At 47.2% G+C, this 144179-nt stretch overlaps 2 protein-coding genes across 12 annotated transcripts; one reads left to right on the top strand and one right to left on the bottom strand.

Moving 5' to 3' along the window:
* Positions 1 to 29990: 29990 nt before the first annotated feature.
* LOC144152314 (mitogen-activated protein kinase kinase kinase 15-like) lies at positions 29991 to 109900 on the bottom strand. 11 transcript variants are annotated; one of them, XM_077683565.1, is made up of 38 exons: positions 109806 to 109885; positions 106137 to 106199; positions 105423 to 105541; positions 101646 to 101793; positions 97718 to 97909; positions 95203 to 95313; positions 93897 to 94066; positions 89933 to 90008; positions 81277 to 81369; positions 80246 to 80352; positions 79233 to 79403; positions 77888 to 78160; positions 76753 to 76840; positions 75965 to 76036; positions 74924 to 75093; positions 73974 to 74157; positions 72960 to 73221; positions 71175 to 71278; positions 70626 to 70764; positions 70233 to 70294; positions 70038 to 70103; positions 68088 to 68188; positions 66917 to 66985; positions 66279 to 66337; positions 64745 to 64817; positions 62505 to 62636; positions 60528 to 60608; positions 58141 to 58306; positions 56132 to 56194; positions 55497 to 55575; positions 53509 to 53588; positions 51600 to 51705; positions 50248 to 50386; positions 48433 to 48531; positions 46036 to 46118; positions 42479 to 42573; positions 41179 to 41255; positions 29991 to 39734 (listed from the first exon to the last, which is right to left on the bottom strand). In XM_077683565.1, the coding sequence occupies exons 4-38, from the start codon at positions 101736 to 101738 to the stop codon at positions 39674 to 39676; spliced, it is 3996 nt and encodes a 1331-aa protein (XP_077539691.1). In that variant the 5' UTR covers positions 101739 to 101793; positions 105423 to 105541; positions 106137 to 106199; positions 109806 to 109885; the 3' UTR covers positions 29991 to 39673. The 11 variants fall into 11 exon arrangements, with proteins under 11 accessions (XP_077539691.1, XP_077539685.1, XP_077539684.1 ...); XM_077683559.1 differs by lacking the exon at positions 105423 to 105541 and having other exon boundaries at positions 109806 to 109886; XM_077683558.1 differs by lacking the exons at positions 105423 to 105541; positions 106137 to 106199 and having other exon boundaries at positions 109806 to 109900.
* Positions 109901 to 110232: 332 nt separating this feature from the next.
* On the top strand, positions 110233 to 141313 carry LOC144151422 (homogentisate 1,2-dioxygenase-like). Its single transcript, XM_077682464.1, has 15 exons — positions 110233 to 110518; positions 114926 to 114997; positions 117256 to 117344; positions 120916 to 121024; positions 123987 to 124046; positions 125929 to 126020; positions 126704 to 126738; positions 126843 to 126922; positions 127780 to 127879; positions 129612 to 129733; positions 132796 to 132900; positions 134066 to 134192; positions 137621 to 137673; positions 139006 to 139134; positions 140558 to 141313. The coding sequence occupies exons 1-15, from the start codon at positions 110495 to 110497 to the stop codon at positions 140693 to 140695; spliced, it is 1335 nt and encodes a 444-aa protein (XP_077538590.1). The 5' UTR covers positions 110233 to 110494; the 3' UTR covers positions 140696 to 141313.
* The last annotated feature ends 2866 nt before the right edge of the window (positions 141314 to 144179 follow it).

Raw genomic sequence — 144179 nt, 5'->3', positions numbered from 1 at the left:
TATTTTGTGGCCAATGTCAAGCCGGAGTCAGGACGGTATAGAAAGAAATCGGGCATTTTTACCCCTGCAGACCAACTCCTCCAGAGAAAAGGCCGCAGAAGTTAAGAACGAAATGGGAAGACAGAGCCTGGTGGGCCCAATAAGAGGAACAAAACAATTGCAAGAAAATAAAAAAGCAGCCAACAATCGTTCCTCGGTTTATTGTAGTTTAGTGCAAACTTCGGCAGGTGAATAACAACTTTGCAGAGGGAATAAAAAATATTGAAAGATTCATTTCTGGATATCTACAAAAGCATAAGAAACTTGTCTTTCTCTCTCGTGAACTGGAAACGGGACCCGAAGCGCAGGCGTTTTTCCTGCTTCAGAAGTCCGCAACACGGAGTTTCTCTCATGCTCCTCGTACACTATCCAACCGGGCTTAGCGCGCTAACCGTCTCAGTGGTCATGTTTGTTCGCTTGAGCAGCAACATAGGCTGCCTGTCACTCTCTTTTTTTTTCCACCATTATCTGCATTTTAGCGCCGTGATTGGGATACCTTCCTGATCCGGCACGCTGCACTGGCTGCACCCCGCTGGCCTTTCGCTTCTCCCCTCCACTTCCGCTACACCAGAGCTGTTAAAGGAGTACTGACACGAAATTTCTCGCTTTCAGTTTTTATGCTGTAAAGAATACCTATTGGCCTAGTAATTATGAAAATCGAACCGAAAGCCGTCAGCCGCCAACACAGAATTAATTATAGCACGTTTATTGCAACCAATTTCAAATTTGGTCGCCGCGCGGGAAAATGGCCGTTCGAAGGCCAGCCTGCAAGCGGGAAGCCTTACGTCACGGTCTCACCAGTGACGTCAGGGACGTTTTTCTTTCCTCCATGCGTTCGCCGCATCGTCTGCTACGATTGCACATGGTCCGCGACTCGCCCGCGCAGTCGACATGTCTGAATCTTCAGACTCGGATGAGTCACTGCCACCCGACAGACAGAACAACGTTATTTGGCCAGGCGATTAGGCCGGCGATGTCTTTTCCGTCGTCCGTTTTTTAATATCACTGCGGCTCGAACCGGCGCAGACCGTGATAGCAACAGCTTGTCGCCACTCTTCTAATCAATCTGATCACGAAAAAGAAGCTCTACATGCGAGAAACTAGATGTTAGTGTGTTGAAAATTGTGCTAGGAGTTGTTATCAGCGCTGAATTTAAAAGTGGCGTTCAGATATTTGCCGCAATGGTAAGCCTACGCTGACCGGAAGCGGGGGTTCGGCGCTCCGACCCAGCACTGTCGGCACCACGGTGCGGCGAGCGGCCGAAAGATGGCGCCACCTGCGCGCTAGAATCAAAACAGGCCGCGGCAGATGTCTTGGTCACCGATCGCAGAAACGGAAATTATTGCCAAAATAAAGCTTCGTATGCGAAAAAGGGGATGATAGTGTGGTGAAAAGTTGTGTAAGGGATGGTCATTCGCAGTTGTACAGATACCAGCGATCAAACAGTCGCCACGATACTAAGTTCCCAACACCCAAGGTGACCCGTGCAACCCCGAGCCCGCTGGCTTGGGCGACAGTTCTTGCGGCCGCCGGCGTGCACGAACTCCACGAAGTCCACGTTTAGCGCTGCATGTCGTCGCGTGGAAAATAATGCATCTTGGCGTCGTCGTCGATTTGCTCGGGCAGGCTTCCACGAGCAGCACTTCGCATACCGCGAGCTTGCCATAGCACAACTTGGGCGAGCTCGGCGACGCGCACCGCCGCGTCGCCGCGGTGCCCGTCGACATCGCGCACCACGTCGTTTTCGGCACCAGTGCCGAACACCATGCGCCGGCAACGAACTGCAGAAGCGCAAAGACGTCGAACACGCAACGTTTACAAGCATTGCTCACACAGCTACGCCCACGTCTCCTGCCCAAACGAATACCGCCGACAACAGCAGCGCAGGATATCGTTTCCGGTTCTGAAAACGACTATTGGCCGCGAGGCCCACCACTGGAGAGGCTGGCGCTGCGATCGTTTTGACGTCACTTGTAGGATCACCGTTCCTACCTTGCTGCACAGTTGGCTTGCAGCACGTGACACTTAGATTAGGACGCGTGTTCTAAAAGTATTTTCGTGTTAATTTCCGTCGTTTGAAGTTAATTCTCAGTGCGTCAAGCGCAGTTTGACGTCATGGGGATTTTATAACCGTATCAACTGTGGTACATTCTCCGCAAACAACTTGAGCGTGGTGGCGTACGTGTGCGACCGAAGCTATTTTAGGGACCTTAACTGAAGCGTAAGCTGCGGCTCGTTTCCCCGATCAACAACGTAGACTACGATGATTGCCAAGCTAAGTTTCTAGATTTCCCTTCTTTGCAACAAATGTGTAAAGCAAAAAATTCCCCCGCATTTCCCCGAGGGGGAGAATGTGAAAGTGCGAATGCACGGTTGTCGGCCCGCTTGCGGCGCTTGCGCTCGGCCCCCGCAGCCCACCGCCTCGCCGCCTTCTCTTCCATCTCTTCCATCGGGTTTGTAGTATCACGTGTACACCACGCAGTTATCAAGCCGCTATAACGCCGCTGAGTCGCCAACGCACGCCGCCGACGACGTAGTTTGAATGGGTTAAAGATATAAGGCGCGTCACTAACGCTGATATCACGTCGCGTCCGTGGCTTGGTCGGTAGAGCTATAGAGGAGCACTGCGGACGCCGACGCCGCCGCCGCCGGCGGCGTCGGCGTCCGCAGTGCTCCTCTATAAAGAAACAGCATCCGGCGCCAGGTTTCGATCCGCGGACTTTGCGGCCGCAGCGCGACGCTCTACCGACCAAGCCACGGACGCTTTTTTTTTTTTTTTCTTTATTGTGCCAAGCCACGGACGCGACGTGATATCAGCGTTAGTGACGCGCCTTATATCTTTAACGCATTCAAACTACGTCGTCAGCGGCGTGCGTTGGCGACTCAGCGGCGTTATAGCGGCTTGATAACTGCGTGGTGTACACGTGATACTACAAACCCGATGGAAGAGATGGAAGAGAAGGCGGCGAGGCGGTGGGCTGCGGGGGCCGAGCGCAAGCGCCGCAAGCGGGCCGACAACCGTGCATTCGCACTTTCACATTCTCCCCCTCGGGGAAATGCGGGGGAATTTTTTAAATATAGAGGAGCACTGCGGACGCCGCCGCCGCCGCCGGCGGTGGATGGTTTGGGGTCGCTTATAAAGTGCATTCGCACTTAAAAATCATGAAGCGTTTACTGCTCGCAGAAACGCTCCGCGCACACACCGCCGTGCCTGCCCGCACGGCCGACAGAGCAGCTCGAACCGACGCAGGTCGCGGCAGCAACAACTTGTCGCCGCTTTTTAAAATCACGCTAGTTGTGGAAAAGTAATTCGACAGCGGTGAATGTGGATGTTAGAGTGGTGAAAAATTGTGCTAGGTAGTGTCATCAGCTGTGGTTTTCAAAGCGATGCTCAAATATCTGCCGCGATCTACGCCGACCGTCCCCGAAGGTCCAGAAGGTCGGTACCGGCACCGCCGGTCCGTTCACGCGCGGTGCGGCGAGCGGCCGAAGGATATGTGCCTGCGCGCAAGCATCGGCCGAGGCCGTGGCAAGTTCTTGATCATCGATCGCTTAAACGGACATGGATACAAAGTTACACATACAAGAAAGAGGGTGACAGTGAAGTGAAAAGTTGTATTAGGGACTCTCATTCGCAACTGTAACGATAGCGGCGAAGAAATATCTGCCGCGACGTTAAGCCTAAAGTTCCCAACATTCGATTACGTGCATCCGAAGCCGGCGGCGAGCGGTTCGAGAAGACCCTTTCGTAGCGCGCGCGCGTGTTGCGTTTGGGTTCCCCCATCACTTTGGGGGGCCCCCAACGCTCGGTTCTCCTATTTTAAAACTGCCAATTGCCCTAATTCATTAACGACGTGTTTCGCCTCGTACACAGCCTCGCCTTCTGTGAGCAATCGTTAGTTTCATTGATGCTAGAGGAAGGCAGGCTCACTGTAAACATAAAAGAGCCCACGTCACAATTATACATTCCCACACCGAAGTCCTGATGAAAACTAAATATAGCCATGTCCAAACCCGCTCTCAGGCGTTGAAAACTCGCGTTCGTATACCATTTATACATTGCGCACAAGTTGTCGCGAAAAGTAAACATATCAGCCGTGCAGAGTACAGGCTACGGCAGTGATCGTTAATCAAATCCGGGAATAACTATGAAAAACATTGTAGGGGTAATAGGCACTGCTTAAGCCAAACTGCGCATCATAGCAGTACTTTTAAGCATGCGCGGCGAAGCAATCCGATCACCGTTCTCACGTAGTCATTCATTTACCAGGCAAGGCGAGCAGTAGGCGCGGTGAGATCACAAGTGAGCGACGCGCTTCCGTCGCTTTTACAAGGTGTTTCCTTGTACACACAGTTTCGTACATGTCACGTCGCAAGTATTTCATAATGAATTTACAGTGTACTTTTCTCGGCATCAGTTGCATCGTCTTTGGCGTATACAAGCTGTGGGGCGCGGCGGTGTCGCCGGGAAAAAGCGAGTCGCTGATTGCTCGCCCGGATTATTCAGACAACTTTTTTGGGTAATTTGCATCAAATCCACAAGGGGCGAGGGGGGGGGGGTACGGTGGCCACAGACACACACACACACACAAAAACACGCGGCCGCATACGCAAAGGAAATGGGTGGTAGCAGACGACAACCCGACCCGGCGTCCAACAAGTGACGTCATTCGTAGGTGGCGCCACGGTATGTCCTCGGGGCCAATATGACGTCAACCTGAACCGGCCAGACACGTAGGCCAATGTTTCGTCACGCCGAAAGCGATTGCGCTAGTGCTGCCGATTTGTGGAAGCTCGCGGCCTGGACAATCAAAATCGATTTTAGATCTGATTCCGGCCTCGGATCGCTGCAAAAATTTCTGTGAGGCATCTGTACAAACTACTGAAGCCAATTATATCATTTTTTAGGTATCAAAATTTGGTGTCAGTACTCCTTTAAGGCTTGAGCTTGGTCCGTCGGCGTTGGCTAAAAATACAAAGAAAAAACACCCTCGGCGCGAGGCCACGGCACGACCTTCTCGCAGTATCTTTAGCAGCGCCTGTGAGCGTTCGCATAGTGAGCCGCGCCCGGCGTCGTCCAGGCTTATGGCGGGAGGGCTTGCGCCACGTGGCGGGCTCCCGCCTTCGTTGTCGTCGTCGTCATGTACAGTCCTCCTAGCCACGGGTCCGCCACGACGAAGGCGACGACGACGAATCTGCCGAGCCATCCATTCAATATTCACACATGGAGACGGCCACCGGACCAGCTGACGAGGAACTGGAAGCCTACCGAAGCGAGGACGCGCTACAAAATGATTTTTCCTACGCAGCTGTGCCGTCGGACGACGACGATGAAAGGGATGCTACTGAATACAACACTATACATACTTTAGTGGTCTTTGCTTTACACAAGAAGGCCGCATCAAAACTTGGCTTTACACTGCCGTCCAAAACGACTTTGCGCTGCTGGGGTCCCGCTCCTCTCCCTCTCTTGTGGGATCCGCTGTCTGTGTGGGGAAGAGCTAGGCCAACCCCCCCCCCCCCCCCCCCCTCTGCTGTTTCTTAAGCCTTGCGCCACTAGTGCAAGCTGCCCCATTTTTCTCCCTCCCTTATATATACCTCCTCTACGCCACTCTCTCACCCCCCATTCCAACTTCCGCTACTCTTCTTCCTTTCCCTCTCATTCCCCTCATCGTAGCCAATTCGCCTTTCCCCCCTCACATTTTGTTTGTTTTAATTCCCCATCACTTTCCAATTTCGGTTCGACTCCACCCCAGATCCATCCCCTCCCCGATTCTTTCAACACTATTCTACCTTCTCTTCCTCTCTATTTCGCTCCCTCTCTATTCAACTTTTCCTCCCTGCTTTCTCCAGCTACACTTCCCCCCGCTCAACAGTTTTTTAGAATAGAATCGTTTATTTTGCATCACAGGGGTCGTGATACTGGAGGCCCGCGGAAAAAGCTGAGGGGAAAAAATGGCTGTGGCTTAGCTCCGCTAACCTGGAATATGCAAAGCAAAAGCTTGGCTTAGTCTGTTTGAGTTTTGGTTTCACTTGGTTAACCTTTGATTTAGCTGTATTGCCGACCACGTCTGAGAGCCGTTCGGTGCCGTGCAACGCTCACAAAAGGAGGCTGGGCGAACGCGCCCTTCATTCATGGCGAACGCACCGTTCCTCTTTGCCGGGCGCGAGACGAGACTCGTTGCCCAAAACGACCCAGCGCCGCATGCATGGGAGGCAGCGGGGGTGGTTGGCTGCCTCGGCCGCAGCGGCGGTGGCGACCACTGTCGGCGCCCGCGGGCGCCAGTAGCGGGCCTGGCGTGTCTCCGGTAAAAGGTCATTTGCGCATGCTCCACGACATCGCTGGACGAAAGTAGTCAAACTTTGCTTTAAAAAGAACTTTACGGAGCAGCAGGCCCCACGTTCGCAGGTGTACAGTGCATTGGAGACATGTGCGAGCAGCTCTTACTATACCATACACTCACAGCTTGATGGAGCCGCCGGCCCCCATGTTAGCCAGTGTACAGCGCATCGAAAACATGCGCAAGCAACTCTTATGCGAAGACATAGACTCATCTGCACTACAGTTAAACAGGCTATATAGCAATGGCATGCAAAAAACAGCGCCAGCAAGATCTTCAAAACATTCACTTATGCACCAGTTCCTCGTGGTTAAGTAGCTCACTGGTGAGCAGGCTCACCAATAACATTCATCGCTAATTCAAGTGACAGACAGACAGACAGACAGACCCAGCAAAATACTGTCTGGGTAGCCCAAGAAAGACTATGTAGGTTTAGCCTACAATCAGCACAGGTTACGATCAAAAGCTAGCTAAGTTCTAGCTGTATAGGCGTAATTAGGCCTCTAAACACACGACTGAATAATATTTAAAGGTTATATTCTTGCTTAACTGCGCAAGGGCTACTAAACAAAAGAGCGTCAAAGACGTGTGTTGCGTCTTAGGCGACTGTCTGCGCCCAATTTTGTTCAAAGGGTAGCTATCCGAAATTGGTGCTTACGGCAAATGATTGGTGACTAAGATTGAATATGAAAGTTTGAAGCTCATAAAAAGATTTGGGCATCACATCAGGGTGCCTCAGAGAGAGAGCTTTGATGATACACAAGCCTCAGTGGTGGGGTAGGACCATTAACATTAATTTCAAAGTGCATCGTCTAGCATACTCACACAGAAATTCGGTGAACTTCTTAGGAGCGACGAGGAAAGCCACATTTATGGCTAACACAGCGGCCAGGACGACCAGGATCATCAAGTAACAGCACATTCGGTCGCAGCAGGGCACGGTAACACGATACGTGTCTTCCTGGTGACTCCATCTGTACAAACAAAGCCAAAAAATAAACCCTCTTTCACCTAAAGTCCCTAGTTTCACCCAGTGTGAAAACTGCCGGAACAGCGGAGCTTCGGTTCTTTTACGTCGGCTATAACGTCAAGGGGCGCTCCCCCGAGAACGGCAATGCCATCGCCGCGCAAATTATATGTTTCATGCAGAGATCGGAAGCTAAACGTCAAGGACGGGAGGCTGAATCGATGATGATGATGAAGATTATGATGTTGATGGGGATGATTGCCACTGCTTTCCCCTTTGTAGCGGGGGGATGACAAACGAAAGCGATCTTCCATTGTTCATGTATAACCCCATTTGAGGTCATAACAGCCATGTCGGCCTACAGATAGGATGTACCAAGGTGGGGGGGGGGGGGGAAGAAGGGGGGTTGTGACGTGCAGGGGGCCGCGTAATACTTCCCCGCGGGCCACAGGCTGCCGACCCCTGGTATAAGCGATTAGAAAAATAATATGCTTAAGAATACATGGGTTATGGAACTACTTAAACTAAAATTTGCTAAGCGGTGCGAAAGCAGAATGGCGTCATTCTAAAATGAAAAAAAAAATGACATCACTGGAATTCGCAGTCCACTTACTGCAACTTCAAGATTACCTAATTTGAAACAAATTCAAAGTGCGAGACAGTAACGCCGAGCCGGCAAATTAAATTGGAGAGGAATAAAATAACTGAAAAGGAACAATAAGAAAGTAGGGGCTATTTACTTGGAGGCAAACGAGTTGCATTTTGCGCCAAAGTATTTGTCATAATCAATCTAGTGGCTTTGTCGAGTCTGTTGGTTTTATGCCCGAATCATGCATTACAAGACCATGTTCTACTACGCCAGCGAGTATTAATTTTCCCCATCTGTACATTAATGTCAATTCTCGCCGTACCCCCCTCCCCTCCCCCGCCCCCCCCCCTATTGGCCGTCCTGCCACCGCCGTGTCGGCTTCATGCAACTCGGCCCTCCTCCTCAAACGGCTGTCGACGCCCCGCCTATACCAACGGATGATCCGATTACATTATTAAAGCTTGTTCCGAAATACCAAGAATAGTTCAATGCGGTAGGCCTAACACAAGTCTTTGATGATTTGATTGATTGTAGGGTTTAACGCGCCGACGCAACGCAGGCGATGAGGCGCGCCGTACTGGAGGGCTCCGGATTAATTTTGACCACCTGGGGATCTTTATCGTGCGCCGAAATCTCGTACACACGGGCGTTTTTGCTTTTCGCCTCCATCAGAAAAGCGGCCGCCGCGGCCGGGAATCGAACCCGCGACCTACACAAGTCTTGATGAAGTAGCCGTGAGTTCAGCATGGTTGCGCCAAAAATACTTCGGTGTTAAGGCAAAAATACGCGCCACATGTCACTCGAGAAAATTCTTCTTTACAGCGACTACCGCTGTAGTCATTCCCAGCCTGGGAGAACTACCGCCGTAGTCTTTCCCCGGAATATCTCAGGCAAAGTTACAAAACATGAGCCGTAGCATCTAAGTGGTCTCGAACTCCGGCAACAGTAGTTTGTGAGGGGAAAAAAACGTTATCGGTATTGCAGAGTCAATAATTTAGACGCAGGCTACACCTTAACGTCCAGTTTTTCTCGACTAGATTCACTTATACCCTTGTCACACGGCAAATCTAATGCCACTCAAAGTGAACGACTTTAGCTGTTAATGACATTAGGTTTGAGCGTGCGGGACTGCACGGAGAAACTAACGCCATTGGATAGTGATAGCCGTGGCCATTTAGCAAGCTCGCAAAAAGGCAAAATTACAGTTCAAGTGCCTCCAAAATATTTTCATACATAACAGCTTTTTGCTAAAACAGAACAAATACTTCCTTTTTCAAATTCAAAAGAAGAAAATCACCGTTTAAGGTGACGTAAGTAGACCTCACGAGCAGAGACAACTCCGCAAGCAGTCCGTATTAAGATGGGGGTTCGGGACGAGATTTTTGTTTTGCAAGTACTTGTCTTTCTTTATTTAAAGAACAATATGAAGGGGGAAAATATAAGTTTGACAGTTTTTAGAAACGGTATTGTTTGGTTTGTTACTGAAATTTCTTGTCTACTCACTCGCAAATGCTGCCGAGGGTATACTTTGGCCCCTGAGTGACCCCTCCAACCACATTTACCGGCTAAATGGCATTCGCCTCGAATGTCATTCGATGTTCTCGTGTAGCACCAATCTAATGACATTTTGAGGATGTGGCATTTGCTCTAAATGTTATCATATTTTCCTCGTGATAGGGGTATTCATCCTTTAGACGCTCTGATATTGCCGGTAGGTGGGACCTACCCATTCTCATCCGAAGGGCTTTCGCTGCGCGCAGCCCTGCGGTCTTCTGGAGATGGAGAGTCTGTTTCCTCAAGCGGTTTAATTCGGAGAATGGTTGTGGGCATGCCCTGGCTTGGTTCCTGGTCGGGGAACGGCAACACCAGTGGCGGATACACCGTGGCATGAAGCCCTGCAAATAGATCCAAGGCTCGCTCGAGGCACCGCTTAATTAAGTACCGGCTTGCAATTAGCGATGTCGCAGAATGCAGCGCGGATGTCAACATGAAAATAACGGTGATTTGAAGTCCTGGGGAAGCTTTTGCGTGAATAGTCAAAGATAATTCTTGCGGATGTCAACATGAAAATAACGGTGATTTAAAGCCCTGGGAAAGATTTTGCGTGAATTGTCAAAGATAATTCTTATTGTGGACTGGAGCAAAATTTACGTCACAGTTATACGCCCGCGGAATCTGACTTTGAGGAAACTAGCAGAGGGCGAATCGTTCAGTCATAATATTCCTGCATCCACTAACATGCCCAAGTTTCTCTCGAACCAACTCCGAGCGTGACATCGCCACAAGCTTGTAAAACGTGCAACCGCAGCCATGAGGAGACAAAGCACGCGTTTTCACTGAAACGCGTGAAACTTGCCTCGTAGGAAACCCTGCCACTATACTTTCGAAGGCCACTGCGCACTTATTAAGGTGGTTCAAATGACCAAGTTCCTGAACGCAATATTGAGCGAAAGGGGAACCGCATTTGATTGGGAGGCGGTTTGTGTAGCGACGCATTTATAAAAGTGCACAGTAGGGTACAGCCAAATGTGTGATCACATGTAGCGTTACCATTAAGTCGCTTTGTTGTCAACAAGAACTCCGCCACCTTCGCCATGGAGATAAAAAACTGAGGAAACGGCGAATCTGGTGGTCTTCACTACATTTACCGTGGCGTTTCTTAGGTCTGCCCCTTTTAGATGCGACGCTGAGAGCATCTCTTGTCGGCGGCCCTGTCCTTCCTGCGTGCGTCCGTTGTTGTTGTCCGCAGCCACTCTACTCGCCCCCTCTCCTCTCCGATAGCGAACACTCTCTCGCGAGGGGCATTGGATTCGATTGGCTTGGCTTGGCTTGGCTTCGATTGGATTGGATTGGATTGGAGTGGATTGTGTTGGATTGTGTTGCGTCATAGCCGCGGCACTCTCTCTCTCTCCGCGGTCTCCTCTCCTTCGGGCGCGCTGCGCATATAACCGGTGTGCCGCTCTCCGGCGGTCTTTCGGACGACGGTTGCTCTCCGCTTGCGCTTGAACCCCCCTCAGCGTCGCATCACACCAGGGTTCCCGCGAGGGGAGGTGGGCGTAATTTTTTAAAAAGAAATATGGTTAAAAACGAAGTCTTTGCCAAGGAAACTCAGTTACAACTATGTCCACAATGCACCCTCCTAATGTCCAGAATCCAAACTGCCAAAGTGCGAAGCCAAACTTAGCCAAAGCCTAAAGCCAACGCCGGCGCTACAAACCCAAATGAAATGCTGTGCGCCCCGAATACGATAATATTTTTCGGCCAGTCAAAAAGGGAGGACTTGGTCTTTGTCGTTTATTTTTACGACAAGTTATCGCAAGGTTTTGTTTTGTGCGGGATCAAAAAGACGCATTCTTGCGCACTGTAATTCAAGTGCGATTGAAAAATGTGCTACCTGACTTTGTTATGTCCTCAGTTGATATTGTTTGCAGGGGGGTTAAAGGATATTTGCGAGAAGTGGCTCTGTCTGTTGAATTCTTTAAGGTACGGTTTTCTTTCGACTATCTGTGTAGTGTTTCCAGGAAGCGCCTGTACAAATATTTAGTGGATGTTTGTTTACCCGTGCCACTGTATAAGTCATTATACGGTACAGGCACTGGGCTTGATGTTTTAAGGAGGGTGAAAAGTATGCCGGTGAAACCTGCAATTAAGTCCTTTTTTTCTAAACTACACAGTGAAACCCTTCCCGTAAACACTTGGTTAGCAGAAAAAGGCATTTTTGTGCCGTGGACAACAGACTGCAGTTTGTGCAAAAAGCCGGAAAATATTAATCACGTCTTCATCGACTGTTCGGACACAGTGTTTTACTGGGACGCCCTCGAACGTACGTTAAAGAAAGACTTACCCATAACACCGCACGGAATTCGGTTCCTACCAGTGAAAAACGAGGGCGGTGTGCCGTGCGATTTGATCATGCTCCTCAGCCTTCATAGTATATGGAGGACGAGAATGGCGGTGAGAAATGCGTGTATAAATGCCCGTCCTGTCAGGGAAAATTTCATCGAAAGCGTACAGTATATACGGGCAGTGTTTCGTGCAGAGGATGATCCCCCTGAGTGGTTGCCTGTGCTTGACGATTTAGTGTGTCTTAGAAAGTTTTAAAGCCACTGAGTTGGCCAAGTAGGGTTGACGGATCATTACAATATGACATGACGTGTGATGTACTGTAGAAATGTCGAAGCAGGCAATAAATTAAAAGTAAACTATGATAGCGCAATGGCGTAGGTTCGATTCCGAGACTCAGGTTCGATTCCGACCACGGAAAGCTCCTTGGAGGTGCCATGAAAACAAAATACAAGTTGGGTTTCTTAGAAAGACTGCTTAGTCCCGATAACAATGATACCAATATCATCGCAATCTTCGCAGAAATAACGGAGATATCAAAGAAAACGTGTGAAGCAGTCGCGACCCTCAAGTCGATTTCCCGAAACTTTTCTATGACGTCACGGAACCTTGTTTGTGCGATTGGCGGCCGCCTAACTGACCTGTCGCGACGACACATGACTGGACGTCTGTAATGGGGCCTCTGGTTCCATTTGACCGCACCACTTGAATGCTAACGTGCAGTTAACGCACTGAAAATTATGTTTTATTGTTGGCCTGTGTGACGTCATTCTTGCTCATAACACGTCACTGTGGCGCAAAATTTGAAAGTTTTTAAATACTTCCTGCTTTTTTTGGTAAAAAAACATCTTTTGTGGCTGTAATGGAGCTGAGTGAGATACTGAATCCTAGTTCTTTCAAGTTAAACGAAGTTGTATTTTCTCTTCATGGCTCCTTTAAGTGCAGGCTGAGAGAGGAGCGGGTGCCACCTTAGTCGACGTCTCGTGCAGCCTTTTTGTCGCCGCCACATCACTGTGCGAATAATTTTGTTTGCAAAGTTTTTCATGCCTTCTGTTCCTTTCTATCCTTCTTTCTTCACGATTATGTTCCACCTCGGTGTCTAATTTCCCGCATTTTTGTCAATAATGCTAAGTTGGAAGTTAGCGCTTGTGCCCGTCGCCTCCCTGTGTCCTTGTCCGTTTTGTTTTTTCCCTGCACGAAGCCATGGCTCAAAGGAACCCTGCAACACTTATTTCGAATCTTGAATGCTTGCAGAGCGTAGTCAATTAACAAACCCAGTGGGGGGTCGCAAAGTACCTCCGCGAGAAATTACTGCTCTATGCTCATCAGATAACTTGCAAACTCGCTCAAAATATTTTTTTCTCTTTCCCGGTCTTGACGTTCTTCCACCGCTCGAATTACGTAATTGAGGCCATGTAGGGGGTGTTGGCCGGTTTTCCTTCAGTTGCAGCAAAGAACACTTTTCGATAGCAGCTTTAAAATAAAACCACAAAAACAAATCCGAAACGGAAGGCGCATCTGGTGCGACGAGCAAATCACGCAGTCCCACTCTGTGCTGGCGATAACTATAACTTTCAGTGCTTCCAGACGCGAAGGAAAGACTGAAAGTGTTGCAGGGTCCCTTTGACGGCTGCTTCGCCAGCGCTTTGTTCCTCACTCTCGCCATCGAGGTCACGCCAGCAGGGCTGTCTATGCATGCCCTTCAGATCAAGCGAAATGATGAAATCAATGATTCAGTACATATAGCTAGACGGCAAGATGCCAAATCTCACGCAAAGACAAACTTTCACGAAACTCTTTTGTTCCTCATAACTAGGTTTACAAGTGTTAAACCGAAGACATTTTTTTTAACGGCCCCCCTTTGGTTTTGTATTTTAACCTAGGGTTTTTAGTGTGAGCTACACTGGCCGAGGTGAGGTTGAGCAGTTTTGCGTGGATCCTGGAGAGCCGTGCTGCGCATGCGCAAAGAGCAAGGACGTCTCACGGCACACAGCTGGCGCGCCGGAGCCGCCGCCGCCGCGGCTGGATAGGATTGGATTGGATTGAATTGGATCGGAATAAATTGGATTGGATTGGACTGGATTGTAAATCGTTTTAGCAGCAGTAAGCATGATAATAAGCTAATCCTAGACAACCAGGAAGCCTAAGAATAACCCGCTGTACCTTGGCTCACGCTATGTATATCCTGGCATAGCCGAGCTAAGCCACTGCTAATTTTTTTCATTTTCGTTAAGTTTGATTTGGTGTGCATTTTTAATTCCAGGAATGGTGTAATTTCTCTAGGTACTTCTTTTACCACAATGACCAGTCATTTTGTGATGCCCCAAAGAAGAAAAAAAAAGAAAAACAATCCCTTGGTCACGTAGACTACGCCCACGGAATTCGGAGCATTCCTCTTAATTTACTTATTTTGAAACGATTTTCGTTAGGGCTTTTTGTTGTTCCCGCCTTGTTTCATGCCTTTTTTTATTGGTATCCACCCTCCAACTTCAACCCAAAGTGAAACTTTCTTACTCCACTGGGTATGAACCGTGACCACTATTTCAGTAGTTTGGGAAGTTTGCATACCCTTGCGTGTAAATAAATAAACAAACAAATCCTTCGTTTCCATGCTTCTAGCATCCAAGGAACACAGCTGGCCTTAGATGTACTTCGCAATGGGTAAAAACACTGCAGCATGAAAAGCGCAGGCCAAAAAAATATTACGCAATAAAACAGGCCAGCACCTTCGGGTTGTTGTTGCTGCTGCTGTTGGCGTAGTAGTTCCTTATCCCTCGCCTTCTTTTTCTTCGCCATTTTGGCTCGCCTCAGTGCTGCCGGAACCATGTCCAGGACGGCCGATATAGGTACCATGGGCTCATCCTTCGCCTTGGCAGCCTCCCGTTGCTTCATCTCCTCCATGTCCTCCATGCCCTCCATGCGCTCGCGCACGTGGTTCATCACGAGCAACATGAGCATCGAGGCCATGTCCTACAATGACATGTGGTTCATCAGAAGCATCATGAGCATCGACATCATGTCCTACAGTGATTCGCGGTTTATCACAACCATCATGAGCATCGAGGTCATGTCCTACAATGACATGTGGTTCATCAGAAGCATCATGAGCATCGACGTCATATCCTACAGTGATTCGCTGTTTATCACAACCATCATGAGCATCGAGGCCATGTCCTACAATGACATGTGGTTCATCAGAAGCATCATGAGCATCGACGTCATGTCCTACAGTGATTCGCTGTTTATCACAACCATCATGAGCATCGAGGCCATGTCCTACAATGACATGTGGTTCATCAGAAGCATCATGAGCATCAACGTCATGTCCTACAGTGATTCGCGGTTTATCACAACCATCATGAGCATCGAGGCCATGTCCTACAATGACATGTGGTTCATCAGAAGCATCATGAGCATCAACGTCATGTCCTACAGTGATTCGCGATTTATCACAACCATCATGAGCATCGAGGTCATGTCCTACAATATAACATATGTGGTTCATCGCAAGCACCACGAGCATTATGCCATATTGTACAATTATATATGATTCATCACGAGTATCATGAGCATCGAGGTCATGTCCTGCGATGTCATGTACGTGGTTTATCACAAGCATCACGAGAATTGATGCTACATTCTGCAATGACACGTGATTTATCACAAGCGTCGTGAGCATTTATGTCATATCCTACAATAAGATGTGGTTTATATCCCACGCCTCATGATCATCGAGGGCACAAACACCATTTCGCCCGCCGTGTCTGTGCCTCGATGATCGGGATGCTAGTGATGCTAGTGATAAACCACGTGTCATGCGCAATATGGCCTTGAGCACTGGGAGAGAGCACTGTCCGGCTCGGAACCTACCGACCAATTTTGGCTGCTGTCTTAGCCCAAGACGCCGAACGGTCTCAAGGGGCCCCGGAATATAGACTCACCCCCAGGGTTGACTGCTCTACGACGTTTATTCCTCCTCCATTGAGGCCATTTCCTACGATGACACTTGGGTTTTCACGAGCACCGTGCGTTTCGGGGCCATGAGCTACAATGGTACGTGGTTTATCACAAGCTTGATGAGTGTCGATGCCATATCCTACGATGATACGTGGTACACCACAAGTATTATGAGCATCGTAACCATTTTCTACAATGACACGTTTCACCCCAAGCATCATAAGCTCGAGGTCATATCCTACGATGACACGTATATCATCCCAAACATCATGAGCATCAAGTCATGTCCTACGAGGAATGCTGGCACAAAGTGGTGATTTTTTTTATTCCCTCGACTTGGAAAGCGTACAAAAAACCTTGAATAGAAATGAATGAGAGGAAACGCTTGCAGCAAGTCATAAAGATAGTGTGCTTGCCTTTTGTGGGGCGGCTTAAATAGCAATATCGAAGGCATGTTGTTTTCCTTCCGGGACCTCTACGTATCTTTGCAAATATCGTTTTTCCAAGTGTACGGGTGTTTCCTGTTTACGCCACTTGCATGTACGGAATAGAGGTAAACAGCTCTCTTGAAAAATAATATCGGCGCACTTCCACATACCTGGGAGACTCCGGGCTGGGGCGTTGGTGGCGGAGGTGGTGGGGGTGAGGGATTGGGCGGTGCTGGGGAGGTGATGATGATGGGCCCGCTTTGACCTCCCCCTCCCGACTGGCCGAGGGGAAGTGGAACGGAAATGGGTATAGGGATGGAGACGAGAGTGTTGCCGCCTCTTCCATCGGGAGCCTGGAACGGATGCGACAGCACGCAGCGAATAAAATTGCACCTGTTTTCACTGGTGCCCGTATACTGTTTCCGGTCACGTTGTGAAACGCTTGCGATTCTTTACTGTATATAAAGCATTTGTGAAAAATTTCGGAGCCATGCCAAGGGTTTCTGTTCCACAAGAAATCCAAAGCAAAAGCTTAACGTTTAACTGTTACCAAATGGTGTTTTCTGCAGCTTTCTGGCATAAAACGCTTCAAGATCGCTCCATAGATAAATTTGTACTTTGAGTTTTTTTATGGCCCCTTTGAGTTTTTTATGGCCACTTGTAACATAGCCTAGAAGATGTTCACAAAATAATGGTAGCATTCTGGGCACGTTGGTACTGCATAATTACAAAGGAAATAAATAAATAAAAGGTGGACACGGGCGAAGTGAGGATAGACACGCACAGCGCGCAGGACATACACGCATTGTACTGTGCGTACCTGTCCTCATTTCGTCAGTGTCCCCCTTTTTGTTGCAATTTTTTGCACGTTTGACAAGGACTGCACATGTATACCTCATATCTCACTAACCGATTGTGCACGTTCTGATTTCTTTACAAATCCTTAGATGGCGCCATTGGTTCTAGGCGCTGTTTCTGTGTGTTAGGTTAGGAACAGTTCATGCCAACAGTTCTCCTTTCCAAATTCCAATACTTTGGTTCATTGCTCATCCGCAGTTGTCGAGCAGGCAGCTGAGTATATGTCAAGTATGTAAGCACAGGAATTAAGCTGATTCAATGCTTTTAAACACTCCGAAATCGAAGCTAAAAAGCGTTCTCGGACGTGGGTACCCCTGGGGGCATGCAGGAGCGCCAGGAATTTCGAGGCTGGCACGCTTCCGACCTGCTCTTCTCACATTCTCGGCCAGGCAGTAGCATGGCAAGGTGGATTTTAGACGCGTGGGAGTGGTCCAGAGATGACGCTGTGGCCAAGTCATTTTAAAGTTTTAAATTACACACTGCTTCAACGGAACAGAAGATGACCTGATGGGGGTGATGAGAGCAACTCGAATGGTAGTGAGGGTGGCTGAGGATCAGACGCAAGCGGTTTGTTCACTGTTCTACCTATTTTTTATTTGAATGTTTGCCACATAAAATTTCATTTCTTGTGCCCGTCTCGTCGAGATACGGCCGTGAAAAATGTGGAGGGGTGGGGGGTAATTTAGGTTTTTCGAATATAAGCACCCCATCACTTAGGGAATGGCTATCGTGGAAGAAAGGGGGTGCTTAGAATGGAGTAAATACCGTAACTTCGCAAAAAAAACACAAGTTTCTGCAAATAGCGTTAGCTGATGCGCTCTCCTGTGTTTTGGGTTGATTCTTGCATAAGCCCTGTCACACGTCGCTGCGATCAGCCTAGTGCGGTAAAGCATTCTGACAGAGATGCAACGCCTAAGCCGATCGGTCCCCTTTTGATACAAACAGGGTAATCTCGGTGCTTGCAGCCGCATTTCTAGCTGCGGCGTAGTTCCCCATAGGCGCAAATCCTTTATAAAAACTCAATGGATACTGCGCAAAGTCGCGCGTTCTTCTTTTGATCTTCGTTATAAACGACATCGGTCCGCTACACGAACACCTTTCAAGAGAGCGTTTGTCGTGGCTGCCCTACAAATGTATTTGGGCTGGCCATATAGTAAGACGAAATGACAGCCGGTCGACCACCAGGTAACACAGCCAGTGTGATAAAGAGAAACGGGTTCCGAAGAACAGGGAGACCATTAACTAGATGGATGGACGAAATAAAGAAATTCGGAGAGAAGGAATGGACTCGGACGGCACAAGAAAGAAGCGTGTGGAGGTCAATGAAGTTACCTTCGTCCTGCGAATAGGCTGATGATGATTATTATTATTATGAGGATAATAATGATGGTGATTATGACATCGAGGTGTTTGAGGCTGACGATACCTTCTCCGTTGCTATGCGGGCTCCTGAGCCTATGACAATCCATGACCGCGTGAGCAAGTAGCGCCGAAGCCCAACTGGGGACTGCCTTCTCCACCACCTGTGAGCCAGCCAACCTCCTCTCAGCCGCCAAACCCGTAAATAACAGCCTCAACAACCGTGTTATGACCCGTAAAATAGCTTCCGCCAGTAAGCTCCAATTTGCACGGTGCTGATGTCACATGCGCGGTATGAAGTGCGCAGACGTTACAGGACTTGCATGTCGCCCCGTCCGACCATAAGCGAAACTTAATGCTGCCACCACCGGAATTCCTCGCCTGGTTCGTGTCGTACGAACATTTCAATGTCACTTACGAGGTACCCCGGCGGAAGGGCATATGTGCTTCGTTGCTAAAGCGCTGACAATCAAAGTTCATGTTTTTTTTTCATACAAGATCATGAAAGTAACGCCTGGGGCTGGACCTAGAATTTAGTCGGCCGTGGTGATCTAATAACTTTGCGGGCCACTTCCCCCCTCCCCCCCCCCTCCCCCCGGCCTCTACATCCGACAGCGTTTGCGTATGAGTAGGTTACGGCTGGTTGGAACATCGTTGGAACTGCGAAAAGGTGGTGAACAGTGACGTGAAAGAATCGCCTAACGCAACAGCGGCGTCGAGCTAATCCAGAATTGAGGTTAAAACAAAAAATTGGCCGCGTATTTGCTCCTTTCGTTGCAGATGTCGCCGAAAGACTATAGTCGGCTGGCACCCCTGGCAAGTAATTGCCTTCCTTCTCTTTCCCGCTCACATCCCATGCTGTTCCTTCCCGTCTCGTTCCTCCCAAGGCAACACGCTAGAGGTTTGCTCAAGTCAATTTAAATTTACCGCGTTCACTGCTCTAAGTCGGAAGAGTCAATTTAAATTTACCGCGTTCACTGCTCTAAGTCGGAAGCCTCGATGACAGTGCTGTCGGACGGCGGAGACGCGCGTGAATTGTGGCACCCAACTACAACGTTTATAGAACCACGTTTCGCTACTCCACGAACGTTCCAAGCGGAACATGGAGCCTATCTAATGTAACCTTTCGTTGCTGTTGCCGTTTGATTTTTTCAAATGCCGCCAGGTAGCGCGGGCAACAACAGACGACGGTTTTCTGCAGTGATGTATTTTATTTGCTATCGCAAAAACCAAGCATCCGTAAATTTTTTAATAAGGAAACACTGAAAACATCACTCGTGGATTGATTTCCTGCCTTATGATTGCGTAATTTCTTGTTTTTGTTCAACAATGCTGACAGTATGAACATTGACACCGGACATACACTTTTAGATTTGGCTGTGAGTATATAAGACGATCAATCACGATCAATCAGGTGGTAGAGAAGTGAGCTGAGTATACTGAACCTCTATATATAGCCTTCATAGATTATGAGAAAGCATTTGACTCGGTCGAAACCCTAGCAGTAATTCAGGCATTACGGAACCAGGGGGTAGATGAGCATTATGTAAGAATACTAGAGGATATCTACAATGGGTCTACAGCTACGATCATCCCCCATAGGGAGAGCAGTAAAATACCTATAAGAAAAGGTGTCAGACAAGGAGACACAATCTCTCCTATGTTATTCACAGCATGTTTACAAGAAGTATTCAGAACGTTGGATTGGGAACAGGTGGGAGTAAGGGTTAATGGAGAATACCTCAGTAACCTCATATTTGCTGATGACGTTGCCTTGCTAAGTAACTCGGGGGATGAATTGCAAAGCATGCTTTCCGCACTGGGCGAACAGAGTAGAACCGTGGGCCTGAAAATTAATATGCAGAAAACTAAAGTAATGATCAATAACCTCGGGACAGCACAGCGGTTTGAGATAGGTGGCGAGGCAGTGTTAGTGGTAAGCGAATATATCTACTTAGGCCAAGTTGTGACCCCAGATCCCAACCATGAGGCAGAGATAATTAGAAGGATCAGAATGGGGTGGGGTGCATATGGCAGACATTCTCAGATAATGAATAGCAGCCTACCATTGTCGCTGAAGAAGAAAGTGTATGACAGCTGCATCTTACCGGTACTCAACTACGGGGCAGAAACTTGGAGGCTCACTAAGAGGGTTCAACTTAAATTGAGAACGACTCAGCGGGCAATGGAGCGGAAAATGATAGGTGTAACATTAAGGGACAAGAAGAGAGCGGAGTGGGTCAGGGAGCAAACTGGTGTTAAAGACATATTAGTAGATGAGCAGATGAGATCAAGAAGTTTGCGGGGATAAATTGGTCACAGTTGGCACAGGACCGAGGCAATTGGAGAATAATGGGAGAGGCCTTTGCCCTGCAGTGGGCGTAGATAGGCTGGTGGTGATGATGATGATGATGATGATGATGATATAAGACTATTGCGCAGCTTCTGTTTCACTTTCGCCGGGTAGCTGAATCGAGTCACAGACAGACAGACAGGCCGACAGACAGGCAGACAGACAGACCAAAATTTCTGCATTTAAGTAGCCCAAGAAAGACTATCGTCTTTAAAAACACGGGGTTAACTTCAACACATGTGACCTGCTCGCCAATGTATCGCCGTCATTTCCTTCCGAGGTGAAACACGCATACGAAATATTTACCAATATCCCATCATTTGGGTGGCACGCTGCAGTAGACTTTACAACTGCATAAATCCTTGTATGACCGCGTTATTAACAATTTTACTATAAGTGCCTTTGGATAAAAAACATTGAAACCCTCCCCTGCAATCCTGGCACACCTGCAATCAAGAGGTCACAGTGGAGGCTGTCGCTTCACGACCATTCACTGAGAATCTACCAATCTTAATAGTACTAGCCTTGCGATAGCCGTGTTCTCCAATTATGCCGATGTGCGCACGGCCTCCCACCGCTGAAATGCGACTACCCAAATAAGACAGCCAATAGCATGGTTCTCTCCTAAAACGATGGACGGCAGGGAATCCGGCGTACGAACAAAGCGAGGACATTATCTTCCTGTTTGTTATCCCGCTTGCTATACGACGACTGTCACCACTTCAGTAGTACACCTCGACCGAAGCGAATAAACCGCGCGATAATAGAAATAATGCGGTGCTGAGCAGACGAGGATGAAGATAGAAAGAAACTACATATACAGACGTCAAATGTCGTTTGTTTCTGTCTCCGCCCTGGTCTGCTTAGCGCCTTTTAACAGCGAAGCTTTTCTTGGTCTAGGCTTGCATGGGACGAGGCGTGGTAACGCGGACGCGACGATGTGGAGATGGCATAGACAGGCGAGGGGGAGAGAAAGCATCGTGCACACGTGCAGCGTAGTGGGCGGAAGGAGAGCAAGCGCCAAGTGTATGTCAGCGTAGTGCGGCGAAGGAGAGTAGACGTCAACCGCAGGTGGACGGAGCCAAGGCGCGTGTGAGAGCACGCGCCGGAGGCAAATGGCCGGGGTCACGGAGAGGAGGAGAGGAGACGGCCAATCGGAGAGCGCGCACCCAACAAATGGTTCGGAGGAGCGCGGATATTGGCCTCGAGGATAGGGTGCCTGGATGTTCCTCCTCGCCGCCCCTCCGGGCGAGGAGGAACATCCAGGCACCCTACTCGAGGACATACCGTGGCGCCACCTACGAGTGACGTCACTTGTAGGACGTCGAATCGTGTTGTCTGCTACAACACATTTCCCGTGCGTATGCGGAACCGTGTTTTTTTTTTTTGTTGTGACCACCGTCTCGCCCGCTCCTTGTGGATTTGATGCAAATTACCGAGTGCGCTTGGCGGTCGTTTCTGAAATGTACGGAAAATGGGAAAAGTCGCACGCTCTCCGGGAAAAGAAAGGTAGCGCGAACGGGAGTGCCAACGGGAATCGATCTGCTGGCTTTGAGAAGTCCTGTGAAGCTTAACCTTGCGTCAGGAAATGCCAGGCAGCTTCGCCGTTAACGTCAGCGTTCGCGGCGTCAAGTCAGTGAAGCTACGCGCTGCGGTGGCTCAGTGCCTAAAGCGTTGTGCTGATGAGCCCAGAGACGCGGGTTCGATACCCGGCCGCGGCGACCGTTTTTCTGGTGGAGTCGAAAAGCGAAGTCGCCCGAGTGTTCGAGATTTCGGCGTGCGTTAAAGAACCCCATTTGGTCAAATAAATCCAGAGTCCACTGCGGCGCGCGTCATCGCCCGTATAGCGTCGGCGCGTGAAACCTCATAATCAAGATCAAGTCAGTGAAGCTGGGCTATTTACCACAGTCATGAACCAACTGGTTCATGAAGTTTTGTTAGCTCGATAACCTTTTGTTTTGAGCCCGTGCGAAGGGTTGATAACCCCAATTTTATTATTAACGTGCGACACACCTGCAAAACACCGCAATAAAGAAATCACACAAGAACCCATGTTCCTTACTGGCCGTGCTATGGTGACGTTCGGGTCGGGCGGCGGGAATTCAGGTTCCAGCCCGAACGGATAGTCGTCCATGCCAGGCATGTAGAACCCTACGGTGTACTCGGTAGGTGATGGCGTTGGGGTGCCCACAGGCGTAGAGAAAGGGAAAGTGGCCTCCGGTTGTGCCGACCCTAGCCGAGAATGAAAAAAAAAAAAAAAAAGAAATTAACGGGGTGTGGCTTTGAGAGACAGATTGAGACGACAGAGATATATATACGTTGTTTATTGCAGATCTATAAAGTAAAGTACTTTTGCTTGTCGAGTGGAATCTACGCGAAATCTTGAGGGACTGTGTGCGAGATCACATACAAACTTGACAAAGAAAGATCCATAGCAGAGAGAGCACCGTCATTCCCCGCGTGAGTCGTTGAACCATGAGCGAGAAGCAGCAAACGCATGTGTAGTGTCGCCGGTGTCGCGACAGCGAAGGTCCTGAAGGGCTCAACAGAGAGCCCTTCAGGTTTATTCCACTCAGAGGGACGTGCGCTCACTTTGAACGGGTAAATCCGAAAAGAGGGTTTAGTCAAACTGGCGTCAGCTTTTATAACTTCGGCGTAGCCCCCTGGTGGTAAATCGCCGAAGCGCTCAGATCCAAAAACCCCTATAGTACAGTACGAATATAATCAGCCCATACTTGCCAACTAACAATAAAAAAAACGATGAGTGAGAGCTGCAGGGTACCACAAAAAGCGCTGACTTTGAATAGGCGAATAATTTAAATTGACCAAATCCCGAACGTCTCTTCTGTTATCATTCACATCATTGACTACTATACTTGCAAGAGTATGTATGGGCTGCTTTATGGGTGTGCACCACTTTGCTAGACTAACAGCGGAAACTGCCAAGCATGCGCTCAAGATTAGTAGATAGGCTTGAAGCTCGTTCTATACATGAATTTACCTGGGAATTCGCAGCTTCGGCGCCGGTCGTGCGGCAAACCGGCCAATCTTCGTGGCTTCGGCAGCATCGAAAATAGATCGTTTGACGTACGAAAATATATCGTATATAAACGAGCCGCGCTGCAGCTCCTATTTGGCAGGTAAATTCGCACAGTGTAGACGGGCTTAACCCTGCGCTTTGAGGTGTTGCAACGTCAATCGGTACCCGCAGATGAAAGTAAAATAAGAACAACGAGTGCCTTTCTTTCAGTGGGTACCGGCTCACGGCGTCATATCAAAGTACCATGAGAACAATTAGTACTCCTTTCAGTGGGTACCGGCTGACATTAAGCCAAATGTCGGGACATCGCATACCAACGTCGCAACGTCCCTCTACTGCGAATCAACCTAACGACGTGCCATGCCACGTCAGGCCGCGGGTAACGGTCGACGACGTTAGACATCAAACCGAAGCGTTAGGCCTAACGTCATCGCGGCGCGTACACCGTCGAGTGTACGCAGCAAATCGCTATTTTTTGGCCGTCATTCGAAATTTATGAGCCGCCATTGTGCGATGCAATGGGAATCTACCTGCCGAGTGTCTGGCAAACCGGGTTTGTTGCTCCATGAGCCAGTTATACTCGCGCATTAAAACATTTCACTCCTCGGGCGCCCGATGGCTATAGAAGTGCATCCCTTCGCTACTCTTCCAGTAGTACAGAGAGAATGACGCTGGGGAAGAATGGGTTGGCCACCACATCAGCGAATGATATCCCCAATAAGTGATTAGATTCTGCGATAAAATGATGCTTCTCTGCAGAACCACCATTTTCCTTACTTCAACATTCGTCCCTTTCTATTCCCTAGCAAATTTGTTCCAGCAAATGTGCCTGGTGAGCTTGAGAGTTCTACAGTCCGTTCAACGGGCCAGTAGAAGATAATAATAAACCTATCTTTGTAATTCGACCCACCTTCTGACAACGTCAGCAACGAAGGCGTGTGACATCGTCGATAAGAAGCCGCAGAGTCTCCGCTTCCTGGAGAGCTTGTGTACTCAGTTCGTGGAGACCCAGTTCGCTTTGAAAACGTCGCCTTGGTTGGGACGCGGTGGGCTGTCGCGTGAGGGGAGTCCATGCTCTTCGCTGCCGATGGGGCCCGTCGATCGCTAATAAGAAATCTCGTGCATCGTTCGTGTCTGAAATCGTTGCGGTTAAACAGGGTAAAAACGTTAGAGAAACAGCACGTCAACAAACAATGATCAGGCTGGGAAACACAGTGACGCGATGGTGGCAACAAGAAAGAGCGTATAAATTTTTGAATGGTGGCACTACTCCTAAACGGGAGGATAGGTAGGTAGATTGTTGCGGAATAGACATCACATAAATTAAGTGTAACGCACCACAGTGGTGTATCTCAATTTGTGCTTCATACACTCTGTTTCTCAGTTCCGTAATTGAACCGTTAAATCAAGCATGTCGACAAATGGCAGCGCTTAATTAATGAACGAATTCCAGGTCTCAGACAACTGTAATGAAAGAATTTCGCAATTGCAATACCAGTGTGACACTTCGGAATGTACCGGAATGCTTTCGAGAACACAGAACGCCATCACTAGATATGGTGGCTCCCTGCTAATGAAACCGGACAGATATTTTTTATGGTTTTTTTGGGGGGGCCGACTTGATTTTAAAACGAAAGCTCTAATACGCTACATCTTTCAAGATCATTCATCGCGTCATAAGCGACCTTCAGGTGCCGGCGAGCAAGCTGGGCCTTCACTTCGCTCGCTCGGAGCCTTGCCGCTGCGGTACCACGTGGCTAAACGAGGGTGAAACGACTGCTTCGCCTGCGCTTGATCTCTCAGCGCCGGCTTAGTTGGCTGTGTTTGCGTTTCAACTCAAGCGAACCACGTGGCTAGGGGAACAATTAACGGCCGCTTCGCCACCGCTTGGTCCCTCTGTTTCGCAATTCATGGCGCTTCGGCAGGGCTCTCTGGGCGTGTTCTTCAGAGCAAGCGAAAAGCTGAAACCAATCATCTGTAGACACAGCTATAGAAACAGCATGCTGCGAAATCTCAAGCAAATGCATAGCTTTTGCTTTCGCCCAACTTTATTGTTAAACCCTTGCCATTTTTATCACCTCTCGTGGCCAAGCGCTCGTTCACTCCCATTTACAGCCAAGAAGTAGCTTTCTCTAATTGTCAGATTGAAAGAAAAATAAACTACGCACCTGCGCAGCACTTACCTCCTTAAAATGGCGTCTCACCTCCTTCATCTTCATCTTCCCCTGCTTGCGCTACATTACAGGGCTTGCGCGCTAGAATGTCCGATATCGTTTATCAGAGAGAAATTTCGCGATGCTGTGGCTAAAACGTTTTCGTGAATAATGTGTTTACGGGCCACTTAATAAAATTTCCTTTCCCGAGAGCGGCGCCTTGAGGCGATAAAATATCATGGCACTTCGGGGTTGATCATTGTGACAAAAGAGTGCAAACAGTGTGCAAAAGCTCGAAATTGCAGTATACGCGCTCAACGGTTCAAGAATACGGCGCCGCCAAATCGGCATGGTAAAGATTCACTGCACAAAGTAATAGCAAAAACCACGTAAAGAGACATCGGCATGCGTTAACTATACGAAAGCGTAACGACAAACGTACAAGCCCCAAACTAACCGAATTGCACGAAAACACTTCCAACGCGAACTAAAATCGCAAATTCGTATAGGTTGCAAATGCGGCGCAATTTCATAAAACAGAGCAAGCAAAGAATACTTCCCACTCGCCCCAGCGACGCGGTGCAATAGACACTAGAGAAATTACCGGCTATGGTTTTCTCCAATACTTTGACGCGAGGAAAACTACCCATTACCTGGCAAGAAGACTGCGACAAGAAAGGGGAGGCGCCGTCCCGTTCCTGCGAAAGTGGATCTCCGGCGTGGCTGCATCGCTACGCATGCTAACTGGGATACGTAGTGTATTATTATTTTAACAGCGAGGCTGTTTATCTAATCATATTTTTTTGTGTCCGCAGTTAAAAATACCTAGAAATATCCGAGCGCACGCCCGTGAGCGCTGGCCTTGCGAATACCGCCCCACAGTTAACAAAAACCACGAAAACTCCGAGCGCTCGTGTGTGCGTGCTCCCCGACGACCGCCCAGCGACTCAGACGCGTGTTAGTCAAGCGAAGCATACCCACTTAGGGAGACTGGCCAAGATTGCGGCGACCGCGCGGCAGTTAAAAAAACAAAGATGCCGACCGCTCGTGCGTGCGTGCATCGCGGCGACCGCCCGGCGTCCCCGGAGCACTCACTTCGGCCAAGTGGAGACTCGCGAGAAACTCGCACTGCACCTGTGGCGTTGCTGGGACTAGACTAGTACACGGTCGACAAAAGCCATCATCAATAAACATTGCCCTACCTTCCATTCGATTGTGCTGCCTGAATGCTAGCATGCAGTTAACACACTGACTACGCTGTTTGATTACCTCAGAAATTAATGTGAAGTAAAAAAATTGGAGCTGCAATAACTCTTTGTGTGTGTTAGACCATCTTTGGAGCCAGAATAGAGCTGGGTGTCCCTGAAGGCCACTCCTTTAAAACAAAAAATATGTATGTTGTATTCATCTTAAAGGAGAAACTGGTGCAATACCTGCACATTTTTACCGCTGAATTCGCTGTGTAGACCAAAAGCAGTGTTAACGAACACGCATTGTTGCAACATAGAGAGAAAAAATAAGACCAGAAAATGTTCAAAGTAACCACATGAAGCCACTTTGGCGAGGTATGCGACAAGGTGTACTCGGTGACAAGTTCAAGGATTATAGCAAAGCGCAGAAGCTAGTTGGCTTATATCAGTAACAGAAATATCATGAATTGCAATAATACCCCTTGCAGCACTACCTTGACTCGTCCTGGAAGTGCACTAGCCGCTCAAACAGTGGCTTTTTCCGAGCAGCTCCATCACCCTTCTTACGGTGCAGCACGCAGTAGGCTGAGAGACCTTCACTAGGTCTTCCGTCACCACTAGAAAGAAGCCGGAGCCGTAAGACTTGGTAAAAACGGAGGGCCATCATCAGCTGTTGCAGTGTAGGCAGTATCAGTCCCCGGCTGTCATCGTACACGGGCTTTGGCGATCACTTGATTACTGCAAAATTTTCGGTTTTCGTTGTTGTAAATGCATCACCAAACGCAAGATCAGCGGCACGACAGACTGCCGCGAAGCCGGCGATCCGTCGCGCAACGTCGCGCCGCCACCGATGCCGAGCCGCCATGTTGGAATAACGAAATGACGAAGTTGCTTTCAAGCTAGCTACGAAGCAGACTTCAATTTCGGCCGACAAAGATTAGTCGAAGTACGGCTTGAAGGCGCGTTGGGTGTATGAAATGAGGGAAGCCGACTTAGACGGCGGCAAGTTTAGCTCGGTTTAAGTTTAGAAGATACATCTATGAATTCGGGGTTTACAGGCGTGTCAAGGGTTTGGTGCCCGTATACCACGCTGCACGTGCGCAAGAAACACATTTTTAAAGGAAATTTTAATAAAGTGCTTACACTAGAGGTATGCAAATGTATTGTGTACAGCAAAATTAAGATTCCAAGTGAGGTGTTTTGAGACGTCATCAAGACGTCTTAGTTTAGACTATCAAGTCTTTTGTTCTCACCAAAGCATCTCGAAAACGTTTCCTAGAAAACTTCTTGACACTGCTTGCAGTATACATTTACAAGACTTCTTCGCGTAGAAGTAGCTGTTTCGAGGTGTTTCAAGCTGTTTCAAGACGTCTTCAAGACTTGTTTCATGGGACTTCTTTCCAGTGTGCTTTTTTCACCCATGCCGATTGGGTTTCCGCGCAGGAGTTTTCCGCGTCCGCAGGCCTACCGTATTTTCCTTTCGCCTAGTCATATAAAGCTTCGCCTTAAAAAAATCCAATTTTCCGGCTTCAGGACATTCTCAGAACTGGCTAGTTTTGAGCGCGCATTCCCGTTGCTCTTATTGTTCCTTAAGAAATGCTCAGTGCAGCCCATTCTATAGCTGGTGGAGGAGAATATACTACAAAGGATGAAAAAGTCAGTCAGCTCCATTAATCTGGCCATGCAGATTGACCACCGGAATTTTTGTCGATTCAGTAGCAGTATACTATTGCAGTTCACTATGGCAGCAGTGTTCATCACGATCTATCAAATGGCTAAATTCTAGTCCCCTTTCGGCACAAGAATTTTTACTTCAAGCAAAATTATTTTGTATTGTAAAGTTTAACATGCCATAAGCTTAGAAACAAAAAAAAAATGTACATTTGCAGACATTTAAAATAATTGCATCGTCAAGGAACAAATTCTTTTTTATGAAAAAATTTTTCATCGTTTCCCTAAAAGCTACGACACACAGCCTGCATACAAAAAAAAAAAGCTGGTAGTGCAAGAATTCACGATTTTATGGACATTTTGACAAACCAGGATTTCGAGTTTCTTACCTGCTCTGTCGTCATACCTTCTTTCCACTCGAGCTTCATTTTAGATGCGACTGCATCTCATTCACTCGCCTTGTCCCTGCATCCGGCGTCGTCGGCGTCCGCCCCTCCGCCATTCTCCTCGCCGCGCCAGCTGCGCTCTCCGCCGCTCACCCCCTCTCCTCCGATAGCGAACACTCTCTCGCGAGGGGCATTGGATTGGGTTAAAGTGGATTATGTTGCGTCATAGCCGCGGCAGACGCACTGGCGCCGGCGCGTACCCTCACCGTTATGCGCGCTATAAAACGCGGTGCCTGCACCGCTCCGCCCCATCGTTCCAGCGCCATTCCTCCGCTGTCCAACGCTGCAACGTGAACCCCCTATGCGTCGCATCTACACAGGGGTTCCCGCGAGGGGAGGTGGGAGTTTTTTATAATGTCCCACTCCACAAAACCACAAGAATGATGATGCCCATTACAAGGACTCTTCCCCACAAAACTAGCAGTTTACGTTTTGTTTTTGAGGTGCGAGCGCATTTTTCTGTAGTGTTGTTAATGACACCAGGGCTGAAAGGGCTAGAAAAAAATAACGGCTTGCAGTTGTGGTCACCAGGCACCTATAACGTAGCATCCAGTTTACGGCCTGGCGTGAACAAAAGCATTGTCAATGAGTTTCAAGAGTGCTTTCTTGGGGTATGACAAGTATTCTGCTGCTGTGCCTTCAATGTTCACCTTGAAGCAAAAGTTAAATCTTTTGATCCTCATTCTGTCTAAGCCACAACGTTTGTGAATTCACCACCAGAACTAACGAGAAAAAAATAATACGCAGCACATCACGGAAATTTACAACAGAAAAGCTTTATTTCCCATTTTCAAAAGCACACCATAATTTTCAAAACAGATTGAATGGCTGAAGCATTCCAAGTGCTTCACCCTTGCATTTGCATCTCACCAATGGAGAGAGACAGGACATTGCAATAAAAAGTAGTACAGCCTCTACACGTTCCATGCAGTTTTTCTGGCATACGTCGCAAACGCTAATGTGCCTGTCCCTTCTTGACTATACATACATAGGTAGTGAAACGCCGAAACCAGATGGCAGTTGCAGGAAGAATGCTAGTAACATAATTAAATTGTTCACATTTCCTCAGAACAGTCCTGTGTTTAATACAACTTCCACAGCAAATGTCAGTGAAGATTTTGTATCTAACACCATATTTAACAGTGGCAAAAACTTGAGCTGCTAACCTAGAATGCATCAACGACGATGTGCGTGGCAACAACTTGGCATAACAAGAAACGTACCCAACACTAACATTAGTCAACAAGTAGTGTATTGCACAGAGGTTTAAAAACATATGCATCCTGAACAAATGCCCCTGTATTATGCCGCAGAAACAAGGCAACTCGAAGGTTTTCTGTTTGCAGTGTTACAACATTAACAACCACCTGCAATATAACAGAATTTGAAAATGTACTGAACCTGCGCACACATTAGTACACTGGCTGGTTTTTTAGCAAAGGGAAAAAAGTTTATATATATCGTTACTCTGCTAAAAACTGCAATTTAACCTGCAATATAACAAAATTTGAAAATGTACAGCACATGTGCACATTAGTACACTGGTTTCAGGTTTTTAGCAAAGTAACGATATATATATATATATATATATATATATATATATATATATATATATATATATATATATATAATCAGCTTCAATATTCAGCCAATGTCATGAACTTAGGCAAGGGCTGCAATGCACCACACTAACTCAAGCTAGTGTGCATGTCGAAGCATTAGTAAGACCAGTAGCTCTAGTGCATTTCTAAAACAAGGAACCGACTCTTTACAAAGAGGGCACTGATCTCCGACCAGGAGAGGTAAGTATCTTAGAACAATGTGTTTTATACACTGACCTCAAATATGAATTCAGTTTGTACATGTAGGAATTAGATTTAATTATACATGCAATTAGGGTCACTAAAGCCTCCAGCTTGTTTTCAAAAATTTGCCACGTCCATGGCTTGACAGATACAGCGATGTGGGATTAGCACTATGAAAAGACGGAAAACAAAGACAAAATAAGAGCATTTGTGGGTAAAGAATGAATTTGAAAGACGCAGGGCCGACGTTGTTGGAAAGGTGTGGAGATGGCGTTGCCCTGCAGTGGACGTCCCGAGGCTGGTGAGGACGATTGCCGTAAGATGTACGAACTAATTTCACACTTGAAATCATTACGCTGCAGTGCATCTCTAAAAATTTTCATAATGGCCCAAGTGTTACAATTTTTGGTCAAGAACCAAAGTGCCTTTTGTTACCCAAAGTTTAAACTGAACTGCGCATTAACAGAAGAAGAAAAAAGAAACCTGCTACAGTTAGTGCCCTCATGCTTGTAATGCCAATGGCGTGGCGAGTTTAAGTTGCCTCACGCACTATTTATGAAAAAAGAAAAAAAGGAAAAGCCGGTAACGTATTTCCTGTTTCAGAGTAACACAATGCCATAGTTACTTACAGTCCATAAAGAATCTCTCTGGTTTACATTGCCGTTTCAGGGCTCGACTAACCCCCTCCGACACAACCACCAAGGTCCCAGCACACTACGACACTGCTGTATGGACACAGCCCCAAAAAAGGCATCACACTCACAAAAGGAGAAAATAAAATAGACTTCCAACTTTCACTTGTAGTCTGTCACTTTTCTGCCTTTGTCAATAACACGCTCACAAACTTGGTCAACAAACAACCCTCCTAAATCATCGAGCTGAGACGTGCAGAACCTGCATTTGAGAACATTAGGGCCTGTCACTTCCTCGAGGCACTTCCCAAAATTTCGCCTTACGGCCACAAGCGACGAGTGAAACATGAACAGCGATGTATATTGTAGCACTCAAAGATTACTGGCACAAATAAAATTTGAGAACATTGCACCGCTGTCGGGGTCGGCAAAATTATTTGAGGAAAAGGGAAAGTACAACTTGGTGCCAGACAGGCACAACAAGGCAGTGCACAAAATGTAGGAGGGGATGAATGTTAAAAGGATGCACGTTCACTCGCTTCGCTGTCCCATGTGGTAACCACACTTCATGAACATTTCGCCTCAACAACCTGCTGGAGGCAGCTGCATCCACCTGTCGGCCATTGCCCCCAATGTTTACGTCGTCTTCAGCTTGACCGCTGTACTTGCCAAATTTCATACTACAGCAAGTTCTTGACAGTCAACGTTAAAAAATCAATGCTCAATTTCACCACACTACACTGGCAAACTTTACGGTCACTAAGTTCCACACAAAAAGCTCAAAGAACCTACCTACGTCTAAAAAGAAAAACAAACAACACGAGGCAAAAATATGTACAGTACACATACAACGATGCATGAAAAAGGAAACCTCAACACAGAAAAAAAAACAACTGGCAACGCAACTAGTCCAAAAAAATACTTTGCTGCTCGGACAAAAGTTTGTAGCAGCCTACTGTCCACGACAAAGCACGTTACAAAAATGACACAAAAAATGATTCTACGCTTTTTTTTCTTTTCTTCTATGTACAGATTTTCGTAGGTGATTGAAGAATTCACATGCACACACATGTCCAATGTACATGCACACAAACACACCCTCATGCATAGTCACGTAAGCTAATGAGGGGCACCAGCAGGAACACAAACAAGAACTCGATGCAGAAGTCGCAAGATGTTGAAAATGAATGAATAGTTCTAAGATTTCTTTCTCTCTCTCAGTATTCCTTTTTTTTTTGTACTTCACTTGTAGGGCACTGAAAGAGAAGCTGGGAAATATACGTCGAATGCCCCAATCTCCATCTGACTGCAGAAGATTATGTTCACATTATGCTTTGGCTTGGCTTTGTTTGTTTTAATAAGAAAGCACCATACAGAAATATTAGTCGTTGAGCAGTAAACTATAAACCCCGCTAAACGCTATGTATTACGTGCCTACAACTACTACCTCTCGCTTGCAATCGACGCGTCCTTGCCTCCAACAACTTTTTAAGGGCTTCAAAGAAATAACGCCCATTTTAATTTTAGTTAACCATAAACAAGTAAATGCAGGAACTAAAGTTTGGCCTTGTAGCATAATGCGGGCACAGAAACATGGCACACAATGAAATCCAAGCACCCACGGATCTACGAAAATCTCCTTTGCAACAGATTAACAAGAACGACCTTGTATCAGAACAGTGACTTTCTTTCACAAACCTTCTTCCTTTCTAATCATCACTCACTGCAACTGCAGATAAGCAACCAGAACTTCAGTGAAAATTCTAGTGATCCTTAGGTCTAGAAAGAGACAAATAAACACAGGTATTCAAAGCAAACTCCTGTATTTGCAACTGCCAGGCACGACCCCACAAGCCTTTTTTGGCTTGGGCTGGCCCGCACATATATCCAGTGCCTTGAGAAAATACTAAAGATCACTATTATTATCCCCAACTAGACTTCAAGAAAAAAAAAAATCTTTTTTTTTTTTTTTTTTTAAGGATGGTGCATTTCTTTGCAATATGCAGGCAGCAGAGCCCTCACCACAACCAACTAGCTCTTCCCAAAGCTTCATTTTCACTTTTTGCGTCAAGCAGAAAATCTTTCAGGTATTTTTGACTGAACTAAAGCAGACGTGCATAGATATCAAAATCTCAGCTCGAATCAAATTCCCTGGGACAGTTCTCAACAGTAGCGAAAAACTTAAACACAGAGGAATTTTCATTCCAAATTCAAGGCAATTTTATGCCAGACTTCAATTTTTCACTCCGCATTTGTACTTTCCACCTCGAGGTCACCAAACGAGTAGCGTTTTTTACACATTTAGAATTTAAGAATGCATACTACATATGCAGCAAACCCTCATTATAACAAAATTGCTTTATACCAAATATTGCTTTATTTGATTGTTTCAATGGTACCCACTACACATCAGACCCGCTTTTGGGCAAGTATCATTTATAACGAATCCAGTTTGTTATCTTCAGGTTGTCACTGTAACAAGGGCTTACTCTATACGCATGTGTAACCGCCACAACCTCAGCTGTTTTCTTGTTTGCTTCTAAGAAGTTTGGATAGGTTCACACGAACTGCAACTAAAAATAAGGATGAATGTAAGACAGGTTATGATAAGAGGCACTCTGGTATGCATATTTTCACAAATCTTGTGGCTGTATGCGCTATATCACAATCACATCCACTTATCCTCACGCCCGTGTTGGTTTTTGTGGCCACTTTCAGCGATTCGCAGCACACCTCAAGTGAAGAGACGGAACAAGCGTTAAAGAAAATGCCTCGAATGCAATTCAAACTTCGAAATCAAATATTCACACGTCGCTACTTAAAACTGTTCCCTACGCTGAAGAGACCACAATACAAAACAATGCACGGCCGTTTCCCATTCAGCCCAGTCTATCAGAGCACCACCAAAAAACGATGTACAGTAGGTAGTATAACTTAACAACGTGAGGGTTCGAGCTAGTTGGTACTCCATAGTAGTAGGTAGTAGGCACACCACTTTAAAAGCATTTCCCTCACCCCAATCTCTACCTGCTAAGCATCGAGGTATTTCAATTAGCAAGTTTCTAAAGTTTGTTGGTTATGCGGAAAAAAAAAAAAAAAACCCTGCTAGATTAGTGTGTAATCAAGTTGTACACATAATCTTCTCTTTGCAAAAGCTTTACAAAAATAAAGGCTTGGCCTGACTTTAAAATTTCGGCTTGACTTTGTAAATGCTTGGCTTGATGTCAAAGGCTTCACATTGAAATTTACACACGTACAAAAATGAACCCCGCAAAAGCACAGCAAAATTCAATTCAATCCGTGTATGCAACTAACAGCACAATCATAAAGAAAACAACCCCACCTATCTATAACACATGCGACCACATCGCTAGCAGCGTGCATATATGGCCAGCAGATTTCATTATTACAGCATTCACGCCACAGACATTTGGACGCTCAAAAGCGCCAACAATTAAGGCATTGCACTGCCGTTACCATTACACGCTCTTAGGCTTTTTCAGCTGCAACCCTGCCCTAAATCCATCGATGTCTGCCTTTCAGCCCATGTTACACCTTGCATGGTTTGCCCGTAAAGTGCCGATAGGCATCAACCCATCGTTGCATTGTATTTTGGGAACGCCGGCAGCTCCTATATGACTGATTGCAAGGCTGCTTGCAGTTGCAACCTCGTCACGTGACAAGACCCTGTTTTCTACGACTGCGATCCGCAACACTAAACAAAAATCCAGCCGCAGCCATAACAATGTGCGGCAGCAACTGCTCTTACCAACAAGCGAGAAAAACTAATTTAACTGAAGGCGCAAACGCCCGCACCGTGTGCATTCAGAACCGAGCAGAACACGTACCAATTACTGTTGAAGCATGATAAAAAATACACCTAAATTTTTCATACGTTTGAACACATCATGATGACCGACCGCTTCGAAAAACAACCTGTTTGCAAAATGAGTGATGACCTTACATTAAGTATTCGAGTCAACAATACATCTTTTTGGGGCATGGATAGGACAGCTTCTGTGCAGGTGAAAAGGTGAAGTCTGAATGGAAGCGAGCCTCTCAGATTGCCAAGCACGGCAGGAACAAAAAGAAAAGCAAAATGAAGCCTCAGTGTCAGATCTACACGAGTGACACACAAGTGTCACAACAAAACCCCAAGTGGAATGACAACCAGTTTATTGCAAAATGCTAGTAATCACGGTAATTTCACCGTGGCAACCGCACTTTCCTTTTCTGTCGTCTCATTTACACCTTGAACGTGAAAACTCGTGTGGTGATGGAGTGTAAGGCTAGCTGGAGTGATTGCATGAACACCAGTTGAGCTGCTAGAACCACTGCTCAGATGATCCGTAGCATACAAATACCATGGGTTAGTGCTTTCACATGTTCACCTCACTCCTTCATTGCGCTTAGGATTTCTGGAAACCCGAAGAGAGATCTTGAAAGTGAAATCATTTACCTCCCATGACTCATTGAACGAGCAGTAAGAAGTGCTGCTTTTACTGCACTTTTTGTTGCATTCAAGGCGCGTACTCACAACTGCGTCGGTGAGGAGCAAGACACTGTACAGTCATGGACAGCCTAAGCTGAAACAGTGAAACAGTGGCCGACAGACACTTTTAGTATCTGTCTAGTTCATCTCGGTATTGGGCAAGCAAAAACGAGGACATAAATGTGCCCCCATAGGTATACACTTCAGTGGTACAGAGGGCATTCATTTTGTTCTCGTTCTCTTACTTTTTCAAGCCCAATTACTACGCAAAGTGCCTGTCAGTTGCCGTTTCGTTGTTTCAGTTTTGTACCTTTAGTTCCCTTTGTGCGAAGTTATTCCTCTGAGCACGAGATGTTGCGCCAGGTTGTGTTAATCATGCAAGAATAGACTGGTGTTACTGTACAACACCCATGAACAAAATGGGCAGTGCAATTATGTAACTGGTGAAGGAAGAATTTTTTCACGATTCGGTAAAGGTGTGATCGGGTTGCAATTACCCAAAATTTTGAACTGATGAGATTTAAATTAACAACCTGCACTGCATTTTCAAGCGCGAGGGGTCGTTAGGATAGCTGTCTGAAATTTTGTGGCACCGAAATCTGAATCACTGAAAGGGTAAAGCCAGGGGAGGAAAAGACTCGCCACTGATTGGTTGACAGGCGAGCAGAAAGGAGGTTAACACAAAGAAATCCCGAAGATGACAGCTGCAGGGTAAAGGAAAAGAAGAAAGAAAAAAGGCGCACAAAGAATAAAAGAAAAGCCCACTCGATCGGACCAGTTGGCTAAGAAAGAACGTTTCACGTACACAACACAACTGCCTAACCGATTGCGGCCCCTTTTTAAACATAAGCTCCATTATTACTACGAATCTGTTTGGCTTGCTGGTAGTTCACATCAAATACTAACAGCACAGTATGCACAAGGATGATGGGAGGAACAACACCCCACAAGGGTTGTAGAAAGTCAGCTATCATCCCCATGTGTACAGCACTTTATATATTTGGCACCATTATCAGCCCTACAGATATCACTTGTTTTTTAATTTTAGGTGCTGTTACTATTGACCACCACTGTTGCACACTAATGAACAGCATGATGCCCGGTGCTTTTCTATTTTCCTCGACAATGAAATGCTCTAGCATGGCTGTACATACCAACGCAGCCCTGCCCATGCCATGTGACTGACGCAGTACAATCTCGTCACAACGAATTGCAAGGGACCACCAAAGAATTCCATCATTTTGAATCGTTACTATGAAAAATAGATATCACAACAGGTTGAGCCACCAATTTTTGCCTCCTTGATTTTTTTTGTAGTGTCGCAGGCTTTCCAATCCCTTTTTCTGCACTTATGAAAGATTTTGGTATTGTCTCATTTCGTGCCTAGCACCAGGACTCTTCATATTGCAGAAATTTCAGTGCAGTCGGGGTCGGTCAGTTTATCTTGCTGATGTGCGTGAGCCTGTTTTGTGCCCAGAAATAGTTTCGTTCCCTGTAACCACAAGTCCGCCAAACCTAGGGCGAAAAACTCTTTGTTTCAACACCACCCCTTGCTCCCAGCTATCGCTGAAGGCGCAGGCAATGCAATATTCGAATTCCTGAACAGGAAAGAACTGGCACTTCATGTGCAGATCCAACTATACAGCTGGTGATTCGCACTCAACAATACTGGTGCTTTCTCAAGAAACTGCTAGAAAGTGCTCAATGTTCGATCCCCCACAACACGAAACGCACGGACTGGGTTCAAGCGCACAAATGCACAAAAATTTGCCTCTGTTCTCGTAACTTCTATTTTTACGTAAAAAATGTTTTCCTAAATCCAATGAACAGATTTTGTACACCAAAGATGTCATGACAACTACTGCGAGTCAAGGACCGACAACCCTAGACAGTGCAACCGTGCTTTTTTATTATCTCTGAAACAGCAATTAATGATGCTGATACCTTGTGCCGTGTGCACTCGCCTGCTTCCTTTTCCATGTAAAATTGGTCTTCATTCTTGCTACTTCTATTTTTACGTAATAACCGTATTCCTAGACGAGTTGTACGCATCCTTTTCTTTTCATTAAAGTGTTTGTTCGGTATTGTTTTAAGCCGCTCTTAGGCTTAAAATGCAGTCATTCGCGACGTTGAATTACGTCATGCACTTTGTGGTAAGTGCTGCTTTTGCACCGTTCAGGAAACGCCCTGAGGCTACCGGCCAACTGTTTAGCGGCTTGGCTTGGCTTCGCTTTGACTTCGCGGCTGCATCTGTGATCTGTGAAGTGCATAGATGAAACGCTAGCAAAATCTCCTCGGCCCCTATTTACTAGAAAAAAGTCAAACGTGCCTGATTGATTGATGCATACAGTATCTGCGCGGCCCCCGCTCAGTTCGTTGTCGATGATGCAGGCAAAACTTTCAAACGGCTACGTCCTGAAATACGAATTCGTAGTATGGAAGTAATTGTTAATACAGCAAGAAACAAGTGAATGATGCTCGCTACTCTGAATAGTATACCACTGAAATTTTAAGTACTGGAATATTTTTGCATTATGACCATAGGTCAGCAGCGCAGAGTTTTGGAAAAGTTCATTAATCCAAAAGCTTTGTTAAAGAAGTATTTGTAAGAACAAGGCTTCACGGTAGAATGCGAAAGCAACAGAATGTTATGACCATCAGCAATCTACCACAGAAACTTATTAACTTGGTACTAAGGAATCCATCGTACTAGCGAACATTAAGACAAAGACACAGCTAAAGAGAAGACGAAACACATCTGGATCTGGAGTTGATCAGACCAGCACAAAACGAAAGAATCGGATAGATCTCGAACGATACAGAACAACAAAGAAAAAGGACAGAGAATGATACAAAGGGGGAAAAGGACACAGAAAGTAACTTACGAGACCATGACAATGGAACACAAAAGGAGGATTTGTGGAACACTTGCAAGGAAAAGGCACTCTATCATCTCTCTCAAGCTCGCTTTTCACCGTCCAAACGTTTCAGCCGTGATGCGTTTTCATCTCACGCCTCCCAACTAGCCACCAGTAGTACGATTCTGTGCTAGCGTTACGAGCACTCGATCTAAAATGATACAAAGCAGAAAAAGAGAGGACTGAGTCACTTATGAGACCATACAAAATGGCATACAAAGAAGGAAGATTTGCAAAAAACACCGCCGAGAGAAGGCTGCTCAACTCTCCCTCTCTCTTTCAAGCTGCGTTTTTACACTTCAAAAGTTCCAGCCGTGATCTGTTCTTGTCTAGGTCTCTCCTAACTAGTCACTAGTAGCAAAACTCCCTGCCAACATTAACGTGAACGCTTTCCTCGCTTGTTGGAAAGGCAGTTGCCCCGTGCGGGCTGGCTTAATCACTCAAGGCAAACCTCCTCCTCGCGGATCACTCGCATCGGCCGGATCTGCCTCCTCGGCCGAACACGCTGGTTCGTGGTCGGCCGGACGCTGGCGCGTGACCGGTGCCGGACGCTGCAGCCACAGTGGAGAACACTGCTATCGCTCCCCGTGCCTCAGGACAATCCCTCGCGATGGTGTTGTATTGCCTTCCAGATTCGCAGCTCGGGTCCTAACCTGAAAAGGGGGAAGAAGCTTGGGATGAAGAAGACTTTAAGCCAACCCGTGCAATTTGGCTTGTGTATATGCAGTACAAAATGTATCTGAAAAGAAAAAAAAAAAAAAAAAAAAACTCACCATCACTTCTTAAAGAAAGTTGAAAGATGTGCAAAAGCTAAAAGTGCGTCCAAGCTTTGCTGAAATTGCGTCCAACTGACCGTCAAATTTTCAAGACCCAAATTGCAAGCGAAGAATGAACCCATGCAACGATTTCTCGCGCACTACGTAAAGGCATCCACGAGCGATCTCAATGCATACCAATACGTGGTTTGAGATAAACGTACATTATTGTACTCCTTCTTCATGACTGATATGTGTATTGTCTTATCTAAAACCGTTCCTTTTTCACAATTTTCAAGTAATTTTGACACAATGGAAGCCCGGTTTCACAAATGTGCCATGTGTCCAGAGGTCTTATCAGAGCTTTTCGTTTGACCAACCAACCGATCTGTGGGGAAATGCATTAGTTTTCTGACAGGACGCCTTCGGTCCGACTAAGAAAGCTTTCGCTCGAAAATTCGGAAAACGATTAAATGTGATTAGACGGTGACAGTTTACTATTTTTGACTCCCTGTGGATGTTAAACGTGCACCAAAATCTCGACAAACAAGCGTTTTCACTTTTCGCCTCTATATCAGAAAAGCAAGATCAGACAGTGAAACAATATTTTTTACATTTTAATGACAACATTACATTTAATGGCAAACAGCAAATGTAGCTTGCACGCAAGATGACAGCATTATGAGATCGTTGTGGAAATTAAGAACTTATGAAGAAATTAAGAAATTACAACACCATTGTGGAAAAGAGGAACTTATACAGAAATGGCAGCATTGTGGAAATGAAGAACTTATGAAGAAATTATGACAGCATTGTGGAAATGAAGAGCATATGATGAAATGAAGAAATTATGACAACATTGTGGAAATGAAGAACTTATGAAGAAATGGCGGCATTGTGGAAATAAAGTACTTATGAAGAAATGAAGAAATTATGACAACATTGTGAAAATGAGCATATGATGAAATGAAGAAATGAAGAACTTATGAAGAAATTATGGTGGCATTGTGGAAATGAAGAACTTATGAAGAAATGGCGGCATTGTGGAAACGAAGAACTTTGAAGAAATGAAGAAATTATGACAGCATTGTGGAAATGAAGAACTTGTGAAGAAATGAAGAAATTACGACACCATTGTGGAAATGAAGAACTTATGAAGAAATGGCGGCATTGTGGAAATAAAGAACTTATAAAAAATGATGAAATTACGATGGCATTGAGGAAATGAAGAACTTATGACACCATTGTAGAAATTATGACAGCATTGTGGAAGTGAAGAACTTATGACAGCATTGTGGAAAGGAAGAACAAAAAAAATAAAAACTCTAGGGCATGCACATACCTAAGCCCGAGCCTTCGGAGATCATCTCTTGTCATGAGGTGCAGGACATCTTCCTTCGTGAACTGCTCTCTTGCAAACTAGAGCAAACGGGAAAGACAAAAAATCTTTTCTGGCTTTGGTTTTTGCTCCAAGTGACATCTGAATGCACATCCTGCCCAAGTCATTCTTCCTTTTGTCAGTTCAGTAAAATACACTGGGGTTCAGTTTCTTATAATATTCATTTTTCGGCACAACGCACCTGCTGTACACACTGTGAAGTACTTGCTATGCACTTGATTATTCCTCCTAGGACACAAGAATACGCATTGAGACCAGCGGAGGAAAATACCGGTTTTAGTCGATGATAAGGTGGTCAGATTAAAAGGCGAGTGCAGTTTTTAGGGGAAAAAAAAAAAAAAGAAAAAAGAGGAAATCGCCATATCTACTGAGCTTCAAATATATGGCAAGGTATGACTTTGAGACTATGGACTCTGGAAAAAAAAAACCCGCCTTGTATTCGAATAAATACGGTATTCCCACCCACCAGTGCTACAAGCCAATGAGATTACACTAAAACAAGGGAGGGTAAAAGTCTCGTGCACAACTGCAGATAAAGAGAACAAGAAAGCATATTTGTGTTACGTAGTTCTCTTGTTCCAGAAATTTCACAGCTTTAAGCAGCCCAGCTAAAAAAATAAGTGTCCCAAGCCCAGAAGAGCCCACAGTATATTGCTTTCCAGGTGTTGTAAACATGATTAAATGGGCTTTGTCTAGAGCAGAGCCTGATGGCACTAAAAGCACTCCACTAAAGCAATGTCCACTGAGTTTTTGTGAAAAAAAAGCCCCAGCGATCTGGCATTGCTTTGCTATCCTTAACATAACCGAACCCAAATGAAACCTAGGCTGACGTAGCCTAACATAATCTAACAAACAGAAAGCAATCATTTTAAGCATGCAAAATTAACCTAAGCAATGAAAATTACAATGGAAGTATAGATGAAGAAAAACAAAGGAGGCCAAAGCAGGATTCCAACTACCATTAAGGATGTCTTTTAAGCATAATCTACTGGTTTAACTTAAAGTAGGTAGTTCAAAGCATAATCTGAAGCTTGTCAAACGTGCAAATTCACAACAGCATTCAATACTTCCAGCAACTCCCAATGCCCGCGGAGCGGAAAAACCTTGAAAAACTAAGGTCATTACAGTGACCCCACAGAAACATTATTGGCTGGAGCATAATGTTCACAACTGCAGCCCAAGAAGCCTGATGCATAATCACTGTTTTGGGACTGGCCCAATCAAGATGCTGGGACTGCCTCACCCTCTCCATGCACTCAGTGTCCATGCCAAGGTCGTGAAGCCAGCGCATCAGATCTTCGTCCCGGTGTGTCTCAGGCCTGTGGACGCCTGCCGAGGCTGCAACAATGTGGTCACGATTAGAACTATTGCAATGCGAAGGTGTAATAATGGTGGACCACAATCCTAGCACACACTTAATCCAAATATGTTTCACGCAACTTCCTTGGATATGTATTACGGGTACAAAACACCAAACACTGACCTGAAACTGCTGTAAAGGGATAGCGCCAACAACAACAAAAAAAAAAAAAAAAAAAAAGGACAAAACAAGCTAATACATTTGCCGACATGCCAGCCACAAAAAAATTTAGGAAACAAAAATAAATAAAAATTGAATTTATAGTCAAGGGGAAAGTGACAGCCAAACTGAAAGCAAGGCTCAACCAATCAACCGCAAAGGATGCATCCCAGAGCCCTAGCTTCACCTTCAAACAGGACTTCAACAACAGCAACAATTCAATTATTGTAGGGTTTAAGGGGGGACGTGGCTTTCAAAATCAACTTTTTTATTTCTTTGTGGATTTTGATGAAAATTGGCACAGCAACTGGAAATGCTTCTGTGATAACACTATAAAAATTTCAAAGTAATATTTTGAAAACTTTTTTATGTATGAAATATTCTTTCTGTTCCGCTTGTACCGAGCTTGAGCGGCTTATAAAACACGATAGAAAACTTGTTCGAAGTGCTTTGCATTCCCAAATGAATGGACGAGGTCGTGACAGTTTTAGAATTTTTTTTTTACAACACAATGTTTTTTAGTTTTCATTTTTTTAGAGGTTATTGTGCAACAGGCATGTCAACTGTGAACGATTATTTGAATAAAAAAATCACAAAAAACAAATCTGGAAAACCAAAAGTGTCACGACCTGAACAGTTCATCAAGGAATGTAATGCAAGAAACGGAATCAAAATAGACCCAGCGGTCATGAAGAAATCCCTGGTACAAGCGAAACAGGTGGCCAAAAAAAACGTTTTGAGAAAACGGCTTCCGAAGTTGCAACATAGGTTTCACATATCAGAAGTCGTCACGGTTGTAGCCTTTCATGTCCTTTTGAACATGGGGCTTCTGGAAGGCCTTGCCTTGAAATTGGAGTGCCTTTTACAGCCTTTCTCTTTCCAGAAAACATCATTTTCAGCTCCTCCGTGAAGAGTACATACCCCCTTTGCAAACCAAACGGAGGGGAGATGGGTTTCAATGGGCTTTCAATGCAAAGTATGGTTAGTTGGTTGGCTGTATCGCACTGGACAACCTCCTTTTGCAGTGTTGTCACCATGGCAACAAGTTAAGCATTTTTTTTACTTAAATTTGACCATTTTTGGCTTTTTTTATGTTTTATCTTGCCTGGCACAGCAACTTAGTACTAATGTGCAGGTGTTCATTGCCAAAAGTTTGCATACCACAAGGATGAAAATGAGCTACTTTGAAGCTTGGTAGAGTATTCTGCATAACTCCCAACTTCAATGCAAGAGCATATTTTTTTTACTACTTTTGACATTCAAGGCATCCAATATTTCTCGCAGCACAGCTAGCCAGTATGCCCTGAGCAATGGTATCAATAATTTCCCTAAAAAAAATCACTGTTAAATGCTGCCACAGTAACGTACATTTTTAACGCAGAGAGCATATTTTTATTCCTATATTACTAACTGAAACCAGTTTGCATGAAAATTACAAGTGCACGGGAAACGTTGCGCAAGAAAGGCGATATGGCTCGCGCGCATCGCAGCGCACGCTTACCGCGACATATCGAACTTTGATTATACCGGATATGGCTGGTCAGGTCGCTTTTAAGATTAAATCTAACGTCGCAGGCATTAATTACAACTACTGGCGTTCAATCGTAACCGGTTGCCCAGTCATGTGATGCTCCAATGCGCGTCGGCTATGCCGTGCGCGCCGCAGCGTTTGACGCGTCGACTGTTTCTTTCCCAAGGCTAGCGAGCCCACAATCAAATCACAGCAATAACTAAGCGTGTAAACATCGCAAATCCAACTAAAAGTTCACTTCACGAACCGCTATCGCAAGCGCGCACACCGCGTCACCCTCCGGGGTCTGGCGACGGTAGAGTCACGCGCCCCACGAAGCGTTCGATGACCTCCGCCTTTCGAGCTACACAACTTCCCGTAATCCGCCTCGTTATCTCTGGCATTCCCATCGCGATAACGTCCGTGTTGAACACCACAGATTGAACAGAAACTCGTCCGAGCGCAGCGGCGAAAATGAACTCAATCCACTCGCTACGCAGCTCAGGCGGCCGCCATTTTGCGTTGCGCCCGCAACATCCAATCAGGAGGGTCGACGGTCTGCGCCCCGACCGGGGACCAATAGCGCTTCAGCATCTATTTCTAGCTTCGTTTGTGCGTCGTTTCTTTTCTGCCGTTTGTGCGTTTGTGAATGAACGAAGATAAAAGAGACGAGCGGAACCGGAAAGACGATCGCTCGGCCGATCTAACCATATCAAAATGGCCGCGCCCGGTGGCACCGTTGCGGAGATAGAGCGCTCCGAAAATTGCCGTTTTTTCGCCCTTTTGCGCTGATAGTTTGTCACCGCGCCTGACAAAAGTATTTTTTTATGCCACTTTGCGACGCTTTTCAGCGTAAAAACTTTGCAGACGCACAGAATAGGAAACATAGAAGCCGAATATGTGGGTTTCAAAAAAACGATGTTTTGGTCATTTTTCCGAAGTTGAAAGCCGCGTCCCCCCTTAATGCGCCGATACATTGCAGGCGATGAGGCACACCGTAGTGGAGGACTCCGGATTAATTTTGATCACCTGGGGATCTTTAACGCGCGCCGAAATCTCGTACACACGGGCGTTTTTGCTTTTCGCCTCCATCAGAAAACTGGCAGCAACAGCAACAATCTTTTCAGCATATTCAAACTACCTACGTGCATGCAGGTATCTAGAAGTGGCGGTCTTACTAGTTTACGTACAGAAAAATTGAACTCGGAACCTGGGGAGTTCTTAAATCTGGCCACAGTAATAGGTAAATACACGAATTACCTTTGCTAAAAATGTGTCATAGTAGAAGAATTTAATTAATGTGGAAAACTGGGTGTGTTGATACGTAATCTAAAAAGCAGTGCAAAACAAAGACACGGACAGATACGAGAAGACAAAGACTATGCTGAACTTCCAACTGATTTTTATTGTGAACACAATATACACACAATATATACACAATATACAGAATACACAATATATGAAACACAATATATACATAAGCCGTCCAACCAGATGCATGAAATCATAGAATCAGAACGAATTTTAATCCTTGGGGACGCGAGTCAGCACGGGTTCTTGCCCACTCTCACAAAAAGAATTGACACTTCTACGCATGCAAAGATGACAGCCTCCGGTTGGATGGCTTATTTTATATGTTGGGCTTCATTCACAATAAAATCAGTTGGACGTTCAGCGCAGTCCTCGCCATCTTGTCCCTGTCCTTGCCTTTTCTCGCGCTGGTTTTTGTGTCTTACTAGAACGTTTGCTGGACATGAGCCCATCCACTCACCGGAAGGAACAGACGACGACGGGCCCGATATGGTCACACTGGATTCCCTGCTGCCTGGGTGGACAAACCGGTTCTGGCTAATGCTGGGTGAGAAAAAGTATAAAAAGTATTTGCAGATGAAGACGGCGATTCAAGCAAGAAACGATTACTGCAGTGATCAGAAAGTGATGTTGCCCTTTTGGTCTGTTCCGTTAGCAAAGTGACAATTCCAAAGATGCCACAACGGCACCATCAATTCCATCTATGCTAAACCCGATAAGCTACGACCACTGCATGCTATGGGCACATTAAGTGTGTGCGTGCTAACTGGCCTCATGTAAAGGGAAACTCCTTGAGGCATTAAATCCTCTCCGCAGTCTTCTCAGAAATTACAAAACCAAGATGTCTCATCTTTTGGGAGCACACTAACGGGTGATCACACTTTGGAGCAAGAGAAACAGTTCATGAGACTCAGTTTTACGAGACTCATTGCTTTTTTCAAACTAATCAGTCTTCAACGTTCAAATTACAGACCGACCCGAATTAGTTCCCGACATTCTACACCCAGCCCTGGATTGCCTTGCACCCCATTTGAACAACTAAGCTCCTTCAAGGTTCTAATTACGCACCCATCAGTCCCAAATGTCACCTCACCTAGCCCTGGACAGCCCCACATCCCACTTCAAACATGCCCCGTTTTACTCAGACTCATCATTTGATTGCGGCTCACTAAGCTTCTTCACGGCTCTAATTACATGCAATCCCAATTCGGTCTCTAATGTTGTACAACACCAAGCCCTGGATTGCCTTGCACTTTGTTAAAGGGTGAACATGGGTCGTTGATCAAAAACTGCCTTTTTGCAGTTATGATGGTAAAAATTGGGGGAAATGCGTAGCTTTTCCTTCCGGTTGTAGGTAAAAAATTTGTTTTTGTGTAAAAAAAACTGTATCCAAATATATTTGGATGTTTACATTTGATTTTTTGGCAGCATTTCTAAAAAAGCTGCTGGAGGAATGCAGCTGAACAAAGTACCAGTGAATTGTGTACAGATCAAGGAGTGCAATTCGCGCACCGCTCACGCCGACGCCGGCGGGGCCTAGTCCCGAAGACGTCGTGAACGTAGGTGGGATGTGGAGGCTCTGCGCATCCCGACCTCCCACTCCCTGCTGGCCATAAATAAAGTCTTTCTCTCTCTCTCTCTAAGACTAACAGTATCATTCTGCCCGGTCTGTAGCAGAAGTTACAGCCGTTCGAAGTTTGGGCCTGAAATGTTGGAACCAGAAAAACCGGTTTTGCCTTCCATGCCCAAACTTCGAACGGCTGTAACTTCTGCTACAGACCAGATAGAATGATACTGTTAGTCTTATTGCACTCCTTGATCTGTACACAATTCAGCTGCATCCCTCCAGCAGTTTTTTTAGAAATGCTGCCAAAAAATCAAATGTAAAAACCCAAATAGATTTAATTTACAGTAAAACCTTGTTACAAGAGACACACGGAAAACAAGCGCTAAACAAAAACACGGGACGAGGAGTAGACGGGATTCCCTTCTGTTACAAGAGAGACTGTTACAACAGACACTAGGTTATAAGAGACATTTCAATGGAAATGGTTTGGTTGGTTTTCCTATGTTCACCATGCTAGCAACATTGCATACAAGAGACCTTGGTTACAAAAGAAATGTTACTTGGGTCCCTTGAGTGTCTCTTGTAACGAGGTTTTCACTGTAGTCTTTCCCTCAAAAACAAATTTTATATATACAATCACAACGAAAAACTACATATGTCCCCCAATTTTCATCATCATAACTGTAAAAATAAGACTTCTTTTGTTTAGGACCAGTGTGCCCCTTAAAGGGTCCATGAAGAGAAAATACAACTTTGTTTAACTTTAACGAGTTAGACTTTAGTACCTCACTCAGCTTCATTGCGTCCACGAAAGACGTTTTTTAACCGATGAAAACGCAAGAGATACTTGAGGACTTTCAAATTTCGCACCACAGTGACGTGTTATTGGCGAGCATGATGTCATATGAGCCAGCACTAAACGCATAATTTTCAGTGGGTTAGGTGCACGTTAGCATTCGAGTGATTCGATCAAACGGAACTAGCGGCCCCACTACAATCGTCCAGTCATGTGCCCTGGCGATTGATTAGTTCGACCGCCGTCAATCACCCAAAACAAGATTCTGTGACGCCACAGCTCTACACGTTTTCTTTAATATCTCCGTTATTTTTTTGAAGTTTGCGTTGAAATCGGTATCATTTGTATCAGGACAAAGCAGCCTTTCTAATGAACCAACTTGTATTTTGTCTTCACAACTGCTTTAAACATCCTTGGCATGGATAGTTTTGACGCAAGACAACCAACATGGTGAAGGATCAAACGGTACGCAGCACCAATGAAAGAGAACCCACCAGCCCTCGACGAAATGCCTCTGCTGCGCACGGCTGTCTAGCAGCCTCCGGAGAAGGTCTTGGTACAGCTGTTCGCTCACCTGGATGGCGTCCATCACCCTAGGAGGGGAAGAGGGAGAGGGAGGACAATGACCACACACGTAAGCCCGCATTCTCGCCCACACCACAGTCATCCAACAGAGGAAGAAGCTGCAAAACTCCCTGTAGGCACTGCCTACCAACAAGCAGTCTGCAGTTAGCCCCTCGTGTGCTCCCCAAACAGGGGAACACTCGGGCCAAACTGACTGACTACTTCGCCATCTGTTGACAGAAAGCTGAACTACTACCCAAGCGCCTGGGGCTGCTGCTATAAGTCACAAAAGAAAAACTGTGGAAACATAAGTGAACAGTACCTAATTTAATGTTTGCTAATTTGAAAAGCAAGCTTTACCTTATAAAGTTGTGTGACCAAGTAAGCGTTTAACAAGGCCCGGTTTTTGCCAGCCCACTTGCCCCTCATCTTCAACAAAACAGGGGTGCTCACACGGCCATGAAGACAAAAAACAACATTTATTTTGAAAGCTAACTCACTCAGCTCCAGCCCGTAAAAAACGTTTTTTTACCCGAAAACAACAACAACAACAAAAAAAAAACGAAGAAATGTTAAGAACTTTTAACTTCTGCACCACAGTGACGTAGTCATGGGCAGGTGCGATGTAATACAGGCTGGCACTAAGGTCGTACTTTTCAAAGTGTCGTATCCTAAAGTGATACGACCAAACAGGACTAGATGACCTACTACAATCGCCCAGTCATGTTTCTTGGCAGTGGTTTGGGTTGGCGGTTGCCAATTGCACAAACAAGTTTGCACGATGCTGTACAGAAATCGCCCGAAAGTGGCTGGGGAGTCGCCACTGTTTTGTACGTTCCCTTCAATATCTCGGTACAATGGGACCCGGTGATATGTCTCGCGGACTTACGATGACCTGCTTCTTATGATGGATCACCGCGTTCCTGGCAAACTCCCCATAGAAACAATGCATTAAAAACACCGATGATATGACGCTCGGATGAACGCAGTCCACTTCATACGATGGACGCTGGCACGGATAAGCCGGCATTTTCCCCATCTTTTACAGTGCTTCCCCGCCTCGTCTCAACCTTTCTTTATTCTTAACCCCCGTTTGACACTACTTGATGTGCAAAGGCTCGCAGGTGGGCCAGACCAGTTGCTGAACAGATGCAAGCAAGCAGGTTGGTACTCACAAGAGGGAGTTAAATTTTCGACAGCCTCACGCAGCAGCAGTACACCAACATGCCAGCAGCAAGAAGTCAAAGTTCAGGTGGCTGGCAGACCATGAATTTGAAGCTCCCATCGAGCCGCCACCAACGAACGCGAAAACACGATACAATTCGCAACCCCACGGCGATGCCCAAACACCTGCTTTGCTTGCACACTCGATCCAAGTTTTTTTTCTCTCGCGACGCCATCTCTCCCCCCTTCTCTCTGCTCCCTGTTTAGTGTCTTTCAAAGTGGCACTGTCACTCAATACCTTCTGTCGCTCCCCCCACTTTCTTTTTCGCCTTTTTTCCATCGCCGTCTCGTGCTATCATTCGTTTCGCTTCCTTCACCTTGGCAGTTTCAGACTCGCCTTTTCCCTGCTCAATTTGCTTGACTCCGTCGACCTTACCTCGCGTGCGCGAGGCGCGGGGCTGGCGGGCTAGCTCGGACGCCGCAGAGAGGAGTTTCCCAAGTGTTGTATATTCAAGAACTCATGCCCGCACTGCTGCTAGGGTGGAAAGAGAGGTGAGGCTGGGACAATGAAGGGGGCCCACCTCTGCGTCTCGTCTGAGGGGATCCCCAGGGCCAGCTGCTTCTGTGCTGCCGCGCTCCGAGACTTGCTCGAGTTGATGGTGGACACGCCCGAGGTGGACTCGGCGTCCTCCAGCTCATTCTCCTCCTGGTCCTCCTGGCCTGAACAAGAGACGGGACAAGGGGACAGAGAACGCTGTCGATCAGACTGCAATGCGTTGAGTTTTAGATTACACGGGCAAGGGCGTTGCACGAGCCCCCCCATTTTTTGCAGACTAACACTCAACAAAATGCTGAAGAGGCCTTGAAATGAATATTCGTGCCGGTCTGAGTATGCAACAGTGCGAGACACAGGACGGATGAGGGCACGCGGACACAGCACCGGAGAGAGAGCACACAAACTCCATCAAGCTTGTCCATAATCGTATCTGCATCGTTTGTCCGTATTGCATCGCTTCATATCGTTTATCTATATTGCACCAGACAGAAAGCACACAGACTGCATCAAGCTTGTTCGTAGTCGTATCCGCATTGTTTGTCTGTATCGCATCGTTTCATATTGTTTATCTATATTGTATCTTTTGTCCGTAATCGTAATTGTACGGTATTGTAATGACTACTCTTTAAATGTCATACACTCTACAAACTTGCGAAGAATACATCTTCTGGTGTCAAGCCCCATGAAACAGCGTGTGTACATGTTAAAATGAACATGAAAACATTGGCATTCAAATGACATAGTAAAGACCAAACCCCGCTCGTCATGGTAAAACGCAATGAGAAAGCCCAGAAGAAGACAGCAGACTTTTATACCTATAGGATGAAAAAGATGGGCAAGCGCTTTCAACAAGTTCACCATTAAAATAATCGACACATAACACAACAGCCATTAAATAGCCAAGCCATGCGTTAACACAGCTGAGATGGCATCACCAGCAAAAACAGACAAGGCCATATATGCTAGTAAGCACGGGAATGGTATCCTTGGCTTTGTAAACGATAATGTCGAAGAGGTGAAGCGGAGGACACCCTAATTTATCTACTAACCATTTTTGTCCAAGACGGTGCAATTATTAACTTCTTTCGCGACAGCTTCACACGAAGAAACATCGAAATCACGTTGATCAGAAATTGTGAAGGTCAGAAAAGGCAAGCTTTGGACGTTTTGCGTTTTCGTCAGTTGCTGATTTATGTTGTTTTCTCCAATGTATAAAAGCCCCGAGACAATTATTGAAACAAAACAAAAAGAAAGGGTCTCCAAAAGACGGAGAACAAAACCACCACTCCACTGCATATTGGCCAAACAGAATTGCATGTGGGCAAGTACGCGAATCAAAGTCGCCAAGTTCAGTGACCATAGCCCCTTGTCACCCACCGTAGGAGAGGATCTCGCTGGCCACCTGGGCAGCGTTCATGACCAGGGCGTCTAGGGCAAACATCCAGTGAGGCTTGATGCTCTGGTTGCGCAACACCTCGTTTACCTGTGCATAAACGTGGAGGGGGTGGGACCATCACAAAGCACTCGTGGCAAGGAGCAAGACAAACAAGAACAGCTAAGATTGGTGCTGAGAAAAAATTAAAGCTGTTCCGCTCAATGTGAGAGCTGTCGGAAGTGCAGAGCAGTGATTCGCCAAAATGGGCTGTGGCGCCGTTATCCGCTCACTCTTACCACCCATCCCACTCTTCGCCACCCTGTCTCATTCCTCGCCTGATGAATCCAACGGAGGTTTTTCCAACGCATTTCAAATTTCCCGCCTTCACAGTCTTCACGTGCCCCCTGCCTGAAACTGTGCCAGCGGTTCTTTTGGTACTTGCTTTTCCTCCCGCACGTGCTGGCGTTGCACTGCCACTTTTTGTCGCTTATATTCGTAAAAACCAACCCAACGGGCATTCCTAACTAAATGAACACGGGTGCTGCCGGCTAATTACGTATATTCTGCCTCAAATGTACCTGCAGTTTTTTTTGCGCTAAACAATGGGAAGATGTATGACAAGTGCCCGCAGTTCACGAGTTTCAAATGCTTATGAATATATAAAACTCTTGGCTTTTGAAGCCTCTGGGTTAAGCCGTGACGACAGCCTCTACGACAGAACGCCGTGTGGCTCCACTTGGATCCAGTGAGTGAGCTACGACGACAAGGCGAGCCCCTAAAGTGCTCTGCACTTAAAATGCTATGCAGAAGTGTATGGTGTCGCTTTTCTGTAGCAGACAACATATTGACAGCTCTTTCGCTCTCTTCACTTGCCATACCTTGGCTTCAAAATGCTAGTACTAGCTGCTCTCAGCCGAGCACACGCCTGTATGATTTCATCTTTGCTTAAAGCAGTAGCAACACATTCCCTCGCTCGCCTGCACTGGGCTACCCTCGCGTCCTACACTTTGATGCACTGAGCTCCACTGGGTTACACTTTTATACTGCGGGTGTACACCGATTTACGGGGCTTGTTTCCCACCCTGTGGGACTGCTCTCCATACAACTGCTTCCCTGATAAGGGTCATATACACTTTTACACTTGTGCTTCAGTCTGACTGATTTGTAATTGTATTTATTTGCCATTTCCAGTTTTGTTTCTAACCAGTCAAGATACATAATATTGATTGTGTCTGTCTCTATACCTGCACTGTACACCTTCCTTCGTACCCACTCCTTCTACAACTTTAATCTGGGCTGCCGTATTTATAGATAAAAATAAATAAGTCAAAGTGCAAATGGAGTACGCCACCCGAGAACACATTGTTATCTTGGCACAAAAACTCTCCTGTGCTTTGGCACTCTTTAACTACACTAACTAGCATCAATTTCAATAATTAACCTCAAGCTAACCACAAAAGCAAACAAATCTGTTATTCAAGTGCTGTTTTGAATAGGGGACATCTCTCCCAAGTAGAAGGAGCACTGCAACTTGCAGTTTTTCAGACTTCCCAAATGCTTTTTGGTTCCATAAAGAACTAATATATATGGCAAGTATGCATGAATAATAATAATACTGCAGTTCATATTTATTGCCTATTAAATAAATAACAAATAATACTAAGCTGTAATAACAAAAGTAACATATTAATACCAGTAAACTTATTAAATAATTATGATAATCAATGCAGTAATAATAAAAAACTAATAAACTAAATCTACCTGCACAATGCAGCCAGCCAAATTCGAGGCCACAATAAGAGTGTCCGTACATAACATCACGGATTGTACAAGAAAAAAAAAAAAAACAGTACAGTACGCTTACTGGTTGGAATTAAAAAAGTAACGAATATAAACTGCCTGCATACTCACGGCACTCTGAAACAGGTACAAGGCAACTGCGAGCTGATTGAGGCCCTTGTGGTCATTGCTGACTTCTTGCTTCAGTTTCCCTGCACACATAAGGCAGCTTATGAAAGCAGTGAAGACTTTGGGTGTTCAGAATTGAACCAAAGTGGAACCCATAAAGAAGGTGCAGTGATAACTTTAAAGCTAAACAGAGAGTCTCAAACTTACATTTCTTAACACTTAGTTAAGAGCTGAAGAAAGCCTTTATACGCAGGTTCACAAACAAAACAATGTACAAAGGACATGGCATCGTACGACCTAGCTCATGCTATCATGGTATTGCTTTTATACGGCGCACCATTATGGTGTTACGAAAACTCAGCATCAAACAGAGTCACCAATACGTACGTAGCAAGAGGTGATATTTTCACACTCGTGGTTTCATCTCTTCATGAAACAAAAACAGTTGTCACTAACAGGTGCCGTCATAAGTAATTGGAACAAGGATTTGTGAACACCACAACATATTCGTCTTACTGGCTTTATGACAGCCCTTACCAGTATACAATAAGATTTTTCTATTAGGGAGGACTGTATTAAACGTGCACCAATGCATGCAGCCAGGCAGTTTCTGACAAAAGAAATTTCTTTAAATTGACGAGACCGTGTTTTAATTACTTTTGACGGCACCTGTACACGACTACAGGGTGCCTAAGTATGAAAGTACTTAATTAAGAGGAGGAAGCATTCCAGGCCTAGCACCACTGCTTCTCAAAAATACTACCGTATTTACACGATTGTAAGTCGACTCGAATGTAGGTCGACCCCCAAAAATTGCATCTCTAAAAAAAAAAAAAAAATGCGAGCGCCGCGTAGAAAATCGTATCACAAAGAAAAGCTCTTCCGTAACCCACACGGCGGCTCTCCACAAGAGCCGTGCGCTCGTGGTAAGCGCGGTAGATGTTAAAAAAGAAAAGCTTTTGTATAAGCACCCGGAATAACAATGCGCTGTAGGTTGAGCGGGAAAAATACATTCGCTGCGAGATGACAACCATCGAAGCAACCGGCAGCGGCCACTGCGGCGCGATACCAAAACAAACATGGCGGCTACGTTAGCGCCGTGCATTGAATCAAGGGATTCGCTAATGATTATTATTATTTTTTTTATACGAATAAAACGCTTCTTGACGCGTTTTTGCACGCGATTCGTGCGCGGGTGACTTTTTGATGCCCCCATCAACGACTCCGTGCGCGCGGCAGCTTCTACTGCTTGTAAGGCCGAACCTCATAGAGTGTTTTTTCACGCGATTCGCGCGTGTCGGGAGCGGCAGTGGGAGAAGCCTGACGACTTGCCCCAATGGGGAGGCGCGCTCTTCAAGCCGGCAGTTTGAAAGCGCTTGGGACAGCCGGCTGGCGCCGCCGGAGACGTTTAGGCTTACCACGGTGGCGGATATTTGATTGGCGCTTTCCCTAGCGGCGCGGATGATGCTTTATAGTGTCGTTTTCGACCATATTATCAGCTCCTATCCTGCACAAACGCCTTCGTTTGTGCCTTCAGTGATATCTTAAAGAGCGGTTAGGAGCGGTCGCTGGAGCTACGCGGACCTCTTCGGCGGCTGGTGACGCCGCCATGTTGCCGCCGCCGATCGCGTAGCGCACGCGGGTGGCATTAGCTGCACTGTCAGCGGCGCATTTTCGCGAGCAGAAACGCCCCATGCGGTTCACACTTACGACCATAACCATGGGAACGAGGGTGCAAAGGTGTCCCCACCTCGCAGCAGCCCTGAGTTCTCGTTTCTCTTGCCGTGACTAGCGGTAGACGATTGATTTCGATTCTAAGTCGACCCCCCAACATTGGATTATCAAATTTGAAAAAAAGGGTCGACCTACAATCGTGTAAATACGGTAAGTGACAGAAAAAGTGCCTGCTTAGGAATTCAAGTACTTTTGCAACTCACACCTTTTTCTTGTTTCACAGGTAATGCATCAACCAAGAAATTACGCTCGCTCACCTATGGTGTGCTGCAGGCCTGTCTTGTTTTGTTCGGGGATGTAGTTTTTGAAGCCATTGATCAGTGCTTGGAGCTGCTCCTGTTAGGTTCAAGTGAAAGAAGAGCACCCCATCAAAATCAGGTGCAACCAGGGTGGACTTGCGACGCCAAGGCAGGCCTTGCCTATATACTGACACAAACATTGAATGGCCTCACAGGTAACAGTGAGGAGAAGGGATGAGTGCTCTCTCATGAATGAATGTTCTTGTTAATAAAGGCGACGGAACACGTGGCGAAAATACCGTCAAACAAAACCTCCAGTAACCATAGAAGTGCAAAAAAAAGAAAAAAAGAAAACGCATACAAAGTTGCTCTGCAATTCGGACAGCGACGTCCACCCAAGCTATTTCCATTTGTAACAGTACATTCCAAATACCAAATGCGGGGGCGTTATAGCTCCAATGTAAATAAGTCTACGCTGCACGTCCCAGGAGTGTCAAGCTGTTCCTCCGTTACTGTGATATGATTACCGGGAAGGGAGGGAGGGAGATGGGAGAGAGAGAGAGAGAGAGAGAGAGAGAGAGAGAGAGAGAGAGAGAGAGAGAGAGAGAGAGAGAGAGAGAGAGAGAGAGAGAGAGAGAGAGATGGTGCCTTACCTTGGTGATCACCAGATCATCCCCACTGTCTTGTTTGAGCTTGCTCATCCAAATATCACAAATCTGTGCAGAAAGAAGTAAGGAGAAAAAAAGCACATTTAAGACAACTTCCACATCTAACCATTTTTCTTTTCTTTTCAGTTCCTGCGACTGTATAAAGTCAACTTTGCAGAAAACATCAAATAGCCGCTGTGGTTTCAGGGCCAAATGGGCATAACTTGGCACACTAGGAGGGCTGGATGGTGATGCTGCAACCGTGATGTTACTAACTTTCAATAGCATTTGGTGGAACTGCTGCTTTTGCTCCCACAGCCATCGTGACAGACCAACATTGTATAATAACACAAAGTGCCGTAGGAGGCCTTAGCAGGTAGTCACAGCTATGGCACTAAGCTTTGACGGTCTCTACACATTTTTAAAGCGTAACAGCTGACAACTTTACAACTGATGTACATTGCATGAGTCACCTTTGCTGCAGCTATATTTTGTAGCTGCAGATTTCAAAAAGCTGCAAAAGATACAGGCACTGCCAAACATCTTGGGAACACGTCCCCAAATTTCTAAAAAATAAAATATCTAAATTCCCACATCTAATGTGCATGCGATTTTGGGATGTATTTTTTGGGTAAAAAAACGGTGCATGCTGGAATTGATAAATTAAGGAACCACCCTTTCTGTGCTAACCTCGTTGCGTCTCACACAGTGTTTGCTTTCACTTCGTGCATTCCCACACTTCACGTGTCCACCACTCCGTTTGCTCTTGCTTAGCATGTTCCACCTACACTATCTCACCCATTAGATCAGCCAATGAGAAGAGGAGCCAGCCCACTGCGTTCCCTCCACACATATCCACACCCGCATCGTCTGCTAACACGACTGGAACGACAGATGACGCACACCGCCTCCAGACTACTCCATTTTCCACTATGTTCCAGCATTGAAGTGAATGCAAGATGTCAGTTTAATGAAGAAAGTTTGGCCAGTTGATGGTTGCCAAACTTCTACATATTGCAAGCACAAAAAGAGAGATGAAAGAACTAAGACAGCAGACAGGACGAACGCTAGGACAAAGCGAAGTGAAAGGGACTAGAATTTGCCCCGGGGGTCTGTTCTCCTTGCCCTTTGTCTTCCTTTTTATGCTGGAACCGTGTGCAAGGAGTCGACGAAATGGAGAAGTGCACCCATTGTCGTAGCTTAGTGGCTGAGGCGTTGTGCCGCTGAGCTCAAGACGTGGGTATGATCCCGGCCATGGTGGCCACTTTTCTGATGGAGGTGAAACGCGAAAACGCCTGTGTGTCTAGATTTCATCATCATCATCAGCCTGTCTATTTCCACTGCAGGGCAAAGGCCTCTCCCATGGATCTCCACTTATGCTGGTCCTGTGCTAACTGCGACCAATTTATCCCCACAAACTTCTTGACCTCATCTACCCATCTAACCTTCTGCCGCCCCTCACCATGCTTGCCTTCTCTGGGGATCCACTCTGTTACCCTTAATGACCAACGGTTCTCTTGCCTTCACATCACATCCCCTGCCCACGCCCATTTCTTCTGCTGAATTTCTACTAATATGTCCTTAACTAACACGTGTTTGTTCCCTGACCCACTCTGCTCTCTTGTCACTTAATGTTACACCTATCATCTTCCGCTCCATTGCCCGCTGAGTCGTCCTCAATTTAAGCTGAACCCTCTTAATGAGCCTCCAAGTTTCTTCCCCGTAGGTGAGTACCGGTAAGATGCAGCTGTCATAGACTTTATTCTTCAGGGACAATGGCAGGCTGCCATTCATTATCTGAGAATGCCTGCCATATGCACTCCACCTATCTCTGTCTCATGGTTGGGATCCGGGGTCAACCATGAGGCAGATGAGTCTAGATTTCGGCACACGTCAAATTATCTGCGGGTGATCAAAATCAGTCCCAAGTCCTCCTCCACTACAGCGCGCCCCCAGGTGCATAAAACCCCACAATCACACAGAGCAGAGTCCAAAGAGAGAGAGGGCAGAGGTACCGTCCCGCCGTCTTCCTCGAGCACCCGCAGGATGGTCTGCCTGCGCTGGGAGTCCTTCTTGAGGAGGTAGAAGCCGCCCGACTCCTGGTCCGTCGAGGAGCCGTCCACGGGGGGACTGAGCAGTCCGGAGCTGCATCGCCGCATGCCGCTCTCTGACGTCTCCGAGCTGGGCAGCAGCCACAACACATGGCACCCTCTATCGTTCCTACTGTCCCCGCTCTTTTTCCTCCTGTCTTACTGTGTTACTATACGGACCATAGAGTTGCTCAATAACACATTCTAGAGTGAAATCTGCTGCTAGCATCTAGGCAAGCCACGCATCATATGCCCCGGAGAAGCGTTACATCGTTATTTGGCACGGCTCACCAACAGGCTCAGAAGTTGGCTAAGGCTGCAAAAACCGCAATTATTCCTCCTAAAAGACTACTGAGGTTTTCTGCACCAACATAGAAGTGTAGCACGTGAAAATCTTTGTCGTTAGGAATTCCTTGAAAGCTTCCTGCAATATGAACAAGAAAAAGAATTGATGCCCGTCTTGTGGCCTTTGTCGTCAGGATAGCAAAATAAGGCACGTTGCAATCCAGGCCAAGTAGACGAGGAACGCTTCCAGCGGCTACAGCGGTCTCTTTAACGGCACGCAATGGCAGCGACAGAATTTTGAATAACGAACAAAGCAAAAGTGTGGGTGGCATTCCTGTAGGCCTGCCGTACATTGCACATTACACAAATGTGATGTGAAGTAATACTTAGCATCTTTAAATCCAAGCTTGAATTTTAATTAGCCATAACTAGGGCTCCTTGCAAAGCATGCCATAGCTGAAACATTCTCAGTAGGTTTCTATAGTATAGACAAAATATTGTTTATTACATGACTTTTCAAAGCCAGGCAACATAACCACTATATATACCTACTCCCTTTTCACACCTTCATTACCTAACCAGTAGATAGTACGCCACATCACATAGCACAAGGGTAGGCTTTACAAAGAAAATAAAAACACGAGTACAAAAAAGAATCTGGTAAAACAGCGCAGACATGCAAGGACAGAGGACAGGAAAGGACACACAAGCGCTTGTGTGTCCTTTCCTTTCCCAGTCCTTGCATGTTTGCGCTGTTTTACAAGATGAATCTACACCAATTCACCCAATTGGCTACGTTACTCAAAATGAGGAATTCTGATAGCCCATCACTCCTTCCAGGCCATAACAGGGCCTGCCTCACGGCAAAAACTAAACACTAGTGCAAAAGCTGAGCCCTATGTGTGCAAAAGTGTGCAAGGGTATGTCTTAAGGCACTACTGCAGCATGCCAGGACGGACAAAACAACTAAACACTACATACAGAGGGGTCACAGACAGAAGGCACCAGTTTGGCTGGGCACGCAGGAAATCTTTTATACCAGAGAGCTCAAATTGTAGAAAAGTGGGCTCATTTTCTTGTGAGAAGACGTGCTCTTAACCTTTCTGGGCCAAAATAAACCTTGCCAATCAGCAAGCACAGTGTCGACACAACACATAGGTGTTAATTGACACTCTGTTGCTTTTTTTATACCCCAATCCAGAAGGTATTCCAAAACTGCAACTACAGTTAAGAATAATTTATGCCTTTGACTTCCCATACACAAACACTTCCACTGACACCATTTCTTTTGCTGTTTTCTTTAAGTGTTATCACCACAAGTTCAAATTTAAAGGAAGCATTTAATGATAAAGGCCACATTATCAGACATGTAACCACAAAGATACAGTTCAAGCTGAAAATTTAAAAAAGAAAAAAAAGTGGTCGAAGTTCTAGAGCTTAGAAATTCGAATGAGCAGATTTTTCAGGCCCTTAAATTTTAGCCTCACCCATTAGACATAAAGAAGATACTTTCGTGGTATGCTTACCTCCCAATTCGTTAATTGCCATTTCTAAAACAGCTGAATATTGTTACTTTGTGAAGCCACACCAAAAGCTGCACTGATCAGTCTTCGACACAGGCCAGGAATTCTTGATGTTACATGACCCACATGATGTGCATCTCAACGAGTGGTCACAACATGGCCTTAGCAGCGATCCCGAACTGACACAGCTGGCTGCAGCTACAGCTAACTGGGACAGACCTTTCAAGGTAAATAAAATTCCCCATACAAGAAAAGAAGCCCAGAGTATGTACTATGGCCAAAAACTGCACTAGAAACTGCTTCTGTGTTGCTGGTAAAAGTAGCCATCAAATTACCCCTGCTTCGTTTGTTCTGTTTCTACGTATATTAGGGGCTGTTTCATGATTGCTCAGCCACTAAATGTGGATTAAAAGAACTACACGGATAGCATAAAAACTTTGGCACCGGTACTCGTGTAAGACGCGAGAGATGAATGCTTGAAGGGAGAAGAGACTGCTACTTTACCCGAAGGAAAACGTCGAGGGCGACCGTGGAATCGCATCCGTCGGACTCGTGGCCGTTGCGGAGCTAAGAAGAAAGGACATCCTAGATTCAGGAGGGGCAAAGGCGGTGGAGGAGGAGGAAGAGTAGGCGGCCAGCAGCGTGGTACGTGTATTTTTTTTAGGTTAACAGCAGAGTGGGAACGAAGGGAATGAAGGAGAGAATGGGAAAGAAGAGAATGAAAGGGATGAAAAAGAGTGGGAGAGGAATGAAAGAGAACAAAGAGAATGAAGAAGACAGTGGGAATGGAGAGAATGAAGAAGAGAATGGGAGTGAATAGAATAAAGGGAATGAAGAAAAGAGGGAATAAAGAGAATAAAGGGAATGAAGGAGAGTGGGAATGAAGTGGAAGGAGGCAATGAAGGAGAGTGGGAATTAAGAGAATGAAAAAAAAGAACGGGAATGAAGAGAATAAAGGGAATGAAAGAGTGTGGGAGTGAAGAGAATGAAAAAGAGAAGGGGAATGAAGAGAATGGAGGGAGTGAAAGGGAGTGGGAATGAAGAGAATGAAGAATAGTGGGAACGAATGGAGTGAGGAAAGGAGTAGAAATTAAGAGAGAGGAAGAAGAGAGTGGGAACGAAGAGAGGGGAGAAGACAATTCGAGAACAGACCAAAATGAGAAAACAAGAAAGAGAGATAGAGACGGAAGAGCAACAAAGTGTGCACAAAAGTCAGGAAAGAAGAAAGAGGAAGGAAAAGAAAAGGTAGAGAATGAAAGAAGCGAGACGAACGAAACGAAAAAAAGGAAAAACACATCGGGGTTAGGGCAACATGCAAGCAAGCAACGCTACCCCATGCCCGCGCAAAGCACTGCCCCAAAGTGGTTAGTGTAGCCCAGAAGCCCAACTACACAAAAACTACACTACACTACGCTACACTACACCCTGTTGCCCCGCAGCGATTGCGTGTGTAGCTACTAGCCCAACAAGGACATGAACAAATCCAGCATTTGCATAATGCTCTGTTCCCTGTCAAGGTACAACTGCAACCTAGTGAAAAGAAATGCCGCCACACAAGGCCTAACTTGAATAAACAATAATGTCACTTCATTGCCAAGGGCTTTCAAGTAAGTGGCCCCTGCTTTGTGCAGTCACATGATCGTCAATCACAATCTTCACTTTGTCTGTTTCACGCAGGCACACTAGCTGTGCAAACGGTGTAATAAAAACCCAGCCTGAAGTGGAAACCAAGCTCTGTTTTCCCATAATACCACCCTAAGGATACAACAGTTTCAGTGAATATGCAGTGCAAATATAGCTATAAGCACAATGTTCAGGTGACATGAGCTTAAACCCCTACTCTAACTACCTACACTTCTCAACTTACACTGCTGCTTATTTGTAGTAAATCACGAACCATATGAGCTAACCGAGCAAATGCAACGTGATCTCTAAAAGCTGCAAGTACTGTGTACAGACATACCATCTACAAGCAAAAGTTTGTGTGAACTAGAGCTTTGCAAACACAAACCCAAAACTCACAGACCTTCACAACCTTTGTAGTTTTACCTAGCCATCACTCATCAATGAAACATGCTCACACCTTGTTTCTCAAACTGCTAAACTGCACAGTTAATTGAGGCAGTTGCAATTGCAATTTGCTTGCAAAACATTGGGGCCCTACAAAGTGTACGACAAAACAGTGGCATTTACAACTTCAGTTTTTTCAAAGGCCTGAATCTTTCAGCAGCAAACGTTTGCCAAGACCACCACATTCGGACGAAAAGAACTGTCTAACAAGACAATAATTCACACAAAACAGTGCCTCCAGTTCAGCTGGAGACCAACAAGCCCACACATACGGCCGCAAGCAGCACCTCTGCACCAGCTCCAGCCACATGCATCGGCAACCTGCTTGAACTCAATGCCCTCGCACACATCCCATGCCCTCGTCAGGACACCACCATTCCGGAGCCCCATGCAGGGAAGGCAGCTCTTTACCTCTGGGACAGGTCAAATCTTTCGGGCCGGGGTATCCTGGGTAGCACCCGCTTTGCATGGCCTAAGGCGGTCGGGCTAGCCTCGCTGGAGCTGTAGCCCTTGTCCGAGTTTAACTCGACCACTTCCTCATCTCTACAAAGTTGGCAAGAGACGGCCCCCATTGGCTGCGGCCGGCTCTGGTCCGCCCACCCTATAACTAACTACCCAACCTCCCTAAAAAGAAAATGCTCGCAGGAAGCATTCTATGATATGAGAGAAGGTCACGACGCTAGAGCAGGTTCTCTGCTGCCTTTTCAGTTAACAGTTAGTACTACTGCCCGCAGCACAACACATTGCCTGTGCCTTCTCGCAGCAATTGCTGCAGCAAAACGCAGACATCACATCATAACGTTGCGCTTTTTTCTTTTAAACACCGTTGGTGAAGATACGCGTGAGCAGGTGAGGGCGCAGTAGGGTTGTGATCTCCTTTCGTGCAATCATTTTGGATTTCACCGAGGCTAGCAACTTCTGAACATTTTAACCAGGCTTCCAAGTGACCAGACTTGCTGGTACAGCATTAATTATTTTAAAGGGGGGACATGGGTCGTAAAACAATTTCTTTTAATTTTGAAGTAAACTCTGTGAAACTTGTCAGACTTGCTGCTTTTCCCCCACTGATTTCAAATATGCCATTACTTTTTCCGAGTAAGTCAATTAGTTGGAGATAATCAGAGATAATTAGCCATGTCTACATGTCTAAACGGACAACAGATAAAACAGTGTTAGCCATAACGCTGTTTTTTTTAAATATTTTCTAATACCATGAACCCTGGTGGATGCATTATTATAGGAAGCAGTCTTGTGATGAATCCCTTGGAACGAACTTTATAGCACATTATTAAATTTTGGCGTTTTAAGTGGGCAGCGAGAATGGTTCCTTGCCACTGGTGCCATCAAGTTTAATGAGCTGTAAAATTCTTTCCAAGAAATGCATAAAAAAAACTGCTTCCTATATTGCCTTCACCAGGGTTCATAGTATTATGACGAACACTTCTTCATCTATTGCTACTCCAAAAATGGCTCATTGTCTCTAATATTCTCGGGAACTAATTGACTGACTCAATAATGGCATATTTGAAATCAGTGGAAAAAAAGCAGCAAGACTGACAAGCTTCACAGAGTTTACTCAAATCTTAAGTTACCAGAGTTCTGCCAGTGTGGTCACTTGCAACTAGACTTGAAGTGCGTCAAAACTGTTCTTAAAAGAAGAATTCACAAAATGTAATTTCTCAGCTAGCGTTGGACAGAACCCTGTTATTAGCAATTGCACTTTTTTCATGAAAAGCACTTTGAACAGCCCTTACAACAACAACAACAACAAAAAGGACTTGCACATAAAACTGGTGTTGCTTTACCATCGAACGATGGAAAATTTTTCTACATTACACACTGTGGGAACATTCCTCAGGCAAGCTCTTCGGCGTTAACCAGTTTTCATCCCCGACGCAGACTGCAAAGCTCGATCCGGAAGCACTGTCATTAAACGTCTTCTAATTTCGGATAACACCACCTTACGGTCATACGAAAATAAACACCGCGCACACAAACTCCTCAACACACTAGAACCAGAAGCTGCCGCCAAGTTCATTTCCACCACGGTGCGAACACAACAAACAATCCTAAATAACCTTTCCGAGAATTCAAAAGCAATGTTATAAAAACAACTCTCTTCCTCTCTTGAGTGTGCTCAAAATTGCACTCCTTGTCAAACTTGAAAACATCCCTTTCACGCGCACTACAAGTACAATCCTGACCCATCATCTGTCACCCGCAAACCTGGTCTCTGATTACAGCAAAAAAGAACAATCCAGAACTACCCGTCAATTTCTCGTATTTTGAGTCATGTTGTAAAGAGCATCAGTCCTCAGTTACTCTAGAGCCATGCTTATCTCTCTAATTACACGTGATACAGTGACAATGCACTCCTAGTTTAAAACCCCATCTACTTTGTGTAACTACCTAACTACCTAACAGCGACTGCGTTTAGCAGCATGAAAGCCTTAATTAAGCGAGTGTAACAGCTAACACAATGATGCCGAGCTCCAAATGCAAGCGCAACTTAGAAAAGCATGGCTTTGCAGCAGGCTTAAAATGAAACTGAACCAAAACCAAAAAACAGAGCGCAGCGAACAGAGCTGGGGAACAAACAACCGCGTGTTAGCAAAAACAGATAAAAAAAGAAAGAAAGAAAAGACACTGACCCATCCTCCCCAGTGCTAGCGAACCGAGACATTCGTTCCGGCTTGTCCATCTTGTGTACTCGATCGGCAGGAACTATGGGCAGGAAAAGGAAAGGAGGATTGGGGACACAGAGAGGGGACAAGCGAACACCGGTGAGCACCTTGCGACATTTTACAAGTTAACGGGGGACATGGCTCTTAAAACAATTTCTTTTATTTTTAAGTAAACTGTGAAACTTGTTAGTCTTTCTGCTTTTTTCCTACTGATTTTAAATAAGCCACTATTCCTTGAGTCAGTCAATTACCGTATTTACCCGATTCTAACGCGCACTTTTTTTCTGAAAAAATAGGCCGAAAAATCGCATGCGCGTTAGAATCGGATACAAAACCGAAACTACCGAAACAGCGGAAATTTCGTCCCACCCATCGCCATCGCCATCTCAAGATGGCGCCAAAGCTTTTAGCAACGATTTTTCGGACGCAGCAAGTATTCTATAGCAGCAAGCCTAGGCGCCTAGGTTTTTCTACCGGCGTTCACACAAATCGTCAAATCGTTTCATTTGCGCGCTTGATAACAGCAATGACAGCAGCGGCTCCCACACGTTCAAAACGAGTGGTCGGCTGAAGCATGTACCTCTGGAGAAGCTTTCGGGATGGGCGTGTGAGGCGTGGGCCATGATACCATCGACCATGGTTGAACGTTCGTTCAGAAGTGTGGCATCGCGAACGCGCTTGAAGGCACCGAGGCCGAGATGATGTGGTCAGCGGAGAGCGACGAGGAGGGAGATGAGCGAGATTACTTCGGGAAATAAATCGCCCGTTTCTCTCGCATTCATTTGTCTGGGTCACAAAGTCCCGTGCGTGTTACAATCAGAGGTGCAAGTTTTTTCGCTTTTTTTGCCAGGAAAATCAGGTGCGCGTTAGAATCGGGTAAATACGGTAGTTACCAAGATAATTAGAGATAACTGGTCATTTTTTGAAAGGGCAATAGACGAGCCATAAAACTTTAATCTTTATATTTTTCATTACGATGAACTCTCGTTATTGCAATAAGAGAATCGGTTTTTTGATGCACTGCTTGGAACTAATTTTGCAGCTCATTAAACTTTTGGTGCTTGGAACTAAATTTACAGCTCATTAAACCTCGGTGTTTAAATGGGCATTCGAAATGGTTCCTTGCCTCTGGTGCCACCAAGGTTTAATGAGCTGTAAAATTAGTTCCAAGCAGTGCATCAAAAAACCGTTTCTCTTATTGCACTCGCCAGGGTTCACCGTAATGGAAAATATAAGGATTACAGTTTTATGGCCTACACTGTTAAGTCTATTGTTCCTCCAAAATTGACTAATTACCCCTAGTTATCTTGGCAACTAATTGACCGACTCAAAAAATAATGGCATATTTGAAATCAGTGGGAAAAAAGCAGCAAGACTCACAAGTTTCACGGAGCTTACTTAACAATTAAAGGAAGCTGTTTTAAGAGCAGTGTCCCCCTTTAAAGTTCGTTTTTTTTTCTAGACAACAGGTGAGAAGAAAGGAGGAGGGGGGGGCTCTCACCTGATATGCTTCGGCTGAAATCGGGCGCTGACGGTCGAGCCTTTTTCTTCCTCCCACTGCTGCAAACATGCCAGGGAAAAAAAAACCTATATTTAGCGAAAAATCATGCCCCAGCACCCAAGCTTAAATCCACACAAAGCCGTGACTGCGACTGTGAGGGCATTCCATTGCTGTAACAGCCGTACGTGTACAGCCAACAACGAATGAAATGCAATCAAGAAAATGCAAAGGGCATGCTTCCGAGATTTAAGTCCCGAGTTCATTTCAAGTGAAATGGGAAAGCCGTTCTGATGCAATCAGCTGCACAATTCTTCGACCCCTAAGGCTAGAATTACCAAATTTATGCCATGACATCCTTGTTTTCTTGCTCGTTTATCATTCGTTGCCGAGTGCACAGGCCACAGCAGTCATAGTCCGATCGAAGCCTGGCAAAGGTTGGGCCCATTCACGCTCGATATTTGGCTAATGACTTGGCTAACAATGATTGACTATCAGTTAATGGCAAAAAAAAATACTGCACAAAGCAGGAAAAAAAAACCCCCCAAAAATTATCAGCTGCACAATTACTATGCTAACACAATGCTACGTAATAAACTGTATTACCAGACATAAAGAAGAGTGTTCCAAGCAGGACTCACTCCGTTAAGAAGGGGTCTTCCAAAAGCTCGGCAGCCGTCGCCCGTTTGGCAGGGTCGGGTTCAAAGCACCTGGGTGGTGAGAATGAAGCAGCACAAGTTCAGGGTCACATCATCAAATGCCCTAGCCCCACAGCAGCACAATCGGACACTGCTAGCCCCCTCTTCATGCACCACTCAAATCTGTAGACTACCGCGTTTGCACGATTCTAACGCGTACCTTTTTCGATCAAAGCTGCCTTAAAATTTGCATGCGCGTTGCAATAAGACTCAACATCGAAATCGGCTTTTAATGCTCCCCCACTTTTAATGCTCGCAGGATCTGGATAAGCAAGTTTATGAACCACAGGGAATTTTCGCTCCACAGTTGCGATGTTAAATAAAACGTATTCTGCCAGGTACGTGGTGTCTGTCATGTCTGTTACATCAGCACGGTAGAATCGACATCAAATTATTTTTTCGTATTTTTCACAAGTAAACTTACCCGCATGTTGCAATCGAGCAAATACAGTACATTGGACTTTGCATCAGCAACATGCGTGCAGGATTTGCCAGTCTTGCAATTCCTTTTTATTCTAGCCTGAATAAATTTTTAGAGTGCCTCCAATAAATAAAATTACATAGTATTTTAGTTCTCTTCAGTACCTCAATAATGAAAGTCCTCCACCCAGCCAGTCTGCCACCTGGCATGTTACGAAGTAGGCTTGCGTGAAGAATAGCCAGTTTTGCTTCTGAAGCAAATAACAAGTGAACAATACAATTGTATTTGAAAATAATTTAAAATCGAATACTTTGCAGTTTCCAATACGACAGACTAAATTTACAATTTCTCAAGTTCACTCCAGGTACTACCTTGCAGAAAAAATCAAAAAGGAAAAATAAAGCTGGTTAGATGTTTTGTTACATCTTTCTATGGCACCAAAAAAAAAGTAGAAAAGCTATCCAGCTTCAATTATGTGCAGCAACCTTTTTAAAAAGCTGACATGGTGGCCTCACCTACAAGGGTTTTCAGTGCTGGAGGGTACAACAATTTGCCAAGCTGGTAATAGGAGGACCTACTAGATTACATTCCATTCCAGAAATACCCCAGTTGGTTTGCATTCTAGCCAGTCCCTTTACTCGAGGTGCACTGTGTTTCCATTCGGACCCCCAACTACCACACGTGTAAACTCACCTCTTGATGAACTTCTGCGCCTTTTCGGACAGGGATGCCGGGATCTCGGGGTGGATCTTGAAGCACCCGACCTTGAACATGGCTGCCTGGGGTGTGCCCAGCTGCGATTCCACACAGCAAAGGGCTCGTTCACACGAGGGCCCTCCTCTAATTCTAAGCCAGTTCGCTAACACTCGGAAATTGTTAATTGACCCTAGTGGCAGCAATCTAAGTAATGGTAGATTAACCACTGGCATAGAAAGAACAAGAGACATGTAAGGTCAGCCCTTTCCTCATCCTTCAGAAGCTGGTAGCATACTGTATTTACACATACACTTACCGTATTTACTCGCGTAATCCTCGCACTCGCGTAATCCTCGCACCCCTAATGTGAGCCACCAAAACTTGGATTTTTTGGTTCCTCGCATAATCCTCGCACCCCCAACTTTGCAGCGGCGAAAGCTGCCTGCTCGCGAAACCCGCATGGTGCACGCGCTCTCCAGGAGAACGCGCGCCCTCCCCCGCCGCCTCTCCGTTCGGCGGAGAGCGCTGTGTATCCAAGGCCATCCAGGCGCCCTAACAAACCTAGCAGCGTGTTAGGGCGCCTGTTAAACAGGCACCCTAACACGCTGCTCACACTGTTCTTGAGCCGGTTTCGCGTGCGCGCAACTAGACGGCGTTCGCGCAGCCCGCTGTCGTGTCGTCGTCGTGGTCCCGTCACTCGCGTCAACGGTGGATAGCTCGCTGCCATTTTGAGAACTTTTTGATCTCTTTGTTGTGTGCTTGGTGCCGCTTTCAAATTGAAAGCGATAGAGTATGCGATCGAACACGGCAACCGCGCCGCAGGCAGGCACTTCGGCGTCACCGACTTCAATGTGCGTTACTGCAGGGGTAGGGGACGCACATGACGACTACGAGATAGGGCGCGCGCCAGAAAGCAAAGGCGGCAATTTCATGATCGCTGATCGACGAGAGACTGCTTACGGTGTAAATAATAAATAAAAAAGCTGCTGTTGGCAACACTGAGCTTACATATACAAAAAACGACCGCTACATTTAGCGGGATTGGCAGGAGGCAGATTGGCAACACTGTGCACCGGATTTTTTCCCCCGCATAATTCTCGCACCCCTAACTTAGCATTGATTTTTCCGAAAAAAAAAGTGCGAGGATTATGCGAGTAAATACGGTATATCTCCTCCTAAATGCCCAAAAAGGATGACTCCTTTGAACGTTTGAATAGTGACTGACCCCCAAAGCCTCTGCCGCTACGAACCGCGAAAAATTCATTCTTCCCTTCAAAATAAGACCCCGGCTTCGCCAATAAAATTGCAATAATGCAAAACGAATGCTACCACTGGAGCACAAGGCAGAGTTAACATTAATCGCTGGGACAGCGTTGCAGACAAAATAGGAAAGGTTGCAAAAGAGTACAACAATAAATCTGCTTTCCACTGTTTCTCTATTTTCTTTTGCCTTATGCTGCATCCTCGTAGAATGTCAAGCACGAAACATAACAGCCTGGGGAGCCCTAGTGCCAACTAGTTGCGCATTTAACAATGCACTTTAACGTCCCGTTCACTACCACAAGAAATGAGGAAGCGAAGCTGAACTGAACTGAACTGGTTCAAATGAACGGGAAGTGGGACATGTATCACAAAACACATTGGGCACAACGGGTTCTCGAAACGTAATGTGGCCATTAATGTAAAGGCTCCTCCAGGATCAAGCGAGGGATAACTTTGCAAAATTCACACCCTCCACGAAATGTCAAAGAGGGGAAAAAAAAAACTTCCCTACACCATTCGAGAAATAAGTACCTGTTGAAAACAAGGCCCCGTAAGGGATTCTAAAACAAAAGGAGCCCGTTGAAAGAAGCTGCTACCTCACGCAAACCAACTTCATCAAATTACTATACTGCTTGCTCTAAAAAAACGAACAGATGATAAGTGCAGCATGTAGGGGAAGCAAACCTCAATGAAGGGCGTCTTTCCTGTTGCCATCTCCACAACGGTGCAGCCCAGTGACCAGATGTCAGCCTGCACGGGAGGAAACAAGTGGCAGTCAACATCAATCCGTCCGTGTACAACAAGAGATGCACCCCTAGGGGGCATCAGATGAGGCAGTACTTCTAGCTGGATGCAGAAGCCAAATGCAGTCTCACTTACCGGTGGTCCATAACCTCTCTGGCCATTGTCGATAACCTCAGGAGCCATGTACTGGAACGTGCCTAAGAAAGAGCAATTTGAAATGAGTAGAAATGAGCATAACCGTGCCTCCATGCCGAGCACCAAGCTACATAACCACAAGTGTAAGGAGACATGTACAAGCAACGGCGTTTTACAAACACTGACATTAGGTAACAAATACAAGCAACAAGCAGCAGCAGCTTTCTACCTTTCACGTAACTCAAACTAATTTCCGCCAAATTTCTATTGCAACCAATAAAGAAAGGTTAGGCCCAGATGTGAACACCCCCATTAGATGGGCTCAAGTAAGGGTGACACTTCCCAACCCTCTTGGCTTTGGGTACCGGAGTTGCGGCAGCAGCCCCGACGTACCGGTGAAGGTGCCCGTGACCATGTTCATGCCGGCGAGGCGCTTGGAGGTGCCAAAGTCGGTGATCTTGATGCCCCCGCTGTACGTGTTCACCAGCACATTGTCGCCCTTGATGTCCCTGTGGACGATCCGCTGGTCATGCTGGGGAGAGGGAGAAGGAAAGAGCAGGTGTAACTACAGATTAAGAATAGCAACGTTGACTCGTATGCCGAAAATATCCTAAAAAAACACGCGCACACATGAATAAATGTGGAAAGTTGTACACTGCAGCTAACTTCAACAAACTCAATCAGCGCAACCGAGAATCGCTAACGAACACTGAAATCTTGAAAGCTAGAACCCACCCTTCCACCAGAATAATGGCCGCTGCATCTGAATATCTAACCCTCAACAGTACTCAGTAAACCCAGCTCACTGATTTACAGCACCAGGGGGGAAATATTCTAAGATAAATATTTTTTACGATGAACTCAGTGCCCACCAATGCTCTTTGAAAGAGTGAGGAAAACAGTCGCCAGAAAAAAAAAATGAAAGAAATGACGGGAACTGACCAGGTACTTGAGCCCCTCGAGAATTTGCTTGGTGTAGAAGGCGATGGCTGGCTCGTTGTTGTTCAGCGGACCCCACTTGGAGCGTAGAAGTTGCGACAAGCTCCCTGCGTGAAAGCGGCGACATGCAGCAACAGCACTTTTAAAACAGCCAACACATGCTTCCAAACTTCCACAAGAAACACTGCTAAATCCCTTACACATACATTGCGTCATATCCCATCAATAAGTCATATGGAGGCATGGCTTGACATTAAAAACTTCCTGTCTCTTAGCTGATGCCATCAAGTGGCCTGTCCACCAATAATTTTGCTGGCTTGAAACGCTATTAGGTGACAAAGAACCCCCGAAAGAAATTAATTTGGCGACACATGGTAGCAGGAGCACAGCAGTTGTCCATTAAACAGGATTCAAAAACATGGTGAAGCGCCTGAATCTTGTAAATGACTGGGCAACTGTCTTCTTCCCAAGACAACTAATCAGGTGCATGGGTAGATAAATGCATTCTAGCTTTATTCAATTTCATATACATGCGAAAAAAAAAAAGCTTGAAAAGTTCACAAGAAACAACAAATGGAGGAAACTATAGGTAAAAAACAGCATTAATGTGCGACACATTTTCTGTTCGAAAGCGCAGATCCCTAAATGCATTCAAATGGTCGCGGACCAGCAGTAGGAGCTTGGACACACCCCTTCTGGGAACCTGCTCATGGATACTGACAAATTTAAAATTTACCATACGAGTCGGAATATAGGTACATTTTGTACCAAAAAAATTGCCGAAAAGTCACCCCTCGACCTATCGGCCATTGGCATAATGTTATTGTCATCTGGCAAACAGGCAGCCAGTTGCGCCCATGCAAAACGCAAAGGCACCATTGCAACTGACATCGAGCGGACGCATCGCCATCTTTTATGCATCAAGCCCCTTAGGGGCTTGGGCTGTTGGCATTTCCTGTCGTCGCCATCGTCATAGTATCCTGTAGTCACGGCACTAAACCACTGGACACTCGTTCAATGCCTCACGCTAGAATGTTTCATCTCCATGGGAAAAACGCGTACTAAAAGGACACACCGGGACAGTCGTTTTACAACGCCTCGCAATAGAAACGTTTCGTGCTGCAAAGACACGAGACTTACAGCAAAGATGTATACCTCTACCCCCCCAATGGTTTTCATCTCCGTGGGCAAAGACGCCAAGGATGGCCAGTGACAACCCCAAGACACCTGCTGGCCGCCTGCGCAGACCGCCTGTTGCAACGTACTGCAACGAGTGTTGCACGCTTGGCGCTCGCTTCCTGATGACATGGTGTTGTAAGTGCTCCATAACCATATCCCCGAACTGCACTGAGGATGACCTGCTGTGTGGGAGACAGCTAGACACCAGCAGCCGTTCGACAAGATTTCAGATGGCTTTAATTGTAGTATCGCGGTCGACGGCCGATACCGGAGCAGCCTCCGCACGCAAGCCACCACTGCAGGCTAACCAACAACAACCTTTATTGATGATGTGCGCATGTATATATACAGATGACAGCAGATGGCAGCGCCATCTGTTGTGGCGGAATGTAATTACAAATCAACACTAATAAGTAGCCTTAGACAAAACGAGTGCTTATACCCTCACTAAAAAGACGTTGTGTACCTAACTTTCCTTTTCCATTGCTCGGCCGCAAGGTAAGGGGGCTAAAACCCGTATCCCAGCTCGACCTATATTCCGACTTATATGGTAATAAGAAACGGGACAAGACCGAGTCATTGCGGCACACCCCAGCACCAAGAACTGACCTCCAGGCACGCGCTCCATGCAGATCTTGACGTATCCGCCCTCGGAGACAGATCCGTAGTAGCGAACGATTTTGCGGTGGTGCAGCTGGGCGTGCAGCTTGATTTCCTCGTGAAGGGGTTGCACCTCCCCCAAATTCTCCTCGGGGATCTCCTTGATGGCAATCTTCACCTGGGTCGTGAGGTCCCGGGCTGCGTACACCACCCCGTACGTGCCTTTGCCCAAGATGATGCGCCGTCCCTGGTCGTCGGTCTCGTACTCAAACTGCGGGGAAAAGATGTCTTATTATTTATTTATTTATTTATTTAATTGTGTTACCTCAGGACCTGAGGTAATTACAGAGAGAAATGGGAAACACAATAATACAGACAAACGCACCGAAACAACAACCATAAACAGTACTGATAACAGCTTGTTACAAAAACAGGCTGGTTATGGCTGAGTGAAAGGCAGTCTCATTGCCAATTTCAGCTATGGACTGAGCAAGGTGATTCCAACTTGCACACGTGCTCATTTGTCCCATGCAGCTTGGGGCTAAGAGAACCATGGCACTGAACAAGCAGGGACAATTGAAGTGGTGTACAAATGCTTCGGCTTAGGCTCTTAGGCTTAGGCTTAGTGGTGTACAAATGCTTAGGCTTAGGCTCTTTCCTTATGGCGCCACAGGCCATCGGACACAGAGCTCCGATGATTTCAAATGTCCCGCGAAAGCTAAAAACGGCACCATGACCAGGTCAATGTCCATGATTATAATCTTCTGGTCGGCCCCAGTGCACCCCACTGTGATCCCAACATGCCCCCTCACCTACCTAGACACATCCGGACCCCCCGCCCATGTCATGCCCATGACCATGCTCTCTGGGTTGGCCACAGTGTAATCCCAGTATGCCCCCAGTGTGTCCCCTCAACTACATGTGCACATGTGTACCCCACGCCCATGTCAATGCCCACGACCACGCCCTCCTTGTCGGCCCCCAGAGTGCTCCCAGAGTGGCCCCACTGTGCCTCTTCCTCACCTGGACGCAGCCCGAGCCCACGTCCAGGTCGATGTCCATGACCATGCCCTCCTGGTCGGCGGTCATGGCCACGATGAGGTCGTAGAAGCGGTTCTTGAGCGCCACCGAGGGGAAGTACATCTGGAAGTCGTCCGAGTTCTGGTGCACGTACAGGAACAGGCACCGCTCGTCACGCTTGTACTGGCTGCATGCACACAACGGGGGGAGGGGGCGAGAGAAAAGGCCTCTTTAAATCACTAGCCGAAAAGGGCTTGCACGTTTTTGAAATATCAATCCCTCCAAGATATCAAAAGCTGTTCTGGAGTGCTCAAAATAGCAGGGCTGCCAAACACTGCAACTACTGAGGAGTATCACATAACAAAACCCCTTTCTGCCGGTTCGTATGAATTATTTCCCCAGAAAAGAGACTTAAGCAACCGTTTGACAGAGATGGGTGGATAGTCGGTCAGTCAAGCTACCTCGTTAAAGTACCCCTACAGTAAAACGTCGTTACAAGAGACACTGTCACAAGAGACATTTGAATGAAAACAATTAGTTTGGTTTTACGTTCACCATGTTAGCAACACTACAGATCACCTTGGTTACAAGAAACATGCTTCCCTGGTTACTTGAACGTCTCTTGTAGTGAGGTTCTACTGTATTTAGCAATTTCCTCAACTTGGAATTCAACAGAGAACAGAGCAACAGAACCGAAGTTAACATTGAGCACTTAGCTTTACAGCAATCTCCCTGCTGGACATCATGCGGCCACATGATCAACAATACGATTGCTACTGCCCCTACTGTTGGCAGCTTGGCTTCAAGTTTCTTTCATTTAAATGCTCTTAAGTGCTTTAGCGTTTCAAAAGGAAAAAATGTTCACACAAGCATATGCGACAAAACAGAACGTTAGGTTTTTTTTTTTTTTTTGTCCCGTAGTAATCAAGAAATCGATAAGGAAGCCACCAGACCTGATGCTGCGGATGGAAGAGGCGGTGAAGAGCCACTCGTGGATCTTGCGGCAGTTTCCCCGCAGGGTGTCGATGCAGAGGTTGCGGATCTCGATGGACTTCTCCTCCGCCCCCATGTTCACCGTCACGTAGCTCGGCATTCGAACCTTGGTCGGCTCCAGCACCAGGATCTGGGCAGAGAACGAAGGAAAATGCTTAGCCCTTCTTTTCAACCCCCGGGCTGTGACTCGAGCGTCTACGACATGTTGAGAGTGGTCGACCAGCGCTGAACCCTCTTAAGCTACCTATGGCACCAAGACTGCCCAGACAGAGGCCCTTGCTGTGCATGTAGCGAATCAGAATGGGAAAATGAGGGGCTCGTTGAATTAAGACAGAAATAAGGGTTGGCGAGATGCTTAGAACTTTTTGCGAATGTGAAGGCACAATTGACGAGTGTCAACTGGTGGTCTAGCTGGTATTTTGACATTCTTCAGGAACAGCGCGCTGGAACAGGACACAAAAGAGGGACGCGGACACAGCGCTGACCAATAGCTACGCGAAGGCTTAGTTGGGCCTTGTCTGAAGGCTTAGTTGGGCCTTGTCTTGATCTGCTGTTGAACTTTTTGTTAAACTTTGCGGCCGCGCCCGTCACCAGTTGACAAGTCCCCTGACAGCCCCCCAGCGCCCTCCGAAGCCTGTTCCGCTCACCATCCATCTCTAGGAGCCCCCTGTGTGCCCCCTATGGTTGCATCACCTCTCAAGGTGGCGCGTACTACACATACAGCAGTGGACTGCACTTTTCCGCTGCTGCTGCTTCCCTTTCTAGGCATGCACTTCCCCGATTGCATTCCTATTTTCTGTGCCTTCCAATTTTCTGTACCCCAGGATGCATTCCATGAAACATAGAGGTCCAAGGCAGAACTCGGTATTTACATCTGGCCGCTGATTGGCAGCTGACTCCACATTTGGTAGCATCCATTACATTCCTTTTCAAAGAATTCAGCCAAACATCTCAGTCCTAGATTGAAGCAAGTGAGTCGCGCTCTATTTCAGGCCACTTACCGGAAACCGAATGGTGCTCTCCAGGTCCGAGGAGTAGGCCGTGACAAAGAAGTCCACCCAGAAGTCAAACACCTGGGCCAGAGGAGAGGGGCGATTAAGAGGAAGGATTAATTAAATTCGATGCATTTATGAGGCGGCTAAATGTAGAAGAGAGGACGCGAACAGGTGCAATTTCAAGACTGTAAGAAAAAAACTGAAAATTTACCAGTTGCACCAGAAGGTACAGACACTAGAAAACACACAGTCCTACTACGTCTCAGTGCATCAACAATTAGGCTTGAGATGCTACAAAAAATGCGCCAACTCAGCTTACAAATAATGCAAATTAAACTAGCAACAGAAGTGAAAGTTGTGCAGCAGAAGCATGCACTATCTTCAGCGTGACATTGCCTGTTAATACAGGGACTAGGAGCAATGATTTCCCTACCCGGTGGATGCGACTATATCTAGCTTAGAAAACACTTGCATGAGAGAAAAAAAAAAACAATGCCGGTTACAACAACACTGCCCCAGTAACTTGTAAGGGGATTAGTTAGGTGGCGTCACAAAGCAGTGTGTTGGGTCCTGTGAAGAATAGGCACTATGATAACCAAACACTTCAAGGCTGCTAACGCGGCTTAAAATTAAAAGGGCACAAATGCAGTAAGCACTATAATGCCCCGTAGTGCCATGACTACAATGCAGGTTTTACATCTGGGACAAAGAGACGACACAAACATGATCCCTAAAAGCCCCACAAAGCTCATAACAACAGCACATAAATGAAAAAATACAGCAAAGAGGCTTGCCTGTTCTTCAGCTGTGAACTCAACATCCTCGGGCCTTTTCCGAAAGCGACTGATGAGCTTGATGTTCCCAAACGTAGACTTCAGGTACCTGCACAAGTTGTGGGAAAGCAAAAAAACAAGGAATGAAAAGATCGTCCCTGTTATCACCGCTCCGATAAGATCCCAAAATCTCGTTTTATGAAAGTAGGTTCATCCTTGAACAGGTGTTCACCAGCAGGCCTCACCCCCAACCACCCTGCACATGCTAAAACAGTGACATCCTGCAGAGCTCACACAACACAGACATACTGCCTCTTGTACTGCTAAGGGGGGACACCGGTCTCAAAAGAACTTCATTTAATTTTAATTTTAAAGTGAACTCTGTGAAACTTGCCAGTCTAGCTGCTTTTCCCCCCCTGATTTCAAATATATTTTGAGTTGGTGAACTAGTTCTTAAGATAATTAGAGATAATTAGCCATTTTTTAATCAAACACTAGACAAAACAGTGTTGGTGATAAAACTGTAATCTTTATACTTTCTAATGCTATGAGCCCTGGTGAATGTAATAATAAAAGCAGTTTTTTTATGCATTGCCTGGAACTGATTTTACAGCCCATTAAACTTTGGTGGCACCAGTGGCAAGGAACCATTCTGAGTGCCCATTTCAGACACCAAAGTTAAATGAACTGCAAAATTAATTCCAGGCGATATATCAAACTATTTCGCGATCCCCTTGAAGTTCGATATATTGGGTTCGACTATTTTCTCATAAAGAGGACACTGCTCAATGCAAATTTTGCCAACAATTAGGCACCCTACAACAATTACACCTGGAATGTATACACAACCTAGCCCCACCCAACCTCTTCATGCATTCCTTTCCTGCACTGCAGGAGACACTGTTGATCAGCTGTCAACTGGAGGACCACATTCTCCTGTGACATGAACAAAGACAGTTAGGGCAACACATGGCCTCCTAGACTAGGATTCCACTGTCACTTTCGAGTGCATTAAAATGTTTTCTCTCTCTCTTCCCTCTTGTCTTGCTCTTACTCTGTGCCTACATAAAAAAATTGGCCGCCATGGTTGGGAGTCGAACCCGCGCCCTAGGGGTTACTACTGAGAAGGAGGAGTGCAGCCAAGGAGGTGGCTGACCAGTCGGGGGGCTTGAGCTTGAACATGCAGTCGGCGGCCTGGCAGGCCTTGGCGTAGTTCTCAGCCAGCACGGAGATCTCGAAGAAGGTGGCCACGTCCCAGTAGTCCTCCAGGCTGTCCAGGGAGCCCTTGAGGCCGATGAGGTTGTTAAGCCGCAGGCTGATCTGCTGCAGTTCCGTCGACTTGGACAGCTCGTGCCCGTCTATGACCAGCAGCGTGGCCAGGTTGACGCCCGCGTACTCATTGGGCTGCACCTCGAAGCCCTTGCGGTACCTGCCAGTGAAAGAGGAAGAGGATGGAAGAGGAGGGAGGATGCGGATGAAGATGAGACAGTCGCCCCTCCTCTGATCCCTGATTACATTTATACTCAACAGAATGATGAAAATTTTCCGGTAATTTCAGTATGCTGAAGCCTCAACCAACTAGCAAAGTGAAAATAAATTTGACAATGACGTGTGACATGCAAAATAATTTCCTGAATTTCGTGAGCAGGCACTGGAGGCCACCTACTACCCAGACAGTTGCAGAAGTGACCAGAGTGGAAGCCTGGGAGTGCAGCTTGCCATAATTGTGGCTTTATGCTTTTTCCTTCAACCTATATGCTTTCTATCTCTGTTCACAAACACTCCTTCATGCCCCTGCATTGCTTATCACGTCGCCTGCCCTCATCCATATCCCTTGGCTTATGGATATGTCACTCATACGTCCCTCAACTGCGGAATAAAAGAACTACGGAAAAACAAATAAAAGGAAATAGGAGCCAATGGCCGCCATGGAATAGCGATCCTCTAACCAGCAGGCAGGTGGCACACTGCACGGTATTATCTAACTCCCCTTTTCATGCCTCGACAGCTCAAGTGCAGCTTTATATCTAGTGGGAGCTTCGTTTGAAAGGAGGAGTAAAGCCTCGTGATTAGGTTAGATGTACTACCCCCCAACCAAGGCATGTTAGGATACCTTAACAGGTAGCATCCTGCAACATGCCACCTTCCAACAGAACAAGCCCCAGCTAAACAAAGAGTCCCGAAGGTGCCACACAAATAAACAAAAAAGGCAACAAACAAACCCCCGGGGGTGAATTGCAGTGACAGTGTCCGAGAAAGGAAGATGGCTGTGGCAGCAAGCTCTCACACAATTCCACTCGTAGACCACAAATACGACCGCGTGTTATAAGACACTGGCACGGCAGACCAGGATGTTGCTTGTAAATAGTGTACCATATTAACTCGATTCTAACCCACCCCTGACCTGACATCTAACGTCTAAACCATCCCGGTGCACTGCTCCACGTAGAGTGGAGGCACAGCAAAGGCCAAGTGGGTGGTCCGCCCCACACTCCACCCACCAGTGGATGGCGTTGCGCAGGCTCTCCTGGTCAGTGTAGTCGGACTCGACAAACTTGTCCTTGTAGATGCGGCCGCACAGGCACAGGATGTCCGGCACCTGGTTCTCCTTCTTCTGCAGGGCAGAGGTCATCACCTCCAGGGCACGCTCGCGGTCGCCCGGGAGGTTGCGCCTGCACAGAGGGACTCTTAGCCCTAACCCTGCTAATCCTGGCAAAGGCCATGTCATGTCCAGAGCCAAAGAGAGGTTGTGACACCGAGGTACAAGAGCCAATAAAAGCAGCTAAGCAAAAAAAAAAAACTGTCCTCAAAATGCATTTAACAGCCTTGATATCTACCTGCAGCAGCGTATTAAATGTTGACTGTAGAATGAAAGCATCTTCCACAGGCTTCCAAACACTCCTATCTCACTTTTTCCCCACCCACTCTGTCACCAAATGTAGGTACACCTAAGGTAGGCGTAGGTAGAACATTCAGCAAGCACAGCTATCCTCAAAGTGCATTTAAAGGGAGTTATCACTATCAGCAGCACCAGTGGCTTAATTAGGTATGTTCACAGGAAGATGAACCCATCTTTTACAGCAGACTTCCAAACTCTCCTAACCTACGACATCAAAACCCACTCTTTCCTACCAAATGTTCTTGTTGCATCATGTAAGCAACTTATTCCTGTGTCTTTTGCGCCAAAGGACACCGAACTCTAGTTTTTTTAATTTGCGATGCAGAGCAATTTCAGGCTAATTCCTGCCAGACGAGCATCCATCTATGAAAAAGAATACGCTGCAACTGCAGAACACTGAGCTCTTGAATGACAGTGCCCCTCTCATGGGAGCACACCAATGTAACCAGTCTCGCACCATGGGTTTCCTTGTCACCAAGCTACAAAAGACTGCAAGAACTTTCTGAAAGGAATTCACCCAGAGCTGACACAGAGCACAGTGGAGTGAACGGTGGCCCAAGTACCCGCATTCCTCTGCATCTTTGCGAGAGGTATGGGAGCTGTAAAGTTTCCCACCTGTTTAGAGCAAATGCGTACAGGTGCTGGATGGCTGGTGTTGACGTGAACTTCATGTTTGGCACGGTCTGTAGTTCGTCCATCAGTTTCACCATGGCGTCGTAGTCCTGGTTTACAAGGTAGTGACAAAATATGTTAGAAAAGGAGAAAAACAAAACCAAAGCTTCAGCTTCAATGCAACACTGCTAAGCTACAGCGCACAATCGACTAATTATTTGGCCCTGGCCAGTAAGCAGGAATGTGCAAATATTGGAGTACCAAATTTGAATGAATTAACGACTACACAAGTAACTCAATTCATATAATATGTCTCGCACAGTTCAAAGCCTATTCAGCGATCACACGAATACTTGTGAAACAAAAAACTAGGTATTCAATCCAAGAAGAAGGCTTAATATTTAACCCATATTTATGCATTAAAGGAGTACTTACATGAACTTTCAAAGCTAAGATGACTGTAAAAGGCTTCCTTTGTATATAAAGATACCACCTCAGAAGTCTAAACTGTAACAGTTCAGCAGACCATATTTTAAATCAATTTTAATTCTTGCGCACACGAGAAAGCTCATCTGCACCAACAAGCAAGCTCAGATGTCATCTGCAGCTCGACCCAAACGGCCAACATCAGGGCTCCCGTGACGTATCGAGGCAGCCGCAGTGCTGTTGGCGCGCGCTTTTCCGCCTTGTACATCACGTCACAGTTTTTGGGACTGACGTTACGTGCGACTACAGCCTATTGGGCCGTTCTGGCGCATGTGTGCGCGCCCAGACCGGCATTGGTTGTGGTGCGACAAGAACAGTGACGTCAAATGCGCCTTCCCGTCATGGCGGTCGCCTCGGTGTTCGCTTCACCGAAACCGAAACCGACACGAATAAACGGAGCTGTAATTATTTATACTGCGTTCGGCCATCTAATGTGCCATTCTATGATTGGTGCGCTCGTAGGCACCAAAAAATTTCGTGTCAGCACTCCTTCAAAAACATCTGCCCACCCCTAAAATAAACTGACATGAGCAGCCACGAGAGCTCACCTGGATGTCCCTGAAGGATATGAGCATGCTGAGAACCACGTCTCCAGATATGATGTTGGGGTCGTCGAGCCGCTTCCTGAAATTTCGCAGGGTCTGCAGAAAAGTTAGAAAGGATTGAGAATAATTTCTGCCCGAAAACAAGCAAATTCATAACAAAAAACACACACTATGTTCATTTCTTCTTTTTTTTTTTTCGGTAAATAGTATTAGGCCTGCAATTCAGTTCCCGTAAACTAGCAGGAAGATGTGTGTTTTTAATAAGCCTCACCCACTACAAGCAAGCAGATTTACTTAAGCGATTTGAAACCACAGTTGGCAGTGTCAAACTACAACAACTTGTCACAGCAGTCACAGATGTGGTGCAGTCTTAGACCAATATGCAGCATGCCAGAGGTACAAGAAGTGCTAAGCAGAGCATCACCATCATAGGTTGTGGGAATTGCGGAGCTCCGCCATCTTTCCTATCCCTCTCGGCCCGCCGCGGAGGCGAGAGGGGTGGTACCTCTCTCTCCGCGGTCGCGCGCTTTCCCCTCCGGGAGGATCCCCGTGAGAGCGGGGGGCGCTGCCGAACCCCTCACGTGACAGGTTTTGCCCGGAAGCTCCGGCGGCCTGGTCCGCGACGGACGACCAGGAGAGGGTCTCTTTGGACACGAACCATCGTCGGGAGCGGCCGTACGTACGACTCGCTCCTTTTTGGCCTTCCTTTGTCCGCCCTCGCGCCTGTCTCTCCCGCCCGGCTAAGGTGGTCGGCGGTGTAGAACGACGCGCCCGACGTCTCCTTTATTGCATTGCAATAAACGTCGGAGTGGGCGAATTCTGTGTCCTGTGTTCCTTGCTGTTCGCTGCCGATACGCCAAGTTGGTGATCCGCGGCGGTGTTCAGTGGAGCTAGCCTTGCGGCTGGATCTTGAGGATCGAGCTAGGCCGCCGTTAGAACCCTGGTCCCCACATTTTTTGGCGCCCGAACGTGGGACTCGTTTTCAAGTGAATTCGAGGTTCGCTAGCTCCGAGGAACATGGCACAGGATTATGAGTTGGTGGATTTGATGCTGTTGGCCGACCTTTGTGATCATGCCCGGGAGGTCCCGCGATGCTCTGCATCAACAGCGCCCACCGCAGCCGCAGGAGCGGCTCGGGTCCCCCTTCTCCACGGCCCCTACGCAACCGCGAGTGCGGCTTGCGCACCAGCGAGAATTTCGGAAAGTTCTGAATTCCGCGAGCGCTATACGTCAGGTGACGCCGCGCTTTCAACCACCATGCGCCGGGCCTACGCAGATGCTGCGGCTCGCGCACCAACGAAAATTTTGGAAAGTTCCGAATTCCACGAGCGCTCTACGTCAGGTGACGCCGCGCTTTCAACCCCCATGCGTCGGGCCTGCGCAGATGCTGCGGCTCGCGCGGCAACGAAAGTTTTGGAAAGTTCCGAATTCCACGAGCGCTCTACGTCAGGTGACGCCGCGCTTTCAACCCCCATGCACCGGGCCTACGCAAATGCTGAAGCCCCATGCGGCGCGCCTCTCGTGCAAGTGAGCACGCAGGCGCCCGTAAGCGAAGGAATGACTGTGAATGCAGCTTCTATCGCGAACGCTCTCGCAGGCGCCATGCAGCAAGTGCTGCAGGCGGCGCGCTCACCCGCTCCCAGGGTGCAGCTACCGATGCCGACGTATAGCGGTTATAGCGATCAAGTGAGCGCAAACGCTTTCCTGCTGGCTCTGAGCCGTTACGAGCAGGCGACCGGCATCAGCGAGAGCGAGGTGCTGCACAGAGTTCTGCCCGCAGCCCTAGTCGACCATGCCGCCCGGTGGTATCGAGTGATAGGCCACACGGCGCGCACGATGGATGACTTCCGAACGATGTTCAGGGAGGAATTCCTGCCCGTCGACTACCTCCCGCGGATGCGTAGGGAGTTGGAAATGCGCACCCAAGCTCCGGACGAATCGATGATCGAGTATGTCCGCGCGATGCAGGAGCTTTACGAGTACGCCGACCCACATGCCCCGAACTCGGAGCGGGTCGATCGGGTCATCAGGCAATGCCACCCCACCTTTGCCTTGTACTTGAGGAACTGCAGGTGCAGAGATCTCAACGAGCTGGCGGCCGAATCTCGTCGTGTGCAAGCAGCAATTGCGGCTGCACGCGCGTATCGGCCACCGCCGCCTCCGGTGGAAACACTGGAACCAAGCTGTGCTTGGCGCGGCGTTACGGGCAGCGGACGAGTCGAGGTCGGCTCTACGTTGATACCCTGCCAGCGAGAAACGCTCGGTCTCGGGGACCGAGCGCTGGACCCCTACTCGTATGGGTTGCGCAACGCGGAGGCAATACGGCCGGAGGTCCTGGCAGCCCCGCGCGCTGTGCACACAACAAACCGGTCAGGTGATCGGCCGGCGAACGCACGCCCAAGTGGGCTTCCCTACACGGGATCGGCGCTGCCGCAGTTGATGGCACCCGCTCACAACTCTCCCCCGGAGAACCGGATGCGGCCAGCTGGCCGCGGAGCGTACGAGCAGCCTCGATCGGCGCAGCAAGCAGCACGGAATTCCGTTCGCTGTTTCAAGTGTGGCCAAGTTGGTCACATGATGCGAATCTGCCCAGGTGGACAGGGAAACGCAGCGGGCCGCCGGTGAAGTCGCCGGCGGCTGATCAACGCGCCCGAGAGGAAAACATCACCGCGCCCGCCGCATTCAGAGTCGGAGTTCCGACCAGCGCGCCTGCGCCCTTTCTCGACCTCGCAATTGCGGGACGGAGTTTTAAGGCACTGCTGGACACCGGGGCAAGCACTTCACTCGTAGGGGACGAGGTCGTTTCCCATCTCGAGCGCAAAGCTATTCGGCTGCGCGCGCGGAAGTTGCCTCTCCAGCTTGCGTGTGGTGATGTTACGTCACGCGGTGACGTACGCCTCGTCGTGCGTTGGAGTCAGCGTGTACGGCGAATGCGTTTCGTCCACTTGCCCGGACTGACGGTCCCAGTCATTCTGGGGAGAGACTTTATGTCCAAGGTTGGACTGGTCGTGGACATCGGCAACGGAGGCTATCGGGAGGGCCCGTTTACGCCGCTAAAGCCGTTCGCCGAACCGCCGCCTGCAGCGAGGTCGCTGTGTAAGGCTGCCGCCGAAACGTCCCGCGCGCCGAGGGAAGCAAAAGCTTTCAGGCGCAGCCGATAGCCGGCGCGCGCGGCACCCTCCGAGCTCGGGTGGCTCGGGTGTTGCCGCTCCCGGCGCGGTTGATTTCTCCTGCGCCGCCAGCCCTCCAGCCCGAAATCAGAGCGAGGAGTTAGGCGCGCTCCTAGCAGGTGCTAGTGAGCTGACAGCGGCGCAGCGTAATCGCGTCGTGGACGTCGGCAACGTAGGCTATCGGGAGGGCCCGCTTATGCCGCTAAAACCGTTTTCCCAGCCGCCGCCCGCAGAGAAGTCACTGCATGGGCGCACCGCCGAAACGTCTCTCGCGCCGCGGGAAGCAGGAGCTTCAGGCGCTGCCGGTAGCCGGCGTGCGCAGCAACCTCCGGGCTCAGTCGTTGCTGCTGCCGCGGCTGATTTCTTCTGCGCTGCGCGCCTTCCACCCCGAGGTCAGGGCGAGGAATTGAGCGCGCTCCTAGCAAGTGCTAGCGAGCTGACAGCAGCGCAGCGTGACTGTGTCTTGTCGTTGTTAGGTGACTTCGGCGAGATATTCACTGAGCAAGCAGGTTGCACAAGGTTGGTGCAGCACTGCATAGACACCGGCGATGCTCAACCATGGAAATGCAATCCCCGGCCCGTCAGCCCGGCCAAGAGGCAGGCAACTGACGAGGCGCTGGAGGAACTGCTGAAAGCAGGCATTATCCGCCGCTCGACGAGCCCTTGGGGGTTTCCAGTGGTGCTCGTACGAAAGAAGGACGGTAGCTGGCGTTTGTGCGTCGACTATCGGCGGCTGAATGCGGTCACGAAAAAGGATGCGTACCCCTTCCCGAGCGTTGACGAAATCGTCGCAAATCTCGGTGGCGCAAAATACTTCTCCATTTTGGACGCTAGCAAGGGGTACCTTCAGGTCGAGATGCGTCCCGGCGATGAATGCAAGACAGCGTTCACTTGCCATCGGGGGCTGTACGAGTTCGTACGTATGCCCTTCGGTTTGTGCGGAAGTCCGAGCACATTCCAACGCCTGATCGACCGGGTGCTCGGTGAGGCAAAGTGGCAGCATGCCCTCGCCTATTTGGACGACATTGTCGTCTACTCCCGCACCTTCGAGGAGCACCTCTGCCACCTGAGAGACGTCTTGGGACGACTCAGGGCGGCTGGCATAACCATCAATCCTGCCAAGGCGCAAATATGCAGCGCTCAAGTGAGCCTGCTCGGCTATCGGATCGAACGCGGACAGGTGTCCCCCGATCCCGAGAAACTCCGGGCGATCTTGGAGTTTCCCACGCCGAAGGATGTCGCCGGAGTTCGGCGCTTCCTAGGGATGATCGGCTACTACCGCCAGTTTATCCCCGCTTGCGTGCGCCTGCAAGCACCCTTGACAAAGTTGTTGAGGAAATCCGCCCCTTGGGAGTGGGGAGAGGAGCAGGAGAGCAGCCTACGCCAACTGGCGAAAGCTGTTGCAGACACTGCATCGCTGAAACTGCCGGATCTGAACAGGCCATTCGTGATCCAAACAGACGCGAGTGACCTCGGCGTAGGGGCAGTGCTCCTCCAGGTGGATGGAGAACAACTGCGACCCGTGGCTTTTGCGAGCCGTGCGCTGACACCGGCAGAGCGAAACTACTCGGTCACCGAGAAGGAGTGTCTGGCCATAATCTACGCACTTCGAAAGTTCGAGATGTACGTAGAGGGGGTCAAATTCACGATCGAGACGGATCACATGGCCCTCACATGGCTTTCCCGCCTCCGTGAGCCCAGCGGGAGGCTCGCGCGATGGGCCCTGACATTGCAACGCTTCGAATTCGAAGTTCGCTACCGCAAAGGTGCCACGAATGTGGTCGCGGACGCGCTGTCACGGGCGCCGGTGGACGACACCCAACCGGCCGGAGAGGCCGAGGAGGACGCTGTAGGTCAGCGACCCTTCTCGGCGCGGGGAGAGCGCGGAACGCGGGAGGACCCAAGTTTCGGAAGCTCAGAGCACGTGCATCTCGTCGGGGGAGGAGTTCCGCTCGAGGTTGCGTTCAGTCGGGAAGAGCTAGTCGAGGCTCAGCAGGAGGACTTGTTTTGTCGGGAGGTGATCGCCAGTCTTAATGAAGAGACGGACCCTCAGGCAAATCGAACACCGGTGAATGACGGGCGCCGGGAAGCTGCTGGTATTGCGGCTGGCGCGGGCTCTAATGCAGCTGGTATTGCTGCGAGCGAGTTGGAAAGTTACCTGCTTGACGCCGATGGAGCTCTGCTGAAATACGTGCCCGGCAAAAATGACTCAAGTGAGTGTTTTAAAGCCGTTATCCCGAGCAAGCTGAGGTGTGCTGCATTGCAGCACTACCACGACGCAGACGGCCACGGTAGCGCGCCAAAGACATGGCGGAAGCTTTGTCGGTATGCTACCTGGCCCGGCATGAAGGCACAAGTATGTAGGTACGTACGCACATGCCACGTCTGCCAAGAGCGCAAACCGCGAGGCGGTAAGGCGCCAGGCTTGCTTCAGCCTATCGTGAGCACAAAGCCATGGGAGGTCCTGGCGTGCGATCTGATGGGCCCGCTGCCGCGCAGCAAGAGAGGGTACAAGTTTGTACTCGTGGTGACATGCCACTTCAGTGGGATCGCTGAACTCTACCCGCTGCGCAAAGCGACAGCACAGGAGGTCCTGCAAAAGCTGTCCGAGGTGTTTTGTCGCTACGGATTTCCGGAGCGGCTGATTACCGACAACGCCACGTATTTCACATCAAGGTTGTTTCGTGAAGCGTGCGCGGCCATGGGTGTCAGGCAGCAAACAACATCGTGCTATCACCCCCAGTCTAACGTGACGGAGCGCCGAAATCGAGACATAAAGCCACTGCTTGGGGCATATGCCCGGCGGCAACAAGACTGGGATGAGCACTTGAGCTCGATCTCCTTCGCTCTGCGCACAAGCGTGAATCGGTGCACGGGCTTCACGCCCGCATTCCTTACGTTCGGCAGGGAGCTGAACACACCGACAGACACGGTTCTGGCCAGGAGGTCGACCGCAGTCCCCGCGAAAGCAGCAGATGCGGCTTACGCGCGGCGCTTGCGCGAGCGTTTGGCAGAAGCCATCAAGGAGGCGAACCGCAGCCGCGGTAAACCCAGGGTCGACCAAAAGGCGGCCTACGACCGAGCTCATCGAGACGTGGCGTACCAAGTGGGCGACACTGTCTTGAAACGTAACCACGCGCTGAGCGATGCCAGCGCAGGGTTCGCGGCCGGTCTCGCACCCAAGTGGGTAGGACCGTTCGTAGTCGCCGAGAAGATCTCGCGGCTGAATTACAAGCTGAAAGACCCGAGGTCAGGTCGAATAAGCGGCCCCATTCACGTGGGCGAGCTGAAGCAGTACTTTCCAAGAGGAGAAACTGCCGACGCTCCCGCTTCGGACTCGCGAGGCCGCGAGCTCGAGGGTGGTGCAGAAGGGAGGTTCCCGACGCACCGCTACAACACCCGCAACCGGCGAGATCGCTGACCGGGTCACCGCCCTCCAGCGCGCAAAGTTGCGCACAGGAAGGGTTGCCAGAGGAAGCTCCTCGAGGCGCGCCAACGAAATGCGCAGCCTACGCCGTGAGGTCCGGCAATGGGTTGCACGGGGTGACTCCAGAGGGCGCCAGCCGGCAGGAAGCCACTGCTGACGCTCCCACTTCGGGCTCGCGAGGTCGCGAGCTAAAGGGAGGAGGTGCGGAGGGAAGATTCCCGACGCACCGCCCCAGATCCGCGATCGGCGAGGTCGCTGACCAGGTGGGCCACCGTCTCCGGAGGGTTCAAGCCCGCACGCCCAGGGTTCGAGCGACCCACCAACCACGACGCCACCACACCACACCAGGCCTGCAGCGAGCCAGCCGGGCCAGCCGCCACCCCAGGGATGAACGAGAGCCCAGCTGTATGCCAAAACGACCCCGCAGCCCGTACAGCGAGTGAGCTGCGCGGCGGGCCGGCTCTTGCGGTCAGCTGATCGCGCCCCCTTCTCCATGGTGGCGGAGGCGCTCGCCCGAGGTGCGCCGAGCGAAAGCCATCGCCGAGCGCTGGGCTAACTGGCCACCTGGGAGGCAGCACTACGAACGCGGCCTCCACCCCGGGTCCGAGCATCAGAGGTGGTCACTGCTGAACCCGCAAGCAGCGGAATCCGCCGGCGGTGCGGCAGGCAAGCGCCCCGTCGGCGCGGGGCGAACCGCTGCGGGAAGTGACCGCCTGGGAGCAGCCGGCTGCCCGGGCCCTGGGCTCAACCGGCCCCGCCTACTTCTCCGGCGGGGCCTGCGGACCTTGGGTCGGCCGACGAAATCAGGTCAACCGGCGGACTGTGGCGAACTATGTGGTGATTGTGGCGAACTATGTGGTGGCGGTGCGGTGGACGTTGGCGCAGTTGCGCATGTTCGGGATCGGACTTTCTTGGACTTGCTCAAGGAGGTGTGCCAAGCAGCGAAACGAACGGTGAGGTCATCGTTCGCCGGAGCCCACGAGGTCGAGCGGCTTTGGTCAAAGGGGGGAGGGATGTGGGAATTGCGGAGCTCCGCCATCTTTCCTATCCCTCTCGGCCCGCCGCGGAGGCGAGAGGGGTGGTACCTCTCTCTCCGCGGTCGCGCGCTTTCCCCTCCGGGAGGATCCCCGTGAGAGCGGGGGGCGCTGCCGAACCCCTCACGTGACAGGTTTTGCCCGGAAGCTCCGGCGGCCTGGTCCGCGACGGACGACCAGGAGAGGGTCTCTTTGGACACGAACCATCGTCGGGAGCGGCCGTAAGTACGACTCGCTCCTTTTTGGCCTTCCTTTGTCCGCCCTCGCGCCTGTCTCTCCCGCCCGGCTAAGGTGGTCGGCGGTGTAGAACGACGCGCCCGACGTCTCCTTTATTGCATTGCAATAAACGTCGGAGTGGGCGAATTCTGTGTCCTGTGTTCCTTGCTGTTCGCTGCCGATACGCCAAGTTGGTGATCCGCGGCGGTGTTCAGTGGAGCTAGCCTTGCGGCCGGATCTCGAGGATCGAGCTAGGCCGCCGTTAGAACCCTGGTCCCCACAAGGTGTATCAGGTCAGTCTAAGCTACAGCCTTGCACTTCTCAGATCTGCCGAATTCAATTCAGCAGCTTTTAACTTCTCTAACCCATAGATATGACCTTATGTTCAACCCAGTGAAGATGTGGAGATCAAGCAACAATGGTGGGCGGTGCGGGGGGGAGCAGCGTCAATGCGCCAATGGCAAGCACCGCCAAACACACGCTACTGCGAAATGGGTAGGCCACGTGTTGTTCGCAAAACACCAGCCGCACGTCACAGCTTTATCAGTTATAACTTACAGAAGGATAACAGTACAGATGGTTATGGATACAGATGAAGCGCACGGGAGCGTTTTCTTATTTGCCTCTTCCATTGCAAGATGTCGTAGCACTTACTTGAAGCAAATCGTTATTCACTTCATATTCGCTTTGAAGGCCTGAGTGTAACACCATGTTCAGGAAGTGGTGCATACAGCGTCCATTCACCTTTAATAGTTACCGAAAGCAAACGTTCCTGCAGAGCTATACAATACTCCTTTGCAGGAGGAACTCACCTTGGCTAGCTCTTCCCCAGTGTACATTTCCCGCGCTTTCCGCAGGTCAGAAAGAAACTTCTCTTTCATGTGAGCTCTGCATCGCAAAAGCAACAGGAAGACCGAGGGACGTGTTAAGAGGCAGTGTGGGAAAATTTGCATTCTACTGCTGATGCTGCAAAGCACTGTGGGAAGGAAACAGCTCAGTAAAATGTTTCAAGGTATATTCTGCACCACAGCTTAAAGGAGCCATGAAGACAAAATACAAGTTGGGTTTATTAGAAAGACTGCTTAGTCCCGATAACAATGATACCAATATCATTGCAATCTCCGAACAAATAACGGAGATATGAAAGAAAACGTGTGAAGCAGTCGCGACCCCCTAGCCAATTTCCCGCAACTTTTCTATGACGTCCCGGAACCTTGTTTGTGCGATTGGCGGCCGCCTAACTGACCTGTCACGACGACACTTGACTGGACGTCTGTAATGGGGCCTCTAGTTCCATTTAACCGCATCACTTGAATGCTAACGTGCAGTTAACGAACTGAAAATTATGTTTTATTGTTGGCCCGTATGACGTCATTCTTGCTCAAAACTCGTCACTGTAGCGCAAAATTTGAGTTTTTAAATACTTCTTGCTTTTTTTTTTTCTTAAAAAGCATCTTTTGTGGCTGCAATGCAGCTGAGTGAGATACTGAATCCTAGTTCTTTCAAATTAAACGAATTTGTATTTTCTCTTCATGGCTCCTTTAAGGGGGGACGTGGCTTTCAAAATCAACTTTTTTATTTCTTTGTGGATTTTGATTAAAATTGGCACAGCAACTGGAAATGCTTCTGTGATAACACCATAAAAATTTGAAGTTAATATTTTGATAACTTTTTTATGTATGAAATTTTCTTTCTGTTCCGCTTGTACCGAGCTTGAGCGGCTTATAAAACACGATAGAAAACTTGTTCGAAGTGCTTTGCATTCCCAAATGAATGGACGAGGTCGTGACAGTTTTAGAATTTTTTTTTTACAACACAATGTTTTTTAGTTTTCATTTTTTTAGAGGTTAATGTGCAACAGGCATGTCAACTGTGAACGAATATTTGAATAAAAAAATCACAAAAAACAAATCTGGGAAACTAAAAGTGTCACGACCTGAACAGTTCATCAAGGAATGTAATGCAAGAAACGGAATCAAAATAGACCCAGCGGTCACGAAGAAATCCCTGGGACAAGCGACACAGGTGGCAAAAAAAACTGTTTTGAGAAAACGGCTTCCGAAGTTGCAACATAGGTTTCACATATCAAAAGTCGTCACGGTTGTAGCCTTTCATGTCTTTTTGAACATGGGGCTTCTGGAAGGCCTTGCCTTGAAATTGGAGTGCCTTTTCAGCCTTTCTCTTTCCAGAAAACATCATTTTCAGCTCCTCCGTGAAGAGTACATACCCCCCTTTGCAAACCAAACGGAGGGGAGATGGGTTTCAATCAATGGGCTTTCAATGCAAAGTAGGTTAGTTGGTTGGCTGTATCGCACTGGACAACCTCCTTTTGCAGTGTTGTCACCATGGCAACAAGTTAAGCATTTTTTTAACTTAAATTTGAACATTTTTGGCTTTTTTTTCATGTTTTTCTTGCCTGGCACAGCAACTTAGTACTCATAGTGCAGGTGTTCATTGCCAAAAGTTTGCATACCACAAGGTTGAAAATGAGCTACTTTGAAGCTTGGTAGAGTATTCTGCATAACTCCCAACTTCAATGCAAGAGCATATTTTTTTTACTACTTTTGACATTCAAGGCATCCAATATTTCTCGCAGCACAGCTGGTATGCCCTGAGCAATGGTATCAATAATTTCCCTAAAAAAATCACTGTTAAATGCTGCCACAGTAACGTACATTTTTAACGCAGAGAGCATATTTTTATTCCTATATTACTAACTCAAAACCTGTTTGCATGAAAATTACAAGTGCACGGGAAACGTTGCGCAAGAAAGGCGATATGGCTCGCGCGCATCGCAGCGCACGCTTACCGCGACATATCGAGCTTTGATTATACCTGATATGGCTGGTCAGGTCGCTTTTAAGATTAAAACTAACGTCGCAGGCATTAATTACAACTACTGGCGTTCAATCGTAACCGGTTGCCCAGTCATGTGATGCTCCAATGCGCGTCGGCTATGCCGTGCGCGCCGCAGCGTTTGACGCGTCGACCGTTTCTTTCTCAAGGCTAGCGAGCCCACAGTCAAAACACAGCAATAACTAAGCGTGTAAACATCGCAAATCCGACTAAAAGTTCACTTCACGAACCGCTATCGCAAGCGCGCACACCGCGTCACCCTCCGGGGTCTGGCGACGGTAGAGTCACGCGCACCACGAAACGTTCGATGACCTCCGCCTTTCGAGCCCCACAACTTCCCGTAATCTGGCTCGTTATCTCTGTCATTCCCATCGCGATAACGTCCGTGTTGAATACCACAGATTGAACAGAAACTCGGCCGAGCGAAGCGGCGAAAATGAACTCAATCCGCTCGCTACGCAGCTCAGGCGGCCGCCATCTTGCGTTGCGCCCGCGACATCCAATCAGGAGGGTCGCTGTTCTGTGCCCCGACCGGAGGACCAATAGCGCTTCAGCATCTATTTCTAGCTTCGTTTGTGCGTCGTTTCTTTTCTGCCGTTTGTGCGTTTGTGAATGAACGAAGATAAAAGAGACGAGCGGAACGGGAAAGACGATCGCTCGGCCGATCTAACCATATCAAAATGGCCGCGCCCGGTGGCACCGTTGCGGAGATAGAGCGCTCCGAAAATTGCCGTTTTTTCGCCCTTTTGCGCTGATAGTTTGTCACCGCGCCTGACAAAAGTATTTTTTTATGCCACTTTGCGACGCTTTTCAGCGTAAAAACTTCGCAGACGCACAGAATAGGAAACATATAAGCCGAATATGTGGGTTTCAAAAAAACGATGTTTTGGTCATTTTTCCGAAGTTGAAAGCCGCGTCCCCCCTTAAGAGTAAAGCTAAAAGGCCACTCAGCAAAACTTCAGGTTTCAAGTGCAAAGATTGTCCAGATGGGTACCAAGCAACTTTTGCGACAGAAATAGTGATGCAATTGAGACTTAATCAAAACCGGTGCAAAAACTTCCAGCAGCCTTTGTTGGCATGCTTCGTTTGAACTAAGCCATTAAAGGCTGCATCCAACACCATGTGCAATATTTATGTTGGAGGTTATTGAGTAAGGACAAGGGAAATTAAAACGCCTCTAAATGAGGCTGCCATACACATCTCGTTTCGAAAGCTTCCAGATCACAAGCGAGGTTGCTTCCTCGTAGCAGCAGGGCTTCCCATTTATTTCAGTATGCTGCCTATGCAGAGTGCTCCAACCCCTTCTCTACTATGTAGCAGAAGACCTTGTATACACTGAGGTTATTGATAGCACACAAGTGAGGGCTGTATCACTCCTTAATGTTTGTAGCATGCTCTAGTGCCAAGGGATCTCCAACAGGTTTGAGAAAGTATTAGAACAACTGCAAACTTTACTGAAAAGTGGTTTGTTGGAAGGCAAGTTGTTTCGTTTAGTATTGGCAGGGGATCAATTCAGCCTGAATGCAACGCTAAACTTATTCTTTTTTAAAGGATAAAAGCATTTTCGCATCTCTTCAAGTTTTGAAGAGAAAATAATCATGCCCACTTTTAAAGACAGTTGCACTGATGGTTTTTAGGTGCACAATTTCAGCCAGCGTATACCACATATAAAATCCCAGGAAACATGTTAGTTACCATAACATATGACTTCATGAAGCAAAAACTCTGGCAGCACACACATGCAATTGTTGAAAAATATTTAATTACTGCCTGTAGAAAGAGCGACATCAACCTGTACTTTTGAGCTCATATCTCAACATTATCTACATTTTTATGTCTAGCCTCTCGTTGTTTTTTATCTTTACATTCAATAAAGCATTTATTTTCGTATGGCACGTTTAATTTGTTCAAAAAGCTTACTTGGTTTGAACTTCAACGTCTTGGAGGAACTTTTTGAGCTTGGCATGCAACGGCTGCTTGGACTCCACTGTGTCTTCTGAGACTAGGGCCATTCCGGGTGTCTCGGTGACGACGCAAGCGCCGGCATCGTTCACCTTGTACGTCGTCAGGGGATAGCTGGCACAGGCAATCTGAAAATTATTCACATTCAGGTTACAAGGGTAAGGGTGCAATACAAGAGCTGCCTGAAAGAGCTTTACTATGCCATTTTAGCAGTTCTCTCTCTCCCCCAAATCTCACTTTTTTGCACGTACTATAAATTTCTGCAAAAGAAATTTGCAGCCACTACTACCTGCTCACATTCAAACTCTCTCGTAAAACTACATTACTGTTTCCGTCTGATCTAACTGACGTGTTAGACTGGCATTCACTTTGCAAATCCTGCCAAAGAAACAATAAAACCGGTAGGAAGTCTGGAACGGCAACGTTTCAAGGGATGTTTTCTGGCCGCACTCGTCGGCCACATTGCCGCATCTTGAATCATCCTAAACTTCTTCACCCAGTAAATGTTTAAGGTAAGCCCCCAGCCCCCCAAATTTTCAAAATGTCGAGATTTTGCTTCCATGCTACTGCTAAGGCCACCACCCCACTGCTTCCCTCAGGACAGCAAATGACCTGCACTTGAATTCCTTCCCTACTGGGCACAAAAAGAACTGCTAGCCTTTTACCACAACTGTGCCTGGACAGCCCGATTTCCTTAAATTTACCCACGAACCAATTAATTAGCACTCTGTGGTCGACTGCCTTCAGGATGCACTCACAGTAGACTTAATTATGGGTTTGTACACCCCCGAAGCAACACCTGGGATACAAGGTGCCCCGTGGTGGAGTGCTCCGAATTTATTTTTTTTATTTGTAATATACTGCAAGCCACCTGTTGGCAGCCAAGGCAAGAGTGGTTACATGTTACATATTGATACATTCAGCACTGTGGTGCAGCGGAGAACTCGCGTGGTACAGCGAAACACGTAACCGAACAAGGAAGACAAAGTTTTCTGAGTAGAAACCAACAATCCGAAAAAAAAATATATATATAGCGCGTAACATAGCCGACAGAAGCACTCTTGGTTAAGTACATCCATCACAAAGTTTCCGAAGCAGGAACAAGAAAAAAAAAAAAAAAAAAAAGAAGAAGAAGAGCTCGTAACACCTTAGAAAACAAGACTGTTGGGTAGGTACATTTTGACCACCAGGGGACAGACTCGCAAAAGCAGTAGCCCCTCTTCCCCTCTAGACATGCGAGACGCAGGCGGGGGCAAAGCACTACCTTGATGGAGTAGGCCTCCCCGGGAGCGTGGTCGTTGTAGAGGATCATGTTCTGCTTCATGCCAAAGCTCTCCCGCACCCCCAGGTGGTAGAAGAGGGGGTTGCGCTGGTCCTGGACATTAAGAGAGAGGGAAAGGGAGAGAAGAGACGGGGACTTTTAGCTTTGTAAGCAAACAAAAGAACAGTTAATATGGCACATACAATATTTGGGTGATCACAGTACCACAGGTGGTCGAAACTAACACATCTAGTAGTTCGTTTCACAAAACTGACTGAAGGCTTGGCAAAGTGGTCAGGGTCATCCACTTAAGTTTCCCACAGAAAAAAACGTGAAAAAGACGGCAATGCAGAAAAGAACAAACAGGAGCGTGCCGTTCTCTTTGTTCATATTTTGCTTCGTAACCTTTTCCGCGCTTTTTTGTATGATGTATTACCAACTCGTCCAAGTTTTATTTGTGCAACATTAACCCCTCTTATACGAGACTTCTTTGAGTGAAATGAAGTGCAATGCAAAGCTTTTATAGCAGTGGTCTCCCCGGCAAATGTCAATGTTTAACGCAAGGCAGGAGTGCTGAACATGTCTGCTGCATCACGTCAAGGCATGGCTTGGAGTGAAATGCTCAGTAGTAGCAAGCATTAGGTGCTCTTGAAGTTACAACCCCCATTTTCATTCAGCCTCCCACTGTCGAGACTTTCTGGCCTCGGCCCAAATAAGAACACAGCCCTGGCATGACCCTCTGCTAGTAATGCAGTTCATAGTGGAGAACTCAAATGATTTGAGCTGCTTTGAATTTTTTACTTTCAGGTATTATCCGGTACGGAAGTAGGTATTCGCATATTTCACCATGTCCACATTCTGCAGTCCAGAACAATTTTTTTTTAACTCATTCACCTCTATCAGAAATATTAACACAGCCTCTGTGTTCAGAAGTTTGACCTCATGCTGCAAGTACATACTCCAGCAGGGAATACCACGAATTTCAGGTGAAATAAAGACGCATTACCTCTTGCATCAGAATACGCACTCATCGCACACTGAACGAGAGAAGCCAGCAAACACCATGAACCATCCCAGGGCCGCGACCCATTCAATTTGCTGCAGAAGCATCCCTCAACAAAGGCTATACATTCTCTACGCACCAAAAATGTCCGAGGACACTTCAGTCATTTGTGAGGTTTCAAAATGCGAACGAATTAATGTCCAATTAAACACCTGACACGCTTTGCTTCTGCCCAGCATTCTCAAAGAGCTTTACCCTTTACTTCTGCCTTTGGCTTTGAGATGGCTTTTTTCTGCCTTCTCCGTTTGGCGTCACTGCGTGCTCCTGCCAACCTACATAGAGGGTTGTTCGTTTTCAGGTTTTATATCTTTTTCACAATCAGGCGGTAAAAATCGGGTGCCATTTTTCAAACTGATAATGCGAGAGAAATTGAGTTTTTTTTTTTTTTTTGTAAAATCCTTCCGAAATTCAGGTTTTTTTGGGTTAAATCTAGGGATGTACAAAGTAATAAAACTCATTTATTTTATCATGCCGTATCAAGAACTGTGTAACTTTTAACGAATTTAAATTGGTGTTTGTTTCAAGCTGGTAATTGGGGGGACATAAGGGTTTTCCAGCAAATACCATACGAAATTTGGCGTTTGTTTGCAACTGAATCAGTAATGATGACCGCAAAGAGCATTGATAACCTCCAAAAAATGACACATTTTATTCTTAAAAAGCTGGCCATTGATTGTTTACACATCCTTGCTTACATACATTATCATCTGCATACGCAACATGTTGGTCTCCATTCGACACGTGTCCAATCGTTGAATGTATCTCAGCCGGGAGAAAGTTCTCTCGACATCACAGCTTCCATTAGCCAGGCACATCAATGTCAGTGCCACATTTGCCAGCTTACAGCAGCGAGCGGTAGAGTCAAGCCAATGCTCAATGAGTTCGACAGCTGTGTTTGTGGAGCTTGCTACCAGAAAGTAACCAGAAAGTACTGCTCGAGAACGGCTGATTTCAGCGCCCGATTGTGCAGATTACTACTTTAGAAAGGTCCATTCGGGAAAAAACCGGGTTTAGCATTTCACTGAAACATGTTCGGGGTGTAAGAATCGGGTAAAATCAGGTTTTACCGGAAAACGAGCAAACCTACATAGGTACATAGGGTGGGTTGACAAACAACGATGGTGGATTTCGCTGCCTGTCTGTTAGCTTGCTTGGCCGTGCTCTTCCGCTCCCTCTCTTCATCTGCGATGCACTGGTGTGGACAGCCACCTTTCGCTACCGCCGAGTCGAAAAACGTGCCATAGAATACCTTGTGCTATGAAACAAAGTAAACATGTATGGTCTAGGGAGCTGTTTGGTGTAACAGAAGCTGACGCTAAGGCCAACTTCCTCGCTCAATGGGCCATTTATGGCCCTCGCATTAAAACCGTGCCTTTACAAAAGCTTGGCTCCGACCTGCGGTCATGGTGAAAGTGCTGAGAAGAAGGGGAGGAGCTAGAACAAGCCCTTGCTGACCTGGATGGAGACGTCGACGATGGCCACGTCGGCGTTGTAGAACAGGTCCAGCACCTTGGTCTCGCCAAAGTCGAGCTTCTTGAAGGGCAGCTCGTGCAGGCTGGCCCCGAGGCAGGTGCACACCTTGCGGATCTCCTCGTAGGCCGCCTTGCGCTGGGCTAGCCGACCGCCCACTGCACCCGTGCCTGTGATCTGGTTAATGGGGGGAGGGGAACAGACAGAAAGATCAACTTCCACCGGTCCCAGCACTGAAAGGGGCCCTGAAAGGCATTTTGAGCACACTAAATGAACTAGCGCAATCGCTAGATTGGGTCGCCAACGTCACCTGTGCCAAGTATTACTCTTTTACGCGCAGCGGAAAGCTCACACTTTTGTTGCAAAGTTTGTCGCTTTTTTCTCACCCTTTCCTTCGTGTTTTTGGACGCCGCCATCTTCACATGTCTACATCATCGATTCCCAGATGTTCGTCATGAGCTAGACATCCTGCTATTGGGCGGCTTTTTCACGCACTTCCGGCAAAGAGATGAGTCGTCTGCTCAGCGTCGGCTCGCCGGCTGATCTGCCAGCGGAGTGCCGGAGTGCTTTGACATTTTACGACAAACGAAACAAGTGTAAACAAACGCTTAACTGTTTGTATTGAATGCAACACGGCATAACACGATGTGGATTTTATCTTACGTGAGTACGTACCATAAAGAAAGTCCCGTGGCACTTCTTTGGTGCAATCGCAGAGAACGCCCTGAGCCGAATGCCCGGGTTTGACGCGTACATTTTATTCAACTTCAAAACAATCCAGAGATGCGTTTCGAACGAACGCAACGTCACAACATGCGTTGCAAGTCTGAACCGCGATTGACAGACGATGAGTTGCCTCCTCCTGCCCGTCGTAAATTCGGCACTCACCTCACACCCGGTTTGCGGGGACGAGCAGCAAGTCACAACTCTGGCGCGCAAGCGAGAAGGCTTTTAGCCAGGCACACTGCACATACCCCATGCGAGGTTGAGTGGTACGTCGTTCGAGAAAGATAATCCAGACCATGGGACTATCCACCCGCAGAAGTACAATGTCGCATTTCATCGTGAAACGAACGCGTCCACAACACACAGGAGGCGATGCACACACACACACACAGCTTCGGTCGCTGCATTGGCTTAGCTGCAAGCTTCGTTCGGACAATCAGCGATGCTACGACGATACAGAGCTGCGTGAGGACGACGTGCTAACCACTTCACGTATTTAAAAACACAGGGGCAAAGAACTAGGTTCATCGGAAGCAAAAAATCTTTCCTCCCTTATAGTGCCTGAAATATACTGGCTAGTGTCACTAGTGTGCCGAGGGCGGGCTCCAGGCGGGTGCCGGGAGCGATGTACGCGGCCGTCTGCCGCTTGGGGCGCTGCCGTGCGGGAGTGTGCGCGTTCATCCGGCCCGAGCAGATCGCGCGGTTACCTCCGAGCTGCGTAGCAGACGGCAGCGGCAGAACTTTCCATTCCCGCTTGCGACGAAAGCGAGCGAAAGCGACGGGAATTCTGTCGCGCAACCAAAATTTGTCCCGACCATTCGACAAAAACGATCGTCGCGCGACAAAGCGACGGAATTCCTGCCGCTCTCACTCGCTTTCGTCGCAAGTGCGAACGGGCCTTTATGCTCAATCTCCGCCCCACATAAAACAAGCTCTTGCTTGTCGCCTGAGCATACGGTTGATATCTGACTACGTTACACTGTGCTTGTCAGTGTATTTAAACGATGTCACTAGGTTTGAAACGTACGCGCTCGGCGTGCAGCTTTGTAAACGCAAGCGGTTTCACATACGCACGCTATTTTGCTGCTAATAGAGTTTTAGTACAGCGTTTGTGGCCTTTGCATACGCTAAACGCTAAATTTTTGCGTCCCGCTACGTGACACCGCGATGGGAGTTTTAGTAGAGCGTCTCATCAGTTTTGCGTAGCGACACACTAATGCATACGGCGCCATCTGTCAAATGTTTTCCGAAATGTCTCGCCGGCTGATCTGCTAGCGGAGTGCCGGAGTGTTTGGACATTTTACGACTATCCAAACAAGTGCAAACAAACGCTTTCCCGTCAGTGTTGAATGCAACACATGGGTGCAGCTTGTCAGAACACGGGTTCTCGCTGATCGAGTGCAGCGTTGGTTTGCTCTTCGCCTTCACGTTCATCGCCGATGATAAAGCGATCCAATCAGGCGCGTTTTGTGCACGGGTTCTGTGTCGGTTGAAAATGTCTTTTTTCACATGCCGCCGGTAGTAGGAATTACAACCACCGCAAAATAACACCCGGCACCAGCGGGGCCACATCTGAGACCGCACTTTTTGGATAAACAGTGCGCGGTGCACCAAAGGGAACGAGCGCACGATTCTCCCCACGCGGCTGCGAGTTCGCCGCCGATACCAACTGCAGCTACGTACACCGCGAAAGGGCAAGGCCAGGCCGCACACATGCGGCCAGGTCATTCGTTCGCTTTTCCAGCCTGTGTCCATATTGTCTACAGAGATGAAAAAGCCGAAAGAGCTGGCCCGTAGTAGACGGCAGTCTGTGGGAGCGCAATAGCGGAAGTACGTCACCGCTGAGGAGCGGAGCATCATGGGAGGGGAGGCCAACAGCGAAGAAACAGTTGAAAGGAGGAGGAAATACGGCGCGACGATAATTCGCGGTTTTTGATTTACGATTTCTCAGCTAATACTCATCGCTTTAACAAAATTCTTGCAGGAGGAGATTGCTAATACATTGCTTTATTTGGTTACATGTACATCCATGCATCGGCGGAAGGCATTTCAGGACCCCTTGAAGTTCGGATAAGCTTCCGACTTCAAACAAGAACGTTATAAACCCTGAGGATAATAAATACCCCCACGTTTAAGGAGGTTGGCCAACGGCGATACCAAACTCATTTCAAATGTGGTAGCATTCACGCACACATTGGTGCACCGGTGGCTCTCGACCGAACGTCGGCAAACAGGGTCTTGGAGACACAGATTGCAGGTGGTCCAGTTAATACATAACCGAGTGATAAACAGTGTGAAAAAAATGAAGGAAGCTCAAACTAACACAAGATTTGAAGGTAGTGAAGCTGTGTGCAACCTTCACGACCATCAGAACAGTTTCAGTCCCCAATTGCACCCGATTTGCTTCTTCCTCGCTGACGCAGCTACCTCTACTCCATCATTGTTGCTGTAAGTATAAGCTTCCTTCATTTTTTTGGAAGTGACAATCACTGGACGCCACCTTAGAGGGGCATACACTACGACGTGTCTTTCTCATTGCAAGCAACTGTTGCCATGATTACGGCAAACGCTGGAGTCTTTCTCGTTCTCAGGAACCGTTGCCACGGTTACGGCTAATGCAGGAGTTTTTTTTTGGCCAATCTTGACCAATCTCCCTAATTGGGTATGCTTGGCTTGACAAACGTGCACAGGGGACGCCGAGTGGTCGCCGCAAGGCACGCACGACACACGAGCGCTCGGCATTTTCTTGGTTTTGTTAACTGCTGGGTGGTCGCCACAGCCCACGAGGTTCATGCTCACGTGCGCGCACTCCACAACTTCTCGGTGTTTTTACTGCGGACATGAAAAATTACGATTTGCTAAAAAGCTTCACTCTTAAAAAACACGATGACAGGAGAGCACACAGACACAGCGCTTACCAGCAACCGAAATTTCGCACTGTTCATCACTCAGATAGTCTTGGAGAGTTATCCAAGTGCACAAGAAGGGTACACCCAATCCCACGCTCTTTCTTCACCCTCCCATCACGGTAATCTAATAAAGCTGTTTAGTTGTAAGCATGTGGAAGGTGTGGGGTGTGCAGCACAGAGGAGGAGGTTCAGGGCATTCCCTGCCCTCCCTTTCGATCTCACCCTACTGTACAAAGAAGCAGACTGCTAAGAGAGAGGGAAACGGTGCTCATCGTTACCAGGTCGATGACGCACACGACGTCCATCTTGCTGCGCGGAGGCGGGCAGGTGCTGGCAACGCTGCAGCAGGAACGGGCATCCACCTCGCTCATGGCCGGGCAGCTCACCTTGGCTGGAACCTCATCCGAGTTCCAGCACAGGGCTTTTCTGCACACGGGGGACGGACACACGGGCACTCTTTCAAAAAACTGCTTTGGACACCACAGCTTGCTGTATGAAGAATGCCTAACCCGACAGAAACTTCTTTACTCATCGATGAAGCTTTGGAAAGTCGCATACTGGCAGTATATTACAGCCTCTTCAGTTGTTTTTTCTTTTCTTTTTCAGTATTGAGCCCACTGGAACTGATCATTTCTTGATGCCAACATGCATGGGAATTTTCTAAAGGGCTAAGTGCGAACTGAAGAATGCTCCAGCTTGGCTTAACAAACAGGAATATTACTGCATTATATAGGCCAAGTATATTACTGCGTTATAGTTAAGCCAAGTTGTGACCCCCGATCCCAACCATGAGGCAGAGATAATTTGAAAGATAAGAATGGGGTGGAGTGCATTCGGCAGGCATTCTCAGATAATGAATGGCAGCCTACCAAAGAAAGTGTATGACAGCTGCATCTTACCGGTACTCACCTACGGGGCAGAAACTTGGAGGCTCACTAAGAGGGTTCAACTTAAACTGAGGACGACTCAGCGCGCAATGGAATGGAAGATGATAGGTGTAACATTAAGGCACAAGAAGAGAGTGGAGTGGGTCAGGGAACAAACGCATGTTAAGGACATATTAGTAGGAATTAAGACGAAGAAATGGGCGTGGGCAGGGCATGTAATGTGAAGGCAAAATAACCGCTGGTCATTAAGGGTAACAGAGTGGATCCCTAGAGATAGCAACCGTTGCAGGGGGCGGCAGAAAGTTAGATGGGCAGATGAGATCAAAAAGTTTGCGGGGATAAATTGGTCGCAGTTAGCAAGGGACCGGGATAATTGGAGATTAATGGGAGAGGCCTTTGCCCTGCAGTGGGCGCAGATAGGCTGGTGGTGATGATGATGATATTCATTTATATACAATGAGTTTTGCCTCTAGAAGTTTTATTCCCTTCTTTTTGCCACTCAATGCAGATGCTTTGCTGCACAATTCTTAATAAATATTTCGCAGAATAGCCACATTTTTCCCAACTAAATATTGCAGAGCACAGTTTTGAAAGCTCGTTTTCAAGCTGCCGATCTCGAAAAGTTCGACAAGAATGGAACACTGAAAGGCAATGGTCCTGCAGCACACATTTCTATATGTTATAATGCAACGTATATTTCTTTATCCAATAAAATTAAGTATAACTGTAGCTGGTATTACCTTCCTTCCTTTTGCTACTCAATGCAGACAATTCAATTGAAAACAGTTATTAAATAATATTCATGCAAAATCCTCAAAGCGTTTCTCGAATGAGTATCGCAGAGTACAGTTTTGGCAGGATGCTTCTGACTATCCATCTCAAAGTTCAACATGAATACAACACTGAAAGGTGATGTTATTGCTACATACATTTTTTACCCATTATAATAAGGTTTAACTGTAGTGGCTTTTACCTCCTTTCTTTTGCTACTTAATGCGGACACACTACAATTCAAAACAGCATTAATACACATTTGTGAAAAACGGTGAAATTTTTTCAAGTATTAAACAGCTCAGATTTGACAGCACATTCCCAACCTACCAACCTCAGAAACTTCAACAAGGATGGAACAGCGAAACCCAATGTTCCTTCAACATATATTTCTCTCCCAACAGATTGAAAAAGCTACATAGCTCACCTCCTCCCAAAAACACTGCCAGCAAAATTTAAATCTGCTTTCAGGAAGCCGAATAGAAAAAAGATTACAGCTCACCTCATCCCAAAAAACAACAACAACAAAATTTAAATCCACTTCCAGGAAGCCAGTAGCAGCCACTCAAGAGCACCCCAGGGAGGATACGGTTATCGCGACGGCCGCCCGCGACCAAGTGATGCGAGCTGACGAATGACGCATGCCTCGCACCTTTGACACCGCCGCGACAAGGCCGCTATGACACGGATGGATGCACCCTACGCGTTATGCAGACACGCCTCATCTAGCTACCGCCCGCATCAACAGCGGCTGCCGTCAATCCGCCTCGCGTCTGCACTCGTTAGCGGCACCCACAGCAGTCCCCACCCATGCCCCTATCACTTTGCTCCGAGACCCACTTCCGCTTCAGCAGCAGCGACAGTGCAAAGTGTGCGTCAATGGTTTCAGAAGATCCGTCATGTTCGGTATTTATTTAATTTTTGTCAAGCTTGTCCGAATAGCATTTGGACTAACGTCTGGAATGTGTCTAGGTGTGCGTGTGCCAATTGTCAATGTCAGTTTTTTCTTTTTTTTTTAACGCACATGTATCGAAAATGCTGAATGTAAGCCACTGTGCAGATCAGCACTTGCGAAACAAAGGAGAGATGCCGACCGGTCCCTACAAAAACGCTCTTCATGTTTCGGCTTCCAGCACGGAAGTATTTTGAAGTGTAACAGCGCAAGAAAACGACAAAAGACACAGAAGAAATTCACAAGAAGGGCACTGTCTTTTGAATTTATTTTGTGTTCATGAATTTTTTGCATCGTTCTTCGAAATGCATACACATCAACTCGCCCAACTTTCAATACGGAAGACGCTTTGTTCACAATGTCACAATGTGAACAATGACAGTTCGGAGTGACAGATTGTGAACGAGGCTTCTGTGCTACAGGCCAAAACATCAAGAATGTTTTTGTTTGGATTGGTTGGCATCTCTTTTTTTGTTTCGAATGTACCTTCTCGGCCAGACGGAATTGCATCATGCTCTCGACTTCACATCAGCACTTGAAATGTTGAGAATAAATTTGGGCTAAATGATAATGGTCGTTTTCTTTTTTTACAGATAAGTAATAAAGGTCTTACATGTTGTAGGAAAACGTGAAATGACACACAAAATTTGCAACATATTGTGAAAAGGGGGGTATAAAAAAATGCCTCATCATGACCGCCATTACCACTGCATCAATTTTGAAGTACACAGACAAGTACCTTGAGCTGCTTCCAAGCTCTCTAAATACCAGTGGTAATCACATACGATTCTTACTAGAAAGAATGGATGCAGTTCTATGTATTGGCTATCTTACCAATGCAAAATACGTTGCCCCTATGTTTTGCTGCTTCAAATATTGTTAATTTTAAACCAATTCCATCAGCATTTAAAAATTAAATGAAGAAGTGTTTACAGCGAAAAATCGGTCATCAGACCATGGCATCCCCCCCCCCCCTTCCCCCTCCCACAGCAAACCAGCTAACAAAAAAAAGTATCTGGAATTAGCGGAGCACCACAAAGGCCAAGGCCTCAGAAACTGCTCACTCTTCGGCCAACAAAATGTAGCTTTTATACTCCCCTTCTTCCTCTCTCTGTAGGGCATTTTTTTTTGTTTTGCAGGCCAATTAGAGTAGTGTGAGACGTAACAGAGGAACAGCGAAGTCAAAATGAATCGTCGTATTTAAGCCCATTTCTTTAGATCCAGCACTTGTAAAGCCTCAGCTTTATGTGCTCCAAGGACATCTGAGAAAGTTTAACCTACCACCTTTTTTTTTTTGTTACAGCCTGAATGTTTTACGATCTCTCAAACAACCCTTTAAAGCTGCCTGGTCAAAAGGTAGGGGTGTAAACATGTGAGCACAAACAGGTAACAGGCAAGACTATAAATATCTAACAATCAATGATGATGATAGCAATTTTCGGCACCTGTGAGCATGAGAGCAGTTGTACTTATTCCCATATTACGTATTTCTTCTGCACTTAATTCGTGAAAATATGGCCACTATAAAAATGCTTCAAATGATATGTCTCGTTTATGAAGTCATCTGTAAGGGAATGAAATCACAAGTTTGTTGGCAAAGTATTCAGCTCAAGTTTTCTACTCTCCATTTTTGCTTGCTTACTCAGACGATTTCCAACTTTGAAAAATTGACCAGTCTTAACAATTTACAGAACTGCAAGTGGCTTGCCACTTAAGTCACATATCGCTGCACACTAAGCACAGGCTTTGCTTGTTATCGCCAAAAAATCTATTTCCTTTATTAATTTCATTTCCAGTCCCCAAGTCCCAAATACCTGCAAAATATTGCAGCCAAGTCCCAAGTATCTGCAAAGCTATTGAACTTTTCTCCCTCTTGCGGTGGTGCAAGGTATCGCTAGTTTTTTGAACAAACATTGGAAGGGAGGGGGAGGGGTCACGTAGCCTGTTAAGATTAGGCCTTAATACCCCCAGTGAAGTCAAAGGCAGCACAAAATTTTGAATTTGTGATTCAAGGAGTTTACACATTTTTTCTGCAGAAGCAGTGAGACAGTGTGTGATTTTCAATTTATGCTCTAACAAATTCATACACTTTATTGCAAATTGCTGAACAAATTGCTAAACTATTCAAATACAATTAGGACTTAAGGTATTGTACATACCTTTTGCCCATAAGGCCAGATTAATTTAGTCCCTCCTGAGGATTTCTTTTTTTTTAACGTACGCTGAAATATAAAACATGCGTGCTTCACAAACAATGCAACTTGGCTTGGTTGAAACTAATTCCATTACTTTTGTCAACCGACTAACACTTGCTCAACAAAGCATTCAACGTGTAAGCCAGCTGTTGCACCTCATTCAGCTTTGGATGCCTCAAAACACAATAGAAATTCATTCAGGAGCAATTAATCTCCTGACCATTAGGAAGTCCCCAAATCCTGAGAGATTCTCCCAGAGTGATTCTGCTTAACGCATTGGGTATCTTGTTGGGTGCGTTGCTGCATGTGAAACGGGTACCGTATTTATTTGAATACAAGAAGAGGTTTTTTTCAAAAACCCGTAGTCTCAGTCACACCCCGCCTTATATTCGAAGGTCAGTATAGTTATATATATAAGGCGATTTTTTTTACTCTCCAAACTGCACCCTCGCCTTATAATTGTATAAACACGGTAAGTATAATATTCCAATTGCAACAGCCCCCCCCCCCCCCCCCCTTCCTTTACTTTCGGTAGAATAAGGCAAAAAATGAAAGATATAAAAGGAAAATGCCGCCGGGCAAATGTTTCTATGAAATACGTACAGATGTCTGTATTGCCATTAAAGCTTATATTCAAAAGAAACAGATTTTTCTGGGGGAATATATTCTGAAAAAGAGAAACTGATATTATGATATCAACACCCAGCCTCAACACCCCTCCCCTATTTAGAGGAATGCTTTTTTTCCCCTCGGAGAAAGATTCCAAAGAAAAAAACACACTTTGGGAACATGTATTGAATAACCTCTAAAAGAAACTGCGTAAGTGGGAAGAAATTGTGCCTGGGTACTTCACATCGAAGACAGGTGCTTTCATTCCAAGGCTTGCGATAAATGTTGCGTAACGCGCCTCGCATGGTGGCAAGCTTGCAACTGGCATAAAATTAAAGCAGTTCCACTCAATGTGGAAGCTGTCAGAAGCGCAGAGCAGTGATTCGCCATAATGGGCTGTAGCGCCGTTATCCACTCACTGCTATCACCAAATGCAATTCAAATTTCCCGCCTTCGCAGTGCTCACGTGTCCCCTGCCTGAAACTGCACCTTTTCCTCCCGCACGTGCCCGCATTCAACTGTCACTTTTTTTCGCTCACTATCGTCAAAACAAACCCAATGAGCATTCCCAACTAAATGAACGTGGGCGCTGCTGGTTAATTACGTATATTTTGCCTCAAATGTACCTGCAGCCTTCTTTGCGCTAAAAAACGGGGAGACGTAAGACAAGTGCCAGTGGTTCACGAGTTTTGAATGCTTATGACTATTTAAAGCGCTTGGCTTTTGAAGCCTCTGGGTTATGTTGTGATGATGGAATGCCGTGTGGCTCTACTTGGGTCCAGCAAGCGAGCTACGACGACAATGCAAGCCCCTAAAGTGCTCTGCACTTAAAAAAAAAAAGCCCCAGGACACCCAAGCATTTCTTAAAGGTCGTGAATGCGAAAGCATGAGTGTCCAGTTGAACGTCTTAGACGCCTTGCCCCTGCCTTGCGTTGAAGGGCTTTGCATGCCGGAGATGCATTGTTTCGCAATCAAGCTGCCTTTAATCTGTCACTTGGTTGCGCCGCTGCACGTTCCTGAAGCTTTTCACTCATTCAGCAATGCTTTCCTGCCCCCCTTACTGCACCTGTTATGTAGTGGCACGGATGGAAAAGTTCAAGCCTGTGCTAAAGAATGGCCTGTGCCACGGAACGAACGCTTCTCGAGGAGCCGTTTCGCTGTCCGAGATGTCAACCTCCACTTTCTTTTCCACTCACCCTTGGCGTTTAAATCGCTTGCATGAAATATCAGACTTGCCACTTTAAAGAACTACCTCCCACTTGCACGCCCTTATTGAAATAAAGAACAGAGAATAGATTGCACATAGCCGTCATGAGGACTTTGTCTCCTCCCTAGATGATGGATATGATGACTGCAAACTATGTGCTACAAATGCCCTTTCGCTCCATGCTGCCATAAACATTAATACAATCGAGCAAATTTAAATATGCAAACAAACAAACAAAAAGGAATGTAGAAGTAAAGGAGCACTTTTTGCTTAAAACTAAGTGTGTAGTTTCTACCAGATTAAAACATCTGTGACGGCCATTTATTTTTGCTCGTAATGTATATAAGGTCGACTGTACTTAATTCTGGATTATAACCTCGACAAGCGTTCAGAATTCTTCATGGTTTATACGTGTACGCTCAGCATTCTTGTTTTTTTGGCTTCCATGTCTACTTTTTTTTCAAATGTGCTGGGCGCGGGTATCACACAACGCTGCAGACAGTTTTACTTTTCAGAACTAGGAAACGTGTTTGTTACTCCCCAACGCGATCCGCGGGGGTGCCAACGGAAACGCCCTTCGCCCTCCGGTCAGCCGCTCAAAAACAACCTCCACATCCCGGCGCGGCCAGTCGAACTCCCGCGCGCTACACTCTCGACGCATCCCACGCAAGTTCAAAGTGCGGGCGGACGGGGCGCCGTGTGTGGTTATTGTCACGACGACGCCGCGTGCCGTTTATGATAAGCAATAAAAACACGGCGCCGCCGTACAATCTAGCTCCTTCCGCGCAGACGTATCGTGAGAATTCGCGCTTCGAAACAGCGCTATATAATGCGCCTTTCGCACGAGCGCTTGGACCGAAACAAGTTAAAAGAGTTAGTTCGTTCCCTTCAGTCTGACTTGAAGATGTGACGATCAAAGCATGTTTGTTTCAACCACTAAAACTGACTCAACTTTAGTTCCTTTTAATTCTAGTTGCCGCAGGCTGACCGGGGAAATGAAACGTTCAAGTATTCGACACACCACCCCCAAAGTTTTTTTGTTTTTCTTTCTGGCGTGCCTTAGTTTCAAGACAGTGTTTTCGTTTTCAGCGGTTCTTTGAAGGCCACGAGTCCGGCGCCAAGGCGAAAAGGCAGAATGGAAACACAAAACACACAAAAAGCATTTCTTGGCAACCGAACACGCGATTCGAAAAACACAGAACTCGTACCGTCGCGGCTTCGTTAGCGATCGGCGAAAATGTTTCAGTGTGTTTATTTTTCTCTCGGCGGTCGCCGCAACTGCGTTCGGCACCCGTCTCAAGTTTTTGCTTTCCAAATTTGGAAGACACAGCGCTGCACTATATGCGCACAGTTTGAAACACGACAACGGTTTCTTGCGTTTCAGAACATCAGCTGACCGTTAAGTTAACTTCTAAATGAAAAACGGCGCCAGCAGGGGCGTTCTTCGGCCCCGAGCGATTGCCACACGCAGTTACCAAAAACAGATGCTCGCCTATTTACGCCTTGCAGGCGGTATCTCGCGAAGACGGTGCGAAAACCCGAACCGATAACAGAGCCTTTACACCACGGACAATGTTGTCGCTGACCGGAAGAATGTCACTAGCGCGCCGTAAACACATATCCGTGAAAACGTCCTTGTTCGCGATCTAGCTCGAACTTGGTCACGCACGTACGGCGGCAAAATCAAGCACGTCGTAAAGCGATAGCGCCACGAATACGGGCGTCGTCCTAAGTTCAGGGGCAAAGGCCTACTTTACGCTCGCCACACCCACGCGGTGGTAACGCAATCATCCTATCGGACATGGAAATAATCTTACCGTTTGAACATGAGAATGTCATCCAGGCCCCGATTACCATGTCCTCTCACAAAATCCTCTGGCAGACGCCATACTTTGTCACGTGATAGCCTCCCACAGCCGCCTTGTTTGTTCACGTGATGTTGAAGGTTGTCAAAATGACGTTAAATATTCCTAGGTGCAATATGTTTCTTTAAAAAAAATCTTATTTAGCCTTAGAGGTGTTTTTAATGTGCTATGAAGACCATTTCGGAATTAAAGCTGCTTCAAACCCACGAATGCAGTGTCTAGTGTCGGCATCTTTCGGCGTCGCAGAGCATTAAAGCAACTATTTTCCGTCAGCTTTCGCACCCACTCCGGCAGGCTTTTACATGACAAAACAGATGGCGCTCGCGCACTGCTCTTTATTAGAACAAACGTTTCTATTAAACGCCTCACCATTGCCACAGCTTGTTTGGTGTTTCTGTGTGTCACGAGCTTCGCGCTACACGTTTTTACATCAGCTCCGTACAAAAGCTACTACGAGGAGAGCGACGCAGTGTGGTGTGATTCTCCGCGAGAGGACGCCCACGGGGGAAGAGTGAAACCAGAACCCAAATTATCGTAGATTAGCTTTTGCCCCGTCCGGGCGACTACGCTAATCAGCGGCCGAGCAAAATACTGTCCTCTTTCACTCTGACTTCACTCGCTGTGTCTAGGTCGTCTGGGAAATGTCTAAGAAAGAGGAACTTCAAGTGAGTACTCTATGATCCCAAATACATTTGAAATATTCAATTTACTGCTCATACGTATGCTCATACGCAGCGGTACGGCGAAAAGCACGGACGATCTAGAACCTTTAGCTATAACTTCCCGGAAATTGTATTTAACTAAATAGCAGGAATAATAAAGCGACGGGAAATGAAAGGACAATCTGTTTTAAGTTCGAAATAAACTTTCTCAGAGTGGAGCATTTTTGACCAGTGTCCACAAATTAAATCCACTCGACCCGAAGTTTAGCGTAATTAATGTCGAGAACAGTGCAAATACCGCATTTATTATGGGTGGACACAGCCGAGCCGCCACTGGCTTTTGCATATACGAACGCAATAAATTCGATCCATCCAGATATAGGAGCTCCAATATTGTGTGCTCTGATCAACAAAATGCTTTATTGCATGCTCGCACGAAGTATACGTAATATAGAGACGTCGGCTTTTCTTTTCTTTTTTTGTCGTCTGGAAGATATGAGGTTTCGTCACCTTTGAGTAGCTGCAAAACCCGACAGCGTCGCTTTCCATGCATGCCAGCAGACGCCTCTGCGCGTAGTCATCACTGTCATAATTTTAAAAATATATACATTTAACGAAGTTAAAAAACGGAACAAAATATTGGGCGAAATTGTATGATGCAGGTGGAGTGACAGCAGCCGACAAAGCAGACGCGACGGTCATCCGGTTTTCGTTGGCCGACAGGCGAGCTGCGCTGTAGCAGACGACATTTGACGCCTCAGGGCAGCCATCTTTGTTGTCTTTTTACTTCGCGTTCCCCTATCAGCCGAGGCGCTGGGAAGCGCGCGCGTCTGGCACTTACGGAAAAACAAAAAAAGAGAGGTTTCTGGACATGTCAAACAGGATTCTTCGGGCGCCGAGATCTTTTCCCTGCCTTAGGGCCAGCGGCTTCAAGGCCGACCAGGCGCTTTTTCGTTCGCATTAAGCAGCATCGATGACGTCATCTACGGGTATTGGCGGCTTTAGTCGGACGCGGCACAAAACTGGACCTCTTCCGACTCGTTTAGCGTGTCAGCGTTGAGCAGCTTAGATAACTCCGAGTGAAGGCGAAATTTCTTCCGTATCGTCCGACTCGATATCTTCTGCAGATGGGAAGGGCAGGGTCAAGGAGGTTTCGCTATCTGGCTGAATCGTCCTGACATGCATGGGACAAGATAATCACTCGTTTTGTCTTCGCCTGCTAACCTATTTAAACGCACAAAAGACGAAAATCTTACTTGCTTCCTTTTAAGAAGAAGGGAAGAATTTTGTCTATTTTTGCTGATACGGGGCTTTCGAGACAGGCATGCTTCTTTATAACACTCTGTATGTGGCAATTTGCACCTGTCAAAGCCAATACGAACACACTGTCGTTCTCCGAGCCATGACGACACATTTAGCGACACATGGTGGTATATTGGTCACGGCACCTCTCTAGACTCACAGCGAACCCCAGGCACAATGTAACCCAATTCTTCTAACGCCGAAATTTTGAATGAGTGCATTCGAGTGTTCTGACACCTTTCAACAGAAGCCTGTTCGATACGGCGAATTTGGGCCCGTTTTTGTGGCAGTTGTTATTATCATTGCACCGATGAGTGCTTTAAACATTACACTTGCCCAAGAACCAGAGCTATAACTAGAACTGGTCTTGTCTGAGAGGTGTAACGTATTTGTGCACAAACGCAGCAGGAGGAACAGGCGTTAGAAGTAAGCGGGTTGGTTCACGTGAGATGTGTTTGCCAGCTGATCTGTGAGGGAGGTCAGTATTGAGTGCAATCTCACTTATCGTTTTTAAAGCCCTCGCCGGCCGTTTCAGATAACGGTTTTACATTTATTTGCTGCACAACTACTTGAGGAGGCTGGTGAAAAATCTACAGTGATGCAGATAGTTCAATTGGAAAACTATATATACGATGTTATTGTTGTCCACACTAATGTACAGAAAAATTTGTACGGTTGAAAAATATACCATGCACAAAGTATACTGTAGAGTAAATCCTTTCGTCACCAAATCTTGATTTCCGGTCACACCATGATCAGTATGGTGCGACCGGAAGTGATGTCGCCAGACGTATCGCCGCCAGAACGCCAAAAATACGACGTCACTTTCGACAACGTCATCACTAAAGACGCGTACGGAGGGACTTTAGCCATCACCAGTGGCGCTTGTGCAACGAACCGGCAGTAGCTGCGAAATTAGTGAATCCCGAAACTATAGATACACTGAAACAAGCAAGGATGTGCTCGTGTTAAGGATCCGTAGGTCGTTTAAATTAATCTGGAGAATTTCAACGACGCTTCCTATTTCACATGCGTAGCTTCGGGGCGCACAAATTTTATTATCTTAATTTTCTAGCGATTAAATTCGTTGCCTTACGCAAAGGGGAGCGAAGCACCTCCCGAAATTTCAAGTTATAGGAAGGAGTTCGCCGGGCCACTGGCTCTGTCTATCATTAATTAAAGATCACCGACAATTATCTCGCGGTCGCAAGCGAGACGTCCTCGGCTCACATCACGGCAATCAACCATATTGCAATGCTGATGAACAAGAGCAAAAACAAAGAAAATAACCCGGAGGAAATTCAGACGGCACACATTACGTCCCGTGGTTGTTGCATCGCCCCATTTTCGCCCACTTGCTTTCTCGTTAACTTCTTTTTTTTTTCGTTTTTGGGTCCCAGCCTCTTGAAACTGTTCGCTACTCAATAAATTTATTGGAATTTCATTGAAATAAAAGCCGAACCGGGGGGGGGGGCGAGGGGGGGGTACTCGTGGGGGATACTTTCAAGGCCGAAAACGTGAATTTCGCTCTGCGGCGCATTATACGAGTACGGGTGTATAATTTATCTTAGAGAATTATAGTGCTCCAAACCTGTTTCGGTTTTTATTTCCCTAGCTTCCGAGAAGAAAATTCTGTTAAAAACAAAACACTCCCTACATATGCGGGTGAAGCTCGTCGGCCTGAAACCAAGCTAGAAAAAGGACTATGGAAGAAGTTATACACTCAGTCATTTTTATTCTCTTTCGACGTAGTAGTAGCGGTAGTGGTAGTAGTAGTAGTAGTAGAAGTAGTAGTAGTAGTAGTAGTAGTAGTAGTAGTAGTGGTGCTCCCCTCTCTACATCTGTCGCCTGCCCTACACTTCAATGGGAGGTTACTACTACTACTACTACTACTACTACTACTACTACTACTACTACTACTACTAGTACTACTACTACTACTACTACTACTACTACTAAGAAAGAAGTATTAGTACCGAATAGCCGATCGGAAGAGGGGAATCAGGAGAGGGAAGTCGCAGCGTGTGTAGTAGGGGGCGCTCAGTTCGTCTCGGCCAGAAGACTCCTATTTTACGCAATAAGGATTGGTCGATTCATTTGGCGTTAGCTGGGGGGGGGGGGGGGGTAGATTTGGGGCCAGATGACGACAGATACTGGGTTGGTGACTGGTTTGTTGCTTAAAATTTAACCGGCGCGAGATACTGGTGGAGAGTCAGCGAGTATTCTTCGAGTGGGGGCTTCGTTACATTTCTCCTTCTTGGCCGTTTTGTGTTGAAGTTGTACGAAAGATGAGGGGGGGGGGGGGCGGTAAGTCATGGGGGTCAGCCAGTAGAAGGGAATATAAAATGCATTCCGGAGCCACTGTGTAAGCGGCCTGGTTACCCAGGCGGTCTCGTGACCAGGGATCGTGACCGGGGATCGAGACTATTCTTGCGACAACTTTGTTGCGTTGAAGAAATCCGATGTGCACAAGCATTTGATTGACGAGAGTATCAGGATAAACGAGATGTCGTAATTCTTGGACTGATCTGTATCAGTCAGGAGCCCGTAGGTACACGATGGAGGAGTGAAGCCTATAGGCTGAAGTTCAGCTTCAAGGAGTGTCACCTGTACGTGGAGTGAGGTGGTGTCATTCAGTGCTGCGGGTTGTACGGGCAGTACCACGCGAGACCAACTCAGTACTTTTTTTTTTTTGCCTGAAGTAGATGCACTGGTGCAAGGAGTGCAACAAATGTTCAAGTTTTTGCTAATTGATATCCTCAGTGGCACTCTGCACTGGTCTGCACTACGCTGCACTAATCTGCACCAGTTCAGATAAGAAAAAATGCCCCAAGTGGCTCGAAATGCCAGTGTTTGTACACATACTTCTCCCGATAGCTGGGATTCGGGGAGTCTTCTTAGTCGGTTCACACCAAGGGTGCTTACTCCTCTTGGAACAGTTTATAGGGGGTCTTGTGTAGAAAGGAAAGTGGGTCTCTATATCACTACGAGCCTATATATGACACGGCTTCCATAACGCAGAAGCCTTCTACTGATTTATATAAACAAAAGGTCAGAAATCTATAGCGGCATTGACGAGTGCGCTCTATACCGCGACTTTCATTTCAGTACCTGACGGGCTTCGGCAGCGAATTCGCTTCCGAAGACCCGAGGTGTCCCGGATCCCTGCCGGAGGGGCAGGTAAGCGTTTTCCTTTTGCTAATGTCTTGGTGTGTTAGTCTGGATTGTTCAGTCCACGAACAATGACGGCCTACGGGAGCTCAATTTTGTGATGAGGGTTCCAGAAGCGCACTGATAAGAGAAAACCGACATTTTGAGGTGCTTAATTGTGAACCACGAAATCCTGGATCCGGGAGCAAACTCTACAAGGAGATATCATAGTTCAAATGAACAAAACAAATGGACAGTGAGTACAGTGAGTACAGTGAGTACACATACAGTGAGTAAGACAAAATGACAAACCGGTGCACCCCCAGGGTAACCGCGCTGATACCGAGAGACGGGTATAGAAGGCCAATAGCTCTATAAAGGGATGAAATAAGGACATTCGGGGGCAAAGATTGGACTCGAGCAGCGCACGACAGAAGCGGTTGGAGGTCATTAGGAGAGGTCTTCGGCCTGCAGTGGACCACTTATAAGTAGGGCGTTGATGATGATAATATCTTTCACATTGCGAGCAATTTCTCATTCGAAAGGACAACTAGGAGTACAATGTCGATAACTTGAAAGCTTGTGCACTACGCAGCCGTGAAATTTTCAGAAGCGCCATATATGAGCCATTTCGCTGATACAATGTATATCTTTTAAAAACCGCGCCGCCTTTATACGGAGCATTATAAGCTTCGATTTTTCTGCAAACATCTCGCGATCGGTCTTTTCTACAAATGTCACAACGGGTGCACCCGCGGTAAGCCGGGATAACAATTTATGCACCCCTGTTTATGAATAGAAGAAACAGAATTTTTGTCTTTATTGTTTCGCAACGTGTTCAAGTATTTGGACGAGTTCACTAATTGAATACTTTCCCCCAAACTTACGTATCCGTAATTTTTTTCGGGAGTCAAGCTAGCCAGGTGACATGTCGGACTAGTAACTAATGAGCACTGAGTGGACAGCGCATGTTCAATAACGAGGGCAACGAAGGAAGAGCTTGTTTTGTTTGCTTCTCGTATGTGCACTGTTTCCTCACGCCTCAAGTCTGGCTAGTTTTTTCTGAAAAAAAAAAAAGCAGACCATATACAGAAACATAAAGCTGTGTTCTGCAAATGGACGTAGATTCCCAATAGAGTAAACGGGTTTACGTATAGAAGTGATAAGATTTACTAAGTCCCCATTATTATTTGCGGAAAAAGAAGGTCAACATATAACGCACACCGTAACTGCTGATAGGAGCGGGCTCCCACCAAGGTAGTGCCGGGCACTCTTGCCACGGGTTAAATGTGGCTACCGCATGCACCTTTTAGGCTTTGATGGAATTCATCACCACTCGATTGATTATGAGGTTTAACGCGCCGACGCAACACAGGGGATGAGACGCTCCGTAGTGGAGGGCTCCGGATTAACTTTGACGCCCTCGGGATTTTTAACGTGCGCCGACATCTCGAACACGCAGGCGTCTTCGCTTGCTAGTTCGAGATTTCGGCGCACGTTAAAGAACCCGAGGGGGTCAAAATTGCAGCGTTTTGGGTAGCACACTTTCCGGTTGTGCGCACTATAGCTTAGTGCACCGGTGGCGCGGTGGCGCACTCTTTTTGCTGTAACTGTACTGCCGTACTATATATATATATATATATATATATATATATATATATATATATATATATATATATATATATATATATATATATATATATATATATATATATATATACTACAACTACTGCAACTACTTATCTAATGCAACTATCCACGATCTACTATTATATACTACCTATGTATTATCAACTATGCAGCTATTTACTTTCTACTGCAACTACTTATTTTGAGGATGAACTAAAACAGCATTATTCACCTGTAGGCGAAAAGTAGCGCCATCGGGATGGAAGTTTGTTTTTGTCTGAACAGACGTTTACTGTCGCAGTGTTAGAGGGGGGAATGATAGCAAGCCGGTTTTTTTTCCTTTTGGCCCCGTGTGCGACGTTGTAAAGGTATACTTCAAAGGACTCTATGCTCGGTTGAAGTGCGTGCAGTGGCCTTCATTAGAATGTGTATATGTATAACTGCAGCTGCCTGAAATAGTATGACGTTTATTTGCCGTGTTGATTGTGACTGATAATCCTAGTAACAATGTTTCAACTGAAACCTCCGGCCTAATTTTGCAAGGTAAATTAACAAATAATAATAATAAAGAAAAGGCGTAACGCTATTAAGCCGGCCTTTTGTGTGTGTCTGTGTGAGCGCGCAGTTGTGACTATACCAGATGCCATCTGTCTGCGCAGAATAACCCGCAGGCGTGCCCGTACGGCCTGTACGCTGAACAGCTATCCGGGACTGCGTTCACTGCTCCCAGAGAGACTAACAAGAGAAGGTATACTATTCGCGGATGAAAGTGTCGCCCCCGTGCAAGCCGGTGCTTCCTATGCACAGTCGCTGTCAAAATTTTCTAGGCCAAGCCAAAAGCTATCAGGCCTCAAATAATTCAATGTACAAGCTTGCGTCCCGAGCGAGGCTGTCATGTTTTATGCTGGAAAGCTAGAGAAAACACCTGTCTTTCTTACTGTAGTAAATTATTTTTGTTACATTTAACTGTAAGCTTCTTCTGTGAATTCTTTGAGGTCGAGAGGGCTTAGGACTGCCCTAGAAAATTTTGACAAAGGGTGTACAGCACGGAAAGGAGTCAAGATTTTTTTTTTTTTTGAAGTGCACCCATGGCAGTTCGATGCGCATTCACACAAATGGTACACAGGGAAATGAGCCGTGTGGGCTATTCTAAGGGGAATTATTTTCTATGTAACGTTTGTATTGGTATAAGCAGTTCGGGATAAAATAAATTCATTTTTTTTTTCATTTATCGCGGTGAGAAAGCTAACTGAGCTAAATTTTTTTTTTCGGATATGCGGTGCGGTCAGTTCTGTGTCGTAGGAATGCAAGAACTATTCATAGTAATTGTAATACTCGGCTATAGATTGACTATTGATAATACTATAAGCGAATAAATTAACAATGCTATAAGTAGTCAATTATTACCATAATAAGGAACCATAGATTGTTGAATGCAGCGAAATTATCGACATATTACTATTAATACACATTTGAAAATTTCACTGCTCAAAGAAACGATGACAAGAAAGTACAGATGAATAAGCGCAATCCCACAACTAGCCACTACCATGGAGTGGTCATATGGGCCTGCGCGTGGGGCTGCAAATTCCGTTATAAAAAAAAAACAATATGCACAAGAACGCTGGTGTTAAATCAATCATGTCCTTTAGTAGTGAAATTTCCTATTATGACTCCGTTCCAACTCGGCCAGCTGTCTTTAATTCCACTATAGGTAATATAATGTACTGGAGCTACGAACAGTAATTTTAATACGCTGCAAGGCACGTCAGAAAACCTTTAATGAACTGACGTCTGATAGGAACGCCGAAGCGAACAATTAGTATGTTGAGGAAAATTAACAAGTTGATAAAGTTTTCTCGGCATACGACATCCATAAAATGTTATCAAAAATTAACGCTGGTGAGTTTTCAATCAGTTGTGCTGCGTACTGTTTGTCGCCCTTCCGGGAATGTTGAACCACCGCTGGTTTATGTCACACATGATTTTTAATTTTTGAACTTCCATACGCTTAGCTGCACAGCTATACTCGGTGACAACTTAAGAACGGCACCGATGATGATGATGATGATTGCTATTGGTTTCCCCTTTGAAGCGGGGTGATGACATGCCATCTTACCAAAAAAGACTAATATAACCATGTTTTACACTCTTGGTTTAATACTAGCGCTGCTTAGGGCAGGCACTAAAGCTTATTAGGCCCGAAATACTTTCTTTTCCCTGTTACAGGTGGTAACTGTCCTAGGCAATATTCCCCTTTCTGCTTTTCGTCCACCAGCATTCTAATCTTCTTTTCGTCCCCTCGACAGCCTTGAAGTTAACTTCCTCTCTGATACCCTTAAATCCTAGGGCTTCTGGAAGCCCAATATTCTCTTCATGTAGATTTGGATGGATACCCTCACATTCCAACACTATGTGCCGCATAGTTTCCGTTTCTTTTCCGCAGACCACGCATACCCCATCATTTTGTGAATACTTCCCCACAAAACTTAGTTCGCAGGCAACCGCTCTAGCCTCAAAAAGCAAAGCACTGCCCTGGGAATTATTTTCCTTTCTGATGTTCATTTTCTTAGCCCTGTACATCTGTAACGACGTTTTAGCTTCCATTTTTTCCCTCCATTTATTCGTTTCAATCTGCCTTGCCTCTTTTTTGGTTACCTTGGCTGTTTTGGATTCCCCAGTGTTCTTTCCGTATTTCATCGTTAGCCTTCTAGTCTTTCTTAACCACTGCGTGTCCACGCTTTTCAAGTATAGGTACCTAAAAACCTTAGCTGCCCACCTTCGTTGATTCATTGCCCTCAACCTCATCTCAAAGCATATTTTACTCTGAGCTTCTCTAACTTCAAACGACGCCCAGCCCATATCTCCCTGAACTGCTTCGTTAGTTGTTTTTCCATGCGCGCCTAAGGCCAAACGTCCTACCGTTCTCTGGTTTACTTCAAGGCCTGATAGAACGTCTGATTTTAAGCAGAGTACAGCATTCGCAAACGTGAAACCCGGAACCATTACTCCTTTCCACATTCCGACACAGCGGCAACCGGTTACCGGTTGCAGCGGTTGCCGGCACAGCGGCAACCGGAAGTTGCCGCTGTGCTTTATCACCGTAGCCGGATGTTTCTCCGCGCGGCGCAAGTAGGGCGTTACTGGGAATATTTTAAACATGGCGTGAGCTGTTCCCGTGATTTTTTTGGACTTAATATGCTTATAAACGACTCCAGTGACGACAAACAAACTGCGTGAGACAAGGCAGACGATATCACGCATTCATAGCAAACCCCTTTCAGAACGCGCGCGCACTGACGTTACGGGTCCGGCGCTTTGGCGGAGTGATACACTACATGAGGTGATGCCGTTCTTTCGTTGTAACCGAGTATAGTGCACGCCGCCTGCAGCTTTGCGGAATTCACCACAGGATGGCGAAATAAACTGCGTTTTTTTAGTTTAAACGTATATATGAGTACGTTACAAAATTTTGGTGTATCTATAATTATCGTACCCACCACCTGGAGCCCTACTATCAGCTACCATTCCTACAGCACCCCCTTGTTCCTCCTCCACTTGTAACCGCCACTAGCGTGTACGCATGCCGCGTACCATTTTAGTACACCCTTTAGGGGCGCAGAATGACTACTCCACACACACAACGCACGTGGCGTGTTATAATCGCAACAACTGCAGTCGCTTTCCAAGGCTAATGAACTTGGGCCAATATGTTTACAAAAACGCCAGTAGCGCCAGTATATCGCACTATCCAGCAGGAACCACCTTGCAGCATCAAATAGAGAAATCCGCAAAAGTCAGAATTTCGTACCAAGGCCCGACCGTGGTCCACAAATAAGTTTTCTGGGTTCGGCAAAGTCCCAAACGCTACCCGTTCGGGTCGGTCCGGTCCTTCAATTCTAGCTCCAGGTGAAAATATATGTTTTTTCTAGCTGCAATATTGAACTAAAAATTTCTTCTAGCTAGAAATATTCTAGCAAGAAATAGGCAGAATTTCTAGCTAGAAATTCATTTTCTAGTTCATTTCTAGCTGTATTGAGATTTACTTCCAGTTAGTATTTGTCAATCCAGTTAGAAGGAAAAAAAAAAACACCGCAAGAGGGAAATAATCGTCTCTAACTAGACAAATAATTTTTATAAGTGGAAGCTTTCGATTCCAGCTAAAATCTAATAATCTCGTCAGAAATGAAGCCGAAATCCTGATTTCTTGCTAGAAATGCTCGTTCCATTTTCACGGTGGGCGCAGTGTTCTAGCATTATAATGTATTGTCCGTGAGCGGTAAGGCACCAGCGTAATTACCGTACCTTCTTTTCCGTAGCTGGCTGTACCGGATAAGGCCATCTGTGCAGCACGCGCCATTTACCAAGTACGCCGGCGACAACAACCTGACCGCCGACTGGAACACCAACTACCCTAACCCTAATCAGGTAAGCGAACAAGGCGTTCGAATAAGCGCTCCATCACCCAAAACTGGCGGACTTTATTAGGGGCGAAGCACCTTAGGAGTTGGGGCTGTTGGCGTCTCCTGTCGTCGTCGTAGTAATCGTCGTTTCATGTAGTCACGGTACTAAAACAGCGGCGCACTCGTTCACGCCGCGCGCTAGAATGTAACACGTCCTAAAAAAAAAAAAAAAAAAAAACACCGGGACACTCGTTCACGCCTCGCGCTGGAGCGCTTCGTAACGCGTGCTAGAAATACACCGGGACACTCGTTTACGCCTCGCGCTAGAGAGCTTCGTGCTTCGAAGACAAGAGACTTTTACAGCAAAGCTGTATACCTCTATCACCAACGGTTTCATCTCCGTTGGCAAAACCGCCAATGCGCCAAGAATACACTTATACACTGAATGCTTCGCCCCTCCCCAATTTTCACGTTAGTTGACCGGCATTTTTTTTTTTTTTGGTGGCCAAACCGTCATGTTGTCGAACATGAAAACGCGCAACAAACGTAGAATGTGTTGCTCAATGAGCAACGCCGACTCGAGATGCCTATTGTATGGTGTTAAATAATGCTATGAAGTATTCCCAGGACAAACTTCAACGAACAGTACGCCCAATCGGCAGCGTTCGTTCTGGCCCAGAGGTAAATTCGTTTTGAAAAACCACCCTTTATCGCAAGTTGATATTAAAGCGAAGCTTTCTATGTCTCATTGATGGCATCTGTAGTCCAGCTCAAAGCTCATTGCAGGAAAGCCAACTTTCTCGGACAATGATGGTCATCGTGGGTGAAGTTAAAGAAAGAAAAAAAAAAAAACGACTCCTGTGCCCGGAATCGAACCTGGGCCCCTCACTTTATGAACCGACGTTTATCCGGTGCGCCATTCCGACCCAGTCGAAGCCTAAAGCGAAGCTTTCTATGCGTCACCGATGGTGTCTGTAGTGCACCTCAAAACCTACTGCAGCAAAGCCAACTTCCACCTGTAAAGCGTACTCTGCCCCAAATATACTCTGACACATGTGAAGCCTGCTTCAGGTTTTCGTATCAACAGAGGAATCCCTCACGAGACAGCTTCACGTTGAACCATCGCCGACGTTATACGGAGGGGTACGTCATTTTTTTGCGCGGCAGTCTGTTAACGAAGTAGACGAACTACTCAAAAAAGAGGGGAAAAAGGTAGAGTTGAACAGATGGAGGTAAAGAGGTCTAACCTTAGCGAGCTTGCATAAGAATTCCTTGCGCAGCCTTACATGTGCAAGAAATGTACAGTCAGGTAAATCTTTAACTAGCATGCGCGAGCAGCGACTTTTCATCCGCCAGCGCCTTATGACAGAAGCCAAGTTGCAAACAGGTCGAGATTAAGTGCATGCTTGGAAACCGCGCTCAGCTGGGTCCATAAGACCGAAAAATCGCCGCTCGCGCATGCTAGTTAAAGATTTGGCCGACTGTGCAACTGCACAGGGGGACGTGCACCTTTCCGAAAAAAATGCAATGCTTCTCCAGATATATAATTTCCTTCAAGAAACATGCAGGTAAGCTCTTCATTGAAGCTAATTAAACGAAGCTGCACGCTCTGGCGCATGATCTGAGGCAGAATGAGATAATGTATCGAGCATCAACTGGAACACCACACGATGAACAGTGTGACGATGAGGCAAGACAGCCGGAAAGCTACATTTGAGTTTCAGCCCAGTTAATCGAGACCTGAACCGTGAACAAGCCTGCCTTCCTTTCATTCCTTACTGCTCGCTATGTTGATAGTAAGAACCCCACATTGAGGTAAAATTATCAATAACGGTATGCTTCAGTGTTCGCCGCTGCTCTCGCATCACTTTTACCGAACGAGAAGATTTCATTGCTTCTAGGCCGGAATGATGGCGGCTTCACTTTCAAGGACTTTCAAGTGCGTTACTGCGCAATTCTGTGCGCAGTAATGCACTGAGAGATCACCCTAACACCATCGTAGAGGCGTTTGCCAGGAGCAACGAGTGCTGGTACATCCTGTCCGGGATAACTGCATGACCTACGCTTTTGCTGTAAGGACAGCTCGTTGAACTAGGCATCACTGCTGGGAAATGCATAAAATTTCAAGTACCCGGCCTATGTGGCACTCTGCCGTGGTAGACGAAGCCACATGGTTCCAAAAGAGAAGCACAGGAAACATTTGAGGCGGAAATTGCGAAGACCGCTATGCTAGCATTGTTAGAAGAGCTATTCGTAAGGACGCACATGTAATCTTCACATTCCGAGTACAAGTTCTCAGCCACCAGTAATATTCACGCACGGCACACTGCGTGTATTATGTGCAATTCTGAAGCTAAAATGGACTACCCAAGAGTTCACGAGCTCCGGTATTCATGCCCTGAACCCGCATCTTCAGCATCCTCTTCCATTAGGCCTCCCACGGACTGATGCAATCGTTCTTTGCCGTCTCTGGCTGGGGGTCGCCTTCACAAATGCTTACTCTTATTTGATCGGAATGGCAGCCAATGAGGCGTGTGAAGTCCGTGACGCCGCGGAGACCATACGCCATGTTCTATGCGAGTGTCCACGTGTTTTATTGGCAAGAAGGCCACACCCCAACCTCACGGAAGCTGGATTCTCGGTGGCCGTTCTCTGAGCAGAAAATCCTCGGCCACTGGCATTTTTCCTAATTTACGCACAAGGCGACAAAAGCGCTCTTGTGCTTCCTAAAAACAACGGACTTGCACATAAGACTGCAGCACAAGCGACTACTCTGTATGAAGTCATTGAACTCTATCGTTTATAATGTCGTAACGCTGGGCATACCTCTTTACGCTCTGTCCTTACTTTCCCCTTCTTTTACTGTTTTCATCTTTTTTCCAATCGTTCCCCCTTCCCACGTGTAGGATAGCAAACTGGACCACAGCCTGGTTGACATTCCTTTATTCTTTCCTTGTGAAGCTAAACATTTCCACTTTTCATTCCAGCTCCGATGGAAGCCTTTCGAAATTCCGGACCAGTCCAAGGGGTCCATCGACTTTGTGGACGTAAGTTAATGGCGACAGCTTTGCCCTTTCTGAACGCGGGCTAGCATTGGCGCTTATTAGACACCTAAACATACTGACTCATGCAGATTCTCAGTGAAAGCTTCAACAGATCGATGATACAGAAAAGGAAACACAATCGAACCACAGCACTAACATGAAACAGGCATCGCGGTAAGGGGCAATTGAATTAGCGTATACGAATTTTCCTGCGATCCTGTAAAACAAAATTGACCTTGCTCTATAGGCCTCTCCTGTAGCAGATATTTTGTGGTCGGAAAATAAATCACGCAAGGACAATACATGTTGCGCAACAGCGCCCACGTTCATGATGACAAGCCTGTGTCTCTGGTAATCTGATGCAAATTAACCTCACAAATATTTATAGTCGTTGGAAAAGGAATCAAAGCAGTTTTATTGAACAGGGGGAGTAAAATTAGTTAACTGCTGCCCTTTGATTTATTATGGAGCACCGTTTGAAAATATTTATATCATGGTCCTATATTATTACGCTTGTTTGCCTGTGCTTGGTACGAATAAAGGGCGAGACACATGTGCGGAGAGCGATGCGTTTGAGCACGCGTTTTCCCCCTCTCCGAAGTCAGTTTTGTAGCTTTCGTGCGTGTTCCTCACAGCTGCCGCACCGGTTTCCTGACGAAAAACGCGTGCGTTGAACAAGGTTTCCGTATGGACGCGGAAACGTCTTTTTTCCCTTTTTAAATAAACCATTGGTCGGTGCTCACAAGTTCTTCCTAACTTTTCGTCTCTGTCCGTGCTAAAAAAAAAAAAAAAAAAACACTGGACTTAACGGAAGGGGTTCCGCTCTCCCAAATACCCGCTATATACAATAGAGTGGCTGAATACGCTCCAGGAGCAACTTTTTGCAGAACCCCTTTCGTTGGGGTCCGTTTTCGCAGAACGGAGAGAGAAGGAAACAAAGTCGAAAAGGAGAGCGAGATAAGAGAACTGGACCTGGTGCAGTACACGGCAGTGTACCACACGCCGCTACGGCGCGTGCGCGGAAGACTCGAAACTGTCTTCGCGCAGGCACAGTGGGACCGACCATGCGTCGAGCCCCGTACAAATAACCGGTTTTGCGCTACTCAAATCTCTTGCAGATAGTGTATACAATATGTTTACGTGGTTGTAATGCTGACTTTTGTTTGCGGTCGTTAGCAGCTCTACTTCAAAGATAGAGCAACTTTTAGTACTCACTCACCAACGCGTTGTCGATCACACCATTCTGCCATGACATTACACGCCCGGCACAAACGGAGTGCTCGTCATTCGACAGGACAGCCCACCCCGGTGTAGTGGCATGGCAGCCGTTGCAGAACCAATAAAATACGGGTTCAAAACAAAGCGAACAATTGCCCCTTTCCCTCAAATTCGCCGAGAAAGCTCTCCTGTATACCGCCGGCATATGAGTCACGCTACGTAATATGCGCCGGAAACCGTGCCTTACGACCACGCGTGCGTCAGAACACGCACATTAACGCGCTGCTTGATGGTTGGAAAGGTGCGGCTTAGCTGAAAGGCAACGCGGACACACCCCAAGCGCATACAGTGCGCTGAATGCCACTTCGTACGTTGCCTCATCGACACCAAGATGGCTTTTTTTTTTTTTTTTTTTTTTTTCACGCTGGCTTGGCGACGCGGAAATTCGTCGCAGCGCTTTCTCGTTGCCACATGAGTACCGAGTTTGTTTAGCCGCCATTCTGTGGCATTCAGTTAAGGGACCCAAAAACTTTTCTTCACCTGGACGCACAAAACCCAATGATCTGTTTGTGTTCCGCGTGGCCTCGGAGCAACAGAGAAGGCCAACTTTTTAGATAACAAAAGTGTGTCTTAAATCCATCTTCCCTGTCTTTGTGTACTCGACCAGGGCCTCAACACCGTGTGCGGTGCGGGCGATGCCAGGACCCGCCATGGCGTGGCCGTCCATGTCTACTGCTGCAACATATCCATGAAGGACAAGTAAGACCCAAGACTACGCTGGCGGCATGCGTGTACATCGTCATTTGCCCAAGAAAACGGAGTGATTTAAAGTTAGCTGCGTCTCAATACTAGAACTGTGGTGAAGGCGGTCGCAGTTTCTTTGGCGTATAAGTGGCTGTACTGGTACTTCTGAGCCCGTGTGCGAGAATTTGATTCCCGGCCGCCGCATTGGCGTGGTGTTGAGCAAACACAAGGATTTTGACTTGCAAACTTGAGTTCTAGTCAAAGTCTGTCGAATAAGCAGGTTAAATTGTTAGTTGTGTTGCCGCCACACGAACGGGAGCCGGTCTTACAAAGGTCAATGTGATGCACGCGCATTTTCCGGACAAATTGAAATAAATTTCTGAAGAATGAACAAAAAAATGACTCTTGGAGCGACATGCAGATGGCTTTTCAATATTTATCTTGTTGTAGTCACTGCATCTAGAGCATCAGGTAAAAGAGCTGATGTGCCCATATAACTACAAGCAGCCCCTTAATAACGGGCGAAATTAGAACGTGCATACTAGTGCAGATTATTGCTCTAAAGATTGTGTCCCGAAACAGATCATTCGTCGCGGATGAATGCATGTTCTCAAGAACGAGGGAACGAGTAATTGACACACTTTTACATTTTACGAAGAACTTTCTTCTATTCATTTCACTGTTTTTCTCGCTTTCAGGGCGATGTACAATTCTGACGGGGACTTCCTGATAGGCAAGTCAAACCTACCTCCCGTTATTGCGAGTTCGATGTAGCAGGCAGAGCGTACTAGAGACGCGGCGCCACTTTTCTTATCGCTGTGCCCATGGGCCTCGCAGTTCCCCAGCAAGGCAGCCTATCCATTATCACAGAATTCGGCCGCATGCACGTGGACCCCAACGAGATATGCGTCATTCAGGTAAGCGGTCACAAACTCTGCGACCAATCCGTGTACTCCGTGAACCTTGCTGGTGCGGAAATTTTGTACCGCACGCCTTGCGAAGAAGTCTTTCAAGAACTTGTATTATTTCTATATTGCATATATGTTAACTTCCTATTGAAGTTTCCTGTACTGCGGATCTTTACGCGAATAGCGGCAATAGAGTGTTACAGCAGAGCGCAGAACCGGTCCCGGTACGGTACCGGTACACATGCGCACAACTAGTTTTGCCGCCTCTGCGCACGCGCGGCTGCACCAGTCGCCCACCGGGTACCATACCGGGACCGATTCTGCGCTCTGCTGTAACCCTCTAATGACTGCAGCGGGAGTAGCAGCTTTTTTTCGCGGCCGTTGAGAATAAAATTGAAGTTTAAGTTAACATAACCGCAATAAAATTTAGGTTTACCACAGGTTCCCATAACTGCTGGCGTTATCGCATAGCTCTTTGCCATCCTTGTGCCGGTGCAGTTTTTGAGGGAAGCGCATCTCTTTATTCTTTTGGCATAAGAGCTTGTAGTTGGCTGAAGTAGCGCATATATGAAGCCAACAACGACCCATAATCAGCATTTGTTGCGCTAACTAGTCACGACTTGTTAAAATTGCAAGCGGATGAAGGGTGTAATGACTCTATACGTGCACCCATATAATACAAGTGTGAAGCCTCGTGTACTAAAGCTATCTGCGGTCTCTTTTATTCAACGAAACTTAACCTTAAGCTGTCAGCACATGAATGTAGTGAAAGATTTTCAGCTGTTTTATGTTATCACCTAGCATTTATTTTACGGCACTCCCATTGATGCGTATTCACGCGACGCTGCTGACCCTGCGCCACACAGCAAGGGATGCGATTCCAAGTGCACGTGTCGGGGCCCAGCCGTGGCTACATCCTGGAGGTCTTCGACAATCACTTCGTCCTGCCGAACCTCGGCCCTATCGGTAAGACACGCGGCGGTGAGGTCTCTGTGTCCCTTTAAACTCTGAGTGACCAGCCTGACCCTACAAACGTTGTTTTGCTGATTACCTGCGCCTTTCGAGAGAATGTTTTACTGGGCAGATTCCTAAAAAACTGACGCAGCGTGTTCGGAGAGAAAGTCGCGTTGGCTGTGTAATAAATGGAAGAGGTCTGTGTGATCTGAGGGACCTTTTGGCATGAGTCTCTCCTCCGTTTACCTGTTGGTGAAATGCTGTATTATTCCGACTCTCTCATCCTCCTCTTCTGCTCGCACTCACCACTTTTGGGTCTACCCTGAGTAAGCGAAGAGAGCACGTGTGAGCAGCTACACCCGTTAATGACGTGATTAGATTTTGGGTCTTTGGATTTTGCGCCTAGTTGTTTCGCTGTGAGCCAGCACGAAATTAGTTCTTAGCTCAAGCAAACACCTGCCGTGGTGGCCCAGGACTATACGGTGCTCTGCTGGTACACACGATGGCCGCAGAGTTCGATTCCCTGCCGCAGCGGTAATGGTATTTGGTGCCTTGTAATACTTATAAACAAACGAAACTTATAAAAACGAAACTTATAAAAAGAGGGAAACCAAACTAGTAAGACGCAAATGTAAGGAATGGAAATAATTATAACCAACGGACGTAGTGAGAAGTAGGCGAAAGAACACAGAGACCCATGTGTAGAAATGAAATAAGAATGTGTGCGTGGGGGGGGAGGGGGGGGGGGGCATAGCGAAATGTACTCGGATTATGAAGGGTAGGGGCAGTAGTACCCCTATGGGAGAGGCATTTGTCCTCTAGTGGCATAAGTTATCTGATGAAGATAATGGCATCAAAGTCGTGTGGAGACAGTTACACCCTCACATACCTGACTATTCAGGAGGCAGTTATGGATTCATATTTTCCGAGATAGGAACGCGGCACTTCTTTTCGTTACCGCTTTCGCAGATTTTTGCCATGTCGCAAGTTTCTTGAGTTCAATCAGCGGCCAAGCAGCATTCTTTATCTTCGTTTGCCACGGTTTTGTTCAACTCGAGAGCATTAGTCACGCAGACGTTTCAAAAGCGTCGAGAGAGGGAGCGCGAGAGGGAGATATAGATACACAGAGAGGGAGAGAGAGACAAAGAGAGAGAGAATGAGTGAGGAGAGAGAGAGAGAGAGGGGGTGGAGGGAGGGAGAGTATTTAAAAAAAAGGGAAGGGGTGTGGTCAGTTTGACAATTTCAGGGGTTCGCGAGTCCACTCTGATACCAAGACCCGGATCTCCAGAGCTTGTGGGAGCTCCGGCGCCGAGCTGGGCAGCGCAGCCACCCGCTGCTCGAATGAAGAGCTGGGAAGGGATTAGGGTAGTCCTGGCAGGAGTAGACTAGATGGTTCGTTGTGAGGGTGATATTGCAAGTGCAATATAATATTGGAAGAGGGAAGATAAAATACGTGAGAGGGTAGTGTGGCTTTAGAGTGTGCCTGCTTGATACCAGCGTCACACGTGAGCTTCGCAGTTGGTGGGAGAGGGATGGGGAGGGGGATACGTTCCTCTTGCGTGAAGATTGTGCGCCAGGGGTAGCATTGTAAGACAGGTCGCTAGGGGTGAGCACGGAGGTGTGGGACCCTTAGACATCAAGGAAAATAATTTTTGCCCTACGTCCGTGTATCTAACATTCAAACGAAAGAGTAGTCCCCTTGGCGCTGTTCACGCAAGCGCGCATCAACAATTATTCTCTCCAGGGGCCAACGGGCTGGCCAATCCGCGCGACTTCAAGACCCCCACGGCCTGGTTCGAAGACCGCGACGTGAACGGATTCCTGATCGTCAGCAAGTACCAGGGCTTCCTTTTCCAGGCAGCACAGGCGAGTGACCGCGAACATTTTCGATCCAATTCTATTCTATTTTACCTTGTTTATAATTTATTATTTCTAAAGCAAAGATCTATAAGGCTAGACGAAATGAAAATTCAGCGGTCCCGCGTACGCAGAAAACTCATTCGGCGCAACCCTGTAAGAATGCGCGAAAAGAAAAAGGTTGGAGTTACAAGTTGGAGGGAAGGGGGGAGAGGGTGGCTGGGTTAATAGATGGCGTAGTTACATTGTCGCACCTATCGACACTGCTAAGTAAAAACAGCGCATCGGAGGCAGCCAAAAAGCACCCGGGCCATCTCCACTAACGCGAAATCTGGGGAGGGGCCAATCATGCAGTGTGCGCCGATGTTTCCCACAGCAAAATCACTGCTAATGGGCAAGCTTACATCGCAGAAAAGAGCGTTTCTGGAGCCAACGCGCGCCGTTGCCTCTCTCTTGCCACACGGCACGCGCTGATTGGGCGCGGGAGAGGCACCGGTGAGAGGAGCAATAGCGCGCTTGCTGAGTCAGTGGCACCCTCTCTTGCGCTGAAACAGAATTAAGCAATTAAATGAGGGACAGACAGGCCGTAAGTTGTCTTCGTGTCACACGCCACAGCATGCTAAGAAGTATGCTTTACAGGAGAAAACCTAGCGTTTGAAACCAATTTCGAGGCACAATTTAAAAAAATTTCTGTTATCAATGCTATTAAATTCTGATTATTCCTGTATTTTAAATTAGTTTAAATTATGTTTCTTTTGAACCGGTTTTATTCATTATGCACTTGTTTTTTTTTTTACCATCGTTTGACAACTTAATTTATCGTGACGACAGGAGGCGGCGACGACAGGTGACGCAGACAGCTCGAGCCCCTAAGGTTCTTCGCCCCTAAAAAGGTTCTCTCTCCCAGCAAAGAACAGTGAGTGTTATTGCGTGAAGCACGCCTCAAGAGAAAACAGCGGACAGGAACGGCGGCGCTTGGGCGGAGACACACGTTACAGCTTCGCTGGTGAACCATCTGTACGGAGTGCACGAACGCATTCTTTGCCGCATTATTTCTCCAGTTCCTTTTACGCCGCACTGTATTCACCCCATCTGCAGTAGCAAGCCGTTAGAGGGGCTAACGTCTTCAGTATTATTTAAAGCTTTCTCTCTCTTCCTATTTTTTTGCCTTCAGTGGCTACTTAATACGCTTTCATTTTCGAGAAGACGTGAACATCTAGTGAGTAATTTCAAAGAAGGGATAGCCCATGAACCGCGAAATTGCCGGTGTACGCTCCTTGGCCACGCTTTCACGCTCAAAATGCGGAACAGCTCCAGGTTTTATCGCGAGAGGCGACATTTCTCTCATTCAAATCTTCCGAAACGTGTCCGAGGTACGTAGGTACGTAAAGCCATACAATAAATATTGCAAATAAGTCATTCAATAAAAAAATTGGAGGTGTCTGCAACACGACGCTCTCTCTCGGACGCTAATAATCTGATGCGAAAACGGCCAATGTTAGAGGCAAACGCTACACCAGTATCGAAGGAGTGCAATAAATTTTCAGACTTTCGTTGCTGGAACGATTTAAGGGCCATTTTTGAGTGCGCGCTACGAAATATGTCTGAATCGTTATATCCCAAGCAGCACCACGGGCGGAGCACAGCGCGACACATGCAACGAATACGCCAGACGGGCACAGCTCTATGGTTATTTGGCCTTCCGGAATCAAGAGTGTAAATACTAGATGATCATAACATCACACAAGATAACACTACGCAGCTGTTTAAGCCACGCGGCGGGTGCCGCCAACGAGACGGCATCTTATCTCACGGCACAACAGGCGCCTGCGTTTGCGCACACTGGCGTGTGGTACTTGAGCAACGCGCACAATGTAGTCATTAGCTTTCAAGGGCAGGTGTGTGTCGGTAATAGCACGCCCGTGTATCACGCTCCTATACTCGGTTTAAGAACGGCACCGAAATTTGCCGCTGTGCCTTATCACCGTAGCCGGATGTTTCTCCGCGCGGCGCAAGTAGGCCGTTACTGGGAATATTTTTAACACGGCGCGAGCTGTTCCCGTGATTTTTTAGACTTAATATGCTTATAAACGACTCCAGTGACGACAAACAAACTGCGCGAGACAAGGCAGACGATATCACGCATTCATAGCAAACCCCTTTCAAAACGCCCGCGCACTGACGTCACGGGTCCGGCGCTTTGGCGGAGTGATGCACTACATGAGGTGGTGCCGTTCTTGAGTTGTAACCGATTGTAGTTGCGCTCGAAGAAACCCGCGCCAGCAGTGTCCACAAACGGCGTTGATAGAGGGCGATTCGAGGGCACTGGCTCCCTCAATGTATACCGTGGCAGCTGTGTGAACATCAGCCGAAAATTTACCCACGGCAGCTTAGCTTCCTTCCTACTAAGCACATGGTTTGTGTCAAAACTGCCCTTGAGTAAAGGTATACATGTAAAGATACAATTATCAAACTGCGCTTTATCCATGTTCAAATTATTTGGCGGGGGAACACCAGCCAGGTCGAAAAAACAGGGCGGACAAAGATATGTGCCTTACACGTCTTAGCCTGCCACTAGAGCGGAAGCGGAAGCCCCTGTCCTATACGCGGAACTACGACGCGAATTCCGACATCCTCTTTAATCTTTCTTTTGCAAAAGTTTTATACGTGCTTGTTTTTTACGAGTATACATGACTTACTCTGACGTCAGCGTAGTTTCCATGGTTGTGACCCACAAGCACGGCGAAGGGCTGCATACTTATCTGATGCTCTTACCTTTGGGAGCGATGAAGAACCTGGAAGTGGGCCACCAGAATGGGTTGTGATGACGTAATATGCCAGCCATGTATACATGGCTGGGTACAAGCTTGTAGCCATATCCATGTTGGTCGCCGACAATGTTCCCGTACTACATATATGACTATATTGAAAGCCTAAACCGGGTGCTATACGTAAGTAAAGTTGAGTTCCACCAATCATGAGGGTTTTAATTAATATGGTCGACACTAAGGTGCTTACATGTCGTCTGCATTCACTGTCGTGTGTAATGCGTCTTTTCCCCCATTGTGCAGAACCATTCGCCCTTCGACGTGGTGGCGTGGCACGGAAACTATGTGCCGTACAAGTACGACCTGGCTAAGTTCAACACCATGAACACGGTCTCCTTCGACCACGCCGTGAGTCGCACCTTTTCTCCGGCTCTTCTGTTTCTACAAAATATTAGCACTACTGCTACAAGATTAACTACAGTAGTACCGCCTGTATACCCCTGCTGCGACGTCTACTGCTGCTATTACTACTACAAGCATCACACCTCCAGCGCGATATATATTACGCTGGATAGGACAAAATCTAAAGTAGTTTGGTTTATTTGCAATCGACATTTCGGAGATGGCAGGTGAAAATAGAGACACTAAGACAAGGATGAAAGGTAGGACATTATGGTGGAGCGCTTTCTGGCATGTGCAGATGGTTGAAACGACAGCAAGCACCAACGGACCACAAGTACCATACAAATGGCTTACCGCCGCGTTGCCCAAAGTAAAAAATTGGGCCCATCTCCCCGCGAGGGAGAGTCGAGTAAATGCGTCGCATAGGGGGTTGGTGTATTGCGTTAACGTTTAGTGTTTGTTGAGTTGGTGGTAGTGAATGCGTTGTATCAGCAGCTTCTTGACGTAGTTTGAATGAGTCAAGGATATAAGGCGCGTTCGTGGCCTCCCAATCTGTGTCGGCTTTGTGGCGCAGTGGGTAGAGCACCATGTACATTGCGTTCCGCCCGCAGGGTCGAGGGATCGAAACCAGGCGCCGGGTAGTATTTTTTTTTATATAGTGTAGGGGGAGGGGTGCGGACTACGACTACGGACGTCAACCCGGGTGACATCGTGAGTTACTGAAATGCTCTGCATTTAAAAAAAATTCGACGGCCATCTTCACTAACGTGAAACCTGGGGAGGGGCGAAGCATGCAGTGTATAAAGGTATTCTTGGCGCCTTGGCGTTTTTGCCAACGGAGGTGAAACCGTTGGGGGTGTACAGGTACACAGCTTTGCTGTAAAAGTCTGGTGTCTTTGAAGCACGAGGCGCTCCAGCGCTAGGCGTAAACGAGTGTCCCGGCGTTTTAGTACCGTGACTTCGTGAGACGACGATTACGACGACGCTAGGAAACGCCAACAGCCCCAGCCACTGAGGGGCTTCGCCCCTAATAGCACAGCATCGACACGTCGTGGCTCAAACAACACGTAGCGTGGCAGTGCGTTGTTTCACCCACATGCGTGCCGAAATTGTGGCAGGTGTATTCTACAAATGCACTTCGATTCAGAAACGTTTCCGTGCTGCGACGCAGGACCCATCCATCTTTACCGTGCTGACGTGCCCTTCAAGCAAGCCGGGAACCGCCATTGCCGACTTCGTCATCTTTCCTCCGCGCTGGTCGGTGGCAGAGAACACCTTCAGGCCTCCCTACTACCACCGTAAGGACCCAACCACAGACGTTCATTACTGTCCCCCATCTCGGGGAGACGCCAACACGGGAATGAACACCGTCATACGAGCCCCTCCCTACGAGGCGGACCGCCAAAATCTTTCGGTAAAAAATAAAAATCACGAAGCCGTACATTTATGGAATCAGTTACAACCCCTGCTTGCGCGGTTCGTGTAACGAGATAACTTTTGCGCATACATCCGTGTTCACGAATTTATATTGTGCCTACATCGGTGTTGCCGCAGATTCCAAAATAATGCATTGCTCTTATGCCATGTCGCGGAAGAAGAAATAGAGTTGGCCTCTGGCTTGCCAGGAGCGTATTAATACCATCGGCGCCTGTAAAGACCAGGTAGTGCACATTTGGGAGAAGCTAACCGCCCAGCACAGCCCGGACGCGGACAGGTGGTGAGGTCGATCTCCGCCATTTTGTTGGTTTACAAGACAAAAAAAAAAACGATGTATAATCAACAGTTGGGCTAATTGGTTCTTGTGCATGGCTAAATAGCGCTAAAGACGAGGACGGGGAGCTTCGTAGCGTGTCTCCTCATCTTTCGTCCTCGCATTTAGCGCCATTTAGCCATGTAGAAACCGAGGTAGCCGATAGTTTGCGTTATGCTCTGTTGGCGGGGTAACCGCAGTTTAAGGTGACATGAACCAGCGCGTAGCCGGTGATGTTTGTAAGTGCGGCTGATGTTGAAGAAAAATTTTTTTCCCAGTAGTGAGTTCCGTGGCGGTGCGTGAAACTCGAGCACGTTTATTTTTTAAAGACGACTATCGGTGTTGGGGTACTTTAGTCCGGAAATGTTGGTGTCGGTCGGGCTTTTATTTTACTTTAGAGCCCTTTATTCTGTCTGTCTGTCTGTCTGTATGTCTGTCTGTCTGTCTGTCTGTCTGTCTGTCTGTCTGTCTGTCTGTCTGTCTGTCCGTCCGTCTGTCTGTCTGTCTGTCTTTCTGTCGCTCGATTCAGTCACCCGGCGAAAAGGTATAAAGGTACTGAAACCACACATTTCTATAGGCAAAACTTTCAAAACCACTAAATCTGCTACCATAGTTCATACTTGTCAACAGCGGCTTAGTAGATACAAAACAATCGGCATATTTGAGGCAGAACATTAGACACAACTGGAACTCGCAGGGTTCTTTTAATTGAAAACAAATGTGTGGTTGGTATTTGTGATGGAAAATAAAAAAAAATCTCATTAATAATTATCATCTGACCTAAAAATACAACAACGGCTCGCGCCCAAGTCTACAACTCATGGCGGCATGCCAAGTCCAACAGTAACAAAATGTTCTCATAGTAAGAGCACGAGCAGTGAAACGCGGGAGAATTGAATTGATTTGAGCAAATTTCCACCGAGTGCATCTTGGGAGGAGCGAGACGGAAAGTTGAAGAGCGTGACGGGTTGGGGGGGGGGGGGAAGAGGAGAGATATTTTCGTGGAAGTCAGCCGATACGGGGCCAATTTTTAGTAGCGGAGCTCTTTAGGCTTGAGCTTGGACCGGTGGCGTTAGCAAAAAAATACCAAGAGGGCTGCGCCGCCTGTAACGGGTGCACCACTGCAGTAAGGGTATAATAACAGTGAAGCCAGCTTTCGCGCCTGCTCGAATGTGAGCACAAGGGGCATATGCGTATGCGCACCCCTTACTATAGTATCTTAATGGTGATAGTCTTTCTTTCGCTAATAAAACGCAAAAAATAGGCGCACCTTGCATTAGTGGCGCAAGCTTGGATGAGACACAGCGGAGCTAGGGGTCGACCCACGTTCTCCCCTCTGAAATCCGCTGTCAGTATCGGGGAGCGACCTGGGAGGCCTTGTAAAATCCAGCTAAACTTTGCCTCACGATTGAGAACTTGGTCTAGCCTAGCAAGAACGTCGCAAAACCGAACAAAACTTAGCGCAAAGCCAAGCAAAACCAGCAAAACATTGCAAAACCGGAAGAAGCTAGGCCGAACCCCAGCTCTGCTGTTTCTCCAGCCTCCCACCACTAGTGCAAGCGGAGCCAATTTCTTTTTTCGTTAGATGGTCACGTGGACAATTATGCAGGGGCAAGTAGCCGAGAAAAGGTACGCGCAGAAGCCAGCGCACAACGGCCAATATAAAAAAAAGATCAAAAACAGGTCTTCTGGCCGCTTGTAAAGACTGCACCTCCGCATATGGGCTTGGCAAGGAAGCGTCAGTATACGACTTCAAAGCCACCTGCTGCTCCAAGAAAGCATCTGTTCGATATACAACGGGCCGGTGATCGAACTCGGCGGCCCGCGAACCGCGATAGTGGCGATGAAGCGCATAGCCCCTAGAAGCAACGTAGCTGCTATTGACGCTTGTCGTGTACAACAAAGCAAAGGGAAACTCGCTGCATACGCGGTGTGTTAAAGGGGGACCCCGCAACACTTTCACCAACGTCTTTCAAAATCCTAAATGCTTAACGTGGTCAACCAACACATCCAGTACTTAGATTATGGGGTCGCAAAGTACCTCAGCCAGAAATTACTGCTCTATGCCCATCAGATGACTTAGAAACTTGCTCAAAAGATTTTTCTCTATTTGTCGGTCTTGGCGTTCTTTGACCGCTGACATGACGTTGTTACAGCGGTTTAGCGGCTATTGGCCGACTTTCCGTCGGTTGCAGCAACGAACGCATTCGATAGCCGCTTTATAAAGAAAGCCGGAAAAGCAAAGAAGATCCACAAGGCGTATCTGCAGCGACGAGCAAATCACGCAGTGCCGCTCCGTCCTAGCGATAACTATAGCTTTTGCAGTGCTCCCAGACGCGAAGGAAAGAGTTAAGAACGTTTATGGGAAGCGTTGCAGAGTCCCTGTAATGACACACCGCTGGCCATACAAGTGTTTTAGAAGGCAAATAAGTCGGATAAATTCATGAATTCTGCGCTTTTCAAAAGTTTCCGCCCTCGTTATGGGAAGACCAAAGATATAAGCTGCGTGCCCCCATGGTATTTCTCGTCTAGACAATCTGAAATCAGATACGCCTTAGCATCCAATAAAATAAAGATCAATTGTTTGTTGACTTCATCGAGGACCGCTGAAATCTCACGCCGGTAGGTTACATGGGAACATGAAGAAAACGGGAGAAACGATACAAAATGCCTGAAAGCTAACCGACAAGCAGTTCAACATTTTGAAACTGTTATGCGCCGTTTCTTATTGCGTTTGGAAAGCCACCGACAAAAGTACGCAGTTGTACGAAACGCCCAGGCCATTTCAAAGTTATTTTGACTTGAAAGAGCCACATCTGTGGCTTAGACTCATATCAGTGGGAAGCAATGACTGAACATCTGATATATCCTCGGCTATAGAGCTGAAAACGTCGCTTTCAGAAAGTTTATGCAGTTAATTGCCTGGCCCGTAGTTGCTTTCAAAATTGCTTACTGTCCGCTATCTCTGCCTTTCAGGAAACTGCATGAGTGAGTTCATGGGTCTCATCACCGGAAAGTACGAAGCCAAGGTAAGCGCGTTTAAACCACTCTTCTGCACTTCTAAACCACTCTTTCCTGCGTCTTGTAACACGTACGAGATGGTCAGATGCGGAAATTTGTAGCTTAAACGATACTTCTGTAGCTGTTGTCGAATATTCAAAACTAGTGGTGGTTGGGACGAAAGTGTAACCGACCCGGCGGCGGCAAAGGGCACCTGATAAGGAAAGTAGCTATTAGTGCATCGTTGTAGCCGCCAACTCGAGGTCGCCGAGACTGTCGTCACAAGCCGGCCCAGTTCCTCAAAGTTTCAGTCCAAGGACACGGGTTCGGCTCCCGGCCCCGGCGGCCGCTTATCTGGTGGAGACGAAAAGCGAAAACGCGCGTGCGTTCGAGATTTGGGAGCACGTTAAAAATCCCCAGGCGGTCAAAATTAATCCGGAGCCCTCCACTACGGTGCCCCTCATCGCCTGCGGGGTGTCGGCGCGTTGAACCATACAATTAATAAATCAAATCAATCAAATCAAATCAATCAATCAATCACGATCAATCAATCAATCAATCAATCCTCATATTTGCAACTGCCAATGCTAAGTAATCACCCAGTGAGGATCCATAAGCGCCGCTAAGTTATCAATGGGCCCCTTAAGACGTGCAGAAGTAATGAGGCGGGTAGCCTAAACGACAAAGACTACCTACTACACCAAAGCTCCATCGCGGAGAGAGAGAGACGGAGAGAGAACAAGCTCCACTATCCAAAAGACCTAGGTTTAGGTCCTATAGTTGTGGCCTTCTGTCCTCCGGGTCTGTGCAGAGTTTAAGTACGTTTGTCCTAAACGGAAAGGGCGAAGACGGACGGCTGGCCGCCTCAACAGAACCAAAGACCCCGACCACGTAGATTCTCTTACCAGCTTTTATTAAAGTTTCTCTCGCTTTCTCTCTCGATACAGTGCATATGTTCACACAGAGCTCCTGGGAAGCCTGAATTTTATGGTGGCTGGGCAGACAGCCATAACTCCCACGATATGATCGAGGCGACGAATGCCGAAAGGAAGTGTAGGGTGCATTCCTGAGAATGCACTCCTAAGCAAAAAGAACCGGTGGGACCAGAGGGTTGTTCAGGGCGCCGATGGGTGGGGTTAAGAATGTGATCGAAGGAGAGTAAACATGTCTGAGCCTGTCAACTGAACCCCGAAGCCTCACCAGTCAAACGGGGCCTGGGGTGGGCGTGCAGGTTGCGTAAAATGTGCCGGGTGTGGACACGACGGGCAGTGCGGCGCCAAGTGCTGCAGGAGTTTGCAGTTCGAACAAACGCTGGTAATAAATCCGCTGCACGTTTTCCAAATCGGTCTTTTGCTTCTCAGGAGACGGGTTTCCAGGCCGGAGGTGCGAGCCTGCACAGCATGATGACTCCTCACGGGCCGGACGTGGACTGCTTCGAGCAGGCCTCCAAGGCAAAGTTGGCGCCTCAACGCATCGGGGACGGATGCATGGTAGGTCCTTCATACGCGAATTCTTTGCCCCGAAACCGCTCATTCGTACAAGCTATGTACAAGGCGAGTGCGTTCTCACCTTTATAGATAATGTACTCGGCTAGTACAAATTTCTGCTACTACCATTTCGGCGATTGTTGCACCAAAACACGGCGCTAGGGCAATCTTGAACATCTGAAAGGATGCTGAGATTAGCGCTGAAATGAGAGGAGAACTCAACCGAGTTCGGTACAGTTCCAGGAGTACAAAGGCCATCGGCTAAACTCCCAATTGTTCTTTAATGCGGCATGTCCTCAGTTCAACTCTCCGTTGAAAATGTCTGTGTAGCTCAGGTACGGCGGAACGCTTGCTGATTTCATCGCCTGGTGAAGCTATTCAATGACCTTATTAGTCAAAAATTCACTGATTGAGATTGCTGAGCATTCAGAACAAATTGATCGAAATTAATCGAAATTCTGCTTCATTACGTTTTTTATCACGCGTTTACTAACCCTTTGTCGTCATTCATGCAACACTCTCGGCACTGCCTGCCCGCCCTGCATAAGACTGCAAAAATAGCTGACATTGTAGAAGACTGAAAATATTCTCTGTTACTCCGGTATTAGCAACGCAGAACCACAGCATCACCTCCTGTATTTTTTTAGCGTCAAACGCATCAGCCCCGAGCGGCCAACCAAGCAATTTCCTTCTACTCCTGCCACTCTCCCCCAATTGCTATCCTTCCCAGTGCTTTATTCACGTGACCGGTTAATCTTGGAGGAGGAGGAGGATAAACATCTTTATTGTGCAGTAAATGTGTGTGGCGTCTTCAGGAGGTGGAGCGACGCGTGGTGGAAAGGGACAACGTAAGCAAACCGTGCTCCGCCGCGGCGCTGAGTTTTCTATCGCTGGCCAGAGCGCAGCTACTTCGGCGGTCTCGAACATGGGTTGCCTTGGCAACCAGGCACAAGCCTCTCTCGAATTTAGGTGCGGTCAAATGATTCCAGTTGAGCTCGGGGCCCCATCTTACGACATGTGGGCGAACCATGCGTCCTACTCATTCTGATTGTGAAACGGGCGGTGCGTTTGGAATTTAAAAAAAAATACAGGTAGCGATGGTTACAAGATAGCAGAGCACTGGTCTTCTTAAGGCACACGGTAGTCGACCGACTCAACCTCGCACGTGCAGAAGGGCCGAAACAGGTTGTGCGCATGCGTAGCTTCATAGAACGAGCACTGAAAGCTACAACGGCAGTGGTTTGGCGATATACAAGAAATTTTTACTGACATGAAATAGCCATTACACAAGCAAATTTTGAATTCAAATAAGCGACTTCGCTGCTTGGTTTTGGACCGTTAGGCGGCGTCCTAAGTAACTGCAGTGGCTTTGAGTGTCCGTACGAGCAGCCGCGAATACAAAGCGCGGCGTGATATGCGTGTGCAGGCGTTCATGTTCGAGAGTTCGCTGAGCATGGCCGTGACGACGTGGGCAGAGCACGCCTGCTGCAAACTGGACAAGGAGTACTACACCTGCTGGCAGGGGCTGCGCAAGAACTTCAACCCGAGCTGGAAGAAACCCTAACTGAAGCAACCGGGGTGCGATCCCTTTCCACGAAGGGAATCCGCGTACTCCCATCGTCAATATTGTGGCACATTGGCTACATTCTGAACGGTGGAAACTGTGGAAGAGTTTCCCCTTTCGGCTTCCCATTTCGGACAATAGCTTTTTTTTGTTACTGGAAAGGAAACGGTCTCGAGCGGAGCGAACAAGTTTTGAAGAGAACGATTATGTTTGCTCAAGCCAGACAAGCAACTTACCAGTGTTTTGAGTAAATTTTTCTGTGCATGTATTTAGATTTGAGTAATACTCACAATTTTGTACGGCGGTTCGCGTTGATGTTGTTCTAACAGGCCATGCATTTACAAAAGCCCATTGTGAACAAGTTTGTTTGAGATACTTCACTTTCGTGCCTGTTTCTTCTGCAGTCCTTCTAATTTTGCGTCTTCAGCACTTCAAGAGACATTTTCGATTTTTAGCGGCCCTGACAGGTATCTGAAACCAAATGTTTTTGCCTTTTTGAATACACAAGGCATGCGTAACAATTTTTCTCTGCTAAGTGCCATTTCTTCTGAGAACAAGTGTCTTCTGTTTGCGCAAAGCATTAAACGACTGATTTTTTTGGGGAACATCAATGCTATGTGGAAGAAAATAAACATTTTGTATCATTCGCTTTCTCGTCATTCCTGTCTTCTTGCCGAATTACCAAATGTATCCTGATTGCCCGGCAACAGTATGCAGTAGCGTGCACACAGCGTGCTTTCCATCACACACGTTACATTACGGAGAAATGCAGATTTGCCTCGCTCCGCCACGCACTGCACATCATATCAACTTTTGTGGCCGACAGTACAAAACAGGTTTGGATGCTCCCACATTTGCTTTGAGAAGCACATTTACAGATTGAGGCTGAATGCGCCAAAGTAGTGTTTGACGTCATCAAAACAACGATAACAATGAGAATGTAGAACCGCAAGGTATCTCTTCTTGCTTAAAAAGACCGCGCTTACAGCACTCAGCTAAAAGGCGGTACGGGTCGTTCAATGATGAGGCAGGAAGGAGGACGCTTTATTGCCGCCATTATCATTCAAATCTCCAGCCCACAACTAAAGTACGACAGGCATATTTCAAAAAAAAAAAAATTATAGCCCTTCCACTCTGTCAAGAAGGATGACCTGCAAAGCTGGACTCAGTCAGCGGGGTGCACGAAACAAAACACATTTATCGTAATTTGCGATGGAGCATACGTCCTAACTGAATGGACCTCTGAAGGATCCAAGCTTTGTTCTTCAAAATAAACATGTAACTGTCTGTGTCCCTCCCGCGTCGTAAGCATCTCACTGTTTGTGTAAGGCCGGGTTCAGACTGTAGCCGCAACAGTTGCAAGAACTTTGAAGAATGGCGTAATTTCACGTCTTAGCCAACCGAACTTTGTGACATGCCATTTTTTTACGTCCATAGATCACGATACGGCTTTTGCGACGGTAGTCTGAACATAGCCTGACACACAAACCCAATCCGCTCTAACACTAAGGACTGCGGACAAGCCGTTAAACGGCTGGGCCGTTTAACGTCCTTGAACCTCGCACCAGCACAACGGACATGCCATCCATCAGCACGGGAATGAAACCTATAGCTGGGAGTGCACGCCCCCCTCCTCCCTCCCACTAATCTCCACTACAAACCTGCGCACGCATAAACCGGCAACCGGTCATGTGCGCGTGCTTAGAAGTGACAGACGCGGTCGAAGATATCCCCTGAAAGCCCCCTGAAGAACTGATATTGGCTCACGCCGGCGTTTCAAGCGGGCAAGTTACTGTTCATCCGGGAGGGATTCGCCGCTACTCAACGAGCTGAACTTGACGCGGTAACGGTGTCGCCAGCAGATTTCCGTTGTTTTTGCGCCCATTTGTGCTTGTGTTCGGGCCAACGCTTCAATTCTTGCTCTTCTCCTCCAAACGAACGCCATGCATCCGTTCCATAACGATTTAAAATCTGGAAGCCCTTAAGCTCTATTCTCGCGTACAAACATGTGACTGTCCGTTTTTTTTGCTCCTCGTATGTACCTTACTGTTTGTGTAAGATTTCTGTGTAACACATCAACCAACACCAGAACTAGTCGATTGAGGAGGACTGCCGACTAACCGCATTGAGCCATGTAATTTCGACATCTAAATCTTCCACCAGCACAATCGGCCGGCATTTCACCGATAGCGGCAGGAAGCCTAGCTGTGCGTGTACGCCCCACCTTTTCTACCCGCAAACCGTGCACGCATAAACAGGAAACCGGTCACCGGGCAAGCCAGGAGTTCGGCGAGCAGTGGCAGGTCTGCCCCCTCTTGTCGAAATCACCCAGCACTACCGCCTGGAACGAACGCTATATCCCCCTGCGCACAAAAGCCTCACTAAAGAACAAGAGCGCCACCTCCTAGGCATCCAAACAAACACTTTTCCCCACCCCACTAGAGCTCACATTCTGGCCCCCACCCTGTACTCCACGCAATGTCGCTTCTGCGAGGCTCCGGGCACCCTCTACCATATCATGTGGGGCTGTGATAAGAACCCCCACCTACCCCCCCTGCCCTTCCCTTCCCCTGAGCACTGGGAGAGAGTTCTGTCCTGCTCGGACCCTGACGACCAGCTTTGGCTAGTGCAGAGAGCCCAAGAAGCCGGACGGACTCAAGGGGTCCTGGAATTAGGACTCTTCCCCAGGGCGGAATGTTTTTGAGACACGTTTATTCCTCCTCCTCCGGTGATGGCGCATACTAAAGCGTGAAAGACACCGGCGAAAATGTCGCTCGGAAGGCCTTCCAAGCTGAAAAAGAAATATGGGCTCAAGCCGGTGTTCCAACTGGGGAAGTCCCTCTTCTACCGGGAGGGATTGATAGCTACTTGGCGAAGTGGAATTTGAGCGGAAACTGCGACGGCAGGTTTCAGTCGTTTTAGGGGGCAGCCCTTTGGCAGCCGTTACGTGGGCTTCGCGGGAGCGGCGTCTGTTTGTCCGCGCAACCGAGTGAGCGACGAAAGAAAGAAAACGTAGAGAAGAGTCTAGCCACGGCCGCTCGATGGAAACTAGGTCCGGCCTGCCGAACGCGCCTCTCCGCCGGTGACGGCGTTAGTTTCCCTTTCCGCCGCAGCGTCAGTCGTGGCGCTAATCATCGGTGAAAGATGAGCGGCAGCTGCCGGCTGCGGTCACGGTTTCAATACGGTGTAAGTTGTTCATGACTGCGCCGACGGCCGAAGTCAGCATCCTTATAATTTATAATATTACGCGGTGATAAGTGAGGCGGAAACTCACAATATAGGCGTCACGGACTAACTAGTATTTCAGAAGTAGGCACAGCGCTACATTTGTTTTCCTTTTAGCGTGCCGCATACGACGTTAGCAGGTGGCGTATTGCTAACGTCGAGCGCAATAGGCGGATTTCTTTCTAAAGACTTTCCCAAGGCTTTCAGGAATAATATTTGGCATGGCAAGCTAGTCTGAGCAACCGCATTTGTTTATTAC

Source organism: Haemaphysalis longicornis, unplaced genomic scaffold (assembly GCF_048455015.1).
Source record: "Haemaphysalis longicornis isolate Haplotype H1 unplaced genomic scaffold, Haemaphysalis longicornis Haplotype H1 scaffold_9, whole genome shotgun sequence".
NCBI classification, from domain to species: domain Eukaryota; kingdom Metazoa; phylum Arthropoda; class Arachnida; order Ixodida; family Ixodidae; genus Haemaphysalis; species Haemaphysalis longicornis.
The sequence above is the reverse complement of the archived record's forward strand: the minus strand, read 5'-3'. Positions and strand labels throughout refer to the sequence as shown.

What these genes read in the sequence shown, in the direction of transcription:
- LOC144152314 (XM_077683558.1), bottom strand. An exon ending in TCTTCCATCCGCAGCATCAG is followed by an intron (nt 74,158 to 74,923) that starts GTCTGGTGGCTT and finishes GTGTGCATGCAG; the next exon opens with CCAGTACAAGCGTGACGAGC. An exon ending in TTTCAGCCGAAGCATATCAG is followed by an intron (nt 64,818 to 66,278) that starts GTGAGAGCCCCC and finishes TCCTGCCCATAG; the next exon opens with TTCCTGCCGATCGAGTACAC.
- LOC144151422 (XM_077682464.1), top strand. Translation starts at nt 110,495, where the DNA reads ATGTCTAAGAAAGAGGAACTTCAA. An exon ending in TCCTTTTCCAGGCAGCACAG is followed by an intron (nt 129,734 to 132,795) that starts GCGAGTGACCGC and finishes CCCATTGTGCAG; the next exon opens with AACCATTCGCCCTTCGACGT. An exon ending in CCGGAAAGTACGAAGCCAAG is followed by an intron (nt 137,674 to 139,005) that starts GTAAGCGCGTTT and finishes TTTGCTTCTCAG; the next exon opens with GAGACGGGTTTCCAGGCCGG.